Raw genomic sequence first — 144,179 nt, forward strand, 5'->3', positions numbered from 1 at the left:
GTTCAGTCGCTGAGCGGACCGTAGGTATTCCAGGTTCTTGTGGTCCGTGTAGATAATCACGGGGTACACTGCTCCTTCCAGGAGGTAGCGCCATTCCTCCAGAGCCAGTTTGACCGCCAATAGTTCTCGGTCACCGATGGTGTAATTACGTTCAGGTGCAGAGAAGCTCTTGGAGAAGAAACCGCACGTCACCATCTTGCCGGAGGAGGACTTTTGCATGAGCATTGCTCCGGCTCCCGAGGAGGAGGCATCCACCTCCAAGGTGAACTGGCGGTTTAACTCCGGACGGTGGAGTACAGGAGCGGAGGCAAATGCTCGCTTCAGTGAGCAAAACGCGGCGTCGGCCGCAGGTGACCAGTCCTTTGGATTAGCCTCCTTTTTGGTCAAGGCGGAGAGAGGAGCAGTCAGGGCAGAGAAGTGAGGGATGAACTGGCGGTAGTAGTTGGCAAATCCCAGGAACCGTTGGATTGCCTTTAGTCCAGAAGGGAGAGGCCAGTTGAGTATGGAGGACACCTTCTTAGGATCCATTTGCAGTCCAGTACCCGAGATGATGTATCCCAGGAAAGGGAGAGAAGACTGCTCAAAGACACACTTCTCATATTTGGCGTATAGACGATTCTCTCTCAGTCGTTGTAGGACCAGCTGGACGTTCTCTCTGTGGGTCTGGAGGTCCGGGGAGTAGATAAGGATGTCATCCAGATACACTACTACACAGACGTAGAGAAGGTCCCGGAAGATGTCGTTCACCAATTCTTGGAAGACTGCTGGTGCATTACATAGGCCGAAGGGCATCACGCAGTATTCATAGTGCCCATCGCGAGTATTAAACGCGGTCTTCCATTCGTCCCCAGAGCGGATACGAACTAGGTTGTAAGCACCCCGAAGATCCAGTTTGGTGAACACACGGGCTCCTCTGAGCCGGTCGAACAATTCGGGGATGAGCGGCAGAGGGTACTTGTTCTTTACGGTGATCTGATTCAGACCCCGGTAGTCGATGCAGGGGCGTAGGTCACCCTCTTTCTTCTTAACGAAGAAGAAGCCCGCTCCCGCAGGAGAGGAGGATCTCCGGATGAATCCCTTAGCCAGGCTCTCTGTGATGTAGGTAGACATGGCCCTGGTTTCGGCTGGGGACAACGGATATATCCGTCCTCGAGGTGGTGTTGTTCCTGGGAGCAGGTCGATGGCACAATCGTAGGGACGGTGTGGCGGAAGTACCTCAGACTCCTTCTTGTCGAAAACGTCTGCGAAGGACCAATAGGCCGAGGGCAGTTCCGGTAGGTTCTCTGGAACCGGAGGTCGTCGGATGTGTGGTATGGACTTCAGACACTTCTCATGACAAGAAGGACCCCATCGGGTGATTTCGCCAGTACCCCAGCTGACTGAGGGTTCGTGTGTCCGCAACCAGGGAAGTCCCAGCAGGATTTGATGGGACATGTGTGGAAGGACGTAGAGAGAGATGTTCTCGGTGTGCAGGGCACCGATACGTAGTTCGACCGGTCTGGTGACCCAGGAGATGGTATCAGAGAGGGGTCTCCCATCCACAGAGGCTATCACGAGGGGTTTGTCAAGTGGAGTAACAGGCAGCTGGTACTTGTCCACCGTGGCCTGCTGAATGAAATTGCCTGCTGCCCCGGAATCGAGGTATGCCTCAGCCGTGAACCGTGTCTCTCCCGTTGACACTTGCACAGTCCACATAACCGGGTCTGAGAGAGTCCCAGCACCTAGGGTGGCCTCTCCTACCAACCCTAGGCTTTGGAGTTTCCCGGCCTCTCTGGACAGGCGCGTAGCAGGTGTGTGCCCTCTCCGCAGTAAAAGCAGAGGCCCTTGGCGAGCCGCTCTGCTCGACGCTGTTCAGACTGTCGCACACGGTCAATCTGCATGGGCTCGTGGACGGGAATCCCAGCTGTTGATGACTGAGGTGCGGAGGGCTTCTGGGGAGGTGAGGAATGCCGTACCGGTCGTCTCTCACGAGACAGCTCTTTAGAGCGCTCCTGAAAACGAATGTCCACTCGAGTAGCCAGGGCAATCAGGGCATCTAGGGTGGAGGGCAAGTCACGACCCGCCAACTCATCTTTGATGCGACTCGAGAGTCCCTCCCAGAAGGCGGCTGTCAGGGCCTCATTATTCCACCCGAGTTCAGAAGCCAAAGTGCGGAAACGGATGGCGTATTGGCCCACCGTCAGTGTTCCTTGACGTAGGCGGAGAAGTGATGAAGCAGACGCAGAGGCGCGTCCCGGCTCGTCAAAGGTACTGCGAAAGGCCTGCAGGAACTCTCGAAGGTTCTTGGTCACGGGGTCCTCCTTCTCCCACAAGGGGTTCATCCACGCCAGTGCCTCGCCCTCTAGGTGGGACATTATAAAGGCGACCTTGGCTTGGTCGGAGGCGAATAGATGTGGCAGCTGCGTGAAATGAAGGGAACATTGGTTGATGAAGCCCCTGCAGGTCTTGGGATCTCCAGAATAACGAGGTGGTGAAGCCAACCGGAGTTGGGAAGCACCCGACGAGGCTGCCACTGGTGCGGGAGCCGTGGATTGTCCATTGGAGGACCTGGGTGCCGCAGGCGTCATGGATGCTTGTAACGTGTACAGGCGGGTGTCCACGGAGGTCATAAATTGCAGCATGCGGGTCTGGACTTCACGCTGGCGTTGGAGTTCCTCTTGCAGGGCCAATAGTGCTGCAGCGGGATCCATGGCCTGATCTTACTGTCACGGCCGGGCGGTCGGGCAGACCCAGGAGGTGGATCCACTGGACCGAACTCTCTGAGATGGTGGTAGGGAGTCCGGCAGCTGAAGCACTGATGGGCAGTAGAACAGTCCGTGCAAGTGAAGGCAGCGGAGGAGTCCCAGGGACCACGGAGTCACAGAAGGTGGTCTTGGTGACGTAGCTCAGGTTCGGAGGCCGAGGTGATATCAGGCGGGGTCCGGAACCTCTGGAGCAAGATGACGGGTCACCGCAGGGATCCGGGATGGTACGGACTGTCAGATGGCAGACGGACAGCGTGAGGGGATCAGGACACGGCAGACTGGATGGCGAAGCAGGCACGGCTCTACAAAGAGAGATAGGTGAGTACGAGCACAGTAACACCAGGAGACCTGACTCCTAGCTCAGGGAACACGAAGATCAGGCCCCGCCCCCTTGGACAATGACCCCTTATATACCCTGTACCTGTGCAACCTCATTTCCTGTTAATGGACGCTGGCCCTTTAAGAAAGGGTCAGTGACCGCGCGCGCGCCCTAATGCGCATGCGCGCCGCCCGGGTGCCAGAAGCCAGGGAAGGAGGCTGCGAGGAGGACGCAGGGGAGCCGGCCAGGTCCAGGGAAGCTGTCGGGCGCCGGGATCGGGGGCCCGGAGCCCTGGGACGGACGGAATCCGGTGACTGGGGAGCGGAGAGCGTGGCAGGTGAGCCGGGGAACGGGGGTGAGGACCCGGGGAGCGTGACACTACTGTATATAGTATACCATTATACAGTACAGTATATACTATATAGCATTTCTATCAATTTGCATTTGTGGATACAGTATTGTGCTTTCCTATTGATGACCAGTACAGCACATTGCTTGTACTGTACCTCTCGCACACCAATAATCCTATTGTAAGCTAATGTGCAGTTTAATTTGTTTTATATGTTCTTTACTGTACAGTATTTTGCATTACTGTACTGTAATAATTTTATATGAATACAGTACATTATTTTGTATTACTGTAATAAGTTTGTATAAATACAGTACATATTTTTGGGTTGTGGAACGAATTGTCTGTGTTTCAATTATTTCTTATGGGAAAATCCGCTTTGACATAAGAGTAACTTGGTTTAAGAGCACAGTCCCCGAACCAATTATGCTCGCAATCCAAGGCTCCACTGTATTTCAATAAATTGGTGTAATCGCATATTATTGCCCCTAGGGCTTGACACCCTTGGGTCTAATGGTTGGTTTGATATAGGCAGTGTGTAGACTAACCATATATGAAGGACAAATTCTAGATTAATTATAACACTTTTTTGACCTGACAGGTTCCCTATAATTATAACAAAATTAAAATTCAGTTTTTTCGTTGTATAACGATTTTTGTTTTTGCTTTTTCACTTACGACGCATAGACAAAGCCTTAACGGGAAGCTGTAATCATTACAAGCACTGTGAATAATTAACAGAATTTTCAGAAAACTTGACTAAAATCTGGAGGTTTCTCAAATACTAGGACAGAAAAAAAGAAACATGAAGTTACAGAATTTCTTGCTGTTAGGTATAGTGTTCTCCAAATCTTGTTCAGCAGAAGGTAAAGTTAATGCTTCTTTTCACTTGTTTATGTTTAAAGGGCTTATTTAGGGTAATTATATATTTGGGTTATTTATGAAGTTCTGAAATTGGTTACTTGTACACTGGTGTTTGAAAGTCTGTGAACCCTTCAGCATTTTCCATATTTATGAATAGATGTGACCTAGAACTGCATCAGACACAAGTCCTGAAAGTAGTTAAAGAAAACTAAACAGACCAAATAAAAAATATTAGACTTTGTATCACATCTGTGAGTGGCAAAACTATGCGAAACTTTAGGATTAGCAGATAGAAGATGAAAGCCGTATGTTTCAGTGTGTTTAACCCCTTCACCACCCGGCAATTTTCTATTTTTCATTTTTTTTTATTTCCTCCCTGTCTTCCATGAGCCATAACCTTTTTATTTTTCCTTTAATATAGCCATATGAGGGCTTTTTCTGTGGGAGGAGTTGTACTTTTGAAAAACATCATTCATTCTTCCCTATATTGTACTGGAAAACAAGAAAAAATATCCAAGTGTGATGAAACTGCAAAGAAAAGTGCAATTCCATTATTATTTTTTGAGTTTTTTAATTTACCATGTTCATGTTCACTATATGGTAAAACTCACTTGGCAGTATACTTATCCAGGTCAGTATGAGTTTGTAAATACGAAACATGTATAGTTTTATTTTACACTACCTGTACTACCCGGCTTCGCCTAGGTTAATAACTGCTGTTAACAAAATAGAATGTATTAACAAAAATGAATTCTGCACACAAAAACCACAAAAAAATAGATAGAAATGTAATTATTAAAAGGCAAAAACTAAGTTAATAGAAGCATTTCACAACATATATTTCAACACCACAGATATTCCACACAGATTTAACTAAATTGGCCAAGTAATGTGCTCCGTCTGTCTCTTTCCCCGTCTGTCTCTGTCTGCCTCTTTCCCCGTCTGCCTCTTTCCCCGTCTGCCTCTGTCTGTCTCTTTCCCCATCTGTTTCTTTCCCCGTCTGTCTCTTTCTGTCTCTTTCTTTGTCTGTCTCTATCTCTCTGTTTCTTTCCCCATCTGTCTCTTTCCAGGTCTGTCTCTTTCCCAGGTCTGTCTCTTTCCCAGGTCTGTCTCCTCGTCTCTTTGTCTATGTCTTTTCCTGTCTGTTTCTTTCCCTGTCTGCCTGTCTTTGTCTGTCTCTATTTCTCTGTCTCTTTCCCCGTCTGTCTCTATCAAGGTCTGTGTCTTTCCCCATTTATCTAAGTCTGTCTCTCTGGCTGTCTCCTCCTTCCCTGTCTGCCTGTCTCTGCCCCTGTCTGCATGTCTGTCTGTCTCTTTCCCCATCTGTCTCTTTTCAGGTCTGTCTCTGTTTGTCTCTTTCCCTGTCTGTCTCTGTCTGTCTCTTTCCCCATCTGTCTCTGTCTGTCTCTTTCACCGTTTGTCTCTGTCTGTCTCTTTCCTTGTCTGTCTCTATCTCTCTGTCTCTTTCCCTGTCTGTCTCTCTCTCTGTCTGTCTCTCTCTGTCTCTCTCTATCCGTCTCCCCACCGACATCTTATTACCTCACATATAAGCTTCTTATACTATGAATGTCTTTTGTTCCTATCGCAACCAATCACAACTCCTACTAATAACCTGTAGTTCCAGGCTCCATTTACTTTAATGAAGGCATGTTTTTTGGAGAGTAACTGTAAAGCGTGGGGTTAAATTTTCCTGTCAAAACATAGTCTTTCCCTGTCTGTCTCTGTCTGTCTCTTTCCCCATCTGTCTCTGTCTGTCTCTTTCACCGTTTGTCTCTGTCTGTCTCTTTCCTTGTCTGTCTCTATCTCTCTGTCTCTTTCCCTGTCTGTCTGTCTCTCTGTCTGTCTCTCTCTGTCTCTCTCTATCCGTCTCCCCACCGACATCTTATTACCTCACATATAAGCTTCTTATACTATGAATGTCTTTTGTTCCTATCGCAACCAATCACAACTCCTACTAATAACCTGTAGTTCCAGGCTCCATTTACTTTAATGAAGGCATGTTTTTTGGAGAGTAACTGTAAAGCGTGGGGTTAAATTTTCCTGTCAAAACATAGTCTACGACGTTCCCTGGGTCACATGAGGTGTCTGTGCAAAATGTTGTGATTGTAAATGCGATGGTGCGGATACACTTTTCGTTTCACTTTTTCCCCATTCTGTAGATTGGGGCAAAATTGATTGGTAAATTTGAACGCTCGGGGTTAAAATTTCGCTTCAAAACATAGCCTATGACGCTCTCGGGGTCCTGACGTGTGAGTGTACAAAATTTTGTGGCTGTAGCTGCGACAGTGCAGATACCAATCCCGGACATACACACACACACACATACATACTTACACACATTCAGCTTTATATATTAGATATAAGTGGTGGAAAAAAAATCAGAAATTTGTCAAAAAACAGAATAGCACTTTTGTCGCCATTTTCGGAGACCCATAATATTCTCATTTTTCGCGATCTTGGGCTCAGTGGTAGCTTATTTTTTGCATCCTTAGATGACGTTTTTAATTATATCTTTTGGGTGTTGATGAGATGTTTACATCGCCATATTGCCTTGTAATGCAATGTTGCTGCAACCAAAAAACGTAATCCTGGAGTTTTGATTAATTTTACGCCATTCTGACTAATTTATTTAATATTTTTATAAATCGGTTATTTGTGAACTCGACAATACCAAATGTGTGTATTTTTTTAATTGTTTTATTTTCAATTTGGCAAAAGGAATGTGATTTGAACTTTTGCATTTTTTATATTTTTCCGGATTTTTCAAAGCTTTTCTTTTTACTCTTTTTATAGTTTTTACTAGTCCCCTTAGAGGACTTGAAGCTGATACACTCCAATTGCATCTGCTGTACAAAGCAGTGCTTCAGCATCCCTCTGAGGAGCAGAAATGCTGATCTTCTGTCAGTGCCGCCACTCAACTGGCGTTTACAGGAAGTATGTCACGACAGTGATACAGGTCATCATCTAACTCTCAGCTGTCATGACAACTCATCGGCGCCCGCGATCACATCATGAGGCCTCTAATGGGTGCGGGGAATTAACGGGTCCGCTGGCACGTGTTAAATTCCGTCAACAGAGATTGACAACGGGATTTAACTGGTTAACAGGCGTGGGTGGATCTCTAATCCACCAACTCCTTTTAGCTGCATATGTCAGCTGATCGGATTAGCCAACTGTGCAGGGAAACATGCTGGCTTGCCACACGAGCCCACATTAAAGGGACAGACACAACTTTGGATGTACCGATACAGCCAAGGTTGTGAATGGTTAAAACCTTCAATTCCCAAGATATACTAATAGGTCATAGAGCTGATGCGGGTGTATGTAGCTGCTAAGGATATGAACCCGCTCCACACAAGTGGGAGATGCTGGCTGTGCTACAGCCATGGACAGACCGAGCTTCCATCGCTGCTGATAACCCACTCAGTGCCACTTTCAAACTCTTACAGTTATTTAATCTGTCGCGGGCGGAGGAGGTGACGCTGCGCTCTCCCACTGCTTGGGTCCGGCTGCTGCTGCTGCGGCTGCTGCTCAGTGGTGGCTCGAGCGGTGGGCCGGATCCCGGGGACTCGAGCAGCGTTCCTCGCCCGTGAGTGAAAAGGGGGGGATTTGATTGTGGGGATTGGATATTGTCCGTGACGCCACCCACGGTTGTGGTGAGATTGGTGACACCACCACTGCTCTGGGCGGGGATCCCGGGAGCGATGACAGGGAGCAGCCTGGATGTTAGTTCTCCCCTCCGTGGGTAGGGGGTTGGTTGTCCCGGGGCCTGGTGATGGGGTAGGTAGGGATGAATGGCAGGCGGGTTGTGGGGCCTGGTGAGGTGCAGGGTCGCAGGGGCAGCGCTGTGCCGCACAGCACGGTGGTACTCACTCAGCCAGTAATTCACACAGAGTCTCTGGTCAAACAAACAACTGGATGGACGGGTCCCACAGGCGGCTGCGGTGGTTTTTCCCCTGACCCCAGGTTGGTAGAGTAAGTCCTTTCCTGCCCCTTCATGTACACTCCTCCTGCGCTCCGGTTTCCAGCTGGCTCCCCGATTCAGTACCGGTGGGCCACCGCCCAGCCCCGGCTACCTACGGTTCCACCAGACTGTCTTCCCAGCTCCTGCAGACGGCCACTACCGTCTGCCCCACTGGCTACACGAGGGACCTAGGCTCCAACCTAGGCCCCAGTCTGCATCTGCCTCTCTGCAGACCTCCTCTCTCTTCCTCTGCCTGGACTTGTCTGAACTTGTTTCCTGCCTCAGGCCAGCTAAACTCCTCGGTGGGCGTGCCTATCTGCCTGACTCCGCCCATCTGGTGTGTCTGTCTGAACCCGAGGAAGAAAATAGGTCTCACTGGGGATGTCTGCTGTGAACTGCTGGGGGTGGGTGTGTGTGTTGTTACCTGTGGCCCCTGGCTTGTCCAGGGCGCCACAAATCCATGCGATGCTGCTTGGTTCACCCACTGGCCAAATCCCTGACCCAGTGACATGATCACGGGGTGCTATTGGATTGCTATGGCAACCATGGGCCTGTTGAAGTGCCTGCCTTGACAGAATTGTGAAAACTAGCCTGTGGCTGATCTTCATAGGAAACTGTTATTAAAACGAAATACTGCAATGCTCTGCTACTGTAATGAAATTGTTCTAGCAGATTTAAGTTTTTTAAGGGGACTAAACAAAAGTGGGGAAAAAATAAAAAAGTTACAAAATTGGAATCACTTTTATTTTGCCCATTTAAAAAATCATATTTAGTATTGTTGTGTCTGTAAAAGATATAAAATAAATTACTTAGTATGGGAAATGTAAAAAAAATATCAGAAGGAAGTCACATGAAGCCCTCTTACCACATTGATACCCTTGTTTGTACATTAAAAGGGTTATTCCCATCTCCAAAATCATATCCCAATATGTAGTAGGTAAAAAATAAAAATAATAATATTGGCTAATACCTCCAATTAGAAATGTAGTATAGTTCTCCTGATATAGTCATGTCTCTTACCTTATGTGCAGGGCATTGCAGCTTAGGTATCCAAGGTTATGTTCACATACTGTATATAGTGACAGTTATTCAGTTAGTTGCTTGTGGTCATAAGCTGCAATGCCCTGCACATGAGGTAAGAGACATGCCTGTATTTGGAGAACTATAATACATTTCTAATTGGAGGTATTTGCTAATATTATTATTACACCTACTACATATTGGGATAGGATCATGCAATTGGGTATACCCCTTTAAAGCACATGTGTCATCACATTTGACCTTTTTAAACTATTTTATCACTTTTTGTAAGTGAGCTCTTCCAGGCTATGGGGCGGATGCTGCCTGAAAGATAATTCTGCCTCCAGAGTTTATTTTATATTGAAGGGCCGTTACCAGTGTGCTGTTTGATGGCCGCTGTCTGCTCTCATTGCAGAGCTGTATGTGATTTATAAGGTTGGACTCACATGAACGTATGAAAAAACGGTCCCATTCTCGTCCAGGAGAGTAAGACGATTTTTTCTCACTTGTCATCCGTGTGCCCTTCGTGTGCTTTCCGTATGCAATCCGTTTTTTCTTAGCAGCTATTAGTCATTTTCAGGACCATTTACAGTCCTGTACAGGAGCATTTACAGTGTTCTCTGCTACATGATAGAATTGTATCCATAAAAACAGATGTCACTAGGATGGTCCGTGTGACGTCCATTTTTTCTCGCACCCATTGACTTGTATTGGCGAGTCTGGGACGTTTTCAGGATACAATTGCAGCATGTTGCGACTTTTCTCGCATCCAGAATCTGACTCATTGACTAACATTGGTCAGAGTGCAATGAGAGATTTTCTCACATTGCACTCGTCCGATTCATACGTTTGTGTGAGTGTGCCCTAACTCACACATATGCAGGTTCTTCTCAGCTTCAGCCTCCATCTCACAGGCAGATAGGACTGCAATATTGTTGCCACAAAGGAGAGCTCAGGGAGCTGCAAAACATGTGTTTGCATGAAGTCAAATTTAATTTCTCCTGTTCTGTGTCAGTTACTTGTGTCACACTGATAAAGCCCCTTGTATTGAAAATAAGCTCTAGAAGCGGAGTTATCTTCTAGGCAGCATCGTCCCATAGCCTGGAAGTTCATATTTACATAAAGTGATAACATGATTTATCCACAAAAAGACTTCCAATATGAAGAATACAGGAATGGCTTTTTCAGCATTTTATAACCTGTCTGCCCATATTAATAGGTTAGATAGGTCAAATGTGGTGACAGATTCCCTTTAAGGGTAAGGGCACATGGCGAGTAAAACGGAGAAACTGTAATGTGATAAAAAAAAATCGCATTCCACTTGGACCAATGTTACTCTATGGGCCCGCTCCCATGTGCGATTTTTTTTCTCAGCCCTAATTGGACCAACAAAACAATCGCAGCATGCTGTGGGTGGAATACGATTAGTTTTCACTCGCACCCATACAAGTCTATGGGTGCGAGAGAAACATTGCATTGCACTCGCATTACACCGGAGTGCAGTGTGAGAATCGTATCAGCTGATAATGGAGGAGATAGATTAATCCTTCACTCTCCTCCGCAGCTGTGCTCTGATCGCAGGATCGCATCACAGTATAATGACACTCTGCTTACACTTGCAGCAGAGCAGGAGTCAAGGCTGCTTTACACGCAGAAAGCGTGAAAGCACCCGCCCCCGTCGTTTGTGTGTCACGGGCAAATCGCTGCCCGTGGTGCACAATATCGCTAGCACTCGTCACACATACTTACCTGCCTAACGACGTCGCTGTGGACGGCGAACAGCCTCTTTTCTAAGGCGGTGATTCGTGCGCCGTCACAGCGATGTCACACAGCAGGCGTCCAATTGAAGCGGAGGGGCGGAGAACAGCCGCAGGAAAGTTACGCCCACCTCGTTGCCGGAGGACGCAGGTACGGTGTTGTTCGTCGTTCCTGGGGTGTCACACGTAGCAACGTGTGCTGCCTCAGGAACGACGACCAACCTGCGTCTAGCACCAACAACGATATTTGGGATTTGATCGACGTGTCAACGATCAACGATTAGCTGAGTATTTTTGATCGTTAGCGGTCGCTCATACGTGTCACACGCAACGACGCCGCTAACGAGGCCAGATGTGCGTCATGAATTCCGTGACCACAACGACATCTCGTTAGCGATGTCGTTGCGTGTAAAGCCCCCTTCAGGGGTCATTAGAAGCTCGTATTGGATGCCAAATGCTCATGTGTTCTTAGTCTAAGGCTTGTTTACATGCTGATTATTTCCATAATTTTGTCCACTTGTTTTAAATGGTAAAAATGCTTCAAATATCAACAAAGTGAATGAGATTTTTGAAATCTCAAACATATGCTGCTTATTTTTTTCTTGTGGATTTGAGCCATGAAAGCAATTTTTTTTTTTTCAAATGTCAAATCAATTTTGTGTTTCTGCACCATTTTTCACCTATTCAAATGAATGGGGAAAAAAATGCAAATAAAAATGCACCTAAAATCTGAATATTTTACACTTCATTTTTACTTTTAACAGAAGAGCTCATGCGCACGTAACTGCTGAATATTCTGCAGCGATTTGACAGCACATGTGCGCTTCAAATCACTGCATGCAGAAACACTGCATACATAATAGATGCAGTTTTTCTGTACAAAAAAAGCCGAGTTCATGCGCTATGGCTGCTGCCCCCACCATAGACAGAGCGGGAGCTGCATCCATAGCACACGGAATAATTGACATGCTCATTTTATGAACTCACGGATTTGGGTCAAAATTTTAGCAGCCAAATCGCTGCGTTCATAAAAGCAACATGCGCACATGTCATGCACAAGCTACATAAATTGTGCAGAGGACGCAGGACGCATGCATTTACGCTGCAGTGCAATACATGTAAATGCATGTAAGTACGCAACGTGCGCATGAGCCCTTACACTGTTTTTTATGCAAAAAAAATCTGTTGCAAATAGATATGTGCACATGTCTCGCCCACCTGCAGCGGTCACCTCCGGGACATCACTCCACCTTCTGGGACGCCACAGGGGCTCCACTGGGTCACTTCTGGCAACAGGTACGTCAGGTTTATTTACATGGGAGTCGTGACGCCACTCACGGTTTGCGGTCAGGATACGGGTGACCGCCACTGCAGGTTTAACGAGCGTCTGGGGCTGATGGAGTCTGCAGTCAGGTAGTTTGGCCTCCCGTGAGTGAGGCTGGAACTAGGGGCTCGGGTGCATAGAACAACAAGTCGCAGAATAACTCAGTCTCATTCCAAAGTGTCTTGCAACTTGTTTACTCACTTTTTGGTGTCAGTTGTGATAAGCTCCGGCGATGCTGAGATTAACCAGGTGGAACCAGGTATCCTTTAGGCTGGTCTATGGGTAACCGTTAACTCGCCTTCCTAGCACTTCTTGTTTCGGACAACCCCTGACTTAAAGTACCGTGGAGTTCATCTAGGGAGGTCGCTACTGCCTTTTCTCCCCTTTCTGGCCCATTTGCTGGCAGCGTGGACCAAGGAAGATGGCTCCAGGCTCGATCCTCATTATGGGCCCCCTCATTGCTGCTGATGCTCGGACTCTGTTTTGGTTGGCAGGGAACCTCTAGTCCCCTCTCCTGCAGGATTTAGCAGACCACTAAATGGATGTCTGGCTCTAGGGACCTGTTCCCCGTGCGTGCCTAGTCACCAGGAGTCCCTGTACTCCACTACCTGTCTTTAGATGTCCTTCTGACCTCCTCTCTACAGGTGTCTTTCAGACTGACTTGCTGGCAACCGATCTCGCCCGCCAACGGCTACCACACGTGCAGGGTCTGACTAGCATGTGTTCACGTCTGTGTCTCTCTTGCAACTCTCTGTGTTCACTCTGCCTTCAGATTGGCTCGCTCCATCTCCTCTCTCTGACTGCCACTGCAACCTAGCTTCCAGCCCCTCCTCTCCACCCCTAGCTGAAATGTGGAGGAACGCCCCCTCTTGGGTCTGCCCAAGGATCCCCTCTAGAGTGTGGGAGGCCTGGTTGCTATATGTCTGTGCATACACACCCTATTTCAGCCTTTAGGATTACCTGTTTGTACTGACCCAGCATGGGTACAGTACTCAGTGGTGCCTGACCAGGTCAGGGGCGCCACACACATATCCTTACAGTTGTATTCCCTCTCAAACAATATAACTTGGTAGAGGCAGATCTAGGTTTTTAAGCAACTGGAGCAAGAATTCAGTTTGCCTTCCCAATGGGTTTGAGTAGCTGTCATATGACCAATCATTCATATGTAATTTGCACACTCACAGTCATATGCTGATGAGCTGCTCTTCCTGATTCTCTCAATGTTCAGTGAAAAACAGAAATAAGCAAGAAAAAAGTGATTTGTCACATGACCACAAATATGAAAATCGCATATGAGTGGAGAGGTCATGTGATGGCTGCTGGAACAGCAAGCAGAGCAGACTCCGGACAGAAAATAACACAATGCTAGGGTTGTGCATGCTACAGGGTTTAAATTTTTAATTAAAGGGAATCTGTCACCAAGTTTTTGCTACCTCATCTGAAAGCAGCAAAATGTAGAGACAGAGACTCTGATTACAGCGATGTGTCACTAAAGGGTCATTTACACGCTGCGACATCGCTAACGATATATCGTTGGGGTCACGGTGTTTGTGACGCACATCCGGCGTCGTTAGCGACATCGCAGTGTGTGACAGGTAGGAGCGACCTTAAACGATCGCAAAACAGACAAAAATCGTTGGTAAATGTGTAAGGGGTAGTCGGACCCCCGAACCGGGAAAGAGAATCCCCCCTGAAGACGCCACAGGAGTATGGTGGCACATTGTACCATGTTATGTGTTATGTACGGTTCTTCCCCCCCCCTAGGTGCCAGTGTAGTGAGTGGTTCCCCTGGTAACAGTGACAGGGAAGGAAGGGGCAGGGCAGCCTAGGAGGGAAGAGAAGGGGGGTTGGGCTCTGAATGCAGGGCAGTGTGCTGTGAGATGTAACATGGGAGTGGGCTGAGGAGAAGTGCCGGGGCAGAGTGCAGGAGTGGGTGCTGTGGCAGTGGAGCGGAGAAGTTGGAGCTAATCCGGAGCCGGTAGTGAGTACTGGAGCCGTCCCCTAGTTCAATACAAATCCCTGGGAAAGGGCTGGACTAAAATCGGGATAGGAGTACCACTGCTAGGGGGATAACAATTGGCCCCTGCAGGCAAAGGAAAGTGCCCGTAGAGAAAAAGGAAACTGTTTTCGTAGAAAAGGACTTGTAACTTGTAACGTACTAAAGTAAGCCTGCTGCAAACAGAAAGATGGAAGCTTTGTTTAATAAAACGGTGTTTGGTTTACCCGCTGCCTGCAATTGTCTCTTTCCTGAAAGTGAAGAAGGAGCTGGAGAGCACAGAAAGAACGCTGTCATGAATGGGCCCCATGCATCCACACTCTGCCCCAACAACACACCTGTTTTGCAAGTAACGGCCGGTCCGGGGTTCAGCCTGCGGCCCACAAGGCGAGGGGACCCGACTACACCCCCTGAGGTGCCCCCTGCCCCCGTTACATTTTGGCGTAGTCGGCAGGATCGGGCTTGCATGCGAGAGACCCCGACCAGAAACTGTGAAGATGACCAAGTGGTGTCTGAGGTGCTGTACGGGCCACAAAATGGCGGCAAGATGGCGGCCGTCTTCATGGGTTTACTTAAGGCGCGAAAATTTGGCGCCAAACGAAAAGTGCTGGGCTGGCCTGGGCGGAGGAAGAAGCCCAGAGTGAGCGGAGTGCACCGCCCAAAGAGGGGAGGTACCGGCCCCAAGAAGCTGCAGAGATCCGGAGATGTGGGCGGCGCTGCAAGAAACAGAAGGCATCGCCAGCACAGCATGGACCTGGTGAGTGAAGCCGGGGGCGGAGTTTGGGCCGAATCGGAGAAAGAAGTACCGGAGCCACAGCCATGTTACGAGCCGTTCCACAGGCTACCCTGCTTACCTGGACAATCCCTCTCCGAATCTGTGAGGGCCCAGCGGGCTGAATGGCTGCGTGCATACCACCCAGCGTGAGGGTTAATCATCCGGAAGAAAAAGATCTGTTTGTTGTCGAAAGCCGGTACTGTTGGAAGCCGGTGAGTGTTTATGGTTAAAGCTACGTTAAAAGAACTGAACCTGGGAATAGAAGAATGCAGGGACTATGCATGGACTTCTCCCGCGACTGTTAAGTAAAGAACCCTTTTGTTTCTGTTGGTCGCGGCTCATCTAAGACCGGGAGCGCTTGAGGAGAGCCTCCGGGCAGAAGATCAGCCAAGACCGGGAGCTCCCCTGGAGGGACTCCGGGCACCGGACTTGTGTGCCAATCTGGTGTGCTTTGATACGTTAGTTTTAAAATGTTTTTTATTGATAAGAAAGAAAAAGAATACTGCTGAAGAAACGTGTGTGTGTTTTCTATATGCGTTGTCTTGCAGGTGCGGAACCTCGCCAGGAGGCTGAGGTTAAAGAGGGGAGGAATGTAAGGGGTAGTCGGACCCCCGAACCGGGAAAGAGAATCCCCCCCTGAAGACGCCACAGGAGTATGGTGGCACATTGTACCATGTTATGTGTTATGTACGGTTCTTCCCCCCCCAGGTGCCAGTGTAGTGAGTGGTTCCCCTGGTAACAGTGACAGGGAAGGAAGGGGCAGGGCAGCCTAGGAGGGAAGAGAAGGGGGGTTGGGCTCTGAATGCAGGGCAGTGTGCTGTGAGATGTAACATGGGAGTGGGCTGAGGAGAAGTGCCGGGGCAGAGTGCAGGAGTGGGTGCTGTGGCAGTGGAGCGGAGAAGTTGGAGCTAATCCGGAGCCGGTAGTGAGTACTGGAGCCGTCCCCTAGTTCAATACAAATCCCTGGGAAAGGGCTGGACTAAAATCGGGATAGGAGTACCACTGCTAGGGGGATAACAATTGGCCCCTGCAGGCAAAGGAAAGTGCCCGTAGAGAAAAAGGAAACTGTTTTCGTAGAAAAGGACTTGTAACTTGTAACGTACTAAAGTAAGCCTGCTGCAAACAGAAAGATGGAAGCTTTGTTTAATAAAACGGTGTTTGGTTTACCCGCTGCCTGCAATTGTCTCTTTCCTGAAAGTGAAGAAGGAGCTGGAGAGCACAGAAAGAACGCTGTCATGAATGGGCCCCATGCATCCACACTCTGCCCCAACAACACACCTGTTTTGCAAGTAACGGCCGGGCCGGGGTTCAGCCTGCGGCCCACAAGGCGAGGGGACCCGACTACACCCCCTGAGGCGCCCCCTGCCCCCGTTACATTTTGGCGTAGTCGGCAGGATCGGGCTCGCATGCGAGAGACCCCGACCAGAAACTGTGAAGATGACCAAGTGGTGTCTGATGTGCTGTACGGGCCACAAAATGGCGGCAAGATGGCGGCCGTCTTCATGGGTTTACTTAAGGCGCGAAAATTTGGCGCCAAACGAAAAGTGCTGGGCTGGCCTGGGCGGAGGAAGAAGCCCAGAGTGAGCGGAGTGCACCGCCCAAAGAGGGGAGGTACCGGCCCCAAGAAGCTGCAGAGATCCGGAGATGTGTGCGGCGCTGCAAGAAACAGAAGGCATCGCCAGCACAGCATGGACCCGGTGAGTGAAGCCGGGGGCGGAGTTTGGGCCGAATCGGAGAAAGAAGTACCGGAGCCACAGCCATGTTACGAGCCGTTCCACAGGCTACCCTGCTTACCTGGACAATCCCTCTCCGAATCTGTGAGGGCCCAGCGGGCTGAATGGCTGCGTGCATACCACCCAGCGTGAGGGTTAATCATCCGGAAGAAAAAGATCTGTTTGTTGTCGAAAGCCGGTACTGTTGGAAGCCGGTGAGTGTTTATGGTTAAAGCTACGTTAAAAGAACTGAACCTGGGAATAGAAGAATGCAGGGACTATGCATGGACTTCTCCCGCGACTGTTAAGTAAAGAACCCTTTTGTTTCTGTTGGTCGCGGCTCATCTAAGACCGGGAGCGCTTGAGGAGAGCCTCCGGGCAGAAGATCAGCCAAGACCGGGAGCTCCCCTGGAGGGACTCCGGGCACCGGACTTGTGTGCCAATCTGGTGTGCTTTGATACGTTAGTTTTAAAATGTTTTTTATTGATAAGAAAGAAAAAGAATACTGCTGAAGAAACGTGTGTGTGTTTTCTATATGCGTTGTCTTGCAGGTGCGGAACCTCGCCAGGAGGCTGAGGTTAAAGAGGGGAGGAATGTAAGGGGTAGTCGGACCCCCGAACCGGGAAAGAGAATCCCCCCCTGAAGACGCCACAGGAGTATGGTGGCACATTGTACCATGTTATGTGTTATGTACGGTTCTTCCCCCCCCAGGTGCCAGTGTAGTGAGTGGTTCCCCTGGTAACAGTGACAGGGAAGGAAGGGGCAGGGCAGCCTAGGAGGGAAGAGAAGGGGGGTTGGGCTCTGAATGCAGGGCAGTGTGCTGTGAGATGTAACATGGGAGTGGGCTGAGGAGAAGTGCCGGGGCAGAGTGCAGGAGTGGGTGCTGTGGCAGTGGAGCGGAGAAGTTGGAGCTAATCCGGAGCCGGTAGTGAGTACTGGAGCCGTCCCCTAGTTCAATACAAATCCCTGGGAAAGGGCTGGACTAAAATCGGGATAGGAGTACCACTGCTAGGGGGATAACAATTGGCCCCTGCAGGCAAAGGAAAGTGCCCGTAGAGAAAAAGGAAACTTTTCGTAGAAAAGGACTTGTAACGTACTAAAGTAAGCCTGCTGCAAACAGAAAGATGGAAGCTTTGTTTAATAAAACGGTGTTTGGTTTACCCGCTGCCTGCAATTGTCTCTTTCCTGAAAGTGAAGAAGGAGCTGGAGAGCACAGAAAGAACGCTGTCATGAATGGGCCCCATGCATCCACACTCTGCCCCAACAACACACCTGTTTTGCAAGTAACGGCCGGGCCGGGGTTCAGCCTGCGGCCCACAAGGCGAGGGGACCCGACTACACCCCCTGAGGCGCCCCCTGCCCCCGTTACATTTTGGCGTAGTCGGCAGGATCGGGCTCGCATGCGAGAGACCCCGACCAGAAACTGTGAAGATGACCAAGTGGTGTCTGATGTGCTGTACGGGCCACAAAATGGCGGCAAGATGGCGGCCGTCTTCATGGGTTTACTTAAGGCGCGAAAATTTGGCGCCAAACGAAAAGTGCTGGGCTGGCCTGGGCGGAGGAAGAAGCCCAGAGTGAGCGGAGTGCACCGCCCAAAGAGGGGAGGTACCGGCCCCAAGAAGCTGCAGAGATCCGGAGATGTGTGCGGCGCTGCAAGAAACAGAAGGCATCGCCAGCACAGCATGGACCCGGTGAGTGAAGCCGGGGGCGGAGTTTGGGCCGAATCGGAGAAAGAAGTACCGGAGCCACAGCCATGTTACGAGCCGTTCCACAGGCTACCCTGCTTACCTGGACAATCCCTCTCCGAATCTGTGAGGGCCCAGCGGGCTGAATGGCTGCGTGCATACCACCCAGCGTGAGGGTTAATCATCCGGAAGAAAAAGATCTGTTTGTTGTCGAAAGCCGGTACTGTTGGAAGCCGGTGAGTGTTTATGGTTAAAGCTACGTTAAAAGAACTGAACCTGGGAATAGAAGAATGCAGGGACTATGCATGGACTTCTCCCGCGACTGTTAAGTAAAGAACCCTTTTGTTTCTGTTGGTCGCGGCTCATCTAAGACCGGGAGCGCTTTAGGAGAGCCTCCGGGCAGAAGATCAGCCAAGACCGGGAGCTCCCCTGGAGGGACTCCGGGCACCGGACTTGTGTGCCAATCTGGTGTGCTTTGATACGTTAGTTTTAAAATGTTTTTTATTGATAAGAAAGAAAAAGAATACTGCTGAAGAAACGTGTGTGTGTTTTCTATATGCGTTGTCTTGCAGGTGCGGAACCTCGCCAGGAGGCTGAGGTTAAAGAGGGGAGGAATGTAAGGGGTAGTCGGACCCCCGAACCGGGAAAGAGAATCCCCCCCTGAAGACGCCACAGGAGTATGGTGGCACATTGTACCATGTTATGTGTTGTGTACGGTTCTTCCCCCCCCCCAGGTGCCAGTGTAGTGAGTGGTTCCCCTGGTAACAGTGACAGGGAAGGAAGGGGCAGGGCAGCCTAGGAGGGAAGAGAAGGGGGGTTGGGCTCTGAATGCAGGGCAGTGTGCTGTGAGATGTAACATGGGAGTGGGCTGAGGAGAAGTGCCGGGGCAGAGTGCAGGAGTGGGTGCTGTGGCAGTGGAGTGGAGAAGTTGGAGCTAATCCGGAGCCGGTAGTGAGTACTGGAGCCATCCCCTAGTTCAATACAAATCCCTGGGAAAGGGCTGGACTAAAATCGGGATAGGATTACCACTGCTAGGGGGATAACAATTGGCCCCTGCAGGCAAAGGAAAGTGCCCGTAGAGAAAAAGGAAACTGTTTTCGTAGAAAAGGACTTGTAACTTGTAACGTACTAAAGTAAGCCTGCTGCAAACAGAAAGATGGAAGCTTTGTTTAATAAAACGGTGTTTGGTTTACCCGCTGCCTGCAATTGTCTCTTTCCTGAAAGTGAAGAAGGAGCTGGAGAGCACAGAAAGAACGCTGTCATGAATGGGCCCCATGCATCCACACTCTGCCCCAACAACACACCTGTTTTGCAAGTAACGGCCGGGCCGGGGTTCAGCCTGCGGCCCACAAGGCGAGGGGACCCGACTACACCCCCTGAGGCGCCCCCTGCCCCCGTTACAAATGAGTGGTCGTTCATTTACCAAAAATCGTTGTCTGGTAAGTAGCGATGTTGTTCCTCAATTCTGCGGCAGCACACATCGCTGTGTGTGACACCGCAGGAGCGACGAACATCTCCTTACCTGCGTCCACCACCAATGAGGAAGGAAGAAGGTGGGCGGCATGTTCCGGCCACTCATCTCCGCCCCTCCTCTGCCATTGGACGGCTGCCGTGTGACGTTGCTGTGACGCCGCACGAACCGCCCCCTTAGATAGGAGGCGGATCGCCGGCCAGAGCGACATCGCAGGAAAGGTAAGTCCGTGTGATGGGTGTTAGCGATGTTGTGCGCCACGGGCAGCGATTTGCCCGTGACGCACAACCGACGGGGGCGGGTACACTCACTAGCGATATCGGTACCGATATCGCAGCTTGTAAAGTACCCTTTACTGAGCTGTTTGTTGTCATTTTGATAAAATCAATGTTTTCTCTGCTGCAGATCTAGCAGTTATACAGAGCTCATAAATATTCTGGACTATGTAGCAGAACGGCAAGTAGTCATGTAATGATAATCTACTGCTGATTAAATAGTGATTTTATCAAAACTACACTAAGCAGCCCAGTAAGTGACACATCACTGGAATCAGGGTCTCTGCCCCTACATTATGCTGACTTCAGATTAGGTGGCACAAAGTTGGTGACAGATTTCCTTTAAAGAGTTTGTCCTGGTTTGTGATGAAAGTATGAAGTCATTGTTGGTGATGTGAGCACAAGTATGACATTTTCATACATCAGGCCACATTCCAACTACAAGTGTCCATTCTCACTCAATTTACTTGTTGTGAGCGAGACTACATATCTCTAGTCAGCACATGACTGAACGTATGGAAATCAAATACTTGTGTTTTTTTGCCCTCCATTCACACTGCCAACACCAGAGAATCCTTACAGCAAACAGTGTGTGCGCTATGAGAATTCAGGCTGCAGACTTTTACCCAAATTTGGACAACCACTTTAGCTCCTAACATAAGCAAAAACATAATAACTAGAGATGGGCAGAACTGCAGACACTCGGAATTGGCAGGTGCAACCGGATTTAAAAAAAAAAAAAACCCGGTTCAGGACTGCAATTAATCCAGAATATCTGACCGGACGCCAATCCCCATATAATTCTAGGCGGACTTGAATATTGTGCTTTATAATGTTGGTAGAAAGGACTAGGGAGATTAGCGCAGGAGCGTTACACTTACCTAGTCTCCCACATGGCTGTAACACAACTGCAGGGCCTCTCATTACCTCATACAAATTCACTGCTTTCCCCTCCCACTGGCAGCCCCGGTGTCTCTTGTTGCAGTCAGACCGCTATCACGCGTGTGTCACGGGTGATAGAAAGTCCTGTGGTGTCTGGATATAGAAGGTCACAGCATTTAACTGCACAAACTTCTCCCTGATCTTCTATCATTTCTGCTTGGTTTTCATCCCTTTCCCTTGACTCTAAAGAGAAGCATATATCCGACGCTTGTAAGAAACCAGTTTAATGTGAATTGTATAAAATGTCCAAATTTATAAGAAATATAGAAGGAAACTGGGATATGCCGTGCTGACATCAAACATCTTAAAGTTGATTAATTTCTCTTTCATTTTATCAGGTCTACGCGTTTCGGAGGACGCAGCCTCCTTCTTCAGGACAATTATTACAGAAAAAATCAACCTTACACCTGACTTAGAGTAAGGTTGATTTTTCTGTAATAATTGTCCTGAAGAATGAGGCTGCGTCCTCCGAAATGCATAGACCTGATTAAAAAAAAGAGAAATTAATCAACTTTTGGATGTTTGATGTCAGCGAGGCATATCCCGGTTTCCTTCTACATCTGTAACACGTCTCTCTGGCGCTGCAGCAGATGCCATTTTATGCCTATGTAGGAATTGTGACTGGCACAACTTCTCCAGGTGAGTACCTTACATGTTTGTCTTATCAAATCCCACCAGATAAGACCCTATCTGCGCTTCTTATCCACAGCATACTTCCAAATTTATTAGAAAAAATTCTTTAAAATGCAGGACCAGTCATGACTACCCCCTGATGGGACTATGTGGTCAGTGGGGACAACACGTACCTGCCAATCTCTTGGCCTTAATCATGTACACTCCTATACTGAACAAAAAACTAAACTAGATACAGTAATATGAAAAAGTTTGGGCACCCCTATTAATGTTAACCTTTTTTCTTTATAACAATTTGGGGTTTTGCAACAGCTATTTCAGTTTCATATATCTAATAACTGATGGACCCAGTAATATTTCCGGATTGAAATGAGGTTTATTGTACTAACAGAAAATGTCCAATCCGCATTTAAACAAAATTTGACCGGTACAAAAGTATGGGCACCCTTATCAATTTCTTGATTTGAACACTTTTAACTACTTTTTACTGACTTACTAAAGCACTAAATTGGTTTTGTAACCTCATTGAGCTTTGAACTTCATAGGCAGTGTATCCAATCATGAGAAAAGGTATTTAAGGTGGCAACTTGCAAGTTGTTCTCCTACTTGAATCTCCTATGAAGAGTGGCATCATGGGCTCCTCAAAACAACTCTCAAATGATCTGAAAACAAAGATTATTCAACATAATTGTTCAGGGGAAGGATACAAAAAGTTGTCTCAGAGATTTAAACTGTCAGTTTCCACTGTGAGGAACATAGTAAGGAAAGGGAAGAACACAGGTACAGTTCTTGTTAAGCCCAGAAGTGGCAGGCCAAGAAAAATATCAGAAATACAAAGAAGAAGAATGGTGAGAACAGTCAAGGACAATCCACAGACCACCTCCAAAGACCTGCAGCATCATCTTGCTGCAGATGGTTTCAATGTGAATCGGTCAACAATACAGCGCACGTTGCACAAGGAGAAGCTGTATGGGAGAGTGATGTGAAAGAAGCCGTTTCTGCAAGCACGGCACAAACAGAGTTGCTTGAGGTATGCAAAAGCACATTTGGACAAGCCTGTTACATTTTGGAAGAAGGTCCTGTGGACTGATGAAACAAAGATTGAGTTGTTTGGTCATACAAAAAGGCGTTATGCATGGAGGCAAAAAAACACGGTATTCCAAGAAAAGCACTTGCTACCCACAGTAAAATTTGGTGGAGGTTCCATCATGCTTTGGAGCTGTGTGGCCAATGCCGGCACCGGGAATCTTGTTAAAGTTGAGGGTCGCATGGATTCAACTCAGTATCAGCACATTCTTGACAATAATGTCCAAGAATCAGTGACGAAATTGAAGTTACGCAGGGGATGGATATTTCAGCAAGACAATGATGCAAAACACGGCTCCAAATCTACTCAGGCATTCATGCAGAGGAACAATTACAATGTTCTGGAATGGCCATCCCAGTCCCCAGACCTGAATATCATTGAACATCTGTGGGATGATTTGAAGCGGGCTGTCCATGCTCGGCGACCATCAAACTTAACTGAACTGGAATTGTTTTGTAAACAGGAATGGTCAAATATACCTTCATCCAGGATCCAGGAACTCATTAAAAGCTACAGGAAGCGACTAGAGGCTGTTATTTTTGCAAAAGCAGGATCTTCAAAATATTAATGTCACTTTTATGTTGAGGTGCCCATACTTTTGCACCAGTCAAATTTTGTTTAAATGCAGATTGCACATTTTCTGTTAGTACAATAAACCTCATTTCAATCCAGAAATATTACTGAGTCCATTAGTTATTAGATATATGAAACTGAAATAATTGCAAAAAACCCAAATTATTTTAAAGAAAAAACGTTAACATTAATAGGTGTGCCCAAACTTTTTCATATGACTGTATAGTGAATACTACCACACTAATGAAAAAACGTGAAAAACATTCATTAGCATAATTAACATAATTAGCAGGTGTGACCTGTGAGGCTGGAACCAGATCTCCTATATTAGAAATCCTCCTTATAATATGAATAGATTGCATTACATACACCACATTATTAATATAATAAATATTATTTAAACATTGCCTATCCACTAAACTATAGATGATAAAGATGTTCTATGATATTACAATGATTACTATTTAATATTTCTAAAAAAATAATAAGATATAGATGGATATAAAGTAAATATAGATATAATGTCGCTATATGATAATGTTATGGTATGTGCAATGGAAATATAAATATTGCATATGTAATATTCAACCCTATTTTAAAATGTGCAATTTTTATTAATATTCATTAAAATGTACCTACAAACAGACACACAAACATAAATGAGAATGGATCACGATATCCTTGTAAATATATCTATTTACAAGGATATCGTGATCGATTCTCATTTATGTTTGTGTGTCTGTTTGTGGGTACATTTTAATGAATATTAATAAAAATTGCACATTTTAAAATAGGGTTGAGATTACATGTTAGTCCCTTTTTGAGCACTCTACCCATCTATTTAACTCTGTTAGTTCATATGTAATATTCAACAGATTATATCATATTAAATTGTCTAATCTCTCATTTTTTATTATCAAAATAAATATTTTAATTTTTTTTTTACTTTAATTTTTTTATTTTTTATATTTATTTTTGTGTTTGTTTATATTTCTCTAGGTTTTCTAACCTAATTTTGTAGAATAACATCCCTCCTCATATTTAGCCTGACTGGATTTCTTGTGTTTAATGTAACAATCCAGAATGTTTCTCTATTTAACATTTTTCTTCTGAAGTCTGCTCCTCTTGGAGATTTTGTTACCTTCTCTATTGCACAGAATGTGAATGCTGATGTATCTCCCCCATGTTGTGTTTTAAAGTGTCGGGAGACTGCTGAAATATTGTAATTAGGTTCTGTAACGGAATTTGACATATGTCGTCGTATTCATCGCTTTAACGGACCAATTGTGCAGCCAACATATTGCATGTGGTATGAAATATACTCTATTAAATAGATTAAACCAGTTGAGCTGCAATTCAAGAAGTCAGAGTTAAGGCCACTTTACACACAGAGACATCGCTAGCGATGTCGCTGGTGAAAGCACCCGCCCCCGCCGGTTGTGCGTCATGGGCAAATCGCTGCCCGTGGCGCACAACATCGCTAACACCCGTCACACATACTTACCTGCCTAGCGACGTCTCAGTGGCCAGCAAACCGCCTCCTTTCTAAGGGGGCGGTTCGTGCGGCGTCACAGCAGTGTCACTAAGCGGCCGCCCAATAGAAGCGGAGGGGCGGAGATGAGCGGCCGTAACATCCCGCCCACCTCCTTCCTTCCTCATTGGCGACGGCTGAAGGTACGATGTAGTTCCTCGTTCCAGCGATGTCACACATAGCGATGTGTGCTGCCGCAAGAACGACGAACAACATCGTGCCTGCAGCAGCAACGATATTTGAGATTAGAACGATGTGTCAACGATCAACGATATAGTGAGTATTTTTGATCATTAACGGTAGTTCATGCGTTTCACACGCAACAATGTCATTAATGAGGCCCGATGTGCGTCACAAATTCCGTGACCCCCAACGACATCTCTTTAACTATGTCGTTGCGTGTAAAGTGGCCTATAGAATAAGTAATGTTAGTAGCAATGGAGGTGAATGAAGCTGGTATTTTTTTTGCATGCAGACAGCTTATACAGATTTTTTGTCTGCATGTAAAAAACACCTTCAAGGGGAAATCAAGTTTCACTTCTGTTGGAAACCTTGTTCTGGAAAAAAGCTAGGCGAGATCAAGGAACCTGATGTAGGTGCTTTTTTGACAAAAATCACACCAGATTTTTTTGTAGAACTTTTTTTCATTTTTGGTCTTGATACAGAACTGGGAGATGTTTTTCAACAATATTGATCATTTGTGTATCTTGTGCTGTATTGTGTAATATAATTAATACAATGATCATTTTTTACTTTTTTTTGATGATCTAGAATTAATGGATGTCTTTCCATTTTTGTTACTTCTTTGCGTGCTTGTTGTAAAATTTTAGTTGGATAACCTCTATTTGCTAGATCCTCACATTTAATATTTAGTTGTTTATCAACTTCAACAGGTTCAGAGCAGTTTCTCTTAATTCTTATCATTTCGCCTTTTGGAATATTATTGGTGATATGAGCTCTATTGCATGAATCATACATTAATATAGAATTTGTATCAGTTTCCTTTTTATATGGTACAATCTGGACCTGCTGTGATCCGCTGCTGGTGAGGAGAGAGACATCCAAAAAATCAGCACAAAACGCATCATGTGTGTATGTGAATCATAGATTAAAGTTGTTGTCATTTATATATTCAAAAAATGTTTTTATGTTATCAGCCTGTCCTCCCCACACCAGCAGCAGGTCATCTATATACAGTCATATGAAAAAGTTTGGGCACCCCTATTAATGGTAACCTCTTTTCTTTATAACAATTTGGGTTTTTGCAACAGCTATTTCAGTTTCTATATATCTAATAAATGATGGATTCAGTAATATTTCTGAATTGAAATGAGGTTTATTGTACTAACAGAAAATGTGCAATCTGCATTTAAACTAAATTTGACAGGTGTATAAGTATGGGCACCCTTATCAATTTCTTGTTTTGAACACTCCTACCTACTTTTTACTGACTTACTGAAACACTAAATTGGTTTTGTAACCTCATTGAGCTTTGAACTTCATAGGCAGGTGTATCCAATCATGAGAAAAGGTATTTAAGGTGGACACTTGCAAGTTGTTCTCCTATTTGAATCTCCTATGAAGAGTGGCATCATGGGTTCCTCAAAACAACTCTCAAATGATCTGAAAACAAAGATTATTCAACATAGTTGTTCAGGGGAAGGATACAAAAAGTTGTCTCAGAGATTTAAACTGTCAGTTTCCACTGTGAAGAACATAGTAAGGAAATGGAAGAACACAGGTAAAGTTCTTGTTAAGCCCAGAAGTGGCAGGCCAAGAAAAATATCAGAAAGGCAGAGAAGAAGAATGGTGAGAACAGTCAAGGACAATCCACAGACCACCTACAAAGACCTGCAGCATGATCTTGCTGCAGATGGTGTCACTGTGCATCGGTCAACAATACAGCGCACTTTGCACAAGGAGAAGCTGTATCGGAGAGTGATGCGAAAGAAGCCGTTTCTGCAAGCACGCCACAAACAGAGTCGCCTGAGGTAAGCAAAAGCACATTTGGACAAGCCAGTTACATTTTGGACGAAGGTCCTGTGGACTGATGAAACAAAGATTGAGTTGTTTGGTCATACAAAAAGGCGTTATGCATGGAGGCAAAAAAACACGGCATTCCAAGAAAAGCACTTGCTACCCACAGTAAAATTTGGTGGAGGTTCCATCATGCTTTGGGGCTGTGTGGCCAATTCCAGCACCGGGAATCTTGTTAAAGTTGAGGGTCGCATGGATTCAACTCAGTATCAGCACATTCTTGACAATAATGTGCAAGAATCAGTGACGAAGTTTAAGTTACGCAGGGAATGGATATTTCAGCAAGACAATTATCCAAAACACCGCTCCAAATCTACTCAGGCATTCATGCAGAGGAACAATTACAATGTTCTGGAATGGCCATCCCAGTCCCCAGACCTGGATATCATTGAACATCTGTGGGATGATTTGAAGCGTGCTGTCCATGCTCGGCGACCATCAAACTTAACTGAACTGGAATTGTTTTGTAAACAGGAATGGTCAAAAATACCTTCATCCAGGATCCAGGAACTCATTAAAGCTACAGAAAGCGACTAGAGGCTGTGATGTTTGCAAAAGGAAGATCTACAAAATATTAATGTCACTTTTATATTGAGGTGCCAATACTTATGCACCTGTCAAATTTAGTTTAAATGCAGATTGCACATTTTCTGTTAGTACAATAAACCTCATTTCAATTCAGAAAATTACTGAGTCCATGATTTATTAGACTGTACCTGTGTTCTTCCCTTTCCTTACTATGTTCCTCACAGTGGAAACTGACAGTTTAAATCTCTGAGACAACTTTTTGTATCCTTCCCCTGAACAATTATGTTGAATAATCTTTGTTTTCAGATCATTTGAGAGTTGTTTTGAGGAGCCCATGATGCCACTCTTCATAGGAGATTCAAATAGGAGAACAACTTGCAAGTGGCCACCTTAAATACCTTTTCTCATGATTGGATACACCTGCCTATGAAGTTCAAAGCTCAATGAGGTTACAAAACCAATTTAGTGCTTTAGTAAGTCAGTAAAAAGTAGTTAGGAGTGTTCAAATCAAGAAATTGATAAGGGTGCCCATACTTTTGTACCGGTCAAATTTTGTTTAAATGCGGATTGCACATTTTCTGTTAGTACAATAAACCTCATTTCAATCCAGAAATATTACTGGGTCCATCAGTTATTAGATATATGAAACTGAAATAGCTGTTGCAAAAACCCAAATTGTTATAAAGATAAAAGGTTAACATTAATAGGGGTGCCCAAACTTTTTCATATTACTGTACCTACCTATCCACACTATATCACCAGCAAATGATTTATTTTCAGAAAGAAAGAAAACACTCCTCCTAATAAGCAACTGTGATATTAGCGAGTGAGGGGGAAAATTTACCCCACATACTCTCTCCTTGTTTCTGGATGTAAAATTCATTATCAAAGATGAAATAATTTCTGGATATCAAGTATTTGACCGCATCAACAGCAAAAATCTGGGTGTCATGATCATAACCACTATATTTTTTTAAGAAGTATTTCAGACAAATTATGGCTGTATCATATGTTATTGAAGGATATACAGCTTCAACATCAGCTGTAATCCATTTATATGATGGAAGCCATTTAAACTTGTCAAAAACTCTCAAAAATGTTTTTTGGTGTCCTTGATATATTCAGGGATATTTCTAACCAATGGTTTCAAAAGATTGTCAACCCATCCTCTCAAGCGTTCACAAAGGGAACCAATGCTGGAAATAACAGGTCTAAATTTATGTGGAACAATCCCCTTGTGAACCATGGGAAAAGCATGGTATATGGGAATAACCTGATTTTCGACATACAAATAGTCAAAGATGTTTTGTGATATAACACCCAGATGTCTGCCCTCTTGTAACAAAAGGAATAATTATTTTTGGAATCTCACAGTGGGATCATGACTTAATACTCTATAAATGTCACTGTTATCAAGTAGAGATCTATTTTACAATCCATAAAGTTCAGTATCTAGTACAATGATGGCTCCCCCTTTGTCTGGTTTGTGAACAATGTTTTTGTTGTTTTGTATTTCTTTCAATGCAATTTTTTCTTGTTTTGATAGGTTATTATATTTTTTATTTGTATTATTAGCTGCTAGATATGTTAGTTCTTCCTCTATGACATCTTGGAAGTAATCTAAAATGGGAGGTCGTGACTGTACTGGATAATACAGAGAATTAGCAGTTCTACATTTTTTCGTATCTATGGCTGCAGTAAAACCTGTCTCTGCTTGTAACTGTTTCAATACAATCAAATTCTGTAAATCCTGAAAAGAAGGTATTATTCCATCAAATACAGCTCCATCATCAGATTCCATATTATTTCCTTCATCAGTGACATCGTTATCATCATTATCCAAAAGATGACATTTACCTGTTATGTTTCTCGCAAACCTATTCATGTCCAACATTGTAGTAAATAAATCAAAGTCGGTGGTTGGAGCAAAGCCAAGTCCTCTGGATAGCACTTTGATATGAGCATCACTAAGAATATTTGCTGATAAATTCCATACTGGACTGGAAATGGTTACATTTTCTTCTTGGTACTTTTTTTTTATTTCTATTTATGTTTAGATCCTGCCCTTCTTCCTCGTTTTTTGAGCCACCATATTTTATATATTTTTTGTTGGTATTGGAGGTTCTGGGTGGGCTTTCCGGATCCGTGTCCAAAGATATAGCTGTGTTAATAGATGATGCTGATCCCACTGACGTATCAGGATACGAAAAATTGACTTTTTTATTATTTGATTTTTTTCAGAATTGATTTCTTTTTCTTCCATGTACAAATTGTATTGTTTTCATCGTCTTTACTATCTCGGATGAATTTCCATTTTTTAGTATCCAGTATTTGATTCTCCAGGGATTCAACTTGAGCATTTAATTTTTTCATGAGTTCCAGGTGATTATCCGTTTTTTTTTCAATGATTCCATAGTTGTATAGGTTTCAACAATATTTTCTTTAATTTTTTTTAAGTTCCATGTTCTCGTATTTAATAATCAGTTTCATCAGATTAAACGAACAAGTCAACAAAATTGACTTCCATTCTTCTGTAAATGACTCTGGGTAAGGATATGTACAAACTTTATTGAGTCTCAAGCTTCTAGTGATCATTTCTTTTTCTGCATAATTAGTCAAAAATTCTACATCCAGCCGCATTGTAATATCATAAAACATCTTTATCATCTATAGTTTAGTGGATAGGCAATGTTTAAATAATATTGATTACATTAATAATGTGGTGTATGTAATGCAATCTATTCATATTATAAGGAGGTTTTCTAATATAGGAAATCTGGTTCCAGCCTCACAGGTCACACCTAATAATTCTGTTAATTATGCTAATGAAAGTTTTTTCACATGTTTCTTCATTAGTGTGGATTCTTCACTATATCTAGTTTTTTTGGTCAGTATACATACAGTAGGAGTGTACATAATTAAGGCCAAGAGATTGGCAGAAACGCGTTGTCCTCACTAACCACATAGTCCCATCAGGGGGTAGTCATGACTATTCCTGTATTTTAAAGATTTTTTTTCTTATAAATTTGGACATTTTATACAGATCACATTCAACTGGTTCCTTACAAGTGCAGGATATATGATTTTCTTTATTTTCATACGGCTGCTCAAACAAAGTCCAGGTTGCTACAAGGATACCAGAGAACTGGAGGAGGTGAGCTAACAATTTTGTTTTAAATCTTTCCCTTGACTCTGTGGCATTGTTCAACCTGTCAGCTGCTGTTCATCAGCACTTCCCTTGTCTCTATATCTCTTAATTTCCTATTACTCGGTGCTGGTGATATTTGATACAGCTTTATCAAGTCTTCAGTGCAAGCAGGTGGCTTGCATATGTGTCGCCCCAGGGATGTTGTTCCTCTTCAGGGACGCCACAGGGCTTCTTCAGTATGGCAACAGGTACTGTCAGTTTTGTATATGTGTCGTGACGCCACTCACGGCTTGCGGTCAGGGATGTGGATGACCGCCACTGCAGATTTTACGAGCGTCTGGGGCTGATGGGGTCTGCAGTCAGATGATGTAGCTTCCCGTGTGTGAGGCAGACCCCAGGGGCTCGGGTGAGCAGAGTAGCGGGTCCGGAATAACACAGGCTGAGTCTAAAAGTCTTTTTAACTGCTTTTTACTCACTTTGATGTTGCTGTGAGCTGACCCGGGCGTTGCTGTGATAAACCAGGTAAGCACCAGGGGCTCCTTTGGGCCAGTCTGAAAGTAACCAGTCAGCTCACTTTCCTAGCACTTCTGTGTTCGGATCACCCCCTGACTTGAAGTACCACGGAGGTCTATCCAGGGAGTCGCAACTGCCTTTTCTCCCCTGTGTTTGGCCCATTTGCCGGTATAATGGACCAGGTGTGATGGCTTCAAGCTCTGTCTCCTTATGGGTCTATGCGTTGCTACTGAGGCTCGGACTCTGTGTGGTTAGTGAGGTACCTGTAGTTCCCCTCACCGGCAGGTTTGGCAGATCATTAATTTGGAGTCTGCTCTAGGGACCTGTTCCCCGTACGTGCCTAGTCACCCGGAGCACCTCTTTACTCTAACTACCAGGTGACCGTTCTCCCCTGCCAACTGTCACTACACCGCGCAGGGTCTGACTAGTGGCCACGCGCGTCTCCCCTAGCGATCGCCGTGCTCCACTACCAGACTGGCTCGCTCCACTCCTTTCCTGACAACCTCTGCCCTTTAGCGCTCAGCCCCTCCACTACACCTCTTGATGAGATTTGAAAGCTAGCCCCCTCTGGAGACTACCCCAAGGGTCCCCTCTAAAGTTGTGGGAGACCTGGTTGCTATGTGTCTGTGCGTACACACCTCATTCTGGCCCTTAGGATTACCTGGAAGTACTGTCCCAGCATGGGAGCAGTACTCAGTGGTGCCTGACCGGGTCAGGGGCGCCACACATACATCTGGGAATCTTAGTGATAGTTGTAGCTTCTCTCCCTGAGTCAACTAGAGTTAAGTTGTTTGTTGTTTTCCCTTGTTTGGTATCCCTGTGTGTCCTTTTGTGCCTAGTGGGGTTGATGAAGAGCTCCTCCCATCCGTTCCTTACCTATGCCCCTTAACAGGGTCAGGTATCTGGCTCTGCGCAGAGGTGCAGAACTAATATGGGGCAGTGAGGGAACCAAGGGACCAGCAGTAGACTTGGTCAGGAGTCACCATCTCCCCGTTCCCTAGACACAGGGTTTTCCTTCCCTTTCGCCATTCACTTGGTACTACTCAGTACCTAGTGTGACATTATCACCAGCCACACATAAAAAAACAGACAAGTGTTTTGTTTTTTTCTTTCGTTGTTCTGTTTCTTTTGGGGGTTTTTTCTCCATGGATCTGTGGGGTAGACACACCCACCCAAAGCCCAAGGTTGCTCTCCTTGACAGGTTTCCAGGGAGTAGAGACAAATTCTTAGTGTTCAAAAAGACCTGTAGATTGTACTTTAGGCTTCAGCTTTAGGCCTGCTTTGCACATTAAGACATCGCATGCCGATGCTGCGATGTCGAGTGCGATAGTCCCCGCCCCGTCGTACGTGCGATATCTTATGTTTGCTGGCGTAGCGAACATTATCGCTATGCCAGCTTTACACGCACTCACCTGTCCTACGACGTCGATCTAGCCGGCGAACCGCCTCCTTCCTAAGGGGGCGGGCCGTGCGGCATCACAGTGACGTCACACGGCAAGCGGCCAATAGCAACGGAGGGGTGGAGATGAGCAGGATGAAAACATCCGGCCCACCTCCTTCCTTCTCATAGCAGCCGGGATGCAGGTAAGGTGATGTTCCTCTCTCCTGCGGCTTTACACACAGCGATGTGTGCTGCCGCAGGAACGAGGAACAACATCGTTCCTGTCGCTGCACCGACATTATGGAAATGTCGGAGACTACACCGATGATACGATAACGATGCTTTTGCGCTCGTTCATCGTATCAAAAAAGTTTTACACACTACGACATCGCAAGTGACGCCGAATGTGCGTCACTTTCGATTTGACCCCACCGACATCGCACCTGCAATGTCGTAGTGTGCAAAGCCGGCCTAACTCCTCTGGGGATGAGGAGCTGTGAATGGGGATTGTGGTGTCGCTGTTATAGAGGGATCCACAATTCTAGGATTTCTCTTTGTCAAAATAATCTAGTTGCCTTTTGTTTGTGGATGGATTTTTTGAGGCCTTTGGTGTCATATATGATGACCCTGACTGGCTGATTCACCTCCAGCAGGTGAATCGGTCGGCAGAGACTTATTGCTAAAGATTTTGTAGCTGGGCAATCAACAAAAAGTGGAATGACCTGGCCTTTAGAAACCAGTTTTGCAGGGACTTTCTGAGAGGTATAAAGATGCCTTGGTGATTTATGAGACCTCTGAGACCTTGGCGGCCACCATGTCCTTGGCAATATGTGTGGATAGACGCCTCAGAAATAGATTGGTTAGACCACTTTCTCCGGAGACCCTATCTTGGGGCAGCACTCCATTGTCGAAGGGGGCGCAATCTGTGGGAGAACAATCACTCATGGTTTTGGAGGAGCCCAAATAGTTATTTGGAGCCACTTCACATGTATAAGCTGAGATCCACCCTAAAAAAGGGATTTTTTTGTGGTAGAGCAGGTCCTTTTATTGGAGGCTGCCCTTCAATTCCTAAGCAAAAATAAACATCTGGAGGTCGGCTGAAACCTGGGTGGTGAGGATGTGGACAATCGGGATGTGTGTTTATCTTCTACATGCCATGGCTACTGGCTGTGTTATGTAGCAGAGCTGAAGCGGCGTGGGACCTCGTGTGGATTATACCAGACCTGCAGGATGTTGGGGGTTAATAAAGACATGAAGGAGGGTGTTTGTTTTGTACTTTATTCCAAATAAAGGATTTTTCACTGTGTATGTTTATTTACTTTAATTTACAGGTTAGTGTGATGCAGGTATCTCATAAACGCTTGTGCTATCACTAACCTAGGGTTTAGTAGCAGTTGTGTGCTGCAGTTGTGAGATTCAGGTCTGTGAACTCAGTGACCTCCACCTGAGGTCAGGTTACCTGCAATCACAGGTGAAGGATCATGGAAGCCTCCAGCTGTGACCGCAAATGACTTGAGTGATGTCGCCGCTCATTGCGCAGATCATTTATTCTCTGAAGCTCTCAGTGAGTGGTCGTGCTCTATGGCCACTCGCTGTGATATTCAGATGTAGCAGAGCTGGATGCGGCATGGGACCTCGTGTGGATTACGCCGGACCTGCAGGGTGTTTGGGGTTAATAAAGTGGTGAAGGAGGGTGTGTGTTTGCATTTTATTCCAAATAAAGGATTATTCTCTGTGTTTGTTCTTATTTACTTTCATGTACAGGTTAATAATGGGGGTGTCTCATAGATGCCTGTACCATCATTAACCTAGGGCTTAGTAGCAGCTGTGCGCTGTTATTAACCCCTCATTACCCCGATTGTTACCGCACCAGGGAAAAGGGAGGAGCTGGTATTGTACCTGGATTGTCACATCTAATAGATGCGGCAATACCGGGCGGCTGCGGACTGAGAATACCAGCCCCCAGCCAGCTTTATATTGGCTGGGTATCAAAATAAGGGGGGACCGCATGTCGTTTTTTTAAATTATTTATTTAAATATTAAAAATAAAAAAAGCCGCATGCGGTTTCTTTAAGGCCGGAGTCGCACTTGTGAGGGACTCCCGCGAGACTAACATCGCAGCACAGCCGCGTACACTTCTGACAGGAGCGTGCATGTGTTTCTAGGTACATGCACGCTAATGTTCAGAGATCGCAGGCTGTGCCGGCTGATGTCATGCCAGACTCGCACGAGTCTGACAGCTCATAACCGTCACAGCCGCGCACACGTTTGACAGGAACGTGCATGTGTTTCTGAAACACATGCACGTTCACCATACGGACCCGCAGAAACTTGCACTGCTTCGCCACCCGATCGTCCTGCCGCCTGTGATTGGTTGCAGTCAGCTGACACGCTGACACTCAGGGTAGGTGTGCATCTAACTGCAACAAATTACACACGCCAGTGGGTGGGGAAAACAATGAATATTGAATTGTCGGCTCTGGAAGGGAAAAGCGTGACCCTGAAGGAGTTTGCTGCCATGACACCATGAGCGCTCCTACCTCCTATCCCGTCCACAAATGTTTTAATCTCCGGATTCTGGTCCCCATAGACTTATATGGGCACCGGAATCCAGAGTGGATCCAGATTTTTTTATTCAATCCAGCAATGATCCGCCAGTCCCGGATTTTGGAGTTTTCGATCAACTCTATACATGATATAAGACTGAGGGTAGGACCCTTGCATTGTGAAGTAATTTCCTGTTATGTCTTGGAAGGCCTTCCCACTCCTATCATACTCGGTCTACCCTGGTTGGTGAAATATAATTCTGTGGTGGATTGGCAATCCAGGGAAATAGTGGAGTGGGGAAATTACTGTCTTGATAATTGCCTGCACACTTCTCTCTCTGCAGTCACTAGGGAGACCTCACCAGCATTTTCGGCAGGTTTTGAGGATGTATTTTCAGAGAGGGGGTGTCAGGATTTGCCTCCTTATCGTGTGTCCCACTAATCCCACTGTCCCATTAATCTGTTTCATGGAGCAAAGCTACCCAAATCCTACTATAAATCTGCCATACCTCGAGTCTGCCAAACGTGTCAGTCCCAGGCAGGCTAGATGGTCTTTTTTTTTTTACAAAGTTTAATTTTGCTGTCACTTATCGTCCAGGGGTTAAAAACATCAAGGCAGATACTTTATCCCGGAGCTTCCCTGGTGATAGTGATCATGTGAACCCTTTCTCCATTTGGCAGAAGGGGGTGGCAGTCTCAGTCTTGTGCCCAGACCTGAAGTGTAAGGTGTTGGAGGCTCAGGGGGACGCCCCAGCCTCTTGCCATTCAGGGAGGTTGTTTGTACCACAGAATTCGCACCGTAACATAATTGGAGAACATCGCAATACTGACTTGTGGGTCATTCGGGTAGTAGAGAAAGCTTGGACCACCTTTCTTCTCGCTTTTGATGGCTGGGGTTGCATCAGGATGTAGTTGATTATGTGTCTGCTTGCAGTATTTGTGCACGTTTCAAGGTTTTGCATACTCGGCCGTCTGGTTCTCTCCTGCCATTGGTTATCCCCAGTAGACCTTGGACACATTTATCCATGGATTTTATTACTGAACTACCTTTGTCTGAAGTTAAAAATGTGGTCTTAATGGTTGTGGATACGTTCAGTAAGATGGTTAATTTCATCGCATTACCAGCACTCCCGAATGCCAAGACTAGCTCAGGTGTTCATCAATGAGATTGTGAAGCTTCACAGGGATCCTTCCGACGTGGTCTCAGATTGGGCAACTCAGTTTGTTTCCAAGTTTTGTGCTCGACTGGGGGTACAGTTGTCTTTTTCTTTTGCCTTCCACCCCCAGTTAAATGGTCAGACAAAGTGCACAAAGCAAAATTTGAAGACTTACCTCAAGTATCTTGTCTTAGAGAACCAGGAGGATTGGGCATCTTACTTACCGTTGGCCGAATTTGCTATAAACAATCATCATCAGGAGTCTACTGGCAAATCACCTTTCTTTAGTGCATACGGTTTTCATCTGCAATTTGGTACCTTTAGTGGTATAACTACTATGCGAACATAAATTCTGCACCATAATTACAATCAGTAGATGGTGCAACAATTGTAATGTCAGATCAGATCCATGTACATTTGTATCGCAATACAACTCTCAGTATGTCCATAACAATATTAAGGAGATACTGGGAGTTATGATTCATAATCAGATTGAAAACCATACAGCAATCACAGAAATGATGCGATGTAGTCATTATCACAAATAAACAATTACATCCAGGTTACCTTATAGATGACGTCATCTCTGATTGGAGTTATTCACTTTATTTTCATCTTGTACAGACATCATGATGACTTTTCACACCCAAAGCTCTTCAAATTTCTCTCCCCCTTGCTCCCCACACTGTGTCCACACCCATCCCACCCCCCAATCAGCCATTTAGCTGTGTCTATTGGGCCACTACACATTCAATTCCTTTGGACCAAACTGACATCTAGAATAAGTAAAAACTGATGCTGCTCTATGACTTCCAATAGATGTCAGTTTTGTCCTAAGGAAGTGGGAGTGAAGCGACACATTAGCAGCCATTGATTGGCTAAATGTCTCACATGACATTAAGGCGGGCTTTGCACACTACGACATCGCAGGTGCGATGTCGGTGGGGTCAAATTGAAAATGAGGCACTTCCGGCATCGCATGCGACATCGTAGTGTGTAAAGTCTCGATGATATGATTAACAAGCGCAAAAGCGTCGTAATCGTATCATCGGTGCAGCGTCGGCAAAATCCATGATTACGCTGACGCGACGGTCCGATGTTGTTCCTCGCTCCTGCGGCAGCACACATCGCTGTGTGTGAAGCCGCAGGAGCGAGGAACATCTCCTACCGGCGTCACTGCGGCTTCCGTAGGATATGCGGAATGAAGGAGGTGGGCGGGATGTTTACATCCTGCTCATCTCCGCCCCTCCGCTCCTATTGGCCGCCTGCCGTGTGACGTCGCAGTGACGCCATACGACCCGCTCCCTTAATAAGGAGGCGGGTCGCCGGCCAGAGCGACGGTCGCAGGACAGGTGAGTCCATGTGAAGCTGCCGTAGCGATAATGTTCGCTACGGCAGTTATCACAAGGATATCGCAGCTGCGACGGGGGCGGGGACTATCGCGCTTAGCATCGGCCTGCGATGTCGCAGCGTGCAAAGTGCCCCTTAGTCACGCAAGCTCTGGGGGACCCAATGCTGTCATCAGAGAAAAGTCCAGACTTTTTTTTTTTAATTTGCAATAGGGAATATGGTAATTGAAAAGGGGTTATCCAAGTTATGGACAACAGAATTTCTCCAAGGAGTGGACAGCCCTTTTAACGTTCAGAAATGTTTCTGTCATTTGTCCCTTTTGGCCAATTCTTTTGTGTTTGTTGCTGGGATGCTAAAGTTGTTACAACGTATTCTCACCACCTCTATCAACCTAATCCTGGTCTCCTAAAACTTGTTTACCTCATCATTGTTCCGAGATCAGGGAAGCAAAATAGATCTAGACCTGATGTCATATTTCTTCTGCCACCTCAAAACATTACTTATTTTTACTAATTCTTTCTGAATATCACCTGCATATGGCCATCAAGTCATATCATCCAAAAATCCAAAACATGTATTATCTCTTCTAAATCTATTCTCTGTTCTTGCTTTCTCTAATCATATATTTTAACTGGTGTGAAATGAATTTGAAATAACGCATTTAATCTTTTATATTTTCTCCAAAACAAATATTACATTGCAGTGAGAAATAAATAAGATTCACAATATGACATTTTTGTGAAAACACATTATTAGTAGAATACGTCCTTTATATGCATTTTTCTAATATTTAATTTAAAATACTCAAAACTATTGATGTTCTTACATAAATATGTCTACATTGTTCAATTTTTATTTTTTACAGAAAAAAACTGTGATTTTCCTGAGATACAAAATGGGAAGATTGCTCAGTACTTTTACATATTCAAAAAGTTTTACTTCCCAATGAAAGAAGGCAAAAAACTATCTGTATCTTGTTCAGCTGGCTACACATTTCAGTCTGGAAAGCAAGAAGATGAAATTGTATGCACACCAGAAGGATGGGACCCTCCAGCAATATGTCTCAGTAAGTTTGAAAGGACAACTTCAATTCTTAGAAAACACATTAACAAATGTCCAACGATCACTGGCAACTGAGGCTTTTTTATGAGACAAGCCAAAGTACAATGAATACTGAATGCAAAAGTGATATATTTAAAATATATGACATGCCAGCACTGGGGCCATGGGGCACTTGTTACTGTCTTTGTTTGGGATGCTGCGGTGGCAAGGACCGGTTCCGTGACCCCGTCGATGTCAATTAAAAGGGGGAGAATAGTGGGGACGATGATAGTTATTCGTGACGCCACCTGTGGTACTCAGCTTGAAATAGCCGACGCTGCGGGATCTGGACCGCTGGGGCAGATGGTGACGCAGCTTGGTTGGTATAGCTCTCCACAGGTAGAGCTAGGCCCCAGGGACGATGGGAGTAGTAGTCTTTGATGGCAGGGATGCAGGGCTGGAGGCGCAGGTGAATAACGAAGCAACACAATGCAGTGTCAAGGTTTTTACTCACTGTAGCAGGTTCCAAGGTAACACGACTAGTCAGTGACCGCCTTTGGAGTGCTGGGTTCCACTGTGATGGGCTCCAGTCGATTTGATCCCGGGTAGGTTGGAGGTCAAGACCGGTGCACCTTTCTTATGTACCTTCCCTGGTCGCCTTCCTGCGCTGACTTCTCTCCCGCCTTTCCCAAGACTACGCACACAGTGCCCTGAGCCGGTGTCTGCGGACCCTATAGGGTGGCTTGAAGCTCTGTCTCTTTGCCCTCTATGGTCACCTTCCAGCGTATTCGTGTGCGGAGTTGGCTTCGGTACTAGCTGTATTCTTAGCCTCTGGTTTTACTAGATAAGCACGTTAGTTATTCTCCTCTAGTCTAGGGACCGGATCCCTGTCTGCGGCCAAGTCCCTCCACTCCAATATGTTGTATGTGGAACGAGACCATGGGTGTATGGCACACTTTCCCATAGGCTCTAGGACCCCTTCTGTCTTGTGCCTGGGTCGAGCTGCACCAGCTCCAGACCACAGGTCTTCCCCCGTCCACTGCTCCTTTCCAACTCCCTGTCACTACAGTGTGCTCCCACTCACTAGGCTCCACCCCCAGGTTAGGTCGGATTAGGGGGAGGGAGATACCATCACTAGTGGTGGCTATACATAGCATTAATGGCACCAAGCCCTAACCCTGACCCGGTGGGGAGCTGCTAACTGAGAATGTTGTTTTGTGTGCATACCGGTGGATGATCTCTTCCTTACCCAGGATGGGGCACCACACCTCTGGCTAAGATGCAGTACCTTTGTGGCCACTGAAGCCTTCGGGGCGCCACATATATACATCTCATCAAGTGATGGCATATTACTAGTATCACTTTACGATCATAATGGTCAAACCTCAGCAACCAAATGAGTCCTAAAAATGTAGAGGCTGCAGTTCTGATTCACTGCTGTGGCCCCGTTATAGTCTTTCCCTGCACAGTGTTGAGGCTGAAGGATAGACAGGATCTACTTTGGGAGCAATTTAAAGAATGTTGGAACAAGGAGGTGGGTGCAGAACATCTTGTTCTAAAAAATGGTGAACTGTTCGTTTTTGAAAACTATTTTTATAAAGGAACACTACCCTATGTTTGGGGCCAGGAACAACCAGTAGTCATAACCTAAAGTCAGGACTTAACCAAGATAGGTAATACTCTTCACAATTACAGGCTTGTTAGTCTAAGGTGTAAAGTCTCTCCCTGTGGAGACTGAAGTGCCTGAAATGCCAATATAAGAAGACTTATAAGCTATCCAATACTTCTCTGGTAAATAAAATATGCAAATAACCTCTGCAGAGAGTATCACCAGCAACTGGAATTACCAATTCTAACTGTAAATATTGTCCTTTTAATTAGGCTTGCCACATGACTTAGCATAAAAGCCAAATCAGAATTTCTATTTGCATACATCTGTTTCGGTGTGTTGACCCTCCTCAGTGAAAAGCAAGATATATGTTTTGGCTGTATGAGAGGCCTCTGGCTGGTGTCTAAGGGGTAACATCTCTCCTTGAGGAGACTGACTTGACAGACATGCCAGTGTAAGGAAACTTTTAGGTCATATAATGCTGCACTGGGAAGTGAAATATGAAAATTGCCTCTTTAGATAGGAAAAGGACTTGAACTCTCGTGCCACCTATTGGAAGTAGCAATCAAAAAAGTCAATATCAACCCTTTAATGCAGGGGTGGGGAACCTCTGGCGCTTGGGCTGTCTGCGGCCCGCAATTACTTTTTCTGTGACCTTCAGGCAGATTCCCAGAGACCGCAGTGCTCCAGCGGAAGCCGCATCTTGCTGGCTGATGGCCCTTTAAACTCTACACAGTGTTTAATGCTGAAGGCTGGGATGCATACACCAGAGGATTACATCCTCACGCTGGCAAATGCCAGGGTGAGGATGTACTTTGTGGGCGAGGTAAGCGTGCAATGTGCTCTCATTCCACAGAAGAGGAGCGGCTGCCCCAGTGTCCTGCAGGTTTGTTTGAGCTCCCAGGCCTATCTGAGCCTCTCCAGCCCCTCAGTGCTGCCTGTCTGAGCCTCTTCAGCCTCCCCAGTGCTGCCTGTGTGTGCCCCTCCAGCCTCCCCAGTGCTGCCTGTGTGTGCCCCTCCAGCCTCCCAGTGCTGCCTGTGTATGCCCCTCCAGCCTCCCCAGTGCTGCCTGTGTGTGCCCCTCCAGCCTCCCCAGTGCTGCCTGTGTGTGACCCTCCAGCCTCCCCAATGCTGTCTGTGTGTGCCCCTAAAGCCTTCCAAGTGCTGCCTGTCTGAGCCTCTCCAGCCTCTCCACTGCTGCCTGTGACTCGCCCACCCCAGGGCCTTAGGCGACTCGGTGTCGGGCCGGACTAGTCCGGGGTAGTCAGCGGTAGCGGGGCCCGACTCTGTGGCCCTGGTGGGGTCAGTTAATGTGGCGGTATTGAAGGTGATGATAGTGTTAAAGTTTATATAAGATTCGTGACGCCACCTGTGGTAATTTGCAGCTATGGAGCCGCAGCTGCTGGAAGGGACCTCCGGGGCTGATGTTATGCCAGCTAAGGTGTTTCTTGCTCTCCACAGGTAGAGCGGGTACCCCGGGGCAACCTTTGGTGCTTGGTGAAGTCTATTGTGTTGTAGATGCAGTGCAGGATAAAACAGATGACACAGGGCTTGCAGTTCAGATGTTTTACTCACTGTTCAGTTCAATTCGGCCGCGGACCGGTTGCCCACGGCGTGTCAGGATCCGCTGTCAGGGGCTGCCGCCAATCCCAGGTAGTTCAGAGGTCAATACCGGTGCATCCCTACTGTGTCTCTTTCCTGACTGACTTCTTAGCCTTGACTCTTTTAGCTGAGCTGGTCTTGGCCTCCACCACAGGGCCTGTACAAAGGGGGCTAACCGCAGTTGTATCTTGCCCCCTTCACCGGGGATCTGTGGTGGGTTGTGGCCCTGGGCACTTGCAACCACCCCAGGCCTTCGGTTTTACTTTTGAGGAATTATCTTTCTTCCCTCTGTCTGGGGACCGTCCCCGAATGCAGCCAGATCCCTCCACCCGATCTTCCAGTGGAACAGGCCATGAGCCAGTATGCCCTACCGTGGCCCTGGAATCCTTTCTTTCTTTCTTTAGGTGTCACCTGGGCCTAACTAGACCCCAGGATCTCCACCAGGAACTTCTTTTTGTCACTTTCTCTTCTATCTGCTGTCCTCTCCTGACAGCCCACCTCTTCACTCCTTCTCCCTCTCAACTCTAGACTCACTGCCCTTGAACTTCCTGGTTGCCTTGTCTACTCACCCTTTCTGACTCCTCCCTCACACCCACTGGCTAGGCCCCACCCACACTATTGGGACCAGAAATGGGACTTATGGCCCCATGAATACATCTATGAGGGTTGCTGCCACTATCGCTGACCCAGTGTATGCCTACCAATTGGTGTGTGCAAGTTTAGTCTGTGGACCGGCATATGACCTCATTCTTGCCCAGGATGGGACATCACACCTCTTTCTGAGGTGCAATATCTCTGTGGCGACGGAAGCCTCAGGGGCGCCACACCTGTCTGAGTCTCTCCAGACTCCTAAGTGTTCTTTGTTTTGTGGTTATTTCGTTTTACTTATTTGATTAGTAATGGGGGTCTCAGAGAGAGATAATGGTTCTGCCCATTACTAACCTCCGACTTGATGACAGCTGTCATTTTTTTTTTACTAATCTAGGGCTTAATGGCAGCTGTGAGCTGTCATTAATCCCTTATATTATAACTATTGCCACCACACCAGGGCAATCGAGATGAGCGGGTTAAGTGCCAAGAGTGGTGCATCTAATGGATTTGCCAATTCTGGGGAGACTGCAGGGCCTTCCTAGCCTGAGAATACCAGTTCCCAGCTGTCAGCTTTATCTTGGCTGTTTATCAAAATTGGGGGGACCTCACATAGGTTTTTTTAATTGTTTATTGAAATAATTTAAAAAAGCAGCATGGGTACAATAATTGGAAAAAAATATGTTGATACAAAGCCAAGATAATGCATACAGGTGGGAGGCTACAGCCTCCAGCTGTCTGCTTTATCTGAGCTTGGTATCAAAATAATTTTTTCCAATTATTTATTTATTTTTAAGCTCTACTCCATGACCCAGACTTCTAGCATGAGGGCAACCAATCACAGACATCAGCACACCAGAAGTCTGACAGCAACCAATTACAGACGCAGTTACAGAGGGTGGGCGGGTTAAGCAGTGAATATTCATAAGGTTTCATGAGCAGACCCGGAAGCAGTGTGAACACTGTGCAGAAACTCATTAAGTATAATTATCCTGCTTTAATCATCATTTTGCGTCCTTTTTTTTTTAAAAAAAAATGATTTTGGTGGCTGAACCCAAACAGTAACACGGATATCTGTGGGAAGTCCGTGTTTGGGGTCCATGCATGGGCACTAGTTGTCCAGTACGGACACCAAACTTTACAGTTCAGGTCCGCCCATCACTAGTTAACACTTTATTGGTGTACATGGTGAACAGTATAATATTTAAAATGTAAAAAAGAAATGGCACAATTAGTTTTTTGTATTCCTTCCCCTGAAGAGTTGATAAATGTTAATTAAGTTACATGTGGCCCAAAATAGTGCCAGTTGGACATACAACTCACCTACAAAGAAAAAACAATCTTGCATCTTGTTTATTTTGTGCGGTATGAGTAATCTCCCTCAGATGATTATTATTACTTTTCTTCCTTTTAACCAATAAAAACATAAGAACATAATATAAAAATGACCCACCCAGGGGGCGGAGCCGGACATGGCCGAGTGAGGGCGCTGCTTGCTGGAGCTCCTCTAAATAATCCCCTATAGAGCCGATTTATTATTTACAGTGGGCAAATCTGCACCAAAAAAAGAATAAGCCCAACACCTCAGGGCAACCCCCTGCATCCCAGGGCACAATCGGGGCTTACCTCACCCGTTCTCGGGAGCCTGGGACCCTGCCACAGCCAGGAAGACAACTGCAGCCTGCAGGGCCGGAAGGGAGCACTATCTCGGTGCCCGAGGGGGCGACAAGTCTGGAGACCCAAGGAAGATGTGAGGCAGCAGGGACCCCCCGTGATCCAGGAGGACCCTCCAAAGGTCTCACGGCGGCGGCGGGAGCTGGCGGAGCCCCCGCAATGGAGGAAGCGGCACCACCAGAAGCGCCATTCCAAGATGGCGGCCGCGATCCAGAGATGCTGACAGGCGGACCAGGGCTGGAGGGCAGGCCGGCCGCGACTGCAGCTCTGCCCGCCTCGCCCTCCCCTGTGTCTCTGATGGAGCCGGGGAGCACTGCTAACTTACCTGCGGCCGGCACCAGTGGAGCTGGGGGAAGTGCGGCGTGCAGGCGCGGGGCACACATGTCCTCGGACTCAGGAGATGACTCACCGCTGCGGGCCCGAGCACTGAAGAAGCAGGTGCTGCACGGAGAGGCTGCACTACAGGCACCAGTGCCCCGTCTACATCCACAAGCACAACGATCAGAGGTGAGGAGGGAGTGGCAGCTAGCCCTGATGGTCCCCAGGGGAAGCTGGAAATAGAAGAGGGCTCCCTGAATTTTGGTGGGCTGCCAATGAGTCCTGGGGGATACCTCAGAGGGAAGTACCCCCTCCCTCCCCAGATCGGTGGTCCACTGGATCCTCCAGGGCTGAGAGCCCGACAGCCGCAGGCGGTGACCTGGAAAGGGGTCCATTGATCCCCATGAATGGGAGACCCAGGATACTGGGGTCACCCCCAATTCGTCATGTATCTGTGCTACAAGTATGGGACGACATAAAAAGCCCCCAAAGCACGCAGACGCTAATATATGGTCCAGCCCTACAGGACTCTTTCTATGCATACCCCACTATGTCTCACGCTACCGCCTCGATGGGCGAGGATCGTCCGGCATCCCTGGCAGACCTGCGGTCACTGTTACAAGCGATCCCCACCAAGAACGACATTGCAGCATTGGCTAATCAAGTGGTGGCGGAGTGTAAACAAGAATTTATCCAACTGCGGCAGGATCTCTCCTCACTTACTCACAGGGTCGACACCCTGGCAGAGCGGCAATCAAACTCCCAGGTGTCTATTCAATCTATCCAAGAGACTGTAGACAACCTATCCAAGCAACTATTTGCCCTTCAACAACATGTAGATGATTTAGAAAACAGAAACAGACGGAACAATCTACGTGTTAGAGGTCTCCCGGAATCTATTGCTGCTCCTGATATTCCTGCTGCTCTCCGTTCCATTTTTAATAATTTGCTAAAGAGGCCACCTGGAGCTACCCTTGAACTTGATAGAGCCCATAGGGCTCTACGCCCGCCGGATCCAGATGACTCCCGCCCGAGAGATATCGTATGCAGAGTGCATTTTTTCGCTGTAAAAGAGGCCATTCTACAAGCAACCAGGAGGAAACAGAACTTGTCATATAATGGCTCTACCATTCGCATAATGCCAGATCTCTCACGGCACACTCTGGCCCAACGTGCGACTCTTAAGCCCCTTCTTGATGTCCTAAAAGAGAGGGGTCTACCGTTCCGGTGGGGATTTCCATTTTCCCTATCGGTACAGAAGGACTCCCGATGGATGGTGGTCCTACGTTCCCCAGAGGACCTCCCGGCTTTTACTGAGAGTCTGAATCTGCCTACAATCTCTATTGCAACCTGGCCGACTACTCTACTCCAGCCCTGGGGACCGAGGGGATGTCCCACCTCTTCTAGACCAACTCCACCTTCTGAGTCCAGCAGGGGGTTACCTCCAAGAGGAGAACGGGGCCATAGGGCGGGCCGTCCGCGGTAACCGATATAGAGGAAATTAATAGCTAAATACGCCTGTATGACTTATACCTTTTACAGTATTTTGAGTTACTTGGCTTCCACACGTTGCCTTCCAGTCTATTCATAGCCCGTATTACATAAGCATTTGTCACTTTTACCGGTGTCTATGGTTATCCTTAATGTTTTTTAGTATATACAGAGCTCTGCTTGGTTATGTCTGACATCCTTTTTCCCCAAATAGGTTGGGATCCCCTGTCCTGCCTAGATGAGGCGGATATGTTCCCTAGGAACGTTTGTTCGGATTTAGTTTGTTGTGCTAGGCCTTTTTTGCCTGTTGTTCTTCTTGTTTTCTTTTCTCTCTTCCTTTTTTCCCCGCTACATTCTACCTTCCTCAAGTCTTCTCTTCTCTCTATCTCCGGCAGCCGGGCTGATCGTATTCGATCCCCTCTCTTATATATCTCTCATGTCCTATTGTCTTATAGATGGCGGACCTAACCATTGCTTCTTTCAACGCCAGGGGCCTCAATGTTCCGGAGAACAGGTCACAGATACTGTATCATCTTCATAAAAGGAAGGTGAGAATAGCGTGTCTCCAGGAGACACACTTCAAATAAGGACATGCCCCAATTCTTAAAAATACATATTACCAGACATGGGTGTCCTCGGATAACCCTGACTCCCGCTCTAAAGGGGTGGCGATAGCCATCCATAAATCCCTCCCTCATCAAATCCTAAAGTGCACGACAGATAGTCTTGGAAGATATATTACTCTCTCGTTAAGGGTGGGGAACCCATATCTTCACAATAATTAACGCATACGCCCCAAATCAAAAACAGGACAGTTTTCTTTCCCGTTTGATCGACGAATTGATAAAGCAGCAAGTCTCGGAGAGGTAATTATTATGGGGGACTTTAACTATTCTGATATAAATTGGGGAACAGAAACTTGCAGTTCCAGCAAAGGAAATAGATTTTTGATAACAATGAAAGATAATTACCTTTCACAAATGGTACATGACCCCACAAGAGGGGGAGCACTACTAGACCTTGTACTAACCAATAGGCCAGACCGCATATCAAATATACAAGTTGGGGGTTACTTGGGGAATAGTGATCACAAAATAATAAGTTTTCATGTATTCTTTAGTAAGATGTATAGTAGAGGGGCTACAAGGACACTAAACTTCAGGAAAGCAAATTTTAAACAGTTGAGAGATGATCTTAGTGCAATAAACTGGGATGATGTACTAAGTAATAAAAGTACACGAAGCAAATGGGAGACTTTTATGAGCATCCTGAATAGGGCTTGTGCAGAAAATATACCCTATGGGAACAAACATGCTAGAAATAGGAAGAAACCCCTATGGCTAAATAGAGCTGTAAGGGAAGCAATAAAAGAAAAACAGAAAGCCTTAAAAGAATTAAAGAGGGTAGGTAGTGATGAGGCATTATATAATTATAGAAAATAAAATATGTAAAAAGCAAATTAAGTTAGCTAAGTTTGAGACAGAGAGACTCATTGCGAGAGAAAGTAAAAATAATCCTAAAATATTCTTTAACTACATAAACAGTAAAAAACTGAAAAGCGATAGTGTTGGCCCCCTTAAAAATAGTCTTGGTGATATTGTGGAAGGGGATGAGGGTAAAGTCAACCTGCTGAATGAATTTTTTTCTACGGTTTTTATACAAGAAAATGCCATGGCAGATGACATGACCAGTGATGCCATAAATTCACCCTTGAATATTACCTGCTTAACCCAGCAGGAAGTACGCCGCCGCCTCGAAATCACTAAGGTTGACAAATCTCCAGGCCCGGATGGCATACACCCCAGAGTACTACAGGAATTGAATTCTGTGATAGATAGACCATTATTTTTAATCTTCACAGATTCCTTAATAACAGGGTCAGTACCGCAGGACTGGCGCATAGCAAATGTGGTGCCAATATTCAAAAAGGGGACAAAAACTGAGCCGGGAATTTATAGGCCGGTATGTTTAACCTCTACGGTTGGTAAAATCCTTGAGGGGTTCTTGAGAGATGCTATACTGGAGTATCTCAAGAAAAATAACCTTATGACAGAGTATCAACATGGGTTTATGAGGGATCGATCCTGTCAAACTAATTTGATCAGCTTCTATGAAGGGGTAAGTTCAAGCCTGGACCATGGAAATGCAGTGGATGTTGTGTATATGGACTTTTCAAAAGCTTTTGATATGGTGCCACACAAAAGGTTGGTACATAAAATGAGAATAATGGGGATAGGGGAAAATATGTGTAACTGGGTTAAAAACTGGCTCAGTGATAGGAAACAAAGGGTGGTTATTAATGGTACGTACTCGGACTGGGTCTCAGTTCATAGTGGGGTACCACAGGGGTCAGTATTGGGCCCGCTTCTTTTCAACATATTTATTAATGACCTTGTTGGGGGCATGCGGAGTAGAATTTCAATATTTGCAGATGATACTAAACTCTGCAGGGTAATCAATACAGAGGAGGATAAGTTTATATTACAGGGAGATTTATGTAAATTGGAGAATTGGGCTGAGAAGGGGCAATTGAAGTTTAATGTAGATAAATGTAAGGTCATGCACTTGGGTAGAGGAAATAAAATGTATGATTATGTACTTAATTGTAGAACACTGGGTAAAACAGGCACAGAAAAAGACTTGGGTGTATGGGTGGATGGTAAACTTCCCTTTAGTGGACAGTGTCAGGCAACTGCTGCCAGGGCTAATAAAATAATGGGATGTATTAAAAGAGGTATAAGTGTTCATGAAAAAAATATAGTTCTACCTCTGTACAAGTCACTAGTGCGACCGCACTTTGAATACTGTGTACAATTCTGGTCACCGATATATAAGAAGGACATAGCTGAACTGGAAAGGGTGCAGAGAAGAGCGACCAAGATTATTAGAGGAATGGGTGGGCTGCAATACCAAGACAGGTTATTAAACTTGGGGTTATTTAGTCTGGAAAAACGAAGGCTTAGGGGGGATCTAATCACAATGTATAAATATATGAGGGGACAGTACAGAGACCTTTCCAAAGATCTTTTTACACCTAGGCCTGCGACTGGAACACGGGGGCATCCGCTACGTCTTGAGGAAAGAAGGTTTAATCATAATCACAGACGAGGATTCTTTACTGTACGAGCAGTGAGACTATGGAACTCTCTGCCGCATGAGGTTGTAATGAGTGATTCACTACTAACATTTAAGCAGAGCCTGGATGCCTTTCTTGAAAAATTTAATATTACCAGTTATGTATATTAGATTTTATGACAGGGTGTTGATCCAGGGAACTAGTCTGATTGCCGGATGTGGAGTCAGGAAGGAAATTTTTTCCCCATTGGAACTTGTTTGTCACATTGGGGTTTTTTTTTTTTTTCTTTTTTGCCTTCCTCTGGATCAAAATGTTAGGCTACGAGTTGAACTAGATGGAATTAGAGTCTCCCTTCAACCTTAAAAACTATGATAATATGATACTATGATACTATGACGCCGCGATCCCCCTGATACAGGGTACGGTGATTTTATGTGGTGACCTTAATGTCACCCTGGACCCTACTTTAGACAACTCCAAGGGGAAATCTAGCATTGCATACACTACCATTAAACGTATTAAAAAAGCTTTACTGCGCATTCAATTGTTCGACTCCTGGAGAATACAACACCCGTCGAACAGAGACTATAATTTCTATTCCCATACTCAGGATTCCTATAGTCGTCTTGATTACATACTAATACAACATAGCGCGCTCCCTTGGATCCAACACACGGGCATGGATAACATACTATGGTCAGATCATGCGCCGGTTTATTGCACGATTGAGATCCCCTCTCTTTCGGCTCCTAGAGGGTCGGGGCGGCTGAATGAGTCGTTGCTACTGGATGAGCTTTGTGTTTCTGATATCCAGACCTCTATTGCAAGGATCATGGAGGACCACTCAGTAGATAACACAGCCCCCACTTATAAGTGGGAAGCATTGAAATGTGTCCTACGAGGTATTTTTATTAAGCACGGGTCCCGAATTAAGAAAGAAAAGGCCCAAGACAAAGCTCTCCATAGGGTTTCTGAACTGGAGCTCATCCACAAGCGAGCCTTATCGGCCACAAATTTACAAGGCCTCTTACGAGCTAGGTTCGAGGTTAAAAAACTGCTTGATTCCTCATATCAGCGTCTAATACAGGTGGGAAAGGGGAGGTTTTATGAGTTTGGGGATAAACCCGGCATACTGTTGGCAAATGCGCTGAGGGAGGAGAGAGCCCATACCCTCATTCCCTGCATCAAGAACTCACGCGACAAATTACTTTATGCCACCCCGGACATCTCAAACACCTTTCACGACTATTATTCCAAGTTGTATAATTTACCTGTCGAGCCCCCCAGGTCGAGTGATGGGTGTCCTTCAATGCTCTCACCTTTTAGATGTCTCGACAGCTCTGTAATTAATAACCTGGAAAGCCCATTTCTACTGGAAGATTTATTGGCAGTGATTCGCGACACTCCAGTCAATAAGAGTCCTGGCCCCGATGGGTACCTCGCCAAATTTTATAAATCTTTTTCAGAACAAATGCTCTAATGCTCCTTTCCTTTAATTCAATTTTGGAATCTGTCCCCTTTCCGCCCCATTCCACCACGGCTCATATCTCACTACTCCGTAAGGCCGGAAAAGACCCCACGGCGTGTAGCAGTTTTAGACCGATATCGCTTCTTAATGTAGATTTAAAAATTTATGCCAAGCTTTTGGCAAATAGACTTGGCCCTTTGCTCCCCGACTTGATCCACTTCGATCAGGTCGGGTTTGTCCCAGGTAGAGAGGCAAGGGACAACACCATAAAAACCCTGGATTTAATCCAACACGCACATACTAAAAAACTCCCCTTGATGTTGCTGTCTTTGGATGCTGAGAAGGCTTTCGACAGAGTCTCCTGGCAGTCGCTCTCTCAGACCCTGGACCATATAGGCCTGGGGCCAGTTTTCTCGTCTAAAATTATGGCTTTATATCATTCCCCGACTGCTCACCTTAAGATTAATGGCACTCTATCGAGACCCTTCTCCATCCGAAATGGGACCCGGCAGGGATGCCCCTTGTCACCGTTACTGTATGTTTTAGTTATAGAACACTTATTGTCGGCCATCCGAGCTAACCCAGACATACAGAGAATCAGGATCGCCAATCAGGAGCATAAGTGCGCTGCCTTCGCTGACGATCTCCTTGTGTATCTGTGTAATCCCATCACATCCCTCCCGTCTTTAATGATGGAGCTAAACCGTTTTAGCAAGTGGTCCAATTTTAAAATTAATTTCAATAAATCAGAGGCCCTAAATATCTCTTTACCCCAAGCAACTGTGAATGTTATAAAACCAAACTTCCCCTTCAGGTGGCCACCCCACGGTAGTATTGGATATTTGGGCATCAAGATCCCTTCTGACATGTCCAGGCTCTTTCAATTAAACTACCAAAGCTTCCTGTCACGGCTCGAGGGGGACTTGGCTCTGTGGCATAGGGGCACTCTTTCATGGTTTGGCAGGATCAGCGCACTCAGGATGACGGCTCTGCCGAGATTGTTGTATTTCATACAGACGGTTTCGGTCTACGTTCCAGCAACCTACTGGGCCAAGATGCAGTGCATATTTGGTCGATTTGTTTGGTCTGGAAGGCGTGCCCGTATAGGGGGTAGCGTCTTAACTAGGACTAAGGGTGCGGGAGGAACGGGACTGCCTGACTGTAGAAGGTACTACCTGGCAGCCGCTCACGCCAGGGTCCTGGACCTTTTGCATAATTCTGGTTCTAAGCTTTGGGTTTGCCTGGCACAAGATATGTGCCCCTTATCATTACCGACCCTGCCTTGGACCTGGCCGCTCGTCACCAAACATAAGATTGAGATGTCCTATAGCACTAAACAAACATTGAAAACGGTTCACTCTGTGTCATCGTGCAATCTCATGATCCAGCCTAGAGGGCCCCTTATGCCACTAACTGATAACCCGGAGTTTTTACCGGGAGCGTCATCCAACAATTTTCTAGGAAGCACGAAATTGAATCCTTTGAGACTAAATCGGGTGGCCCCGGGGGGGTCCCTCCTCCCACTACGGGAGATGGTAGAGAGCCGTAATTTCAAACTGTGATTCCATTTTGAATACGCCCAACTCAAACACTTCTTGACCTCACAAGACACCGTCGTGGCCCACCCCTCACCCCAAACTCCCTTTGAAAACCTTTGCACTGGGTCCTCTGATACGCGCCACGCAATATCAAGGGTGTACAAGATTATGACGAGTGCAGTAGAGGTGTCGCCTCCTCGCTTTTGTAAAGCATGAGAGTTAGAGCTTAATCAAACGATTCCCGGGAATCAATGGGAGCGTTGTTTCCGCCTGACCCACAGGTCTGTGGTTGCCACTAGGATGCAAGAAATCAGCTATAAAATACTTTCCAGGTGGTACAGGGTCCCGGCGTCCCTTCATACATGGTGCCCCGAAATACCTGACACTTGCTGGCGATGTGGAGCCCAAGGAGGCACCATGTCTCACATCTGGTGGCACTGCCCGAGCCTGTCGGTCTTTTGGAACAAAGTACTGGCAGCCAGACAGGGGGCCACAGGGATCGTAGTCCCCAGTCGCCCGGAGGCAGTTTTACTATATATCTGTAACGTATCGGAAAGGGTTTTTAAGAAATCTATCTTGGGCCACCTTCTTCAGGCTGCCAAGACAGTGATCCCTCGGCGCTGAAAAGATTCTAACCCTCCGACGTTGGATGAGGGGGTAACAGAGGTAAATGTGATTCACCGCATGGAAATGGTGATGGCCCAGTCACGAGGGCAGACGGATGAGACACCCACTAAATGGTTCCAGTGGGAATCTTTCCTGTCTAGTAAAAAATTTCTTTAACTAATTTAATCTCCGGAATGGGGGCTCTCTGGCTTTTTCTCTTTCAGACCGCTTACGCCACCCTTTCGACAAATCTTAGCTCAACAGACATTGTATCAGTCCCGGTCACTTCATTCTGCTCTCATTCTGCTTTCTATCTCTCCTCTCTTTCTTCTGAATTACCCCTCTTTCTCTGGATTCTATGACTTTCACTTGCCTTAACCTCTTCTTCTTGTTTTATCACTATCTAAGGTTTTTAATGAGTATCTATGTACCATTTCTGCCATCCATAGAATATTACGAAGGCTTGGTGTCGCATTGACTTTTTTTTTTTTAACTTCGTTTTATTAACAATTTCAAACATGGTACAACTGACATTTGCCATATAAAGATAGCTCAGTATATAGATAGTAATATTTAAATATAACAATAAACAGTCATATAAAGTCCATAATATCTTTAGCAGTTAAGATAGAACAATGTTATTATCCATACTTCTTATCGTTTGCATATATATCTAGTTTTATATTGAGCATAAGAACAGCTCTAACTATCAGCATGACCATATTTTGAAAACAAGATAGAAAGAGGAATAGAAAAAGGAAGAAAGAAAGAACAACAACAGCCACATTGCATTATTATACCTCAATATACCATTGGACAGTGTTTCATATCCCAACATCTAACGGGAACCACCATTATCCGCATAATCTCCCTCAAACCTCCGCAAGTGTGTCTGGAGAAGAATTCCACAAACCCCAGATTTTGTTAAATTTTCCCGGGCACCCCCTATTATAATATACCACCCGCTCATAGACTATGGTTGCATTGACTAGTTTAACCCAGGACCGCACAGTTGGATTCGAATCTCCCATCCACCTCAGAGCTATTAATTTCCTAGCCAGAAACAATGCCTCTCTGAGGAATATTGTCATGTAATGATCCCAGGACTCTTCCTCCACAACCCCAAACAGGCATATCAAAGGGTCACACAAAACAGGAATCGACACAATCGATGTCAGCAGAGATGTCACTCCCCGCCAGTACGAAGATATATTTGGACAGCTCCAGATCATATGTATGAAATTTGCCCCTGAGAGATGACACCTCGGGCACTCCGATGTACGAGAACGGCCCATACTAAATAATCGAGTTGGAGTAAGGTATGCCTGGTGGACAATGTAGCATTGAATCAACTTATTATTAACCGAAGGGGATACCGCAGTCGGAGATTCCAATATCTCTTCCCATTCCTCTCCCTGTAGAGAGGGAATTAGAGATTTCCATCTATCCTGGGCTGGCAAGGGGTCCGACTCCACCCCCACTGACAACAGGTAAGTATATATAGCTGAGATGAGGCCTCGAGGTCCTTGTGATTTTAGAATACCTATCATAGGAAGTGATGATATCAATTTCCTCACTCCAATTTTCTGTATGTGGGATTGAATCGCTGTGCGAATCTGCAGGTATCTAAAAAACTGTGATCTTGGAACATTATATTCAATCTGGACTTGTTCAAAGGACTTGAAGGTTGTGGTTCCCGGGACAAAAAGATCACCTAATGCACTGACGCTGTGAGTGGCCTATAATTGCGCCGAGGGGTGATCTCTCAGAGTATGGAAGTAGCTATTCCCCCATAATGGGAGTTCCGCCACCACCCCCTCGATGTGTACCACCCTCTTGGCTTGTCGCCAGACTTATCTTGCCAACCTGAGGAGGGGTAATTGCCGTGGTGTTCTCAGTCCTTCTGATTCGAGAAAACCCACTAAACAATCAGTCCCAGCCGCGTGTGCCAAGTGACTCTCAGAGTTTGGCAGCTGACATCCAGCCATCCAAGTCTCTAGTGCCCTAAGCTGTCCCGCGAGGTAGTAGAGGAAGAACTCCGGTAAAGCCATCCCTCCCAGTCTTTTGGATCTCTGTAAAATGGATAACCAAAGTTTGGGTATGGATTTCCCCCATATCAAAGAAGTAGTAAGAGAGTTCAACATTGAGAAGAAGGATTTGGGTACTGATACTGCACTATGTTGTAGTGTATAACTAAGCTTTGGAAGTAATATCATTTTGATTAAATTTATTCTGCCAACCACTGACAGGGGTAGCTTGCTCCACAAGTTATATTTAAGTTTAACGTGCTCCAGAAGTGGTGTTATACTCGTCTACAGGTCTAGTGTATGGTCTTTCTGTATGTGTATTCCCAGGTATTTAAAGCTAGTTACCACTTGCAAAGGTGACCTACCCTCCATTGAAATTCCAGACCCATGCATTAATGGCATCAAAGCCGACTTATCCCAGTTGATGCGTAGTCCCGAAAACTCCCCAAATGTATCTATAGTATCTATAACCACCGGTAGAGTCTCTTGCACTCGATCTAAGAAGACAACCATGTCATCCGCATACAATCCTATTTGATCTGTTCGGTCGGCTATAGTGATTCCAGTGATCTGTGGATGAGAGCGGATTCTAATTGCCAAAGCTTCAATTACTAGTGCAAACAATGCTGGAGACAGAGGGCATCCCTGTCTTGTGCCCCGATTCAATGCGAAGGGTGTAGACATAGCACCATTGACTAGTATCCTGGCTGTCGGGGACCTATACAACATATGAATCCAGTTACTGAATTTAGGCCCAAAAGCGAATCTCTGGAGGCAGGCAAATAAAAATGGCCATTCTACCGAGTCAAATGCCTTGGCCGCATCCAGCGAGGCCAAGGCCCACTCGTTCTCTTGGACCAGTGTGCTATATTGGACTATGGACTGGACCCGTCTTATATTTATAGAGGTGTTTTTCCCAGGCATAAATCCGGTTTTATCTGGGTGAACTATACTCAATATGACTGAATTAAGCCTGGACGCCAGTATTTTGGTAAAGATCTTGTAATCCACGTTAACTAGGGATATAGGACGGTATGAACCGCAGTCTAGTGGGTCTTTACCCTCCTTCCTAAGCACAACTATATGTGCTTCATAAAAGGAAGCAGGTAGAGAGTCGCCGGCTGAAAAATGTGAGAAAACCTCTAAAAGAATCGGGGCCAATACGTCACAATATTTACTATAGAATTCTATGGGAAGGCCATCTGGACCCGGAGATTTCCCCCTAGCCATATCCGAGATGGCAGTAATCACTTCATCCAGTGTGATGTCTGCCTCCAAAGACTCCCGTTGTGATTCACTCAAAGTGGGAAACTCCAAATCCGACAAATATGTCACGCAACTTTGAACTCCATGAGGATTTCTAGATGTGTATAGGGTTTTATAGTATTCACAAAAGCACTCTAAAATATCCTCAGGGGATGTAGCTATTGAGCCATCCATCCTCCGTATACCCAATATTGTATTTGAAGTGTTGTGTTGCCTAACCATATATGCCAATAATTTACTGGATTGATTTCCAAGCTTAAAATATGATTGTCGGGTAAAGAACAATTTGCGTTTGGACTTGGTCTCAGAGTGCTGCATATATAACCTACATGATTGCATCCAAGCCGCTCTATTTCCATCGGTTGGGGCCGATATATATATTGCCTCTAAGTCCCTAAGTCTCCCCTCTACTATATCATCCTCAGTTTTAGTCACTCTTTTAAGATATGTTATGGTTGAAGACAAACACCCTCTAAGGTAGGCTTTAAGAGTGTCCCACACCAAGTTAATATTCCAGGGTTTAGCGTGTGCTTCCAGGAAATCCTCTATTTGGGACAGAGTTCTATCACTTTGATCTATTAGTTTCAGCCAAAAGGGGTTTAACCTCCAAAAGGGTTTACCAACACCTTGGTTAGTCTTCATAGTAAGAATCACTGGGCTGTGATCTGATATGCCCCTGACCCCGTGTACCACGTCATCCACCCAGGTTGCGATATTGCTCGACCCAAAAATATAATCTAGTCGGGACAGTGTGCATCTAGTAGAAGAATGACATGTATATTCTCGGGTGTTAGGATGCCGGAGTCGCCAAAGGTCAATCCACCCACCTCCCTCCGCGCATTGCTGCAAATCAGTCAATTGTGTGGCCGAATGTTGTCCCCCTCCATCCATCCGAAACCTGTCCTGCTCCTCATTCATCACAAGATTAAAATCCCCCATACATAACACATACGCATCTGGATAATTGAGGGCAAAGCTGAGTGCTTGTTTAAGAATGGAGATGCGAGCTGGCGGGGGGTTGTAAATACATAACAGCACATAATCTCTAGAGTTTGTAGACGCATATATAAACACAAATCGCCCCTCCGGGTCACGCCTCACCACCTTCACTTCCCAACGGATATGTCTATGGACCAATAGAGAGACACCCCTGGAGTAGCTGGTGTGGAACGCATGTGCCGACCATTGTACCCACGGTTTGTTTACTAGTCTGGCTGTGTCCCGTGTGAGGTGAGTCTCTACCAGTACCACCAGTTGGGCCTTGACTTGCTTAATTTGGGAGAATACCTTAATACGTTTTTTGGGCGATTTAAGGCCTCTGACATTCCAGGTCATAAATATTAGCTCTGACCCCATATCACATAGATCTTTTTATAGAACCAGGATCCCAGGTATAAGACGCTTTCTGCCCTGAAATTAAGTGTGGTTAACCCTCCAACAGTAATAAGCCTGTCCCTGCAAATAAATAAAGTTAATGCAATTGCAGCTGTAAACATATAGAACCATTATCGAACTTCAGGTCCTTTCCGATAAGTCCTGTAAAACATTTCAAACATCAATGGGGATACCACCACTGAATACAGTGTCCTGGTATAGGTGGTATAAGGGTGCACAAGATAGGGCTCCCATTTCACAAGAACCAATTCCTGGCCAATTCCTCCATCACTCGAGGCACGGGGAAGTCCCATCTGTCTCCAAAGGGGGCATCAAGCAACCATGGAAGAAGAGGGTCGCCAGGGGGCACAGAAAATGTCACTTAGGAAAGTAATCTCATGGCTTCTGCCCCTTAGGTTTCAGGTGTACCTGTAGCCAGTCCTCAGCCTCAGCAGGTGTAGTAAAAAACAGAGGCGACTCTTCATGCACTATGCGGAGCCGGGCAGGTACAGCATAGAGTAGATGATGTTCCGCTCCCTTAATTTCTTCTTCACCTCCATGAAGTGGGTCCTCTGTTTCTGGAGGTCCACCGAAAAGTCCGGAAAGATCGAGAGCGCAGCATTATTGAACTTGAGTGGGCTCTTCTGTCGGGCCAGACGGAGTGCTGTGTCTCTATCTCTGTAGTTGAGCATCTTTGCTAAAAAGGGACGTGGTGGCGCGCCTGGAATAGGAGGCCTTGTTGGAACTCTGTGCGCCCTCTCCACCGCAAATGTCGAGGAGAACTCATCTCCGAGATTACATTTCAGCCACTCCTCCAGGAATTGTTCCGGATGCTGACCTTCCGAGCGCTCTGGCAGTCCTATGATTCGTATATTGTTTCGACGCATGCGGTTCTCCAGATCGTCTGCTTTCTGGCGCCATGCATTTGCCAATCCGGCCATTGTGGTCATTTTTGTTTTGAGTGTTACAGTTTGATCCTCAAGTTCAGACACTCGCGTCTCGACTTCCGCTGTTCGGGCCCTCAAGGATTGCATGTCCTGACGCAGGAGGCCCACCTCTGAATGTACCTGCTCAATTTTCCCTGTGAGGGAGCTGTTGCTTGTAGAAATTGCTTGTAGAAGCTGTTCATACACCTGCCTCAGGGTTAAATTATCTTTATCCTCTGACCCGTCATCCAATAGTGCCTGACCTTTTGGGGTGGCATTTCTCTTAGCTTTAGGGGCATCTGCCTGACCACCCCTTGCGAACTCCTTAAGTTTGTCAATAGCTCCACTTTGTTTAGGGGGACTCATATTGATACACTGGGGATTTGCTGATTCTGCACCCCTCTCTTATCGTGCCCCCGTGCGTCTGAATCTGTGCCTTTATAATGTATATTTAGTAATATGTCTGTCTCCACTTCCTCACCACGTCCAGAGAGCCGGAAAACAGCCACTTATATGGTGGATAATAAGAATGAAGGGAGTCCCAGGGCAGCACAGGACTCAGGGTGTATTTATCAGGATGATGCAGGCCTGTGCAGCGTGGGGACTTCAATATGTGTCACTTATTTGTTTTCATGTGTCAGGAAAAATCTGCAGGGCCTGTTTTTCAAGGCACACACTCCAGACCCTCCAGCACTCTATGGGTTAAAGTCTTCCACACTGCAGCCGGCCCCCTAATGTGCTGCACACTGACTGCCAGTTACACAGCTAAGGGAGAATTAACTTCCCTGTCCTCACCACTCCTGGGTCTTCACCTCTGGCCATAAATCTGTCACTCCTCACTGCTCTCCGGAGTCATGCTCTGCTGCTCACTGTGGAAATGCATGCTGTAGGGAAGATGGCTGCTGCTTCACACTCTCCAGCCTCAGGAGATCCAGCAACGCCGTGCAGGAGTCAGAGAATAGCTCCAGTGGGAATCTGCAGCCTCCAGATGGTGTCTCCTGTCACAGCAGCAGGTCAGTGAGTAAATGGATCAGGTAACCGGGTGTAAATGGCCAGGATAAGATCAGGATTATAGGAGCTCTCTTCCCATGCGTCCTCTCTGGTCGGCTACATCGCCCCGCCCCCGTCGCTTTGACTTTTGATTCGCATCATTTGTTACAGCATGGATTTGTGTTCTAATATTGTATTCCTTTGAAAAATCAATAAAATCTTAAATTGGAAAAAAAAAAAAAATGACCCACCCCAGGGCCTTGGGGTGCTTGGTCCCGGGCCTTGCACTCACGGGGCCGTTTCACTGGTGGCCGGTGCCCGGATCCATGACCCTTTGGGTCGCTTAATAAAAATGGGAAATAAAAAGGGAAAAATAAAAATAAAATGTTTTTCGTGACGCCACTTGCAGTATGTGGCTATGTAGGTAAAGCCGCTGCTGCAAAGTCTCTCACTGCTGGGGCTGTTGGTATTAAGCAGCTTGGATGTTATGGCCCTCCGCAAGCAGAGCTAGTCCCCAGGGGAGAATGATGGTGGTTGTAGTATGTTGAAAATTGGTGATGCAGAGGTGTAGGAAGAATTCAGACAACACAGGGGCTGCAGTTTAACTTGTTCTTTACTAACTGGTTCAGAGTAGCTGCAACCCGACTGGTGCTGGTCTCTACCAATATTCCCTTGGTTCCAGTGCCGGTATGGTGACCTGGTGAACTTTACTTCCATGCACCCATTTGTAGTCGGTGGGTCCCCGTGGCCTGAACCATTCTGGGGTCCCCTCCTGTTGTCACAGTCCTGGCCCGTATGGCAGGCAGCTTGAACCTCTCTTGGGCTGGACCTCTGTCCCCGTTCCCGGGTTCCTTCTTTGCTGCTGTGCCCCGGACACTAACGTTCATGAGGAACCCTGATGATTCCCTCACCAGGCAGATTTATCAGATGAGCCTGAAGACTCTTCCTGAACTAGGGCTCTGCACCCCGCCGGTGCTCAGTCCCGTGAGTACTCACACTGTACTCTCCCTGGTTACTGTACTCCTTTAGCCCAGTAGGTCACTTTACTCTCTGCCTGAGCGTCGACTTCTCTTCGAACTAACTTCCACTGACTGTTTTTCTGACTATCTGACAAGACGTCCGTCTCTGTCCACTGCACTGACTAGCCTGTCTTTCTCCCAGGTTTCTGACTAGCGGATAGGATAAGTCCCGACCAATAGGTGGCCATTAATCAGACACGCCTCTAGCCTGTTACCCAGTCTGGGAAAAAGGGCATGTGTGCATGTGTTTGAATGTTATTTACCGGCACTGGTCTTCCAGGAATCCAGGGTTAGCACTGCACCTGTTACTGGATGCAATACCCTGTGGCACCTGACGCCTCGGGGGCTCCACAATAGCATGATAATAAAATAATAATAATATGAAAGCTGAGCTTTGATTCGTTGCTATAGTCAACAGGACTTGCTTGACTGTTAGGATTGTTTTGATAAATGTGGGTTTCTGCTTTTTGCTATACAGGATTTATGCACAAATTAATGTAGCCAGTGTTGGACTGGGGTTGCAGGGGTCCACCAATAACCTTACCTATGGGGGCCCACTATCTGCTACATACAAATATTACATTATTACACAAATTTACCTCTGCTTCTTTATAATAATAAACTAGGTAGTTTGTTAAATAAATGAATGAATGAATGAATGATGCTTTTGTTTGTACATAGTAAATCAAATGTATTAGGCCACTACCATTGGAGGGGAAGCCGCTTACTCCTGCCCACCAGGGGATTCACCTGTTTTCCTCTGGCCAGACGGAGCCTGAGTGTAGATAACACATTTAGCCTGATAACGTATACTAGATTTTTCTTGTTTCCTTGCCAGAAAAATGTATGAGACCATCAATAACAAGTGGAATTTTGCACAATGCAAAGGAGATGTATAAAGCTTTTGACACCATGCAGTACAGCTGTCATGAAGGCTTCACAACCACAAGCGGACATAAAATTGAAACAATCAATTGTACATCTGGGATGTGGTTACCTCACCCGGGATGTCATCAGAAAACTGGTATGAATTTATATTTTCTTCTGTAACTTTATATCAATCTGTGCATAAAAATGACTATCCAGGCCTATAGATGTTATAGCACTGAACACAGGTTATAACCCATATATGCATATAGAGCCATAAATAAGATCCTGGCCCGTGAAACCAAGAAAGCGTTTCCCAAGTTGTCCTGATCTACCAGGATGGAAATCAATAGACAGCTATCGTCTCATTCAGATGTCTATCGTGGTCCGAGTACCATCAATTTTACCTATCAGACAGAGCTGTAATTCTCCTGTGTGAACAAAGCCGATTTTAGACAAAGTGAGGTCCCGGGAAAAGGCTGGAATTGGGGCGCCAAATGCCAACATATTGTACCATCAGTGAGAATCTATTTAGGGTTCATTTACACAAGCAGATTTCACAGTTAAACGAGTGTGATCAACAATATTGAAGGTATTTGTCGCTTTTTCACCGGCCTCTTTACACAGACTGAGAAAGAGTGATGAGAACAGAACGATCACTAATAGATCAGAAGAAATGAAGGAGTGTAGGAACGGCATCTTCCAAAGACCAATAAGTAAAATAAAAAAATCTTTTTTCAAAACATTTCAAAAATACTAAAAAAACTGCAGCATGTTAACACCTGATGGGTTTCTGGCTCACAAAAACACGCCCTCATTCATAGGATTAAGGGCGTCTTTTTGTGAGCCAGAAACGCGTCAGGTGTTTACATGCTGCAGTTTTGTTTAGTGTTTTTTTTAAAATGCTTTGAATAAAGATTTTTTTATTTTACTCATTGCTCCTTGGAAGATCTCGTTCCTTTACTCCTTCATTTCTACTTTTCGAATCGATGCCTTACCAGAGGATCTGGCACCCATTTCCCATCTTACGAACTAAACTGCTACATACAGCGTGGTGAGCTTTCCCCTTTTTCTTTTGGTTCACTAATAGATCAATATGTCTCCACATATCTTGTTATCAGCAGCACATCTTCAGTTTACACCAAGCTATGTGCTGCTGAGAATGATGATTGATGATTTGTTCCGGCATAAATTATACAATCACCCAATGAATGAGCGATTTACTCATAGATGGATAATTGCCGACATGTTTACACCTACGAACACTCATCTGCATTGCTGCTATTTGCAAACATGGATGCTACACACATACTGTATATCACACACAAACTGCACATTACACACACAAACTGCATGCTACTCTTTACCTTTGTAAGGTGGTGTGGGGTGGTAGTCATGGGCGAGGTCTGCATCCCCTCTACCCCGGCATCCTCCATGAAAGAGGTGGTCCTGGCTGAGTGTCAGGGCTTGTGTGCAGGAGGCAATATGCATTTGCCTGATGCCAGTGGCTTGGCTTGGCCAGCACCAGATGTTGTAAAATACAATGATGGAGACCAGCACTTAAAAGCAAACAGTCTTTACTGACCAGTAACTTAGTGAGTATTATGTACAACAGATAGCGGGTCCATAGCGCCGTAAACGTTTCTCTTAGAGCATGGAACATCTTCAGCATCTCATATGCATTCTCACTGTCCTTCCCAGAATAAGTCGGTTCTGCCTTATTCAGTCCTCTATCTTCACTATTAACCACTACAGTACTTCAGGAACTTTCATCATCCCCAACAACGGTACTAGTCAGTAAGTGAGAGTCCTGTACTTAAATCTTCAGTTCCGCGTCCTTTATCCCTTACATGAGCTACTTTGTCATTACTGAGACTATCTGCTCATTGAACTAATGCCCAAGGCACTTTGCTGGTCTCATGTTCCCTGCTCTGATCCATCCCATTACTTCCTAAATTTGCAAGCTCAATCCAATGTAAGGCTATGTGCGCACAGTGCGTTTTTCGCGGCGTTTTTGCGCGTTTTTTCGGGTGCGTTTTTGGCCTCAAAACTGCAGGACTTTGCTTCCCCAGCAAAGTCTATGAGTTTTCATTTTTGCTGTCCGCACACATCTGCTTTTTTTACCTGCGCTTTTGAGTTAAAAAAAAAAATGGACATGTCAGTTCTTTCCTGCGTTTTTCTGCGTTTTCCCCCCCTGCAATGCATTGGAAAAACGCAGCAAAACGCAGAGATCAAAAATGCAGCAAAACGCAGCCAAAACCGCACCAAATCGCGGTAAAAACGCGTGCGTTTTTTGATGCGTTTTTTCGACGCAGGTGCGTTTTTGTGCGTTTTTAGCGGCCAAAAACGCACAAAAAGGCAGGGTCAAAAAGACGCAGTGTGCGAACCTAGCCTTACTCTGCCCCAGACCTGTCACGGGAGGTTCCCTCACTCCTTTCTATCGCTTTCTCTAGTCTCTTTACTGAATCACGCTATCTACTCTCTCCTATCACTTTAGGGACATCCAACTCATTTGGCAATGCTGAAAACTCAGACCAGAGGTGTGCTCTAGCTGCAAGCTGGGCCCTGTCTAAGGCTACTTTCACACTTGCGTTGAACGGTATCCGTTGCATTGCGTTGTGTAACGGATGCAACGGATGTGTTGCATATAGTGACACAACGGATGCAACGGATGCTGCAAAACAACGCAATTCGTTTTGATTTTTTTTTTTTTTTTTTTCCCGGTTTTACCAGCGGCAGACTATAGTGAACGATCAGCTGATCGTTCCCTGCAGCCGGCCGCTGGGTGATCAGCTGATTGCTCCCAGTAGCCGGCCGCTGGGTGATCAGCTGATTGCTCCCAGTAGCCGGCCGCCGGGTGATCAGCTGATCGCTCCCGCCCGCCGGGTGATCAGCTGATCGCTCCCGGCTGCCGGGTGATCAGCTGATCGCTCCCTGCAGCCGGCTGCCGGGTGATCAGCTGATCGCTCCCGGCCGCCGGGTGATCAGCTGATCGCTCCCTGCAGCCGGCCGCCGGGTGATCAGCTGATCGCTGTCACTTGCCGGCGCCCGGGCATGCCGGCGGGCGGGCGCTCAGCTGAGCGCTGTGACTTGCCGGCGGCCGGGCATGCTGGTGGCCGGTCATTCAGCTGAGCGCTGTCGCTTGCCGACGGCCGGGCACTCAGCTGAACGTTCGGCCACCGCGAGCCAAAATAAAGTTTGATTTAAAAAAAAAAAAAAAAAGAGCATGCGCAGTGAAATCCAGAGGATTCCGCTGCTCAAAATAACGTTACATGCTGCGTTCCTCCCGCTGGGCGGAAGCAACGGAGCGTCGCCCAGCGGAAGCAACGCAGCTCCTTTTGGTACAATCCGTCAACCATACAAGTCTATGGGAAACAGCGGAATCCGTTAACGGATTCCGCTGTTTCCCAAAAGGGCGGATTGTAACGGAAGGAAAACAACGCAAGTGTGAAAGTACCCTAACATTCTGACAGGAAGCTGTACACTGTCCCAGCACTCCAGCCCCTCTAGGTTAATCCCAACCATTAACTCTAACCTTTCCTTACTCACTTTCTGTTGCAGGGCAAAACACAGCTTCATGACAGCACAGTGTAAAACATTACACAGGCAAACGTCACATCACAATTCACATTACACATTATCACAATAATGCGTGACATAATACACATTGAACTTTACAATATAACAATAACATTGGTGTCTTCAAGGGGGAACGGAACAGCATGTCCATCTCCTACACATGCTTTACACACAAACTCTTCATGTTACACAGACACCCTTCTAGCAACCTAACAAAATAATAGCATGTTTTAAAAACTATGCTGATGTAAAATATACATACCAAAAATGTTGTTTATTAACATGCTTTTGTGGTACTAAAGGGAATCTGTCACCAGGTTTTTGCCACCTAATCTGAGAGCAGCATAACATAGGGGCAGTGATCCTGATTCCAGAGGTATTTCAATTATTGGGCTGCTTAGTGTAGTTTTGATAAAATCACTAATTAATCAGTACTAGATTATCATTAGAGGACTACTTGGCGTGCTACACTTAGTCTAGCATTCAAATACAAGTGCATCTCAATAAATTAGAATATCATCAAAAAGTTAATTTATTTCAGTTAAGGGGGCTTTACACGCTACAACATCGCTAATGCGAACTCGTTGGGGTCACGGAATTGGTGACGCACATCCGGCCGCATTAGCGATGCCGTTGCGTGTGACACCTATGAGCGATTTTGCATCATCGCAAAAACGTGCAAAATCGCTCATCGGTGACATGGGGGTCCATTCTCAAAAATCGTTACTGCAGCAGTAACGAAGTTGTTCCTCGTTCCTGCAGCAGCACACATCGCTCCGTGTGACACCGCAGGAACAAGGAACCTCTCCTTACCTGCCTCCCGGACGCTATGAGGAAGGAAGGAGGTAGGCGGGATGTTACGTCCCGCTCATCTCCGCCCCTCCGCTTCTATTGGGCGGCGGTTCAGTGATGCAGCTATGACGTCGCTGTGACGCTGAACGAACCGCCCCCTTAGAAAGGAGGCGGTTCGCCGATCACAGCAACGTCGCCGGACAGGTAAGTAGTGTGACGGGTCTGGGCGATGTTGTGCGGCACGGGCAGCGATTTGCCCATGTCGCATAACTGATGGGGGCGGGTACGCATGCTAGCAATATCGGTACCGATATCGCAGCGTGTAAAGCGGCCTTTAATCAATACAAAAAGGGAAACACATATATTATATAGAGTCATTACACACAGAGGGATCTATTTCATGTGTTTATTTCTCTTAATGTTGATGATTATGGCTTACAGCCAATGAAAACTCAAAAGGCATTATCTCAGAAAATTAGAATAAATACCACAAAACACCTGCAAAGACTTCCTAAGCTTTTAAAATGGTCCCTTATTCTGGTTCAGTAGGCTACACAATCATGGGGAAGACTGCTGACTTGACAGATGTCCAGAAGGCAGTCATTGACACTCTCCACAAGGAGGGTAAGCCAGAAAAGGTCATTGCCAAAGAAGCTGGCTGTACACAGAGTACTGTATCCAAGCATATTAATGGAAAGTTGAGTGGAAGAAAAAAATGTCGTAGAATAAGGTGCACACGCAACCGGGATAACTGCAGCCTTGATAGGATTGTTAAGAAAAAGCTATTCAAAAATTTGGGGGAGATTCACAAGGATTGGACAGCTGCTGGAGTCAGTGCTTCAAGTGCCACCACACACAGATGTATCCAGGACATGGGCTACAAGTGTCGCATTCCTTGTGGCAAGCCACTCGTGACCAATAGATAATGCCAGAAGCGTCTTACCTGAAGAAAAAGAACTGGACTGTTGCTCTGTGGTCTAACGTATTGTTTTCAGATGAAAGTAAATTTTGCATTTCACTTGGAACTCAAGGTCCCAGAGTCTGGAGGAAGACCAAGCTGCTTGACGTCTACTATGAAGTTTCCACAATCAGTGATGATTTGAGGAGCCATGTCAGCATGTCATGGTGTAGCTCCACTGTGTTTTATCAAGACCAAAGTCAGCACAGCTGTCTACCAGGAAGAGAACTTGTCTGCATTGGCACCTGTTCACAATGCCAAAATGCCAATATCTGGTTTAATACCCACAGTATCACTGTGCTTCATTGGCCAGTAAACTCGCCTGACCTAAACCCCATAGAGAATCTATGGGCTGTTGTCAAGAGGAAGATGAAAAACACCAGACCCAACAATGCAGATGAGCTGAAGGCTGCTATCGAAGCAACCTGGGCTTCCATAACACCTCAGCAGTGCCACAGGCTGATCGCCTCCATGCAATAAAAAAATCGCATTCCACTCTGACCAATATTACTCTATGGCGTCGCTCCCATGAGCGATTTTTTTTCTCAGCCCTAATCGGACCAAGAAAACAATCGCAGCATGCTGCGGGTGGAATGCGATCCTGTTTCACACACCCGTTCAAGTCTATGGGGACAAGAAAAACATTGCATTGCACTCGCATTACAGCTGTGTACAATGCGATTCTCGCATCAGCCGGCAACGGAGGAGATAGGGTAATAAATCCCTCCCTCTCCTCCGCAGCGCCAGCCCTCCCCTCCGCAGCTGTTCTCTGATCGCAGGATCGGATCACAGTCGCATGCCACTCTGCTCCCGCTGTGCTGCAAGTTTGAGCCGAATGTCATGTGAGCAGTTTCATGAATCACCGTGTGGCCCCAGCCTTAGATGCACAAATAGTGAGTGTGAATAATAACTTAATAAAAATTAGTACGAAATAAAAACACAAAATACATGAATTAAACAAAACAAAAATATACAAGTGGGGATGTATACATGAATTTATAAACAGGTAAAATGAATAAAATCTTAAGTAGAGTTTTGCGCAAATATATATCAACACATGCAATAAATAATTATGTAAGAACCAAAACTTGCCAATACATTTGAATAAATATAATTACAGCAGATACTAAGGCGGGCTTTGCACACTACGACATCGCAGGTGCGATGTCGGTGGGGTCAAATCGAACGTGACGCACATCCGGCATCGCTGTCGACATCGTAGTGTGTAAAGCCTTTTAGATACGATTAACGAGCGCAAAAGCGTCGTTATTGTATGATCGGTGTAGGGTCCGACATTTCCATTATGCCGCTGTTGCGACGGTACAAAGTTGTTCCTCGTTCCAGCAGGCAGCACACATTGCTGTGTGTGAAGCCGCTGGAGCGAGGAACATCTCCTACCTGCGTCCAGGCCGGCTATGTGGAAGGAAGGAGGTGGGCGGGATGTTTAAGTCCCGCTCATCTCCGCCCCTTCGCTTCTATTGGCTGCCTGCCGTGTGACGTCGCTATGACGCCACACGACCCTCCCCCTTAGTAAGGAGGTGGTTCGCCGGCCAGAGTGACGTCGCAGGGCAGGTGAGTGCATGTGAAGCTGCCGTAGCGATAATGTTCGCTACGGCAGCAATCACAAGATATCGTACCTGCGATAGGGGTGGGGACTATCGCTGCAGTGTCGGTAAGACATTGTTACCGATATCGCAACGTGCAAAGCCCGCCTAAGGATGATACATAAACAACACAAATCCAAACAATAAGACAAAACAAAAAACAAGTGTCTTGCTTATATGTTTTGTATGGTATAGCCTTTTTAATTTAAATAGTTGTATATGTTATATGGCAATTTTTTACGTGTCAATAAAATTTACAATATTTTTGCACTATATTTCTTTGTCCTCCTGTTTGTTATATTTGTATAGTACAAGCACAGTGGATTGGATTTATAAAAATCCCATGCCCACTGTGCTTATTTTTCCAACAAAGTAAACTGACATGTGGCGCGGCTTCCTGAACCACAGCATGTCAATTTATGCTGTGGAGATGCGAATGTACTCCGCAGGGAGGACACAACGAAAGTCCACAGCAGTCGACCCCTGATCATGTGCACGGCCAGCTGTGGTCTCCTGCAGACAATACTTGCGTCTCCACAGGAGGGCTGACACTGCCTCCAAGATCCAGTTTCGCCGGACCGTGTGCTCCCACCCTTCGAAGTGTGTGTGAGAACTATTTTAGCTACCAAAGGCACAAAATGTAAAAAAAAAACCTCACCCAAAAAAAAGCCCCCTGTTAGCAAAAGGGTTAACTGCCTGCAATTTCTATTCTTAGATTCTTAGGAGTCCAGGGGGTGGTCCTTACTTCTACTTAAGTCATTAAGTAGAACAGTCCATTGGGCTGCTAGAAATAAGGAGGGGTGTAAATAAATGAAATAATAGTTATACTGAATTTTCTTCTGATAAAAGTGTAAATTGACCTGGTCATCTCCTCCTGCTCTATATCTCCTGAATTATTAGAAATCCTATTCATCTTCACAGGTGCCTTTAATGACATGTATTGATATCAGTCCTCCACAAAGCCAGCGGATTATCTCCAATAGAGTAACCAACTGATGGAGAAGTCCCCACATATCTTTATACTTGCATTATGAATCAATAAAAACTATGAACTTGCTTTTTCACTGCTTTCATTGTTATGTATTAGACAGTTGTGAGACTCCTCCTCTTACTAATGGATATTACGTGACAACAAGGAGATCATTTCGTATTATAGAGACCGTACAATACCAGTGTAATGAGGGTTATTACACGCCTGCCGGGACCAGTGCAGACTGGGTGGAGTGTCTCCCCAGAGGATGGTCTTCTACTCCGAGCTGCATCAGTAAGTCTTACTATCACTATGTACATAGGTTCTGTGTTATATAATATTAAGTATAGTGTAAGCTCTTCCCACATTGAGGAGGATTACGGCTGCTTTCACACTTGTGTTGTTTTGCATCAGTCACAATCCGTCGCCTTGAGGAATTATGGTATCCTGCAAAATATTTTGCAGGAATCTGTTTTTTCCCCATAAGGGGGCATTACACGCCACGATATCGTTAATGAATTATCATCGGGGTCACGTTGTTTGTGACGCACATCCGGCGTCATTAACGATATCGCAGTGTGTAAAACTTAAGAGTGATCTGAAACGATCGTAAAACAGGGCAAAATCGTTTGCCGCGGAGAGTTCGTCATGAAATAAAAATCGTTTTCTGCTTGTTAGCGATATTGTTTGACGTTCCTGCGGCAGCACACATCGCTTTGTGTGACACCGCAGGAGCAACAAACATCTCTTTACCTGCCTCCACCGGCAATGTGGAAGGAAGGAGGTGGGCGGGATGTTTACGTCCCGCTCATCTCCGCCCCTCCGCTTTTATTGGACGGCTGCCGTGTGACGCCGCACGACCCACCCCCTTAGAAAGGAGGCGGTTCGTCGGCCAGAGCGACGTCGCAGAGCAGGTATTTGCGTGTGACGCTGCCGTAGCGATAATGTTCGCTACGGCAGCAATCACCACATATCGGCCGTACGACGGGGGCGGGTGCTATCGCGCTCGACATCTCTAGCTATTGCTAGCGATGTCGCAGTGTGTAAAGGCCGCTATAGACTTCTATCAGCGACGGATTGTGACTGATGGCTCTGCGTTTTATCTGCCGCATGACAGATTAATCGTTTACTGACTGACCGTCAGGCGGGAGCAACTCTGAATGTAACGTTTTTTGTTGGTGGCGGATCGTTTTTTTACTGTGAGCATGCGCACAGTAAAAAACCATGATCTACTGTATATTCAGTTCCAGCGGCCGGAACGATCTGCTGATCGCCTGCCGGCCGCCTTTTGAGAACGATCAGCTGATCGGCTGGCTTTTATGAACGATCAGCTTATCGCCTTTTGTGAATGATCAGCTGATCGCCCGGCGGCCGGCTTTTGTGAACGATCAGCTGATCGCCTTTTGTGAATGATCTGCTGATTGGCCGGCGGCCGGCTTTTGTGAACGATCATCGCTCTCAAAAGGCGGCCGCCAGGCGATCAGCTGATCATTCACAAAAGCTGGCCGCCGGTAAAAAAGTAAAAAAAAAACAATGGATCTTTTTTTGCAGCATTAGTCACATCAGTTGTGCCACTATCTGCAACGCATCCATTGCATCAGTCACACAACTGATTGTGACGGATGCAAAATAACGCAAGTGTGAAAGCAGCCTAAGGCCCCCTTCACACGCACGTGTCTCCGGTACGTGTTTGTTCCGTTTCCGTATGTACCGGAGACACGAACACACGTACTCCAATGTTATTCAATGTTTGGAGTTACACGTGCTTTTTTTCTGTACAGTCCGTGTGTTCGTGTGTGTGATACGTATGTATATCCGTATTACACGGATGCATTTCCGTTTTCTGCATGGAACACGCACACACGCACCCAAAGAAAGTCTATGGGCCTGTGAGCACACGTACGTGACACGGATGCATCTCCGTATGGTCCGTGTACGTTATGTGCTTTTTTGAAGTGATGTCGGTCAATCTTTTTTTTCTGTGTATGTCAGTAAACCTCTCTCAGTCCGTCGGTCGGTCTCTCTCTCTTATCTGTCCCTCTCTTAGTCTGTCGGTCAGTCTCCCCCCTCTCTCATACTCACCGTTCCCCGATCACCAGCGCGGCGCTGCACAGCTGTTAAAAAAACTCCGGCGGCTTTTACTATTTTGAAAAAGGTGGCCGCTCATTATTCAATCTCGTATTCCCTGCTTTCCCCGCCCACCGGCGCCTATGATTGGTTGCAGTGAGACACGCCCCCACGCTGAGTGACAGCTGTCTCATTGCAACGGATCACAGCTGCCGGTGGGCGTGTCAATATCGAGCAGTAAAAAAAAAATAATAATTAAGAAAAAACGGCGTGCGGTCCCCCCCAATTTTGATACCAGCCAGGGTAAAGCCACATGTCTGAAGGCTGGTATTCTCAGGATGAGGAGCTCCACGTTATGGGGAGCCCCCCAGCCTAACAATATCAGCCAGCAGCCGACAGGAATTGCCGCATCCATTAGATGCGACAGTCCCGGGACTGTACCCGGCTAATCCTGAATTGCCCTGGCGCGGTGGCAAATGGGGTAATAAGGAGTTAATGGCAGCAGCCCATAGCTGCCACTAAGTCCACGATTAATCATGACAGGCGTCTCCCCAAGATACCTTCCATGATTAACCTATAAGTTAAAGAAAGTAAACACACACAACGAAAAATCCTTTATTTTGAAATAATAAAAAAAAAAAAAACAACACCCTCCCTCACCACTTTATTAAGCCCCGAAAACCCCTCCAGGTCCGGGGTAATCCACGGAGGTCCCGTGACGCTCTCAGCTCTGCTACATGAAGGTGACAGGAGCTGCAGTAGAACACCGCCGCTCCTGTCAGCTCCACGCAGCAACTGATGAGAGAAGCGCGATCAGCGATGATGACACTCAGGTCACTCGCGGCCACCACTGGATCCTCCCAACTGTGACAGCGAGTCTCCAGAGTGACTGAAGTGCGCTGCGCGATCAGCGATGAAGTCACAGGTGAGTTGCGGTCTCGGGTGGAGGACTCCAGCTAGCCGCGGGTAACCTGAGTGACGGCAGCACAAATTGCACTGCTCACTTCAGTCACTCAGGGGATTAGCGGTCACCGGTGAGTCCTTCACGGGTGACCGCTAATCAGGACGCGACACAGACAGAGCCGCGGTATGACAACGAAGTCGGGTGAAGTTCACCCGACTTCATTCTCATCGTGCGTCGCTGTCTGCTGTCAGCGGGCATGTAGCAACGTCATTGTGCATCACACACGGAACATTTCACACGGACAACATGCGGACATTACACATACGTATCACACGCTCACACGGCTAGCATACGCCATCACACAGATGTCACACGTACCAGAGAAACGGCCATAAAGTATGGAACACGGACCCGAAAAATGGAACGTAAGACACACACATGTTTTTCACGTGCGTGTGAAGGGGGCCTAAGAAGTACCAGACTGCAATAGAGGTTGTGGGGGTTTCTGCTAGAACTTTTAGGCTGTGTGCGCACGTTGCATTTTTTTCATGCGTTTACGCAGCGTTTTAAACTGCAACGTAAACGCATGCGTTCTGCATCCCCAGCAAAGTCAATGAGAATTTAGGAAATTCCATGCTCACGTGTGTTTTAGAATGCAGCGTTTTGGATGCCAAATTTTTGACAAAATCTCTGCATTCTGAAAAGCAACATGCCAATTCTTTTGTGCGTTTTGGATGCTTTTCCCACTCTGTCTATGGTAGAGCAAGCATCCAGAACGCATGAAGTCTGCATCCATTCTACAATCGCAAAGCATCCAAACCGCAGCTTTTCGGCTGTGCTTTGAAACACACATGCAGTGACAAAGCGCTGCAGAATATTTGTCACAGCAGAACGCATCGTGCGCACATACTCTTACATTCCTTGATGAGTTTAGTTTCCAAAATGGGGCCACTTGTGGGGGAGCTCCACTGGTCAAGCACCTCAGTGTCTCTCCAAATGCGACATGGCAGGAACAAATGATTCTAGCCAATTTTGCATTCAAAAAGTCAAATATTTCCACTGCATATGGGGTATTGGTGTACTCAGGAGAAATTGCACAACAAACTGTATGGTGCAATTTCTCCTGTTACCCTTGTGAAAATGCAAAATATGGGGCTAAAGTAACATTTTTGTGGGAAGAATAAAATTTTATTTTTTTTCTTCCACATTCCATGCTTTTACTTGCTGTGAAGCAACTAAAGGGTTTATAAACTTCTTGCATGTAATTGTGAGCAGTTTGAGTGTGCAGTTTTTTTGTGCAGTCATATAGACCCCTCAAAGTCACTTTAAATGTGATGTGGTCCCTAAAATAAATGGTTTTGTAAATTTTGTTGGAAAAATGACAAATTGTGGATAAGATTTTAACCCTTCTAACTTCCTAACAAAAAAATGATGTTTCAAAATGGTGCTGATGTAAAGTAGACAAGTGGCAAGTGTTATTTATTAAAACGCTGCAATATCGGTAACGATATATCGTCGGAGTCACGTTGTTAGTGACGCACATCCGACGCCATTACTGACATCGCAGCATGTAACACAAATGAGCGATGATCAACGAGCACAAAAACGTGAAAAATCGTTGCTCGTTGACATGTCGCTCATTTCCTTAATATCGCTGCAGCGACAGGTACGATGTTGTTTGTCATTTCTGCGGCACCACACATCGCTATGTGTGACACCGCAGGAGCGACAAACATCTCCTCACCTGCCTCCACCGGCAATGCGGAAGGAAGGAGGTGGGCGGGATGTTCCGGCCGCTCATCTCCACCCCTCCGCTTCTATTGGCCGGCCGCTCAGTGATGCTGCAGTGACGTCGCTATGACGCCAAACGCACCTCCCCCTTGAAGGAGGGATTGTTCGGCGGTCACAGCGACGTCACTGACAAGGTAAGTGCGTGTGAAGCTGCTGTAGCGATAATGTTCGCTTCGGCAGCGATCACCACATATCGTGCCACCGACGGGGGCGGGTGCTATTGGTCGCAACATCGCTAGCAATAACTCTGGTTTAAAGGCATAATAATTATAAATTGCAACATTTTTAAAATTATAGCCAAATTTCTGATTTTTTCCACAAATAAACACGAAAAATATCATCCTAAATTAACCCTTAGGCTATGTGCCCACGCTAGAATGTCCCTGCGGATTTTTTTGCCTGAAAATCCGCGACTTTCGCGGCAAATCCGCACCCGCGGATTTGCCGCGGATTTACCGCGGATTTGCCGCGGATTTTGATGCGGATTTTTTTTTTTTTTTTTTTTCCCCCCATTCAAAGCCAAAAATCCGCACCAAATCTGCACCAAACAATTGACATGCTGCAGATTTTTCCGGATCAAAAATCCGCAGCATGGGCACAGCATTTCCAAAATGCCATTGAAATGGCTTGGAAGTGCTGCTGCTGCAGATTTTCGGCAAATCCGCGGTAAATCCGCGGCAATATCCGCGGTAAATCCGCGGTAAATCCTGTAGCGTGGGCACATAGCCTTAATGAAGTACTGTACAATATGTCACATACAAAAAAATCAGAAGTACTATGATCCGTTGAAGTGTTCCAGAGTTATTGCTTAATAATGGGAGACTGGGCAGAAGTGAAAAAAATTGTCGCGGTCATGAAGGTTACAACAAGCTGGGTGGTGAAGGGGTAAGCGCATAAAAAGATGTGCAAGACAAAATAAAAGAACAGCTCTTCATAGGGTAAAAACCTGAAGATAAGTAAGTGCACTAATGCAATAGAAGTACAGACTGATCTTGTTACATTGAGCGTGTGAACCCAACCTTTAGGCAATTCAAAGAATTGAAGAAATTTATCATAAAACATGAATGTACTCTTCCTTTAGAAATGTCATGTGGGAGACTGGAAGCTGTGGAAAACGGTGGACTCTACCCAGTAAAGCCAACATATGCAGAAGGAGATGTGGTACAATTCTACTGCAAAGAAAATTACTCTGTTAAAGGATCAGAATTAATCCAGTGCTATTCCTTTGGATGGGACCCCCAGCCGCCCATTTGTGAAGGTAATCTGACTTTTAGGGAAAAGAATACAGACATAGTAATGTTACCTGCAAACAGCACTGCTATACTGTGTTAGACAATAATACGGACCTGTATTGTACTGATTCATAATTCAATACCAAAGAGGGTGAAAACCAATTTGCAAGGTCCAGATGACAGGCTCAAAAAAATGTATTTTGTATTAATAATTATTTATTATATTATCACTTATGTTTAATACACTGAGATAGCAGTCACGTATCTAATCCCATCATCTGTGATAGAGCCCACAGAGCCACATGCTGCGTATCTATCCCTAGCGCATGATACTGTACATGCAGAGTATCTAATCCCAACGCATGATACATGCTGCGTATCTAACCATATCTCAGTATCACTTTATAGTCACCAGTGACATCTCTGCACTCAGATCCTAAACTTCACCCTCTCTTATCCTTTTGCAAGTGCCAAGAAGGGAAGGAATGAAATCACACATGCAGCAGGTCTCGACAACATTTACAGCAGTCTCAATGTGAGCTATAGTACACTAGGTTTCATGGCAAATGTCAGCAGTTGCTCCCCTTTGCATTTAAAAGTGGAAAATATCAAATCTTTTGAACTTTTTTTTCATATTTTACACCAATAAAAAAATCTTAATATATTTTTTAAAAAGCTAAAACATTAATATTTTACATTTCTTCAATTGTTGTAAAAAACAAAATTTAATGACTCATTCCCTTTAAGGAATAATTGACAACAATGCAACTGCAGCAACTGTGCAATGAATTAAGCTTGATAATTGGAAAGGGAAAATGTATTTATTTCTCTTTTATTTTCATTGTGCCTTCAATACCACTATGTATGAGTCATTATAAAATCCATCTACGATAACCACATATTCGACTAATAGGAAAAAGGAAATACACCCTGCTTCAATTCAATGATATTTATCAACCCTAAATATCAATTGTGTAGTTCTCAGGAACATGTAACTTAATATTCTCACACCACCTCCTCATCTCTCCGCCTATCTGTCAGTGTCCCCCAAGGTTCAGTTCTTGGACTCCTGCTGTTCTCCATTTATACCTTCAGCCTGTGACAGCTCATAGAATTCCACGGCTTTCAGTATCACCTCTACGCTGATGATACACAGATCTACCTCTCTGGACCTCACATCACCTCCTTACTAACCAAAATCCCACAATGTCTGTCTGCTATTTCATCTTTCTTTTCTGCTCGATTTGTAAAACTGAACATGGACAAAACAGAATACATCATCATTCCCCCATCTCACTCTACCACCCCACCTGACCTATCCATCAAAGTCAATGGCTGCTCACTCTTTCCAGCCCCACGTGCTCGCTGCCTGAGGGTTACCCTCGACTCCGCTTTCTCCTTCAAGCCACATATACAAGCTCTTTCCACTTCCTGCCGACGGCAGCTCAAAACTGTTTCCCGGATCCGTATATTCCTTGACCAAGAATCTGCAAAAACACTAATGCATGCCCTCATCATCTCCCGCCTCTACTACTGCAATCTCCTGCTCTGTGGCCTCCCATCTAACACTCTCGCACCCCTACAATTTATCCTAAACTTTGCTGCTCTACTAATCCACCTATTCCCTCACTATTCCCCAACCTCTCCACTCTCCCAATCCCTTCACTGGCTTCCCATTGCCCAAAGACTCTGTTTCAAAACACTAACCATGACATACAAAGCCATCCACAACCCGTCTCCTCCATACATCTATGACCTAGTCTTCCGATACTTATCTGCACGCAACCTCCAATCCTCACAAGAGCTTCTTCTCCACTCCTTTCTTATCTCCTTTTCCAACAATCGCATACAAGATTTCTCCCGCGCCTCCCCCATACTCTGGAACTCTCTACCACAACACATGAGACTCTCACCTACTGTGGAAACCTTCAAAAGGAACCTGAAAACCCACCTCTTCAGACAAGCCTACAACCTGCAGTAACCCTCAGTCCACTATACAGCTGCCTGACCAGCTCCACCCTCACCCATCCACTGTAGACTGTGAGCCCTCATTGGCAGGGACCTCTCTCCTCCTTTACCAGTTTGTGCCTTGTATTATTCATGATTATTGAACTAGTCTTGTATGCCCCCCCTTTTCACATGTAAAGCACCATGAAATGAATGGCGCTATAATATTAATGAAAAATAATATTTACTTAAGGTATACAGAAAAACTATTCTAGTGTAGGACCCTGCCCAAGTAATCATTTTTCAGAATCACTAATCCTAGCATTTTTGCCCTGAATAGCTGCACTTAGTAGCTGTGGTCCAGGCTGTATCGTAATTTTATGTCTTTTTGAGCTGTATAATCACATTACATTCTATAGAGCAGAAGACACAAAATCTAGGACACAGGGCAGACCACAGCTGGTATGTGCGACCACTGAGACCATAATTACAGCTCTAAAGTAATCAAGTAACAGCAAATCTATTTTTCTATAGAGTAATTGAAACTAGAGATAAGAAGACGGTTCAAAATTCAAAATCATCAGAGTTTTCCCCAAAAAATTGATTCAAGGTGAATAAATTCAACATGAATACAGAAAATATTCTAATTGCATTGGGCATCGGAGGTCTCCTAGGCCTGAATTGAACTCTTTAATTAAAACAGTCTTATCAATGTACAAGTCTTAACCTATCAATAAATATAGCTATTGGCACAGTACCTGAAATAAAAATTAAAGTATAGCTTTATATTAATTCCAAAAAATAATAACAATTGTGGTATTAAAAAAAACAAAACATCAAAACAATGGGCATAAATTAATCATAAAAAGATCAGTGGGAAAAGGTATAACCGTGAAAAATGTTACTAGTCAGCTCAAGATATATGATAAGAAACAAAAAAAAGCGCAAAAGACTGATGATTCCACTAAAACCAAATAATTTTATTCAAAGAACTATAAAAACATGGTGATGTAGACTAATATATATATATATATATATATATACATCTATATAAAAGTAGCAGTGCAGTGCCAGTAGATAGCACCAAGATATCACAGGTAAATGTAACAATACAATTGTGAAAGATAAAGTTCTGCATAAAGAACCATAACAATAAAATGTATGGCAAAAAGGCCAAGCGAATACAACAAACACAGCTGCACACAGTGTCCTAATTAATGTAAACTGAATCTACAGGTGTAATGGTGCTCTTTTCCCAACACGTGTTTCGGCAAAGTGTCTTCTTCCTAGGGGAGTGGCATACTGCAGGGTCAAAGCACATTCATACAGAGAATCAGCCAATGATGTGATGTGTGTGAGACCAGAATGAGGAGGTATGTACTGCGGTATTGATGTTGATTAGCGCATGCAACACCGACTCACATTGGCGTACAGAGATTCGGAGGGTTTCAGAGAGCGCAGGGAGTCAGCTATCAAGAGTGACGCTGGATAAGCATTACCATGGTAGCCGATGTCTAAAGGGGAAGCTATTCTCCTATTCTCCTCTTGACTTTTAGGATTGCTACCTCCAATAGGTGGCACCAGAGTTCATCTTCTTCCTCCCTGAAGAGACATCATGGTAGCCGAATCCCACTGGCACTGTAGGAGACGCCATAATGGTCACCATACCCAGGGAGCCAGCGCACATGTGCACTATCATCCAGCAGCACAGACATGTGAGATGGAGATCGCCTAATGACTAGCAGGCCAGCGCATAGGCATGAGGTGGCACAGACCAAAGCCTACAAGGTATTCTACGAGAAAAGCATATGAAAATGTAAGGTGTGCACTAGGCTAAGTATACCAATATGAGATTAGTGTAAGGATAAATAAAATATATACAGTTCTGTCAAAAATTAAGAGATCACTACAAAATTGTCATTTTTTCTGATTTTTCTCTTTATAGGTATATTTTTGAGTAAAATGTAAATTGTTTTTTTATTCTATAAACTACTGACAACATGTCTCTGACTTTCCAGGCAATAAATTTTGTATTTACTTTCTGAAACTGAGAAATGGTCAAAATAACAAAACAATGCATTGCTTTCAGACCTCAAATTAAGCAAAAACAAGTTCATAATCCTTTAGAAACAACAATACTAATAATGTTTTAACTCAGGAAAAGTTCAGAAATCAATATTTTGTACAATAACCAATCACAGCTATCACGCATCTTGGCATGCTTTCCACCAGTCTTCACACTTCTTTTGGGTGACCTTATGCCACCCCTGGTGCCAAAATGTAAGCAGTTCTTATTTGTTTGATGGCTTGTGACTATCCATCGTCCTCTTGATTACATTCCAGTGGGTTTCAATGCGCTTCAGGTCTGGAGATATATATGAGAGAAGGGGGAGAAAAGATTAATTCGTTTTTTTAATAAATAAGTACTGTATGGACATGTAGTGATATATGCATAAATATAATACCAGTAAATGCAGTGATTAGATACATATAAAAACCTGCACCTATAGAAATAATTAAATAAATAAAAAATGTCAGCCAATGCAATGAATAAATATATTGAAGCCAAAACACGTACAAATACAAATAACTAAAATTGAAAAGAACTCTGAAAAGACCAAAAATTAATAAAAATCTAAATAATTAAATTTTAAAATAGTGTAAGAGTGTAAAATTTATATACAGCGGATGCACAAAAATTCGCAAAAAATTAAGATATATGTGTATGTGCAGTGAATGAGTGTTTGTGAACATGTAAGGATACAGTTTGTATTGTCATGCTACAGGGAAGTACCAAGCAAACAGCAAAAGGGAAGGGAGACCCTGTGTTTAGGGAAGGGGGAGATGGTGACCCCTGACCAAGCCTACTGATGAGCTCTGGCTTCCCTCACCACCCCAGATAGGTTCCACACCTATGTGCTGAGCCAGAAACTCCTCAGGGTCCTAAAGAGATAGGGATGAAACCCAAGCAGAAATAATAGATGGTCAGGGAGCAGTTTGCGCAGCTAAACGCTGTGTCCTTCTATAGCTGAACAACACAAGACTGTCTGTCACCCGTGACACACCTGTGACAGGTATATAGATACATGACCCAAAAAAGGTACTAAAGCGCTAAAACAATATGAAAAATGTATTTTTATATAATATATATACATATGATATCTGTGTATTGTGCATATATCGAATATGTCCAAAAAATTTATATTGTGTATACACAGTACATACCTGATGAACGTGCTAAGAAATGTGTATATTATGCATATGTCTGGTTTGAATATAAAATATACTGTGTATATGTCCAGTGCACACATAATAAAAGTGTATAAGATAAATAGCCATGTACTTGTATATACATAAATAAAATTATTTGTGACGCCCCTGGGTCCCTATCTTAATGGTGTTGCCTCCAATAGCAAATCAAATCCTAGATACACCCTGCACCACACTCACCAGGCACACCAGTGGATGGCTTGAGTGGAATAGAGTCGCCCACCTGGGGGGTCAGGGAGGGGAGGTGAGGAGTGTAGTGAGTAGGAGTGTACAGTAGAGTGAGAGAGGAAGTTGGGAGCGGTGGCTCCTGGAGAAGTTATTTAGGTTGCAGACGATGGTCTGGGCCTAGAGGAGTCAGACCCCCGGTCGCAGGGAATTGTGGCAAGGTGTCTGGACCTGTCGAGGAGGACAGCCGGCAGCCTAGCACTGTCACCGGTCCGGGATCAAAGGCACAACGGGGTACACGAACCCTAGGTCGGGGAGTAGCTTCAGGCAACCCGACAATTCACCCTATGAGAACGGAGCCTTTATGATCTGTTCCCACCCGCTCCAGAATCGGGGCACTAGCGCAACAAGGGGGATAGGACTTTCCAACCCAAAACGGTCCAGAAAATCCCAAGCATGAGCCCTGAGAGCAAGCTCCCACACTTAGCCACAGTGGGGAGCGGAGCCCGGCAAGTTCCATACAACTGGGCCACTAAGTTGAAGCTAAACTTAGTGCCAGGAGGCAGGTCACGGATCGATCACCAGGCAACACCATAGGGGACAGGACCCGGACGAGTTCCCCTCAGTGGCAGTGGTACTCAGAGAATTGGTTTACCCGGTTGTCAGTGTCTGCTTATGAACTGCGTGAGGTCGAGAGTAACCCCTGCATCCCACGCCACACCCACACCGAGTCCCGGGGCATTCTCCCTACTCGTGGAGGGCTACTACACCTTCCTGCCCCACTTCATTACTCCGGGTACTCCCAATGGCAGTGGCGGTACTCCCAAATTACCGAACGCCACAGGTGGCATCACGAACTATACATCAACTCCCCTGTAAATACCCCCTTTCATTTGAGTGGCCGCACGACCCCGGGTCCGGAGACCCTCGAGCCACAGCGAACCCAGACCCGAGCAGCTAGGCTGCTCCCACGTGGGCAGCACATATACATAAGACACAAAAAAGAGAAAATAACAGCAATAGAAAATAACTGACAGGTAAGGGGGCACCCTGCTATGAAAGTGTAGCGGAAACGTGCAATACGCAATCTATATAGCTAAGAACCTATCACTCATGGCAAGAACCGGAGGACCACAATGCAGAAAAGGGTTTACAGGTCAACAGAGCAGGCTAAGAAAAAAATCTAAAAATAATTAAAATCAAGAAAAAAATGAAAAAAACAATATGCCGAAAAAGAATAATAGCAAATTCAGGGGAAGCTTCAAAGGAAAGGGGCAAAGCTAAGTGTTTCATTAAGGTCTGAGGGATAGAGGCTACGTAAGGTCCAGATCCATCTGGCCTTCTTCTGGGCAAAAATACAACTCAATACACCACCACATATGTCCATTTTCTGTAAATAATTTTATTGAGTTTAAGGCAAATTGAACAAAGCATCGCTCATAACACATATAAGATGAAAATGTACATCGGCTGAAGTTAGTTAAACATGTGTATCAGGCAAATAGCACTGTATTGTGAGTACTTTTACTAAGATAGGAATAGTAAAATAAGAGAAGAAAACAGAAAAAACAGAGAAAGCAAATCAAATCAGGTTATACCATGTCATGGTAATACATCTCAAAACAGTATAATGGAAACTATTTTACCTATAAAGACTGGTGAAGGTCAGAGAGAGAGAAGAAGAAAGAGAGAGATAGGTATAGAAAGGAGAAGAGGGTATGAGGGGAGGGGGGAGACATGGATAGATAGATAGATAGGGGTAAGTCGGGCGTCCAGAGAACTTGTGCGCACAAATATACGAATCCTCATAAAGATTACAAATATCAGATAAAGGAACCTGAGGGAGAAAAGACCAAAGTATACCCCTTATCTGAGCCAAGATGAATATTCCGGAGTCTCTCGAAAAATGAACCAGGAGGTCCACGTGCCACCATGTGTACTCCATTTGTCACTATCATCCGCCATCAGAGATTCCATACGCTCCAATCTATATCTCCTCCAAAAATTCCCTCAAAGAGGGGGTGGTGGTTGTCTTCCAATGTCTTGGAATAATCATACGGGCAGCGATGAGAAAAAAGCGCAGGATACCTCTTTTGGTCACAGAGAGAGATCCAGGAATTAGAGACAGTAAGGCTATTTGAGGAGTGGGGATTACTTGAATACCCGACAGTTGAAAGTACACTTCAAAAATTGAATCCCAAAATGACCTTATCAAGGAGCAATCCCACCATATATGTTTCATAGTACCAATTTCGACTCCGCATCTCCAGCAGGTATCTGGTACTGTGGGGAAGATCTTATGCAGTACGTCAGGGCATCTGTACCAGCGTGTAAGAATTTTAAAATTTTTCTCCTGTGCACTACAAGAAATGGACATTTTATGAGAGAGTGTAAAGATTTTGAGATGATCTTGTTCCGACAACGTAATCTGGAGCTCTCTTTGCCAGACCTCTAAATATGTTGCGGTGCCTTTATACTGGGCTGTACATAAGAGGTTGTAGATCAATGCGATGGCATGCTGCGGCCCGGTTTTTAATGAAATTAGGGTCTCAAAGTGTGTAGGTTTGGATAAAAGAGCGTTTCTCGGGAATTTCTTTTTTAGAAATGTGGTCAATTGAGTATATTCCAGCCAGGATAATCTCCTCTCCGGGCATGACTCCTGCAAAGCACCAAAAGACGCCGTTCCAGATAGTCTCCTGGCAACCTGTCCTAGTGTAACTCCGTCTGTAGAGTCCCAACACAAGAAGGTGGATCTCTTCAATGCAGGGGAAAAGTCTGAATTATTAAAAAGTGGGCTCATACTCCCCGGTCTGTGGGATAAGTTTAACGTCTCCAGATGTCTGTCCCAGAAAAGCATGAGCGCCTGAGTCAGAGGTTGAAACCCCGAGACTGCCGGTCTCTGATGAAGGGGGCACATAGAAGCTGTGCCAAAGGGAACGGGGAGAGACGAGACTCAACGCCCACCCATTGTTTATTGAGATTGTTAAATCTCCAATCTAAGACCCTCGTGAGGAGGACACTCTGATAGTACTTTTCGAAGTCAGGTAGACCAGCGCCTCCCCTGGATTTGGGTCTCACCAGTGTGGCGTATTGAATCCGAGGTCTCCCCGTCCCCCAGACAAATCTGCTACACGCCCTCTGGAGCTGTCTAAAATACTGTTTAGTAACCTTTACCGGGACTGTTTGGAATAAATAAAGGAACCTCGGGAGTATGTCCATCTTGAGGGCATTGATCCGGCCAAACCAGGAAAGCCGGCCCCGGTTATATCTATTAAGATCTGCAAGAGTCCTAGTAAGTAGTGGGGAGTAATTAGCCATAAACAACTCATCTGGATTGGCCGAAACAAATATCCCAAGATACTTGATAGATTGAGTCTCCCACTTAAATGGGAAGGCGGATTTTAGTCTGTTGACTCGTGTGGAAGGAAGAGTAATATTAAGGGCCTCTGTCTTTGATTAGTTTACTTTGAAGTTAGTAACTATGCCAAAGCGTTGAAATTCCTGGATGAGAGTTGGGAAGGCGATTTCCGGGTTTGTTAGATATAGAAGGAGATCATCGGCGTACAAGGCAAGTTTATAATATTTTTGACCTATATCAAAGCCCTTTATATCGGGGGAGTTTCGAAGGGATATAGCAAATGCTCCATGGCTATCACATATAGAAGAGGTGAAAGAGGGCACCCCTGTCTAGTGCCATTAGATATTTGCAGAGGAGAGGATAGAGTATTATTGGCTCGAACTCGTGACGAGGGCTTATGATACAGGGCAAAAATTCTCTCCAACATAGTTTGACCGATTCCCAGCTGCCTTAGGGATGAGTGGAGGAAGGTCCAGTTAAGACGATCGAATGCCTTCTCGGCATCGATCGATAGGAGGCAGGCTGGAGTACCTTGTCTGTACATGTGGGAGGTCAAAAGTAGAGTTTTAATAGTGTTATCGCGCGCCTCTCTACCCCGAACAAACCCTGTTTGGTCAGTATGGATTGAGGCAGGCAACAGCGGGGACAAACGGTTAGCTATTAGTTTGGCGAAGATCTTGACATCTACCCCTATAAGAGAGATAGGGCGGTAGTTGGAGCATAGCGATGAGTCCTTCCCAGGCTTGGGAATCACCGTTATGGTAGCCGCAAGAGTTTGCGCGGCAAAGGGGCAAGCTGAGGATATAGCATTAAAGGTCCTGGTTAGGAAGGGCGTCAGTTCCAAGGCAAATTGCTTATAGAAATTGGCCAGGAAGCCATCTGGGCCAGGACTCCTACCATTGGCTAGACCCCTAATAACCTCAGTGACCTCCTGTTCGCTAAAAGGGTTATCTAGCATGATAGAGTCCACATGGTTCAGTGGGGGGAGAGGGGTACCATCGACATAGTCGTCCACTTTCGCTTGGAAATTTGTTGGGGACATGTCCGCAACTGGGCCACCTAGGTTGTACAACCCGTCATAATAGTCTCGGAATACCTCTGCAATTTCATGAGGTTTATGTGCTGAATGGCCAGATGGTGATTTTATGGTGGGGATAAATGTAGAGGGCAAGCGAGGATTAAGAAACCTAGCCAGAGCTCTACCTGGCTTGTTAGAGAATTCGTACATAAATCTCCTACCTCTATCTCGGTGACGGGCAGACGCTGCATCCAAGAGGGACCCCAGATCTAGTCTAGCCTTGAGCAAGTCTGTTAGAATCTGAGGGTCATGAGTCCGTTTATGGGTCTGTTCTAGGTGTTGAATGGAAGTCAGCAATCTGTCTATTTCGCATGCTCTATCCCTCTTGAGTCTGGTTCCCTGTTGAATAAAGGTTCCCCGGATCATCCCCTTCAGGGCCTCCCATTGAAGCGGTAAGGGTGTGGGGTCACTGGCATGAAATTCGAAGAAGTCCGTGATGGTCTTCCTGATGGCTGACTGACATGCCTGATCTTTTAGTAAGTGCGGGTTCAATGACCATACCCACTCCCCGGGGCGCAAATCTGTCAAGAGGAAAGAAAGTGACACCGAAGCATGATCGGACCACACCATAGGGTCTATAGTACAGGCCGGGTCACATGAGAGTAGGTGGTGACTAATAAAAAAAGGTCTATTCTACTGTACATATCATGGACAGGAGAGTAGAAAGTGTAGTCCCGTGTTTTAGGGTGTAGGGTACGCCAGACGTCGATAAGCCTCAAGTCTAGTAATTTACTCCTGAGACCTCGCAGTTTCACTGCAGGAACAGAAGACCTACCCGAGGAGGAGTCAACAGCCCGATCAAAGATAAGATTGAAATCACCTCCAAGAATCAGGGAGCCTTCAGCGAATTCAGAGAGGGTGTTCAGGTATTTTTGGCAGATCCTGGCCGGATCCTGGTTGGGGAGATAAAGATTAGCAATGGTAAATAACTTGGTACAGATCTTAAGTTTGATAAAAATGAATCGCCCCTCTGGGTCGGATTTAACTGATAAAACCTGAGCTGGGAGAGATTTATGTAGAGCGATGCTAACTCCCTTGGATTTTGCGATTGAATTGGTACCAGGAAGTATATCTATGCTTAAATGCGGGAATGTGGTCTGTTTTAAAATGAGTCTCCTGAAGCAATAGAATATGGATTCTTTTTTTATGCATGTTATAGAGGATCTTGGATCTCTTCTCTGGTAGATTAAATCCTCTAACATTTAACGAGCATAAGTTGAGGTTCGCCATCTTAGAAGCCCTATCTTCTGGGCACCCGAGGGAAGAGTAGGGAGAAGGGGAAGGAGAAGAAAGAAACTGAGGTTAAAGAAAAGAGAGCAGAGAAAGTAGTAGAATGGAGAGAGGAACCAGAATAATAAAGACTAATATCAAAACTTGTCTTTATTTAGCCTCCTAGCTCAGAAGGCAATTAAACTGAGAAAATACTCGTAACTAGTGATCTAGGAGCACACCCTAATATGGGAGGTGACTGAAAACTATGTCGCCTGAAGGGCAGCTGCCACACCACCTAACTAGTTAATACCGAAAAGGGGTAGAGAAGAAGGAAACCACAGATGGTCAGCCACCCGACCAAAATGGAAGTAACATATACAACAGCTAACAGCTCAAGTTCAATGTAATTAATCATAGCAACAAGGTGAGAAATGTAGCAAGAAAGATAAACTCCCATCTCCTGGATCACAACTCGTGAAACTTCTAGGAGAGGCATACATACCCATGGGGGTTCAGGTGTCCCGGCTCAGCATTGGAGCATGCCGGGAGGGGAAGCAGAGAATCCCAACATTATTAGAATTAGTGATGCCCAGGGGAGGGGGGGAGGAGGGGGAGGAGAGGAGGGAGGGGGGAAGGGAAAAAAAAACAAACAAACAACCAGACGGATATAGGGCAATATTGGTCAAAGTAGGCCATAACAGCCTGTATTCCTCCTTCACACTACACTTATAACCCAGAAGTCCCAAGAGTTCAGGTCTCCGCCGACGAGAGTCTCGGCAACTTCTGGGATCTTGGTCGCTGAGTACGGTGTTGATCAGGTGGGAAGGACCCTTCACGACGAACCGCTCTCTGGGGTGGAGGTGTAGTATACGGCCAGTCCAGCAATTTTATCCCAGGGAGATCCAGAGCCAAAAGAAAATCTGGCAGGTCAGCCGGAGACCTCAAAATGATCAGGTTGGGACCTTTCCTGACTTGTAGTTGAAAAGGATAGCCCCAGGAATAAGCAATATTGTTGTTACGTAGAACCTCCAGTAGGGGTCTCAGGGCTCTCCTTTTTGCAAGTGTGGATCGGGAAAGATCCGCTAGAAGTTGGATGGGAGTTCCTTTAAAATCCAGGGTACTTTTATCTCTTGCTTTTCTCATAATATTCTCCTTGACCTGGAAGAAGTGTACCCTGCAAATAATGTCCCTTGGCCTCTCTGGATCCGGGCTTCTAGGCCCCAGTGCACGGTGTGTTCTGTCCATTTCAATGCGTGTTTCGAGGGGACGTCCCAGTAAGGAGTTAAACATCCTCTGCAGTATAGGGGTCAGATCCTGAGGCCCGACTGACTCCGGCAAACCACGAATGCGCACATTATTTCGCCTGTTGCAGATTTCAGCATCTTCAATCATGTCAAACAAGAGGTGGATCTGTTGAGCCTGCTGATCTATAAGCTGTTGTTGTGAGCTTTGCTGAGAGTATAAATCCTGGGTGGACGATTCAAGGGCCCGCACGGAGTCAGTCAGTGATGACATATCCTCCTTCAAGGAGCGAATTTCAGTTTTACACACAGCCTCCAGGCGGGCAATGTATCCCTCCATATCCATTTTGGTTGGCATAGCATTGATTTGAAGCCTTAAAGCTGATATTTCTGAGCTTTGGTCTTCCCCATAGTGTTGCAAGGGAGTAGCTGTGTTCTCCCCCCATGGCAGGGGAGTGTGAGCAGGCTCTGCTCCATAGCCCCTCCTGAGCCAGCTGCTGGGGTATTTGAGTGCTGTGGGCCAGGGGACGACCGCGGGGTACCTGGTGAGCCGGAGAAGCCAGAAAGAGAGGTAGGAGATCCTCTGTTCTGTGAAGCCCCAGGGGGAGAAGCGCGCCCTGCAGCCAACTTCCCACTGCTCACCCCTCCCCCATCAGTCACCACAGGCCGGTCTCCGGTGCTTTCCCCAGGACCCATCCATCCGGGAGCCTGCGATGCCTGGTCAGTCTGTAGCCCCTCACCGGGTTTCTGTGCAGAGCGGGCGGGGGAAGCAGGAGAACGCTCAGGCTGTGATAGCCGGGTCGCAGCAGCACGCGTCCCGGCCGCCATTACAGGCCTGGGAGGACGCTGGGCCTCAGTCAGGTACGGCACGATACCTTGCCCCCCGCGGCTGGGAGTCCCTCTGGCAGGCGTCTGTGACCGGAGACCCGCTTTCCCTCTCATCTGAGCCCGGTGTTTGCTCTTGATAGCTGGTGGGTGGTGGTGTGTGCAGCCGTTTCTGAGGAGCTCCTACATAGTGTGTCTTACCGGCGCCATGTCCAGGCCACGCCCCCCCACATATGTCCATTTTGATCAAATTAATTACTTTGATGTGAAGCCCAGAAGGATCGCAAATTATGCATTTTAAAATGCTTTGTGATGGTTTTCAGAAGATCCATATTATCTTCTTTTGTGGCTACCATAATATCCCTAACAAGCTCGCAGGTCCTAATTTTGACTGCCCTAGTTTCCAGCCCTACATAAATCTTCGAACAAGGGCAAGTGGCATGGTAAAAAATTCATATTGGTGGTGCACGTAATCTTGTGTTTGGTAGCATACCGTTTTCCGTCGAAGGATACAAATTCCTTAGTTTTCTCAATGTTAAGGCAAGCTATGTAGGTGTCCCAAAGGGAACAACCCCAATTCCGAGAGTCATACATGGGGGCTAGGAGAGATTGGTTGGTGGGCTTAGAGAAGCTTTTCACAAGGTGGTCAAGTAGATTACATCATCTCCTTGCTGTGACAATCAGTGATGGAGAGAGGTATTGCTTAAGAGTAAAATTGGCTAGAAGAATTGGCCAATGTCATTTCAAAATTCCAGTCATATTGTCACATTGTGAATGGTACTGAGTTAACAAGCTCACCTTAGAGGTTTGAGTAGGTTTCCTTGTTTTTGTATACTCGATTCTGTTGACATGAATATTTCACCCTAATGTAAGCCTTTTGATACTTCTCCTGCTGTAGCCAATGTCCAAGAATCTCTTCTTAAGGTCATCAGCACAATCCTGAAAGACTGCATCTGTGGAACAAATGCGTCCTAATCTCAATGACGGTCCAATTGGTACTGAATTGATAACATGGGCTGGGTGGGCTGATGATGCATGCAAAGTCGCATTGATTGAGGTCTCTTTGCAGAAAATACCTGATTTTAGAAACCCATTTTCATCCCTCTTAATTAGTTCATAAAAGAGATTGATCACTGAGAGGATCATACTTGTACGTTAGATGAATGTTAAATCTGTTGGAGTTAAGCTCATGAAAGAATTCCTGTAAGTCTTCTAGAGTACCTTGCCAGATCAGGAACACATTGTCTATGTACCGGGTGCAGAAGAAGACCCGATCCATAGATGGGTTCCCATTTGACGAGAATAGGTCCCTCTCCCACAGCTCCAGGATCAGGTTGGCAACTGGCATATGATAGTTCACATGCTGCTCCCATAGCTGTGCCCTGGAGCTGTAGGTAGAAGGACCCATTGAAAGTGAAGAAATTGTGAGTAAGCAAAAACCTGAGTAGACCGAGAATAAATCTATTCTCTTTAATTGAGAAGTATGTCATTGACAAAAATAGCAACACAGCGTGGAGTCCATCCTCATGCTATATGTTGCTATATAGTGACTCTATATCGCATGTAACCAAAATCATGTCATCAATGTGGAGGGAGTCAATTTACTTCAAAACATCAGAAGTGTCATGCAAGTACGAAGGCATAGTTTTCACTTATGGCTTCAAGAAGGAGTCAATATACTTGCCAATTCTCCCTGTTAGGCCCCCCCACCAGAAATAATTGCCCTACCTGGTGGATTCTACTCATTCTCGTTTACCTTTGGAAGTAAGTACAGCGTGAAAATTACTGGTTCCTTCATCATCAATAAATCACATATATCCTATGCAATTATGTTGTCATCCATGGCATATTGTAGAATACAATCGAGTTCATCCCTATATGAAATCATGGGATTAAACGTGAGTTTCTTATAGCAATTATGTTTTTTAGCAGTTTATAAGCCTCCGCTTTGCCCATTTTGCATTGCCACACCACGATATTCCCCCCTTTATCAGCCGGTATGAATATAACATCTTCCAAAGCCATATGCTGCTTCAAACAAATGTGTTGTTCAGAACTTAATTTATCCTTATATCTTAGATGGTATTTTTTTCAAACTCCTGGAAGACTAACTGTACAAATATGTCAGCATTAGTACAGAGAGATAATGGGGGAATTTCTTGAATCTTTGTTTAATTGATTTTGGGATCCTACCCAAAGAAGGATTTTCATGTTCCACATGCAAGCTCTTCCAGGTGTCGTGTTCCTAACCTCACTAGGGAAAAATGGATAGCAACTATCAGTAACCAACATCCTGTGTAACAATACACTGTAGTATCAGACTTTTTATGCTCAAATTGTAAAAACGGTCCAAATCAATTATCCCTTTTTGCAGCCAAATACCACGTTTGTTGGAGTTTGTCAACAGGCAATGCGAACAGAAAAAGGTTTACATGGGATAGTTCAAAAATTATCCCTGTTTGGGGAATAACCAGAGGGGGGGGGTTTATTGCTGAATGAAGAAGCGATAATTTTTCACAAACCATACAAAAATGATCCCTTTTTTTAGGTAGCAGGAGCAGGCTAGCTGTTTTAAAAGTGAAGACATAATGGCTTAACAACTAGGATTGAAAAAAAATCCCTTTTTTTGGATATGAAACAACTTTACTTTTCTAAAGATGATTAAAAATTGCTTTGATCAAGTATCCAAAAATTATTTCTTTTTTTTTTATGAAGTAGGAGGAGGCTAGCGGTTTTTAAAGCGAAGAAGCAATGTGAGTAAGTCATATAAAAAAAAGCACTATTTTTGGCGCTTTTTCATGTTGGAGTGCCCTCAAGAAAATATGCGTCAAAGCAGAAGTACATTATAGCTATAAAACACCATGGGCAGCCAGAAAATGTGTGACTGTACATTAGCAGTGGCAATAGCTACACATTAGAAAAATAGGACAGGATAGACAAGGAGATGTACATTTTTTCACACTTGCAGAGGAAAACTTAGTCCACTTGGGTGTGACAAACCACCAGCCATGCTTAATCCCTTCTCTGACAATACACTGCAGGCTTGAAATGACAGTACATCCATAGCAAACTGAGACACTTATTACCACTGTTCTAATCTTCTGAGCCAGAGGTCCATGGCATCGGGCCTCACGGTATGACTAAACCTGACTATTCAGATGGAGGGATTCTGCTGATGTGCATGAGGTTCGTTCACTGGTATAGATAAAATATTGAGCCCATCATTGCTGCTGCTGCCTTATGTATACAGTATGTTGTAGTTGTGGTGCCAGTGTCGCGGGCGGGGAGGAGGGTGTCAGCACACCGCGCTCACCCCTTCTGCTCGGGTCCGGCAGCTGCTCAGTGGTGGCTCGAGCGGTGGGCCGGATCCCGGGGTTTCTCGAGCGGCACTCCTCGCCCGTGAGTGAAAAGGGGTTTGGGATGTTGGGATAATGTCCGTGACGCCACCCACGGTTGTGGTGATGTGTAGCACCACCGCTGCTTAATGCGGGGATCCCGGGGATGGTGATGGGGAGCAGCCAGGTGTTGTGTTGCCCCTCCGTGGGTAGGGGTTGGTGATCCCGGGGCCCGGTGATGGCTTGGGAGGTGCAGGGCTTGGTGGGCGCAGGGACGCGGGGACAGCGCTGTGCCTTGCGGCACTGTGGTACTCACTCAGCCTGAGACTTGGACACAGTTTGTACGGTAAACCAAACGGCTGGTAGGACGGTCCCACAGACGGCTGCTTTGCTTCCCCGGTAGGTGACGGTGATGTCTCTCTTCCTTGCACCTGTATGTACGGTTGGTTGCGATGGGTCCCCACCGGTAACCCGGTCCCCGGCTTCAAGCTGGGCCGGAGGAGCACTACACTTTGCCCGCAGGCGCTGGCCCTCAGAGACTGGTGCCCTGGCGGTGGCGGTGCCTCTGTTGTACAGGTTGGACTGTTGCCTTCAATCGGGACTTGGTTGTTGGGGGAATCTACGTCCCCTTCACTGACGGATTCGGCAAATTTGGCGACTCCTAGCCTTGCCGGGGTCCGAGAGGCCCCTGCCCTGGTGCTGACTGTCCTTCGGAACACTGCTCCAGACCACCGGGCACACAGCCAACGGGGTCCTTCCAGGAACTTCCAAACGGTCCCCCTCCGGACAGTCACCGCCGTCGCTGACCTTGCTGTTCTGGCCCTACACAAAGCTGGGCTCTCAGGCTTGGCACACTCTCTGCTCTGTCACCACTTCTTGCTTTCCTCCTTTACTACTCTTCTTTCCTCCACTTTCACTTCTCTTATCTGCTCCTCACTCAACTCCGTTGTTTACTCTTGCCCTCCCCGGGCTAATCTGCTGTTTACTCAAGCTCATCCCTGAGCTGACTGCCTGGTACTTCCTGCCTCCAGAGCTGTGATCTCCTTGGTGGGCGGAGCCAACCGCCTGGCCCACCCCCTGGTGTGAATCATCAGCCTCTGGAGGAAGGCAACAAGGATTTGTAGTTTAGCTGTGATGTGCCTACCTGGGATGTGGGGTGTGGTGGTGTTGTGACCTGTGTCCCCTGGCTTGCCCAGGGCGACACACCAGCACAAATAGCAAAGTACCGTAAAAATATCCTTCACAATTTCAACAAAAATTGAGAATTTTGCTAAAGAAAGAATTTTAGTCTGATGTTACTACAATTTTGTTCCTTGTACCCTACCCTTTTGCCATGAGCGGTGAAAACACTACGTACAGTAGACACTCCTGCCAGTGGTGAGAGCAACTCAGTAGCCAGACAGTAGTACAGTGTCAGGCTGCCAACCTGTGCTCACCGTCGCTGTTAGCCTGCAAGGTTCAGAGCTTCCCACAGATAAGCGTGAACACTGACTGAGCTCTGCAATGTCAGTGTAAGTGCTGGTACTTGTAGGGGAGTACTGTCATAAAAAATCATTCACAATTTCAACAAAAATTTAGAATTTTGTTAAAGAACTTTGCAGAAGCCGCACACTTGGGGAAGTGTTGACTCTATATGGAGTGGAGGGTGTTCTCTAATTCAAACATGCAGTGACCAGCTGTCAGCTTTGGAAAAGCTTCACAGAGAAGAGAATATAGCTTATCCTGTCCAAAAAATTATCAACAATTTTAACAAAAATTGAGAATTTTAATTAAGAAAATTTAATTTACTGGAATTTCATTTTGCATGATAAATTACAATAAATTTGCCTTGTTTTCCGTTCCTCGCGCAGTGGCCCAATAATGCACAGGGTACTATTAGGGAAAGTCACCACAACTACAAGCACAATAAGAATTACTTACTCAAAAAAATATGAGGTGAGAGAAGGTGAGAATCGTAACATGGATTGAAAATTTGATGCACAAGCTGCAATAAATTTTGCTTGGGGAAAAATTTTGCATTTCTTTATCAAAATCTATAAAGCACGCCTGACTCCCACCAAGAGATTTGCCCTGGCTCAGAGGGGTACGACCACTGCCAGTGCCCCTAACACCACAGCTTACACAGCAAGCAAAACAGCCTGGCATGAGAGTCATGTACTCCATCTCACCCCAACCAACGTCATCCAAGTACAAAGGCTGACTGTTAAACACTTACAATAAATTAACTGCAAGAAGTTGTTTTGGTGTAGCATGTTCCATAGTTTCTGTGGTGATTTGGTGATTTGGGTTATGGGACTATGGGGCAGAAAAGAAACAGTAGTCATTGATGGAATAAAAATTATGCAATATACAACAATAAGTATTAAGGCAGGGAAGGAAGTGAACTAAGCAAAATACTGACCTACAATCTTGTAAGGGGGAGAACTATGCCCGTATGCTCTTGTGTTGCATTATAGTAGTGTGAACTGTGAAATCTCTCTCTCTCACTCTCTCTCTATGTATATATATATATATATATATATATATATATATATATATATATATATATATATATATATATATACCAGCCAGTTGCAGGGAACAGACTGAATCCATCGTAGATAGTTAGATAGGCAGTGAATAAGTGATTAGATTGGACATGCAGGTTGCTCAATACCTTGGACTGCAGTTATCAGGTGGGAATTATCCAAAAATTAGTATACAGTGAGGCAGCGTGAACCCTAGAGGAACAGCCAGCCACAAGTACGGGTTGTGCCTGTAGCCGGTTCGTGGCAGGATCGGGTGACTTCTCTCACAGAAAAGTCTACTGGAGGAAGCTTAGCATAGGCCTGGGCAAACAGGCCTCTGCGGTAATGGATGTTAGAGGAGCTAAGTAGTCTGTGCTTTCGAGTCAAAGGTTGTAGACAAATCACTTTGGGTGGGACGCTGACCTCGAGCCAACAGGTACTTAATTACTATGACGTGTAGGACCATGATGCCAAGCTGGGTGGAGGAGAATGGACCTATGATATGTGAGAGGCTGTGGCCAGAGGGAATGGAGGAAAAGTGTATTTATCGTGTTAAGATAATGGACCATCCCTGTAGCCCATCATCCTACTCGGAACCTTCGGAGGGATCAGCGAGTGTAAGGCTCTTCATTATGACTGTGGTCAATCCCCTCTCCCCTTCCTATTCATATTGGCAAGAGTTACCAGGTTTGGACAGGAGTTACCGGATGATGTCGCCCGCCATATTCACTGCATCTCTGAGCGAGCATCCAGCACCAAGAGATAAGACATTAGTCCAATAGAAGTTAAACCTAAGGTCAATGATGTGCTTTGTAATGAAACAAGTGTAGATGTTCTGCACAGCATGAGAAAAGCTGTAAATCTAAAGTGTGTTAAAATGGAAGAGAATATGCCTGCTGTCTCAACTGTAAAGTTGGAATTGTTGAACTAAAAGATAACCAAAAAATTAACTATATGCCTCCATATTTGCTTTCACTGCTGAAGGTACCTGAGTGCACCTGAGCCATTGGTGACATGCAGCCGCTACAAAGGTATGATCCATACGACACCACTCCTCGCACCCAGCCAGGTTCCTCAAACTAGCAAAACACAAAATCCCCCCTTGCTCTGTGGGGATGCCCAGGGTGCGGACTACCAGAGGGGGTGGAGAAGGCTAGCAGATAACTGTTATATAGTAATCAATGGTATTAAGAAAGGTGACTGGTATGTTAAGAGTTAACGACTCTCCTGGAATGTAAGTACCACACACTCATGGACAGTCTGGGCAGCACTGATGGCTGAGCTCCATGAAAATGAGCTGTACATTATAAGAGATCTCATTGCAGGACAATGACAGCAGATAGAAAAAAAAGCAAGTCAATTACAAACTGACTTATTTTGTGTTACTTAACTAATTAAAGCCTCTTATTATCTTAAAACATTAGCTGAGTAATTATTAAGTAAAATATTACTTGTTTATTACAGAAAAGCAGAATAAGTGTCCTCCGCCACCCAGACCTGCCCACAGTATTCTACTCAGTAAACCCACCTTACATCGCATTGGAGACAAGGCTTATTACGAGTGTGATCATAATTTTATGTTAATCGGCTCTGAGCAAATCCTTTGTGAGAATGGACATTGGACTACGCCACCTAGTTGTCTGGGTAAGTGAAATTATGTCATCTATAAATTATTCAACAGCAGTGGCTGATTAAGTTCCAGAGCCATTATACAAAGTAAGGGTCATTAGTTCTCTATATTTCCTCTTTTGGAATAACTTATGCTTTCTTAATTCTGAAGTATTCTCCACATCAAAATATATAAGTTCCAAATGAGCAAAAGATTGTCCATTTTTTATGGAGGAGATCCTTTATTAGATTTCCTCTATTTTATTTGAAAAAAAAAAAAAAAAAAAATAGTAGAAAACAAGGTTAATAAACTATTTCTCTGATTAATAGATTAACAGCTAGGGAGGGAGAGCAGAATCCATAGAGGCAGTACAGACGTCAAGTAGAATAGTAGTCTTATCAACTAATGCCTTTTCCCAGAGGGTTTGATGCTGGCAGTTTCATTATATGACATATTGTTCCACTACAATATACTCAGCCTATGTGGTACCAGTGTCCGCACAAGTAACATTACTGACTGCAGGAAAGTGTCAGGATAGCACATACTCTCCGCTGCTTGCTGTCATTTTGATAAAATCACTGCTGCAGATCTATTCGTTACAAATGCCTATCAATAAATTAGAATATCATCAAAAAGTTAATTTATTTCAGTAATTCAATACAAAAAGGGAAACGCATATATTATATAGAGTCAGTACACACAGGGTGATCTATTTCAAGTGTTTATTTTTGTTAATGTTGATGATTATGGCTTACAGGGAATGAAAACCCAAAAGTCATGATCTCAGAAAATTAGAATCATTACCACAAAACACCTGGAAAGGCTTCCTAAGCGTTTAAAATTGTCCCTTAGTCTGGTTCAGTAGGCTACACAATCATTGGGAAGACTACTTACTTGACAGATGTCCAGAAGGTAGTCATTAACACACTCCACAAGGAGGGTAAGCCACAAAAGGTCATTGCTAAAGAAGCTAGCTGTTCAGAGTGTTGTATCCAAGCATATTAATAGAAAGTTGAGTGGAAGGAAAAAGTGTGGTAGGAAAAGGTGCACAAGCAATCGGGATAACCGCAGCCTTGATAGAGTATTGTTAAGAAAAGGTCATTCAAAAATTTGGGGAAGATTCAAAAGGAGTGGACTGCTGCTGAATGCAGTGCTTGAAGAGCCACTACACACAGATGTATCCAGGGCATGGGCTACAACTGTAGCATTCCTTGTGTCAAGCCACACATGACCAATAGACAACGCCAGAAGCGTCTTACCTGGGCCAAGAGGAAAAAGAACTGGACTATTGCTCAGTGGTCCAAGATGTTTTCAGATGAAAGTACATTTTCATTTCATTTGGATTGTGGCCTCTCCACTCTTCCTCCAGACTCTGGGACCTTGATTTCCAAGCTGCTTGAGGTCTAGTGTGAAATTTCCACAATCAGTAATGGTTTAGGGAGCCATGTCATCTGCTGGTGTAGGTCCACTGTGTTTTATCAAGACTAAAGTTAGGGCAGCCGTCTACCAGGAAATTTTAGAGCACTTGATGCTATCGTTTGCCAACAAGCTTTTTGGAGATGGAAATTTCATTTTCCAGCAGGACTTGTTCCCACATAGCACATATTGTCTGTGATTGGAAGCAGTCAGCTGACATGCTGCCACTCAGCATGGGGGCGCATCTGACTGCAACCAATCACAGATGCTGGGGGGCGGGGAAAGCAGTGTATATGTGTTACATCACCGCTGGAGTCTGCTCCAGCGCCTTCTGCTCCGATCGCCAGGTGACGCCGTGTTCCTGCCATGGATGGTGCTGGTGATGGGAGAGGAGTCAATGCCAGCGGCACCAGTGGGCGCAGGCTCCGATCATCCAGTGGGCTGGGTTATCTTGGGATCTGCAGTACCGCTGGCTGACTGTGGGTGGCATGTGTCTTCCAGCTGAAGTTGCCAGCGTTCAGCTACAGCCAATGGGAAGACGCCACACCCTTCTTATTCCCCCTCCTGTCACATGACCACTGCCAGAGATAGTTCTGATTTTCCTGGCTCCTGTTACGTCCTATTCTGTTTGGTTATTCCTGTGTGCTGACTTCTGCGTGTTTTCTGACTACCCTCCTGCCTACTGTTTTTGCACCTCGCTGCCCGATCCGGATTTGACCTCTGCTACGTTTGCTGACTACGTCATTGCCTGCCGATTCTGTCCCTGTTCCGCAATTCCTGGTTTGACCCTGCCTGACGACTACTCTCATCGGACTGCAGCCTTCCACAGATAGTGATCACCCGAGCCCTGTGTAATTCCAAATCCCTGTATAGCGGTTAAAGGGTTTCAGGGTTCTGGGGGTCCTGCTTGGTGAGTGGCTTACCTCTAGCCTCCCCATTACAGCCCATCTGAGTCTGTGGATCCAGGCAGGCGTTGCAATATGCAATGAAGGTAATGAATGGCCCCAGAAGTGAATGAGCAGCCAGGAAGTAGTTACAGCCGCGCCAGAGCCTCAGTAAGTATAACCCTCTTGGTCCAATCCCCCTATCCTTTCTACCACCATTATTACTAGTCAGATTCTGGTGCCCATAGACTTATATGGGGACCACCGGTCCAGCTAGATATGTGAGACTAATGCTGCGCTGAAAACGGGCTTGTTTTTTTTATGCCGGTTAGACACACCGGTCCCGGTTATCTGCGTGTCCACCCATCACTAGTGGCTACACCAAATATTGTTTTGATTCAGATTTTTCTTTTCTTCATTATTTTTCATTTTGTTAATTGATAAAAAATTAACCATTAACACTCCTATTTTTTTTAAACCATTCTTAGTTAGCAGCACTTATTCTACCCCTGCCTAAAACTTTTGCGTAGTACTGAAAATTAAATGGAGCAAAAAAAAACCCTGAGTTATCTGTTTGTTTGTTTTTTTAATTTGTTGGGTTTTTGTTTTTTTTGTTTTTTAAACCCAGGGTTATGTATTTAGGATTTTTTTTTAGTCTATAGGCAAAATTAGTGAAATGCAAAGGTAAAGTGAATATATGTTAGTTGAAGACAGTATCTCAATTCTAATACACATTATGGACCACATGAACTGCTTTAAAACAAGATCTTATTAAATAGATGTTTGGTTGCTGCAGTGCGATATTATATGTCTTTCTCATTTGCTTTTAACAGAACTCAAAGAAAAGATAAAATGTGATAAACCCCCAGAAATAGAAAATGGGAAAGCAATTGTAAGTCTAGAGGGTTATCACAGTGGTGATGCTATTCAGTACAAGTGTGCGGATGGATATGAAATACAGGGACCAATGGAAATAACATGTAAAAAGGGGAAATGGCCACAACCTCCCACATGCATTGGTGAGTAGTTCCACATTGCATATCATACCCAATAACTCATTATTAAACAAAAAAAAAGTTAAAAATAAATTATTTGTCAGAAACAGTAATTGTTAATATGATATGGGACTATGTAGAACCTTTAAAACTTAATGGTTTGTTGTTTGTTTGTTGTTTTGCTTTTTTATCATTGCATTCTATGAACCAAACATTGTATTTCTTCCTATGAAGTAGCGGTCTGAGGCCATATGCTTATGCAGGATAAGTTATATTTGTCATACACACCACTTATTAACTGACTTTTATCAGAAATATATTTCACTTTTTGATCACTGAAAAACTTCACTTTTTTATATCAGGATGAACATAATCAGCAACTCTAATATTGCATTCATTTAATTTTTTTAATATGTTTACGGTATAGGATAAGAACCAATTAAATATATATCTGGGCAATTTTAATTTCTTTTTTTAAATCACACAATATAATCTTTTATTTTTTTTTTTTTTATAAATGTTTTCTTCCATTTTTGTTTTCAACGTATTCAACCAACAAGAAGACAAGTGATACTTATATCGCTTAGATAATAATCTGCACTACATATGTATCCTATACCATGTTCACATATAGCATAAATGTTGTATTTTTTCCTTTGCATTCTCTGTGCAGATAATTTGCTGCTTTTAACTGTCTAAGCAAAGTGAAGGTGATTTCATGAAAACTCATGCTCACTTTGTATTTAAGGACATGGATATACTGTGCATTTTTTTCTGCCCGAAAAATTACACGGAAAAGCTCCAGTTATTTTTTGGAGTGCAGAATTAAGCTTTTTCTGTACTAAAAAAATGCTTTAAAAAACGCTGCTTTAAGTCTTTACCAAAAACACAACTTATTGGGGGAAAATACATACAAAAAAACACAGTAAAAACACAATAGTCAGAGGAGATTGTGTATAAAAAAATGCATGTAAAAATTGCATCAAATGTTTTTCAGAAAAGTGGGACGAATGAAAGCCATTTGGTATTCCGTATGTAATGTGACTGCTATGTGAGTGTGCGCTTTTTTCTCACCTAGTATCAGGGGTGGGATTCAAATTTTTAACAACAGGTTCTCTGTAAACCCTGCCCATTTGAAAACCACACCCATTCTGTAACCACACCCATTTTGTTAGCCACAACCATTTTCACGCACTTTCCTCAACCGAAAAATACAAGTAATTTAAAGTAAAATCTCTTTCCCCTTCTTACCCTCCTATACCTTCACTCTCCTGTCCAGCACCAGTTGTTCCAGTTGCTGTCAGTCATATTGTATTAAACGGTTCTCTACAATTTTTAACAATTATTACTAAAGGAGCCTTGCTAAAATTGGAACGGACAACCTTCCCCATACAGATCTCTTCCCATGTGGCTGCTTTTCTAGTGCAGATCCATCCCATGTGGCTCCTATCCGCCTACAGATCCATCCCATGTGGTCTCTTTCCCCTGCAGATCCCATCCCATGTGGCTCCTTTCCCCCTACAGACCCTATCCCATTATAGTCTCTTTCTCTTGCAGATCCCATCCCATTATGGCCTCTTTCCCCTACAGATCCCATTCCATTAGGGCATCTTTCCCCTGCAGATCCCATCCCATTATGGCCTCTTTCCCCTGCAGATCCCATCCCATTATGGCCTCTTTCCCCTGCAGATCCCATCATGGCTTCTTTAGCCTGCAGATCCCATCATGGCCTCTTTCCCTAGCAGATATCATCCCATGTGTTCCTTTTCCCCTGCAGATCCTGTCCCATATGGCTTCTTTTTCCATATAGTTCCCATCTTATGCGGCCTCCTCTCCCTTGCAGATCTCATCCCATGTGGCTCTTTTTCCCATATAGTTTCCATCTTATGCGGCCTCCTCTCCCCTGCAGATCTCGTCCCATGTGGCTCCTTTTCCCATATAGTTCCCATCTTATGTGGCTCCTCTCCCCTGCAGATTCTTGTCTCCCTGTATCTTCGGCTCACCGAGCGCTTACCTGCTCCAAGCACCGGTGGCCTCCCATCTGTCTTCCGTCCTCCTCCGCGGCACTCTGCAGGCACACCGACGCTGGCAGGCAGCAGCAAGATGAGCAACCTCACCACGCTGCCATGACCTCTGCAGTGTCAGCGTGTCCCTGAACGCCAGGTCGGGGAGCAGACAGGCTCCACTGACCCCGGAAGTGCGTACGGAGGTACGGGGATCCATTTGTGTTATTGTTTAAAGGACACTAGCAAACGTGAATATGTGGCGCCCTGGACAAGCCAGGGGCCACAGAGAACAACACCTACACACCCCACACTCTCGGTCAGGCACACCAAAGTCAGACACAAACCCTTGTTGCCTCCCTCCAGGGGCTGATGTCCACACCAGGGGGTGGAGCCAGGCAGTTGACCCCGCCCACCGAGGAGTACACAATCCTGGAGGCGGGAAAAGCAGGCAGATGAGTTGAGGAGTGGAGAGAGATTAGTTTGGGAAGTGGAAGTGGAAGGAGAAAAGTGTCAGTTAAGCAGCCTGAAGTTGGTCCGGGTGTGTGGCCCGGACAGATCAGCAAGGTTGGCAGACGGTGGTGACCGTCTGCAGGAGTGGCCTATCAGAGTTTACCGTAAAGACCGTGGACGGGCGGTGGCCCGGCGGTACCGGACCGGTACGCAAAGAGAAGCCAGCACCATCCGGCAGGGGCTTACAGACCCCGGCAAGGCTAGGAGTCGCCGTGAATTTGCCAAATTCATTAGCGAAGGGAACCTCCTGGGTTTCCCAGCAGCCAAGTCCCGACAGAAGGCAACAGTCTAACCGAGAGAGGGAAACACAGCCACCGCCAAGGCTACCGTTCCCAGGGCCAGAGCCTGCAGGCAAAAGGGGCTCCTCCGGCCCACATCCAAGCCGGGGAGCGGGTTACCGGTGGGAACCCATTGGAACCGTTACACTACATAGGTGCAGGGAAAGGCAGTCACCATCAACCTGCCGGGAGAAACAACACCGCAGCCGTCTGTGGGACCCGTCCATCCAGCCGTGTGTTTTACCGAGAACTGTGTCCTCATCATTGGTTGAGTGAGTACCACCGTGCCGTGCGGCACAGCGCTGCCCCCGCGACCCTGCACCTCGCCAGGCCCCGTAATCCGCCTGCCATCCATCCCTACCCCATCACCGGGCTCCAGTACAACCAACCCCCTACCCATGGAGGGGAGAACTAACATCCAGGCTGCTCCCAGTCATCGCTCCCGGGATCCCCATCCAGAGCAGCGGTGGTGTCACCAATATCACCACGACCGTAGGTGGCGTCACGGACAATAACCAAATCCCCACAATCCAATCCCCACCCTTTTCACTCACAGGCGAGGAGCGCCGCTCGAGTCCCCGGGATCCGGCCCACCGCTCGAGCCACCACCGAGCAGCAGCAGCCGCGGCCGGACCCGAGCAGTGGGAGAGCGCAGCGTCCCCTCCTCCGCCCGCGACAAATACAGAGAATCGGATCACCGGAGCAGTTTCTTGCTGGTTCATGGAACCAGCTGCTATTTTTTTTTTTCCAAACATTTTTATTGATTTTCCAAATTTTATAAAAACCATAACAAAATGAGTATGATTAAAGGGAAGGACAATCAATTGACAGAGTATGGTATAGAAGAAGAAAAAAAAGGGGTACAACCCCCTCTTGCTAGTCCAGATTATTCTTCCATAAAAAATGACATATAATGAAACCGAACTAGAAAGTCAAAATAAACCACATGTAATATAGTCCCTTAAACCCCTGTGTCATTCTCTAGTAGTTCCAAAATCAATGATGTGTCTTACTTCCTTGACGTCTCACCTCCTCCTTCCTCTCGAGCCCCCGCTAAGTGAGCCTCAGGTTGCCCAAGCTATCCTGGATTTCATTCAGGAGATACCACTCCGTGTGTATGAAAGGTGTCACCAAGTTATTTATTTCTACCCGTGTGAAGTGGTGTTCAATAACATTTTTCCATCTCCCAAAGAACGTGGCTGTCTTTTGATCCTTATGCCTTTCCGCTTCCAATTTTTCCAACTTCAGAAGAGCATGCAATTCCCCAATACCCTCCTTTGTAGATGGACCCTCCCTCTGTATCCAGTGTCTTAAGATACACCTTTTAGCTATCATGGCCAAGTCATGTATGATTGCAAATGTCCTTTTATCCCGAGTATTTGATCCCCCTTTGACTCCACCCTCAAAGAAATGGAAAATCCACACCATTAATTCTGGTCTGCAATATATCCCCCATGTTGTTTGGGCCAACATTCTTACTCGATTCCAGAACCTCTGCACTTCCTTACATTCCCAGAGTCCATGTAGCATATCTGTTTTCTCTGCTTGACATTTTGGACAACGTGCATCTCTACCCGGAATATTGAAACCTACAATAGCCCTATGTAAAATCCTAAACTGGGTATCTCTCCAACCCTCGTTGGTGATATGTTTCCGCATTTGGACCCACTCTTTCAATATATTTCCCACCACTTCTTGACCTTTCAGTTGTTTCTCCCATGCTAATAAGGTACGACTATCCTCCCGAGATATTAATACCTCCCTAAGTGTTCGGTAAATTTGGGATACATTTACATTTGTAACCTCACATTCCAGGAGCTCATCAATCGGACTTTTGTTCAGTTCCCTTCCAATCTCGCCAAGATCTCTGATTACTCCAAACTTCAATTGCTCATACTGGATAATGTAAATGTTATTGAGGTCATATTTATTGAGCACTTCCCTTCCTGTCATCCACCGTCTCTCCTCCACATTCATAACATCTTGCATTCTCTTGATGCCCTTCTCTTTCCATCCCAGAAATAACTTGTTGTCTCGTCCCTGAGAGAAATTTGGGGATGCCCAGGGATTTAAATACTTAGACACCTTCCAGGAAAGTCCCAGTTTCTTTCTAACTAGTCTCCAAGTTAACATGGTATCTCGGAATATGATTGAGTTTCTTATGTGACCCTCAGTCCTAGACAATGGGGCGTGGAGAATGGACTTCAGGTCCCATGGTGTTGCGTATTTGTTCTCCATGTAATGATCTGAGTGTCTACTTGTTCCTCTCAACCAGTCGATCACGTGTCTCATAATACACACCAGTTTATACCCCCCTAACGTCCGGGAAATTGATTCCTCCCTCCTCCACTGACTTAATCAATGTGCGTAATTTTATTCTGGGTTTCCTTCCCCTCCACACAAAATCCGCATAGGCTGCGTTGAGTCTGTTAACATCTTTTAGTTTTAATAGTAGCGGAATTGTCTGAAAGGGATACAGCAGCCTAGGAAAGCTCATCACTTTTATCAAGTGGCATCTTGCCAGCAATGGTAAGGGTAAGCCTTTCCATCCCCTTAGTTGTGTTATGATTTTTCTGATCAGCGGGCCATAATTCATTTTATAAATTGTTTCCACCGTTCTCACTATCTGCACTCCCAGGTATTTGATTGATCTCTGTGCTATAGGGATCCCACATATACAACCATCTCTCAGATTTCTCCCAACACTCCCATGACCTCCCCTCAAGAACAAGATCTCGCACTTCTTTTTGTTTAACTTAAAGCCTGAGAATGATCCAAATTTTTCAATCATGTCAAGGGTTTGGTGTAAGTCCATGCCTGGGTTTCCCATATACAGTATCACATCATCAGCGAAAAGCGCTATCTTCATTTCTGCCCCCCTTATTTTCATCCCTTTGAAGATGTTAGGACCCTGGAGAACTCTAGATAATGGCTCAATTGCCAGGTTAAATAGTAGGGGGGATAGCGGGCAGCCCTGCCTCGTCCCCTTCATTAGGGGGAACACTTCCGACAGGAAGCCCGGGGTATGTATCCTTGAATGATCCCGAGTTGGCATATAAACGTCTGATGTAAAGTCTCATTTTACCGGTAATTCCTATGGCCTCCATCACCTTATCTAGCCAGTTCCAATTAACATTATCGAACGCTTTCTCAGCGTCGAGTGTAACTAAAGCAGGTTTTGCCCCTCCCTCGGTGCGCCCCAATCTAACCGCATCTACCACTAAGATCGTCTTCCTGATGTTGGTAACCGCATTTCTCCCTTTGATAAACCCTACCTGATGTTCGGAGATTATCCTAGGCAAAATCAGTGCTAGTCTAACGGCCATGATTTTGGACATGATTTTAAATCCTGATTAATGAGCGATATGGGTCTGTAACTAGAGGGATCATCTAGGTCTTTGTTGCCCTTCGGGAGTAATTTAATGTATGCTATGTTGGCATTTCTAGGGATTTCTGTTCCTCCCAGGATTGCATTAAAAACTGAGGTTAAGTCCGGTGCAATCAGATCCCTAAGTGCTTTATAAAATTCGCTATTAAAACCGTCAGTTCCTGGCGCTTTATTGGTGTTAAGCTCCCCGATTGTTCTTGTTACCTCCTCCACTGAAATGTCCGCATTTAGGGCTCCCAGCTCTTCCTCCGTTAAGCTAGGCATTTGAGCTTGTCTTAACCAATCGTCCTCATCAGTGAAATCATTGTTTCCTGACCCATATAGCTTTCTATAATATTCCCCCATCACCTTGTTGATATCTTTGGGATCTGTGGTTACCCCCCCCTCCCTTTGTTTTCATTTTGGAGATTACCGTTGTTTTTCTACTACCCCTTGCCAAATTTGCCAACATTCTCCCTGCCTTATTGCCGAATCTATGAAGATCAGCTTCCTTGTGAGACCAAAAGAGTTGTTCCTTTTTTTGGCCCACTCGTCAAAGCCCCTCTTTGCCTCCAACCATCTGTCCCTTGCTGAACTAGACCTAGCTACCAGATAATTTGTATATGCTAGCTACACTGCTTCACTATGGGAATTATATTTCTCGTTCGTCCTCCATTTGATTATGGCCGCATATCCCACCAAACGTCCCCTCAGAACCACTGTTGCCGTTTCCCAGAACAATACTGGAGTCTCCCTGTGTTCCTTGTTGTCCTCTGTGAACTCTTCCCACCACTCTCACAGTATCTTGTGAAACTTATCCTGTCTGAGGAGGAACGACGGGAATCTCCATATAATGTCAGAACCTCTCCTGAAATTCTCTCTGATGTCCACTCTCACCGGACTGTGATCAGAGATCACCATATTCTCAATCACGCAGTTTTTTGCTCCATTCACAAGATCCCGAGACATCCAAATCTGATCTATGCGCGACCAACTGTCATGTGGGTAGGAGAAGTGTGTATATTCCCTATCGTGTGGGTGGGTTAGCCTCCATATATCTTTTAGCCCTATATCTTCTAATGATACATCCCTGTTTACCATTCTCTTGTCCCTGGGACCATTCTCCCTTACCCCCTTCCCTCTCCTTCTGTCTTCAGCCGAGTTCGGTACTGTGTTGAAGTCTCCCACCACTATGATGTTGGGTGTCTCATCTGATAGTATGATAGCTTTCATATTATTAAGAAACGTGATCTGATGCAAGTTTGGATCATATACATTGTAAATACTGAGTGTGCCCGCTGGACTAGTAATTGTTAGATGTTGCCACCTTCCCTGATCATCCTCCTCATGAGCCACTACTTCATGGCTGAGCTGTTTGTTTATCAAAATCAATGTGCCCGCCTTCCTACCTTGCGCCAGTGCCCCATAAACTGAACCTACCCAGGATTTCTTCCTGCGAAAAAAATCCTCCCTCCCCAAATGGGTTTCTTGTAGTAGAGCAATATCGGTTTTTAATCTTTTCAGGTGCCTTAGAATCATTGCTCGCTTGTTGGGTGATCTTAGGCCCTTAACGTTCCATGTTGTTAATTGTACCATTTTTGCCTAAGTAGACCACTCTTACCATTTCCATCCCTCAAGACCCCAGCATCAGTGGAGACGAGACAGCTAACTCTAAGCTCACAGATGGCTCCTCCAGAATGACACTTCCTTTCCCCAACTTGTAAATATAACCCATAACAACAAAGAAAAAACAAATAACGGACAATTATGCAACATGTTGTCCCTTTTGAGGGAGTGTCGGCGCTTTTCGCCATCTTAGTGACTTCCCCTTTTTCTAGCCAACATATGAAGCTCCCTAGTCACCCCCCATAACAAACATATCCTGTATTTTCTCCCCCGCATAACATGCACTGACCGCATATACTATGTCAGTATTAATGCAATATGGTAAATATGGAAAAACCTTAGTGAGATATTAACAATCGGGTCAGTCTTGAAATTGGGGCACTGTCCAGCCGAATGGACCCGATCTGCTACGCATGGATCTAGTAAGCAATCCAGAGAGAGAAAAAAAGAAAGGGGGGGGGGGTGGTAGAAGCAAAGAAGAGAAGAAAAAAAAAAAAAGTTTAGTGGGACCTCCTTCCCTCCTCGTGGCATCTCTCCCCTCTCATCTTAATGCAATAATATCAGCGTCTTTCCTTGGTTGAAGAAAACAAAAAAGAGAAACAAAAACAGGGTGAACCCACTCACAAATCATGTGTCCGGATTCTTCTCCGGTCGCTGGTCCCTGAGACCCGACCTAGGACTGTGCTGCTGGATTGGACTTAGTCTCCTCTCTCCTCCGACCTCACTTTGTACTTGACCTCTGTGTTGTCCCTTCTCTCTTCCCAAGCTTGTGGGGTATCCTCTTCCGTTGGTGCCTCCTCCGCTGGATCCTCTGTCCTGTCCTCCCGTCCGGTTCTTGTCTTGGTCTGACATGAGGGTGTTTTCCGCTTCCTTGTGATCTTTATAGTATGAGAACGAGCCATTAGGGTTTCTGACTTTTAGTATAGCTGGGTAGAGGAGCTGGCATTTTACTCTTTTGTTGTACAAGAATGTGCATATTTTACTGAATTCCTTCCTTCTCTTAGAAACATCAGCAGAGTAGTCTCTGAAGATTAGCAGTCTGTTGCCTTGGTATTGTAATGGGCGTTGCCGGTCTCTGAAAGCCCTCAGTATTTCCTCTTTGTGTTTGTAGTCGAGATATTTGACTATCACCTGTCTGGCTCTTGGTGCGGGTTTATTACTTGAATTTTGTCCATCTCCTTTGTTCACCTCCTGTTGCCTCAGTGGTCCCACTCTGTGGGCCCTCTCCGCTCTAAACTTTGCTTTTATGCCTAGGGCCTGTGGTAGCTCCTGCTAACATATGCTGTCTAGCTGTCCCACAGATACCGATTCTGGCAGCCCCACAATACGCAGGTTGTTGCGTCTTGATCTGTTTTCTAGATCTTCTGCCTTGTCTTTTAAATATTCATTGGATTTCACTAAATTTGCAATTTGCTCCTGCATGCTCTGGATTACATCCTCAGATTCAGAAATTCTCTGTTCTGTGTCTGTTAGTCTATTCGTGTGGTCGTTTAACTGCTTTTGTATATTGGCAAGTGAATTTTTTATAGCTGCCTCAATGGCCACTTTTATTTCTTTAGACAGGTGAGAGGCCACTTCTATTGCCAGTTTTTTATAATCCACAGTGAACTCTTGCGGTTGCTCATTATGAACTGCAGGTGGTGCTGTTTCCTTAGATTTTCTTGTCTGTGCTGATCCTCTGTCTTCTCCCAGTAATTTTCCAGATTGTAATAGCTTTGTGCTTGCATGTTTTTTGTTTCCTTTAAAAGGGGTATTAATGATTTTATTTAACTTTTGGGAAGCTTGGCCAGATCTGTTCCCCCTACACTACTGGCCTGCATTTTCCTCCTGCCCTCCTAATCATCCATGCACCCCTTCAGCTCCACCTTCTTCTTCCTCTCTCTCTGTTCCTTCTATGTCTCCTGCATCTTCCCATTGCGATCCTCCCTCTTCTGACCCCTGCATCCACTTCTCTGCAGCATCAGTGATCTCTGCCTCCTCATTTACATCTTCCATTTCTCTCCCTCTCAGGCCCAGCGTTGCTGTTTCTCTTGTCTTGTTTTCTGGCTCCTCCCCCAGCAGACTTGCCGGCACCATGCTTATCTCCTCCATGCCCTGCAGACATTCAGCGTTGCTGCTCCTCTAGGATCCCTCTTCACTGCTGGCACTCCGTAGCAGATACCGCTCCATGCCTGCCGACCTCCTGGTCCCTGCTGTGTTACTTGCGATGCGGCCACGTGAACGGGGGAGCTTTATTCTGACTGATTCCACGGGGGGTGGCAGGAGCTTCTTCTTTATGCCTCCACCTCAGCCAGGACCGGATCCGGAAGTCCAGCTGCTATTTTAACAACCGATTCACCCGAACCAGACAGAACCGGCTGAATCTCACCCCTGCCTAGTATCCATATGACGTGTTTATTTTCTCAGCAGCTAATATTGTACAATCATTTACAGGAGTATTTATAGTCTACTATGCCACAGAATGGTAATGTATCTGTGAAAAATGGATAGCATATGGATGGTCAATGTGCCATCCATTTTTTTCTCTTGTACCCATAGACTTGCATCGGCGAGTCTCGTCTGATATACACCATACGGCCATACACAGAATGCTGCCATTTTTTTCCACAGGCCTTTGTTCTACTTGCACATAGCCTCCGATGCAAGAGCATTGGATGTGATATGCTAATGACCCTCTGCTGCGAGCGTCAGCCGAGGGTCCATGTGACTGTGATCTTGCGATCGCATCACAGCTGCAGAGAAGAGGGAGGCAGCACTTTCTCCCCATCTCCTCCACTGCCTGTCTCTGCATACATCGCACTGCAGTTGGATGACGTGCAGTGCAATGTTTCACACGCTCCCATAAGTTTTATTTTTAAAAAACATTCTGTGGAAGCATGGTTCAAAAGCAATGTCTGACTGGCATTTCTTCATTTCCATAGATTGTTTATTTATTATTACTTTTGTCAGATTCAAGTTATTTCTGTGAACAATGTGGGTTTTTCTTTCATTAAATGAGGGATACCAACAATTTTGACCACGTGTACAAGGCACAAATACATCATGATCAGATCACATGGTGACCAGATGCTACAATACTGATCATTAATAAAAAAAAACAAACTACAAAACTAATATTATCATAAGTGCCATTATACACAGGAGCTCTGTACATATCATACAGTGTACAGTGTCAGTGTGCAGGTAATACATACAGTGCCTACAAGTAGTTTTCAACCCCCTGCAGATTTAGCAGGTTTGATAAGATGCAAATAAGTTAGAGCCTGCGAACTTCAAACAAGAGCGGGATTTATTAACAGATGCATAAATCTTACAAACCAACAAGTTATGTTGTTCAGTTAAATTTTAATTAATTTTCAGCATAAAAGTGTGGGTCAATTATTATTCAACCCCTAGGTTTAATATTTTGTGGAATAACCCTTGTTTGCAATTACAGCTAATAATCGTCTTTTATAAGACCCGATCAGGCTGGCACAGGTCTCTGGAGTTATCTTGGCCCACTCCTCCATGCAGATCTTCTCCAAGTTATCTAGGTTCTTTGGGTGTCTCATGTGGACTTTAATCTTGAGCTCCTTCCACAAGTTTTCAATTGGGTTAAGGTCAGGAGACTGACTAGGCCACTGCAACACCTTGATTTTTTCCCTCTTGAACCAGGCCTTGGTTTTCTTGGCTGTGTGCTTTGGGTCGTTGTCTTGTTGGAAGTTGAAATGACGACCCATCTTAAGATCCTTGATGGATGAGCGGAGGTTCTTGGCCAAAATCTCCAGGTAGGCCGTGCTATCCATCTTCCCATGGATGCGGACCAGATGGCCAGGCCCCTTGGCTGAGAAACAGCCCCACAGCATGATGCTGCCACCACCATGCTTGACTGTAGGGATGGTATTCTTGGGGTCGTATGCAGTGCCATCCAGTCTCCAAACGTCACGTGTGTGGTTGGCACCAAAGATCTCGATCTTGGTCTCATCAGACCAGAGAACCTTGAACCAGTCTGTCTCAGAGTCCTCCAAGTGATCATGAGCAAACTGTAGACAAGCCTTGACATGACGCTTTGAAAGTAAAGGTACCTTACGGGCTCGTCTGGAATGGAGACCATTGCGGTGGAGTATGTTACTTATGGTATTGACTGAAACCAATGTCCCCACTGCCATGAGATCTTCCCGGAGCTCCTTCCTTGTTGTCCTTGGGTTCAGGCCGTGGAAGGCTAACAGTAGTTCCATAAGCCTTCTACTTCCGGATGATGCTCCCAACAGTGGAGACAGGTAGGCCCAACTCCTTGGAAAGGGTTTTGTACCCCTTGCCAGCCTTGTGACCCTCCACGATCTTGTCTCTGATGGCCTTGGAATGCTCCTTTGTCTTTTCCATGTTGACCAAGTATGAGTGCTGTTCACAAGTTTGGGGAGGGTCTTAATTAGTCAGAAAAGGCTGGAAAAAGAGATAATTAATCCAAACATGTGAAGCTCATTGTTCTTTGTGCCTGAAATACTTCTTAATACTTTAGGGGAACCAAACAGAATTCTGGTGGTTTGAGGGGTTGAATAATAAATGACACTCTGAATAAACTTTTCACAATTTAAAAAAAAAAAGAAATAACATCCTTTTTTGCTGCAGTGCATTTCACACCTCCAGGCTGATCTACAGTCCAAATGTCACAATGCCAAGTTAATTCCGAATGTGTAAACCTGCTAAATCTGCAGGGGGTTGAATACTACTTGTAGGCACTGTAGATTACTGGTGACAGTATATACAGGAGCCCTGTATATAGTATATAATGTAAGTGTACAGGTAACAGACTGAGTTACCAGTGATGTCTCTAGCTGAAGATATTCATCTTCACTTTTCTTCTTCATCCAGGGCAGACCGCTATCACTTCTTCCAGCTAGGACTCGTCTCTGCAGACAATAACACATTGTTATCTAGAGCACCGCTTCCACAGCAAATTCCCCAATTTTTCCCCAACTTGTACACTATGCCATATGAAAAAAAAAAACGACAGTATCACCCTGCACAGTAACAGGACCCCCCCATTGAAATCAGTATCCTCAAAAATAAAACACTGCAAACCTGTAATAATATCCCTTAATTAGCCCATACAGTAATAATATCCCACATCCTAGCCCCAACTTGTCTCTATTACTGGACTCTATTTGTCTTTATTACTCCCCCATATGTTCTCCCATCCTGCCTCATATGATGTTTTCCATCCTGCCCACGTTTCTTCATCCTGCCCTATATGTCTTCATCCTGCCCATGCCTCCATCCTGTCCCCATAAGTCTTCATCATCTGTCCCCATATCACGGCATTTAGTACAAGGAAGGGGGGAGTTCCTCCTCACCTGGCTGCAGTCCAGCAACGTCCTCTTCCTTCCTCCTATACAGCGCAGAACACACTGGCGCATAACAGTGACGTCATATGCCGTCGACAAGCGTGCCGACACCACCTGCCAGCCTCTGATTGGCTGACGGCTCTTAACTATTCCCAGACTGGCAGGAATTAATGTATTTCAACTGAACGTGCATTCACAAGTTCAATTGAATAGAGAACAGGACGAATCCTGCCCCTGGGGCCCAGTGAAGGGAAGCAGAAAAGTGAGGGCCCGGTTCAAGTCCCCCCGCCTTGCTTCTGCTCACTAGGCCCTATACACTAGTAAGAGTTTTAATGCCCTGATAGTGGCCCTGGCTGTCACCACTAGAACACTTGTGGCACCAGAGGTGAGTATGAGTGATATTATTTTGCTTGTGGAAATATAGGGATTGAGAAGGGGTTGTCCGAGTAGACCACTTCTTTAATCTAATGTTTATACAATTACTAGAAAGGATGTTTATACAGTTACTAGAAAAATCAATAAAGACATGTTTAAAAGAAAAAATAAACAGGTAAAAACATGAGAAAAAGCCACAACATAAAGACATTAAAACCATAATTAGCTGAAGCTCCTATATTTGCTGTTAGGAAGATATTCTGCATGTTTAAAAATATAATACGTATGTAAAAACATTTAACATTGTGTTCATCAGCATTGCAAATGATGTTTCTAATGAGTAAAATGTATATTATTCTAATGTATTTTTTTTCTTGATATATTTCTTCTCAGTCAACAATGAATATTGCCGATCCCCACCAGGAATAAGCAAAGGCGACCTCATTGAAGCTCCATTGGACAGCTATGAAAATGGCTCCACTGTGGTGTATAAATGCCACAGCTTCCACCTGATGGAAGGGCCTAAAACTGTGTCTTGTATACGAGGAACCTGGTCTGAGCTGCCGAAATGTTTACGTAAGAGTCCTCTAGAGTGTCCAGTATAACAAACATCACATGATATAATTTATAATATAACAATCAAAGAAAACAAATAGTGACAATTGAAGGTCTATGAACACAGCAAAGCCGTATACATGAAAATGTTAGGCAGTTCAGAGTCACTACAGGATTAATATTTATACTATATTGCACCATGGGGTGCTATAGTTTACCCTGGATTAAAATAGTGCTAAAATATTTATTAGTGAATCAAATAACAAGTATTTTCTGTGTACATTTTCAGAATTCTACCTAACATTCAACCAAATCTAAAAGAATGATGCAAATCCATGATGTGAGCATATAAAAACAACTTGTGAAGTAGAATATGAAAATGAAAAGGTGGAGAACAAGTGGGGGAGGGGTGAATGAAACCTTTTAATATGACAAGGATTTAAATAAGGTTAAGGAGGGATGTGTTTACCAAAAGAAATCAAATTAAAACCAAGGAGCATAATGTACAATTGTCAGAGGATAGTATTAGCATTAGGGAACCATGCTGGCTGGTGACTCAGGAATGGCACCAATATTTAATTAACATCTAGAATGGATAATAATATAAAACTATTTCGTAGCATTCACCAGGCTGTTTTATTGCAAGTTCCAAACTGCAGCACAATAGATAAAATATATCCATCAAATGTGAAAAGGAGTATGAAAATTGGTCATAGATAACTATTTGCGCAGTAAGGAACTGTGTAAATAATTCTAAGATACATAGCACTAAAAATCTATAAATATTGTCTTTAATGTGTACCGACATTATAGTCCACTGAGTCCATAATTCCCATTACATATGCCATAGGTTAGGATGATAAAAAGAATGGTGCATCCCGGCCGCAAGCGTGCCCTTAACAAATTGCTACTGACATTCAAAATTCCCTCCCACGTACCATGCACTGTGACCGTCACAACAACGGGAAAAAAACAGACCATAAAAAATCCCAGGCATTTTCTTTCCTCAGGGATCCTGATAGTTCGCAGATTAACATTATCCTATTTCAAGAATTTAGTGTCTTTTTCAAAAGGCAAATATTGAAATTTTGTTTTTCAAGCCCTTCTATGCCAATGTATTTGATATGAAAATACACCATCCATTATGTGACATTTGTGCAATATAATTTAATCCTTTATTGTCATTTTATGGTTTGTATAACCCAAAATGTTTACCCTGTATAAGTGAGACCTTTTTATCTTCCCTAATAACAATTGTGAACGAGGTCCTATGGCATCATTTTATAGATGATGTATTTTTTATGTGGACACGAAATGAGAGCTGTTTTTTATTATTTTTAAATGAACTTAATAAAAATGATTTATTTACAATATACACCTGTATGCAGTAAAATACATGATTATAAAATGGAGGCTGAGTTATTGGTTACTAAATTTGTAAACCGGGGATATATCTTAGAAGAATTAAAAAGGAAATAACAAGGAAACATTCTTGGTAGAAAATTGCAGATACAAAGTGATAAAAAGACAAACACATCTATGCATCCCAGTTATATCCAGGAATCCTTTGAAATATAATAAAACCAAAACATTGGAATATGTACTATAATGATAAATAATTGGAGACTTCCTAACACAAAAAACATCATTTATTTGCTGGAAAGCAAATAACATAGGGAATTTAGCAGCCTCTATGCTATAAAATAATAACTGTAACATAATATTTCTAACCAGCTTTCTTCCATGTAAACAATGTAAGGCATGTCACATGCTGAAAACTACAGGTAGCATACAAGAATTCAGCAACAATGAAGAGGATTGAACTTCCAAAATGAAACAATATGTAACATGCAACACTAAAGGTGGTATACGTTGTATTGAATGTCCATGTCTATAGAAATACGTGGGAAGAACCAGACGACCATTCTAAAAAATAATGAACCTGTGAATAATGTAAATATAAAGGACAATGATCAAAACATTATACTACTAAACATGGAGGTTCATTTACAGGATCAATATTTTGGATTATGCAAAAAGTAAAGCGACACAGGAGAAATGGGATTATATCTCACAAATGTCACATAATGGAAGCAGCGGATTTTCTAATTGGATACAATGGCACCAAAGGGCCTGAATAACAAAATAGAACTATTTGAGTTTAGATAAAAAAACCTCAATGGATTCTTGAAATAGAATGATGATGTTCTCATAACCAGTACCTGTATATAAGAGGTTAATCTGCAGACCATAAGAGTCCCTGACTAAGGAAAACGTATTCTCCGTAACACGTGGGATCTTTTATGGTCTTTTCTTTTTCTGCTGTTGTGACGTCACGGTGCATGGTATGTGGGAGGGAATTTTGAATGTCAATAGCCGTTTGCCAAGGGTGCACCTGTGGCTGGGATGCAACCCGCTTTTCATCATCCTACTCCATAGCATATATAATGGAAATTGTGGACTATCGATTTTAATCACAAGGTGAAACTGGACTTATTATCTGAAAAAATGCCCTTTTGGTGTATGTGTCTATTAGAATAACATGAGAAGCCTTATTAAATGTAAAAGTGTCCCAACTTCATTGGGTTGTACAAAATATAATGCACATGAATACTACCCATCTGGCATAAAAAGTCATGAAAAAATACAACTCTAAAGGGCCATTTACACGCTGCGACATTGCTAACGATATATCGTCGGGGTCACGGTGTTTGTGACGCACATCCGGCATCGTTAGCGACAGCGCAGCGTGTGACAGGCTGGAGCGACCTTAAACGATCGCAAAAATCATTTGTCTGTGAGTGGTCGTTTATTTATGAAAAATCGTTGTGTGGTCAGTAGCAATGTTGTTCTTCGTTCCTGCGGCATCACACATCGCTATGTGTGATGCCGCATGAGCGACGAACATTTCCTTACCTGCGTCCACCGGCAATGAGGAAGGAAGAAGGTGGGCGGCATGTTCCAGCCGCTCATCTCCGCCCCTCCTCTGCTATTGGACGGCTGCCGTGTGACGTCGCTGTGAGGCCGCACAAACCGCCCCCTTAGAAAGGAGGCAGTTCACCAGCAACAGCGTCGTCGCAGGGCAGGTAAGTCCGTGTGATGGGTGTTAGCAATATTGTGCGCTACGGGCAGCGATTTGCCCGTGACGCACAACCGACGGGGGCGGGTACGCTCGCTAGCGATATCAGTACCGATATCGCAGAGTGTAAAGTACCCTTAAGAATTCATCGAACTCAAGTGTAATGTTTACCATCTTCTATAACCTACACATGTAGGCTGGACTGTTACATGAACTTACATTGCTTTCTTAAAGCACATATGTATATCACACTGTAGAGCCCTGCACCCTGACTGTGGGTGACATGAAAGAAAGAAATTTAGAGCTACAGCGGAGTTCAGACATACAATCAAAATTTTTACATGGTGATATGGTGGAATTTCAATGCATGGAAGGTTTTGAGCTACCTATGTACACTGAAGTGAAAGGACTCTGCAAAAATGGGCAAATTCTGTATCCTTCCTGCAAAAAGAGAGGTATGAAATTCACAATCTGTTCATTATTCCTCAATATTAAATTAGTGAGTTGGCTTACACAAATCTTTTTTTTCTGTCTAGATTCATTGAAAGCTTGTGGTCCTCCTCCTAAAGTAGAGCACAGTGTAGATAATTTCTCGCAACAGGTGTATGAATCTGGTTGGGAGATTGTGTACCATTGTGCTGAACATCACTTCTTGAATGGTCACAGTGCTATTCTCTGCTCAGATGGACAATGGGGATCCCCTCCAACTTGTATAGGTAAAGTATTGTTTTGTGTACCCAGATATTCAGCCATGAGACAATATCATTAGTGTTTGGTTAGTCTATATACTATACCATTGAACATGTATAGTATATACTTTGTTTTTTCTTTTAGGTTTATTTTGCAACCAAATATCGATTTTCATAATGTTTTTCAGTACTGAGCTCTCTACTCACAAATGTAATCAAAAAGCAGCAAAAAGATGGTGACATGTTAGCTTTAATGCTCAAAACTATACATAGCATCTAAAATGTTAACCCAGTATTGCTAATCCAGAACTGTACTCAGGCAAATGGAAGTGGTCGTATTGCCCAAGCACATCACAATGGAAGCTGCAACAGATGGGAGGAGGGTAGATTTTTAACTTTGCTCTTGCTCTCCTGTCTATCAAACTACATACAGACATAAAACAGAGGTCATCTTTATGTTTGGGGAAGACACAAAATTAGGTAATGCCGGGAGCTATGCATGCTGGAAATGTGTAAAAGAAATTCCCAGTTTCTATAGTGCTGATAAAACTAATGAACGTTATGTTATAGGTTATGGTAATCAGCACAGAATCTGGAAATACAAGTTGGATTTTTGCACAAATAGCTCTGTATGTGATATGGGGGATAAGGGCTACAAGACTTTGCTTTTTTTATCAGCTTTATGCGAAAGGACAAGTATGTTTTAAAGAAAACCTAAGTTAAAAAAAAAATAAAGTAAAAAATTATTTTTTTCACAAAACAATGTTTTATAGTTGTAAAGCTAAAAAAAAAAACCAAACAAAGAACAAAAACCAAGCAAACTACACATAAACTGCATATATTTGGTGTTGATCCATTTATGTCTAGTAAAATAAAATAGACATTTTTGTATAACACAAAGTAAAAAAAAAAAGCCAGAATAGAAAATGTTGTATGTAACCAAAAATTTAGTTCCAATGAAACCACAGTCTACATCATGCTGCTGTCAGGTGACATAGTAAAAACCTGATTCCAGATTCAATTAGAAGAAAAAAAAAAAGTATGGTAATAACTTCTGGGAACAGAGGTAAGAAAACATTTAACTGGTACTCAAGGCTAATGTAAAAGTTAGTTGTGTTAATAAGGAGCTAAAGTGAATTTATAGGGAATCTGTCAGCAGGTTTTTGGTATATAAGCTGAAGTCAGCATGCTGTAAGGGTTAAGACAGAAAGTTCAGGCATACCTGTGTTGACACAGTCCAATATTTTGTTTATTTGCTATGTTTGTTTTAGCAGCCAGACCCTTATGAGTGCTGTGGCTAGGTGGCTCATGCCGGTTGTCCACCTCTGATTGACACCTCACAGTCAATGTGCAATCTCTATAGAGAGCCTGGTGTGGGCAGGACAGCCCTCTAGACTCTGCTACTCTGTTAGGCCCCTTTCACACGTCAGTGATTCTGGTACGTTTGTGCTTTTTTTTAAACGTACCAGAATCACTGACATACGCAGACCCATTATAATGAATGGGTCTGCTCACACGTCAGTGATTTTTCACTGCACGTGTCTCCGTGCAGCGTACCCGCGTGTGCGTGATTGCTGCACGGAGACATGTCCATTTTTTTCTGGCATCACTGATGTTCCACGGACCACGCAGTGGTGTGGTCCGTGAAACACGTGCCAGAAAAAAACGTGCATTTAAAATAATAAACATTTTAACTCACCCGGCTTCAGGCGCGCTCTCTGCAGCCCGTCCTCCCTGCTGCTTCTAAGCCGGCTGATTACTGTCACGCATATTCATTATGCGCGACACAGCCGACCCGGAAGCAGCTGCTGCAGGGGTCACCGCCGGCCGGATGCTGCACCGCGGGAGGATTCAGCACCACGGAGAGCGGGAGCGGGCACAGGTGAGTTGATTTCTAACTGCAATCACGGGCCACGGAGAACGGAGCCCGGATTGCACTTAGACAACCCACGTGTGCCGTGATTCACGGCACACGCAGGGACATGTGCGTGTTTTACACGCCAGTGAAAAACGTCTGTGTTTTTCACTGACGTGTGAAACGGGCCTAACATGGCTAAAGCTAAAATTGCACATTGTGTCAGAATGGCTGCACCCAGTAATGTAGGTAATACATTGTCAGATTCAGAATCTCTTTGCCTACATCATGGTGCTCTCATGAAGGAATATCTGAGGGACCACCATGGTACAGAGTAAGTTACGGTACCAGACAAGTTGACAGATAAAACCAAGGTGAATTTATTACAGGAGAATTACATGAACAGGCTACCGAGCAGCGGGAGAAAGAAGTACTGTAAGTACGGGGAGAACATAATATACAATTGAACTCTTTAGCCCAGGCGAATAGCTCTGTCGCCTCAATTATCAGAACAGCTAACAATACACAGCAGATTTTCATACTTTATCCTTTACCCTAACTGGTGTCCAATAAAGAAACTGCACTTTACCTAGGTAGGCCTCAACTAAATCCTAACCGGTGCACCGGGGTGTAAACTCACGACACTGTCTGGAGGAACGGTCCTCTCTGGGAATCCACAGCCCATTGGTGCACTCTTCTCTCGAGACGAACGGAGGAGGATCTACTTCCTTCAGGTGACGGGGCAAGTGGGCTCATCTGAATGACGTCTTCTACCGGTTCAGGTACCAAGTCTCTGGGTCCTCTGGGTCTCAGCACACTTCAATTTCTCTCTCTCTCTTTTTCGGCCGGGCAGACCCAAACACAGAGGAATGGAGGCGTGAGCCAGTTCATTGCACTCAGCTGGGGCAGCCCTGTTCCCTTAAAGACACAGTATATCAATGTCTCTTGTAGGGGTTACACCCCCTACACTCAGATAAGGTAGCAAAAATCTGCTGACAGATTCCCTTTAAGCAGTCGCTGTACATTAAGGCGGGCTTTGCACGTTGCGACATCGCAAGCCAATGCTGCGATGTCGCACGCGATAGTCCCCGCCCCTGTCGCAGGTACGATATCTTGTGATAGCTGGCGTAGTGAAAATTATCGCTACGCCAGCTTCACATGCACTCACCTGCCCTGCGACCGTCGCTCTGGCCGGCGACCCGCCTCCTTGTTAAGGGGGCGGGTTGTGCGGTGTCACTGCGACGTCACACGGCAGGCGGCCAATCGGAGCGGAGGGGCGGAGATGAGTGGGATGTAAACATCCCGCCCACCTCCTTCCTTCCGCATATTCTACGGAAGCCGCGGTGACGCCGGTAGGAGATGTTCCTCGCTCCTGCGACTTCACACACAGCGATGTGTGCTACCGCAGGAGCAAGGAACAACATCGGACCGTCGCGTCAGCGTATTTATGGATTACGCCGACGCTGCACCGATGATACGATTACGACGCTATTGCGCTCGTTAATCGTATCATCTAGGCTTTACACACTACGATTTCGTCTGCGATGCCGGATGTGCGTCACTTTCAATTTGACCCCACCGTCATCGCACCTGCGATATCGTAGTGTGCAAAGTACCCCTAAGAGAGCCAGATCTCATTTGATAGATGATAAGGAATAAAGGGGTTTTTCTTAGTCATAAGAAATAAAGGTGCTAAGATATATTCACCCGATCACCCTTTCCATCACCTGCCCACCTGCCAATCTCTTATATTGCTACAAAATACAACTGGTGGGTAAGATTAGCTCTGTATTGCTATTAAAGGCCTTCAGCTCAATATTGAGCAATGGCGATGGATGAATGCTCTGTAGGAAGATAAATTGTATGCAAGTCTATTAGCTCTATAACAATGGGGAATTTATAGGGCAAACAAGTGTCGTGTGGTTATGTTATATGCAATGGACAGGTTTTCATACTTAATGGTTCTTTTTCTATTTGGTTAATCTCTAAACTCTAGAAAGTCTTTAATGTGCTTTTTTTCTATGATTACAGAGCCGTGTGTTGTATCCACTGTGGAAATGGACAGAAGCAACGTACGATTGAAATGGAGCTTTGAAAGCAACTTTTTCTTACACGGAGAGTTTGTGGATTTCTTATGTAAACCGGGATATGAGAACTCCGAGTATAAAATGGCTTATGCCTTAAGAAGTCAGTGTAGATTTGGGCATCTTACCTATCCAAAATGTATACCACGACAAAGATAAATGTATAAATCTGTGTATAGATATGTGTATCTAGTACAAAATACATTAATTAGTACAATATCTTATAAGACACTAAACATAATCTTATTTTGAAGTGGATCTGTTACAAGATTTCACATTACAAACGCCATATATTATTGAATAGGTCACTTAGACCTGATAACGATGCTTTTTGTTTTCTTTGAAAATACATGTGAAAATAACTGTATATTTATGAAATTTTAATCCAATCTCCGCCTACTTAGTCTGATTGACAGTTCCTCAGTGTGCGTCCTTCCTTCTCATACTTTTAAAACAAGCTGCAGGTGTCCTTCAGGTTAGGTGGGTGGGTGAAGATTGATGCAAGTGGACTCATGAGCTCTTTCACTAAATAGTTGGACTCAGAAAATGCTCACTATAAAAATATCTGGATTATACAGCCATTCAATGTAAGTACACAAACTTCATCAGGTATACATTTATAAGCCATAAAAGATAAATAACCCCCCAAAAATGGCCCATATGGTGTGTACGTAAGAGCAATAGGACAAGAGTCAAAATAGGGTAGAGGTGCTGACCTTATGGTATTGTGCTGCAATGGCACAACTCCATTGTAGGCATAGGATAGAAACACAATGCAGGCATTGTCCTTATCCCACAGCTAAAGGCCCAGTCACACACAACGACTTACCAGCGATCCTGAAAATGATGCGACCTGATAGGGATCGCAGGTAAGTCGCTGGGAGGTCGCTGGTGAGATGTCACACAGTCAGATCTTACCAACGATGCAGGAACGATACAGGTCGCAGTAGCAACCTGTATAACGATCTCAGCAGTCACTGTGACCCTGTCACACAGCGTCAAACACAGCGATGTGTCCTTCCCAGCAAGACATCTCCTTTGAAGAAAATGGCCTGGACCATTCTTCAACGACTAGAGATCTCACAGCAGGGGCCTGATCGCTGGTAGATGTCACACATAACAAGATAGCTAACGGGATCGCTATTGCGTCACAGAAACCGTGACTCAGCTGTGATCTCACTAGCGATCTCGTTATGTGTGACGGTACCTTAAGTCCATCAAAGCAAAGTTGTGAATCAAAACCCACATAGCTTGGGTAGGCGGAGCATTGCGTACAGCAAACTCTACATCGATAGTGCCTATAGCATCCATAATGGTATCGAAGCAGACTTTTTTTTATATAGTGTCACATGCACAACGCGTTTCAGGACTCACTAGCCCCTTTATAAAGTGATAAGACAGCTCATATTAGGTCTAAAGGATCTTTTTAATAGTATATGCAGTTTGTACTAGGAAGTTAGGTGATAGATGAAATCTAGACATTTGCAAATAAACAGTGGTCCCAAATATCATGAAACTGTGCCCCCAGAGCCCCTCATTCAGCTGTAAGAAAAAAAAATGCAAGTGAAACAGCAAAGAAAAAAAACAAGGACAACATACAAATGTCAATTGAAAGCAACACGCTAATGTACTTCCAGAAAAAAGAAAAACATTACTTTTCCTCACTATGGCCGCCGTACACCTACATTTAAATGGTGCATCAATTTTCTTGGGTTACTGGGGAACGTCTGCTGGCTGCTAAGATCAAGATGGCGAAGTTGGTCACGGTTATAGAGCAGTTTGGAGAATATTTTTGCAACATATGAGATAATTGTGATCAATCAGGAGAAGATTGTAAATTTAAAAATTCTTTGTGCAATTAACATTCATAGAACTATTTGGAACAACACAGATAAGATTCATGAATCAAGTAATAAGGGGCAATATAATATTGCAATTGCGGATTTTATAAAACATTCTATTGATTCTGAATTTATTGGTTGATATTTAAAAGAGGACTTAAAGGGAACCAGTCCCCAGGATTTTCGTATATAAACTAAAGCCAGTGCTATACTGGCACTATCAGGCTGATTCTATACATACCTGTAGTGGTCAGCTCGGATGTATAAGCTTTGAAATCCAAGAAAGTGAAATTTATAAAATGAGCTGCTTCTTGAGTGTCAGTTGCACTGGAGCAGATAATATATTCATAGTTACCCCCTCCCCCTGTTAGAATTAGCATAAGCATTATAAAAACGACTCACTTTGCTTGTGGAAGGACCTGTGGTGAGGTCATACCTATGTGACCTGGTATCCAGCTTTGGTGGCTGAGGCCCTGCCCCTTCTGGTCACATGGGTATGACCTCACCACAGGTCCTGCTAGACAAAGTGAGTCGTTTGTATAATGCTTATGCTAATTCTAACAGGGGAGGGGATAACTATGAATATATTATCTGTTCCAGTGCAACTATCACTCATTTTATAAACTTCACTTTCTTGGATTTCAAAACCTATACATCCGAGCTGCCCACTACAGTTATGTATAGAATCAGCCTGATAGTGCCGGTACAGTACTGGCTTTAGGTTATATAGGAAAATCCTGGTGATTAGTTCCCATTAAGCTCTAAAGGGCGCTTTAACGATGTCGCTACCGAAAGCACCCGCCCCCGTCGTTTGTGCGTCACGGGCAAATCACTGCCCGTGCTGGACAAAATCGGTAGTGCGCGTCACACGTACTTACCTTCCTAGCAACGTCGCTGTGGGCAGCAAACTTCTTTTTTAAGGGGGAGGTTGGTGCGCCGTCACAGCGACGTCACACAGCGGCCCGCCAATAGAAGCGGAGGGGTGGAGACCAGCCGCATTAACAACACGCCCACCTCGTTGCCGGCAAGACGCAGGTACGTTGTTGTTCGTCGTTCCCGAGGTGTCCCACATAGCGATGTGTGCTGCCTCAGGAACGATGAACAACCTGCATCCAGCACCAGCGACATTTGGGAAAGGAACGACGTGTCAACGATCAACGATTAGGTGAGTAATTTTGATCGTTAGAGGATGCTCGTAGGTGTCAAACGCAACAACGTCACTAACAAGGCCGGATGTGCGTCACGAATTCTGTGACCCCAACGATATCTCGTTAGCGATGTCGTTGCGTGTGAAGCAGCCTTAAAGGTTTATGTTTAACATAAAAGGCTAGCTTTCCTGATGAAATTTTTGTAAAAATGGAGGGAGGTGTTAAATGTAATAAAGATTTGATGTTTTTGCTATATAAAAAGAGGAAAATGCTAGCAAGAAAAGCGCTGGGTAAAGTACTGTAAATTTATTTTAGGGGACGTGATGATAAATTGGCATTGAGTAACTGGAGAGAAAATGAATGGTTCTTTATTGAGAAAAAAAAAAGAAATATAGAAGGGATTTGACCTTGAGAGACAATAAAGATGGCAATTGTAATTCCAATGACACCAGAAAAAAATCCCCTGGTGTGTGCAAAAAATAAAGGCCAAGAAAATGATAATACGGGTAAAAAGCTCTGTAACAAAAAAAAATCTTGGGTAATTTTGATAGGCCAAGGGGTACTGTTCATAAAACTTATAATTGGCTTCCTGTTCCTGCGCTGAGATGTGAGGAGGGAGAAGGAGCAGCTCCATACAGTCCCTGCAATATACAGCGGCCTACAGAAGCAAACGGCACCCCAGACCAACATAGAGAGGCTGCACTGAATTACCAGCTGTCAGTGCATGGATCGTTATCTCCTGAGGAGCGCAGCAACACCATTCAAGCCGAGAGGACAGCAGAGGGAGGAGGGGGTGAGTGGAGATAATATGGCGCTGACAGTGAGGAGGAAGGAGGGGGAGGAGGGAGAAGAACAACAAGGGCAGCAGCAGTGTGCAGGAGGCCAAGATAACAGAAGAATTCAGAGTATGCAGAGTGGTACAGAGACATTGGGCTTGGGGGAAAGATATGAGATTGATTACAAAAGGCTGGCAAAAGAAGTGGCAGACCATCTAACAGCAGATATCAGAGAGGCAATAGGAGCCTCAGTGAAGGAGGCTTTGGCTGCGCTGCAGGAGGACGTGGAGCACCATGATATGAGATTGACAGATGTAGAGCAAAGAGTCTCTGATGCTGAAGAGAATCTGATAAGATTGGAGGGCAGATTTAAGGAGCTAGACACTAATGCTCAGCTTATGAAGGATAAAATAGAAGATCTTGAAAACAGGTCTAGGAGGAATAACTTAAGGCTGGTGGGTCTGCCTGAGACAGTGACAACAAAATATTTGGACTCAATCTGTGAAAAAGAATTACCCCAGGCTTTAGGCTTACCACATAGCTGCCGTGTAGAAAACGCGCACAGAGTGGGACCCATAAGGGAACAAAGAGATGGTCACAGTAACAAGGATAATATCTCCAGGCAAGGTGAAATATCCAGAGCAAGACAGGTCATTATAAAATACCTGGAATACAAAGATAAAGAAGAAATTCTACGGGCCTTCAGGAATAGGAAACAGGCACTATGCATTCAGGGACACAAGATTCTATTATTTGGCGACTATTCGGCTGAAGTCACACGAAAAAGAAAAGCATTTAGCCAGATCTGCACTGCCCTCTATCACAAAAACATTAAATTTCAGCTTTTATACCCAGCAATACTAAGAGTAAGAGGAGCAGATGGCGTCACAAAGACTTTTCGGGATCCTTCAGAGGCGGAACGAGAGATACTACAGGAGGGGAGCACACGGCAACAGGAGAGTAATGGAAAAGAAGGGACTTTCACTGATCCGAAACATGCAGATCCTGCAAACATAACATCTGCAGTTAGACCCGACAACGAGCCAGAGTGGAGTCAATCGAGATCCAGAGCAGCCAGTCCGAAGGAAAAGCGACAGATGGCGACTTCAGCTGGGAAAAGAGGAGGAAGAGGCAGCAGCTTATGAACAAGCAGGCAAGAAGAGGACTCAATTTGGGACTGCTGAATGGAGCCATATGTTGACAAATGTGCCTTAACTCTCTAAAGCCTCGCCTACCTCCTTTTCTCTTTCTTCTTCTCAATCTCTTTTTCTTTCTCTCCCTTTTTCTCTCTCTCTTTTTCATGCTTACCACTTTTTCCCTTTTATCATTTACTAATGCTTTTTTTTTTTTTTCTCTCTCTCTTTTTCTTCTCTTAATGGCGGTTTTAGGAGCTTTGTAAATGTATAAAGGCTGTTTAGGGGCAAGGAGTTAATAGCCAATAGAGGGGGAGAGGTGACTTAGTGGGGTGGCTTCATGGAGAGCATGACTTGAAGCAGGGGTTTGAAAGGAGTCTCAATCATCTCAGAAAAAATGGAAGACGTTAATTGTATTTGTAAAGTTGGGGATGGGAGAGGTTATATACAGTTGGGGGGGGGAAGAGAGTTGGGGAATCCAAAGCCCATCATCCTGCTCATATGCGCCCATCATCCTGCTCATATGCGCCCATCATCCTGCTCATATACCCCCATCATCATTCTCATATGCGCCCATCATCCTGCTCATACACCCCCATCATCCTGCTCATATACCCCCATCATCATGCTCATATGCGCCCATCATCCTGCTCATATACCCCAATCATCCTGCTCATATACTCCCATCATCCTGCTCATATGCACCCATCACCCCGCCCACCTATCAGCACTGAGAGATGGGCGGGAGGATGGGCGTGCAGATGTAATGAGCGGGCCCACGTGGTCACGGCAGGCTGCTACAGCCTGCTCGTGCCCCGGTGACCCGCTCCACCGCAGCACCCTCATTCCCCGCAGCCCTACATTCAGACCATAAGACGCACCCCCCACTTTCCCCCAACATTTGGGGCAAAAAAAGTGCGTTTTATGGTCCGAAAAATACGGTAGTTATCGGCCCATCTCGCTGATTAATCAAGACCTAAAAATTTTAGCGAAGTTGATGGCAAATAGGTTAGCGGCAGTATTGCCAGAGATTATAGATCTCCCCCAGGCTGGCTTTGTTAAAGGGCGTTCAGTGGTGACAAACATTAGGAAAGTAATGCTAGCAATTGATGTAGTAAAGCAGAGGAGAGAAGGAGGGGAGGGGCATCCAGCCTTGATCACCTTAGACGCGGAGAAAGCCTTCGACAATGTGAGGTGGTCATGGCTGGAACAGGTGTTAAATCACCTGGGCTTACACAGAGCTTTTAGGAATTTTGTGAGGGTCCTTTATGCAAATCCTCTGGCGAGAGTGAGTACCCCGGGATTTCTGTCAAAAACATTTCCTTTGATGAAGGGAACCAGGCAAGGATGCCCGATGTCACCACTATTGTTTAACTTGGCTACTGAACCACTGGCTAGACGTTTGAATGAGGGGGGGGTGTGAAGGGATCAAGGTAGGGAGGAAGTCATTGCACTCAGCCTTATTTGCTGACGATATAATCCTGTTCATTAGCAAACCTAAAACGCAATTGAATAGAGTCATAAAACAAATTGAGGCGTTTGGGAGGTTAGCAGGGTTTAGACTTAACAAAAACAAATGTGAAATTCTCTTCTTGGACGGAAAGACAGCGGAGGGGGAGAGGGCTGCACTATGTGACATTCCAATAGCTAGAAATACAATTAAATACTTGGGAGTACAGGTTGGGAGGGATACAAAGACCAATATTCATTAAATTATTCCCCTTTGATCGAGAAAATTGAACGTGAACTGCAAGGTTGGGCAAATTTGCCGTTGACTCTTCTGGGAAGAAATCATCTAATAAAAATGATGAGCTTTTCCAAGCTTCTCTATCCGATGCAGACAATCCCATTGCTTCTTAAACACTCAGATGTGAACAGATTGACAAAAGCGTTCTCATGTTTTTTGTGGAAGGGATATAGGCCGAAGATTAGTGCCAAAAAGTTAATGCTGTCAATGAAAAATGGTGGGATCAGACTACCAAACATCAGGGGATACAATTTGGCCTGTATCTTAAGACAAGTAGTCGATTGGATTAGACGAACAAGTAGGTATTCTGACTGGGATATAGAGGCTGAATTTTGTAAGCCTTGGGACCTGAGTTCAATCCTACATACCTCCATTCCAAATTTGCCGCCCAATATTAAACACTCACTGATTTGTAGAGACACAGTGATGACTTGGAAGTCGGTTAGGAAAAAGTTCGGGTTAGCCTGGAACATCTCCAAATTCCTTAATATGGGCTTGTCCTGACTTTCCACAGGGAAGGGGAAATGACCTCTTTAAAGAGTGGAGGGAAAAAGGGATTAGAACTCTAAAAAACCTGATGCATGATACAGAACGGAGATGGATGACATGTGAGGAGTTGAGAGCAAAGTATGACTTGCGCCCATTCCAGACTCTCCAGTTTGAACAGGTGAAACAAGGGATAATGAAGAAATTACACAACATAACTAACAAATATGAGGCAAATCAGATGGATGCGATCATATTAAGGGACATCCATGCCACAAATATATCAAGTCTTTATGGAAATATGAGAGAAGTGTTAGTCCCTAACATATCAGGAAGAATGTTGGAAGGGTGGGCAAGGCAGTTGGGAGATCAAGAGGGGGAGGAGAAGATTTTGAATGGTTGGATGGTGATGAGGAAGAAGATTGTGAATGAGAACTTAAGAGATACCCAATTCAGGATCATACATAGAGCTATCTATGGATTTAATATATTGAATGCAAGACATCCAGATAAGATGATGAGTTGTCCAAATTGTGGTATGAAAAAAACAGGTCAATATCATAGGATATGGCAGTGCGAGAGGATTGAAAGATTTGGGAAACAAGTCCAGGGGGTAGTGAGGGAAATCTGGAATAGAAATGTGGAGTTGGATCCAATGGTCTGTTTTTTTCACTATCAGCATCGGGAGGAGGGAGAGAAAGGGGGAGACAAGTTACCGAATCTTTTCCTTGATATAGCAGTGATAAGTAAAAGGGCTATTCTTCAGAAGTGGCTGGTGAAGGAAATACCAACAAAAGAACTGATTAATCAATTAAAAAACCACTCATGTTGGAGAAGGTGATGGTGGAGAGATGTAAAGAAAGAATGACAGCAACATTTTTTAGTAAATGGAGAAAGTTCATAAGCGTTATATGTTCTAGAGAAGAAATCTATATATATAATTGCCTTATTCTGTCTGTCTGTCTGTCTGTAAGTCTGTCTGTCATGCTCCAAAATTGTGTCCTTACGGTGACACAAAGCTGATTGTCCGCTGGGCTCACCATGGCCCCGCCCCCCCACACGGATTGGCCTCTCGCCCCGGCTCTCTGCAGGCCCCGCCCCCCTCACGCAATGCACGCTCGCTCTGGCCCAACTGACACGGAGCTCCGACTTCCAGGTGAGTACACACACACACATCAGATCACACTCACTCTCACACACACCTCACACATCACATCCACACACTCACAACATCCTGGGATATCGCTTGCTTCTACACCGGCTCCGTCACGATCCCAGCAGCGCCAGACATAACCTTGCAATGCTGGGATCTTGACGGAGCCCGTGAATGCTGGTAACCATTATACACATCGGGTAACTAAGGTCCCTTGGTTACCCAATGTGTATCATAGTTACCAGTGTACACCGGCTCCGTCACGATCCCAGCAGCGCCAGACATAACCTTGCGATGCTGGGATCTTGACGGAGCCCGTGAACGCTGGTAACCATTATACACATCGGGTAACTAAGGTCCCTTGGTTACCCGATGTGTATCATAGTTACCAGTGTACACCGGCTCCGTCACGATCCCAGCAGCGCCAGACATAACCTTGCGATGCTGGGATCTTGACGGAGCCCGTGAACGCTGGTAACCATTATACACATCGGGTAACTAAGGTCCCTTAGTTACCCGATGTGTATCATAGTTACCAGTGTACACCGGCTCCCGGTACACATGTGCAGGGAGCTGGCATTATACTCCTCTCCCCCCAGGACTACTCCTCCTATTACAGTCCTCCTATTATACTCCTCTCTGAGTATAATAGGAGAACTATTATAGCATGGGGGATGTAGCACGATGGGGGGTGCGCAGCATGGGAGATGTAGCACGATGGGGTGCGCAGCATGGGGGATGTAGCACGATGGGGAGTGCGCAGCATGGGGGATGTAGCACGATGGGGAGTGCGCAGCATGGGGGATGTAGCACGATGGGGGGTGCGCAGCATGGGGGATGGAGCACGATGGGGGGTGCGCAGCATGGGGGATGTAGCACGATGGGGAGTGCGCAGCATGGCGGATGTAGCACGATGGGGAGTGCGCAGCATGGGGGATGTAGCACGATGGGGAGTGCGCAGCATGGGGGATGTAGCACGATGGGGAGTGCGCAGCATGGGGGATGTAGCACGATGGGGAGTGTGCAGCATGGGGGATGTAGCACGATGGGGAGTGCGCAGCATGGGGGATGTAGCACGATGGGGAGTGCGCAGCATGGGGGATGTAGCACGATGGGGAGGTGTGCAGCATGGGGGATGTAGCACGATGGGGAGTGCGCAGCATGGGGGATGTAGCACGATGGGGAGTGCGCAGCATGGCGGATGGAGCACGATGGCGGGTGCGCAGCATGGGGGATGTAGCACGATGGGGAGTGCGCAGCATGGGGGATGTAGCACGATGGGGGATGTAGCACGATGGGGGATGTAGCACAATGGGGGGTGCGCAGCATGAGGGATGTAGCACGATGGGGAGTGCGCAGCATGGGGGATGTAGCACGATGGGGAGTGCGCAGCATGGGGGATGTAGCACGATGGGGAGTGCGCAGCATGGGGGATGTAGCACGATGGGGAGTGCGCAGCATGGCGGATGTAGCACGATGGGGAGTGCGCAGCATGGCGGATGGAGCACGATGGGGAGTGCGCAGCATGGGGGATGTAGCACGATGGGGAGTGCGCAGCATGGCGGATGGAGCACGATGGCGGTGTGCGCAGCATGGGGGATGTAGCACGATGGGGAGTGCGCAGCATGGGGGATGTAGCACGATGGGGGATGTAGCACGATGGGGGATGTAGCACAATGGGGGGTGCGCAGCATGAGGGATGTAGCACGATGGGGAGTGCGCAGCATGGGGGATGTAGCACGATGGGGAGTGCGCAGCATGGGGGATGTAGCACGATGGGGAGTGCGCAGCATGGGGGATGTAGCACGATGGGGAGTGCGCAGCATGGCGGATGTAGCACGATGGGGAGTGCGCAGCATGGCGGATGGAGCACGATGGCGGGTGCGCAGCATGGGGGATGTAGCATGATGGGGAGTGCGCAGCATGGGGGATGTAGCACGATGGGGGATGTAGCACGATGGGGGATGTAGCATGATGGGGGGTGCGCAGCATGGGGGATGTAGCACGATGGGGAGTGCGCAGCATGGGGGATGTAGCACGATGGGGAGTGCGCAGCATGGGGGATGTAGCACGATGGGGGGTGCGCAGCATGGGGGATGTAGCACGATGGGGGGTGCGCAGCATGGGGGATGGAGCATGATGGGGAGTGCGCAGCATGGAGGATGGAGCACGATGGGGAGTGCGCAGCATGGAGGATGGAGCACGATGGGGAGTGCGCAGCATGGGGGATTGAGCACGATGGGGGGTGCGCAGCATGGGGGATGGAGCACGATGGGGAATGCGTAGCATAGGGGATGGGGCATGATGGGGGGTGCGCAGCATGGGGGATGGAGCACGATGGGAGGTGTACACCTCCCCCCAACACACACACACACACACAGACACCCACACACACAGACAACGCTGCACACACACAACACCCAACACACAAACACCGCGGCATACATAAATATACGCACATACCGCACAACACACACATTGCACAAAACATACCTCCCCCCAAAACACACCACACCCACACAAACCGCGCAACACACACACACACAACGCGACAGACACACAGCGCTCCACAAACAACGCAACACACATACAACACCGCTCTCACCCCCGCCACACCCAGACAACACCCAGAACATGTACAGTGCCCTACACAAACACTTGGTAACTACACACAAAAACATCTATATATATATATATATATCTATATCTATAACAAAAATCATACATGAACTACACAATACGTAAATTCTAGAATACCCGATGCGTAGAATCGGGCCACCTTCTAGTAATACAAATAATGTCCCATTTATGTCTACGGAATGGTACATGAAGGAAGATCTGTCAGGGTCCCTGTGCGAGCTGAAAGTATAGCTGGCTAGAGTCTGGGTCGTGTCGCATGGAGAGGGGAGGGGGGGATGGGAGGGATAGTGTTTATAAGTAATGTTTGTAACAAGTTATGAAGGAATGCTGAAGGGGGGTAGCGTAGACTGAATAATGGAAATATACTCTGACGAAGAAGGGGAAGGAGCAAATTTGATGACAGTGACAGATATTTGGTTGATAAATTTTAGAGACTATATTATTTGCTATTTTGATTTGTTGACCCTTATTTTCTTCATTCTGTACCCTTTTTTACCATTGCAAGAAAATAAATAAAAATTTGGTTTAAAAAAACAACTTATAATTGGTGAGAAAAGAAAAAAATGGTTTTAAAAAAAAAAAAATTTGTAGAATTTGGGATACTGATTCATCTAACAACCGAGATATGGTTAAATCCATACCAAAGAGGTTTGAAAAAAAAGAAGTGCCTCTTGTTTTTCAAACTTGGGTGTTGTTCTGTCCTCCCTACATGGGCCCTGGGGCTTATGAAGATAGACAGGAAGCTAAACCTTTATCCACTAAAGCAATAAGGAGACTGTTGCTTGAAGGATGCATGTATTTATTGAACATTAGTAGATGTATTTGTTTGGTGAAACTGGAACAATAAGCTATGTACAATCAGCACATGTATACTATAACAGGAAACATACATACAGAAGCCTGACAATATACATACAAATGTAAAGGCAGCTTAAACCTAACTTAATACATGCAGCTATCTAATATGGTGAGAGTCCAGAACTGCAGATGGCAACAAAAAACATATATTTCCTTACCAGCGATGCTATCACACAGGGGATAAAATGGAGAATGTCCTTGGTTTGTGAGTCATCAGGAAATGGAGGCTTCCTACCCAAAATGCACCACAAGGGGGAGGAAAAAGGAAGCATGAAATACAAGGCTGGTGCCACTAAAGTATGGTCACTAGAGGGAGTACTACCTAGTAAAGGAAACATTAGTTACACCAAAGCAAACAAGAAAAACATGGATTGAATGCATAAGGTAGAGCAGGTGTTCTACAAGAACAGACCTATTCCAAAAAAAAAATCTTTAGATTCCCCCACATCATTCACTGATTTATGATCCCAGGATAAGGATGGTCCCATGGGCTAACTTGGAGAGAAAACTGAGGGGGGCTACTAATAACACTATAGTTACTTCTCCACCCTCTGCAATTGATGTCAGTAAGGAAAAGGATCATCCCGTGTGGCATAGGTTTGAGTGCGCTCCCATCAAAAACTTTGTGCAGTCCTATTACAAAATTGGAGCTCCAAGTGAGGGGGTTCTTCACTTGGAGCTCCAATGTTGCAACAGGACTGCACATAGCACTTTATTGGTATGTATATCTGAATATCATGCTTCATTGTTCCTGCAGTGATTCTGTTGATAGGATTTTCTCATCTTGCATTTCGTACTTAAGTGCAGACTTTCATGAAGCATGAAACATATTCATTAGATTAAAGATATGTGCAGAGTTTTGCACCACATCCCCTTTTGTTTTGTTTCCTACATGTTCATTTCTGTTTTTTGGTTGTTTTGATCGTTTAATTATAAACTAATAAAACTTCATATTTTATTGACCTAAACACTCCGCTCTCTCGGTTTTTCATACAGTCATATCAGTAGCGTAGCTAGCGGGGGGGCAGAGGGTGCGGCCTCCCCGGGCCCCGTGCTCAAAGGGGGCCCACCTGGAGCTGCGATACCATTAACTATATCAGCATGCACAGCGCGCGCCGATATAGTTAACCTATGCGGCAGGGATGCCATCAGGCCATTACTAGTGGAACTCCTGCACTAGCGGGCCCGGTGAGCAGCAGGCAGGAGGGGGGTCCGGACACGCTGACAGGCCCCTCCCCTTTCATTCCTCTGCTCCCCGGGCCCCAGCACAGGGGGCGTTAACAGTACACTTCGCAGGGCGGGCTGATCGTGCAGTGAGCAGGAGGCGGGGCCTGTACACGCTGACAGCCCAGGCCCCTCCCCTTTCTCTGTTCCCCGGGCCCCATGGGCAAGGGGTGGGGACATTGCACTGACAGCACCTGCAGTCGCACAGGGGCCCCAAGCGGAAGCGGGCCACTAGAGCCTGAAAACGTACTGGGTACGTCATAGCTACCTGGTACTTAAGGACCCATGACGTACCCAGTACGTTATGGCGAGATCATGGCCCCGGAGGCTGCGATTGCTGCAAATACCTTAGATTCAGGGAGGAGGGGCCCTCTCCTGACCTCAGGAGGGGTGGTGTCTCCTCCCCGGACCTAAGGAGGCTGTGATTGGCTGAGCGGCGTTCGTCAGCCAATCACAGCCACTGTAATGTTCCAACCATTGAAAATGACTGAAATATTAAAATTCAGCCCTGATCAGTGCAGCTGTAGCACCGATCATTGGCTGGAGTTGGGTGACCTCAGTTCTCCCGCCCCCAGCTCTGATTGGAGAGATCGGCCTTGTGATCTATCTCTCCAATCACTGTGGATCTGGGGCCGGTTTACCGCTCCCCTCAGCTTCACTCCAGCATCCGTGGAAGGTGAGGGGAGCGATCGGTAAGTTTAAAGACACTGTCTCCTCTCAGCCGCCGCCGCCATTGCCCCAGCCCCAGCCCCCACCCTTCAGCTGCCGGCTGCAGCAGTCACTGCCCCTGATCCAGCAGCACTGAACCCATCTGCTGCCTTCCCTCCATCTGCCACTGCCTCCCCCATCAGCCGCTGCCCCTCCCCCACCTCTCATCTTCCTCCACCTGCTGTGAGACCCCCCCACCTGCTGTGAGACACCCCTACCTGCTGTGAGACCCCCCCACCTGCTGTGAGACCCCCCACCTGCTGTGAGACCCCCCACTGTCCATCCATCCATACGTCCCTCCGTCCATCCGTCCCTCCGTCACGTCCATTGTGACAGTCACGGGAACACTGGGGGCTCTATTACTTTCTAGGAGCAATATGTGGGCACTTTTCTAGGGCACTTACACAGGGCATTAATATTTTCTAGGAGGCAATTTTACCATCTACAGAACAGAAAGGAGGCATTTTACTGTGTAAAGGGCACAATGGTGGCATTAATATGTGGGGGGCACAGTGGTCGCATTATTATGTGAGGGTCACAGTAGTAGCATTAATATGTGGGGGGCACAATGGTGGCATTATGTGGAGGCACAATGGTGGCATTATTACCATGTGGGGGCACAGTGGTGGCATTATTACCATGTGGGGACACAGTGGTGGCATTATTATGTGGGAGGCACAGTGGTGGCATTATTACCATGTGGGGGGCACAGTGGTGGCATTATTACCATGTGGGGACACAGTGGTGGCATTATTACCATGTGGGGACACAGTGGTGGCATTATGTGGGGTCACAGTGGGGGCATTATTATGTGGGAGGCACAGTGGTGGAATTATTACCATGTGGGGACAGTGGGGGCATTATGTGGGGGCACAGTGGTGGCATTACTATGTGGGGGGCACAGTGGTGGCATTATGTGGGGGGCACAGTAGGAGCATTATGTGGAAGCACAGTGGTGGCATTATTATGTGGAGGCACAGTGGGGCATTATGTGGAGGCACAGTGGTGGGATTACTATGTGGGGGGCACAGTGGTGCCATTATGTGGGGGGCACAGTGGTGACATTATGTGGGGGGCACAGTGGTGGGATTACTATGTGGAGGCACAGCGGTGGCATTATGTGGGGGGCACAGTGGTGGCATTATGTGGAGGCACAGTGGTGGCATTATTATGTGGAGGCATAGTGGTGGCATTATGTGGGGGGCACAGTGGTGGCATTATTATGTGGAGGCACAGTGGTGGCATTATTATGTGGGGGCACAGTGGTGACATTATTACCATGTGGGGGCACAGTGGTGGCATTATGTGGAGGCACAGTGGTAGGATTACTATGTGGGGGGCACAGTGGTGGCATTATGTGGGGGCACAGTGGTGGCATTATGTGGAGGCACAGTTGTGGCATTATTATGTGGGGGCACAGTGGTGGCATTATGTGGGGGCACAGTGGTGGCATTATTATGTGGGGGCACAGTGGTGGCATTATGTGGGGGTACAGTGGTGGCATTATTATGTCGGGGCACAGTGGTGGCATTATTATGTGGGGGGCACAGTGGTGGCATTATGTGGGGGGCACAGTGGTGGCATTATTATGTGGGGGGCACAGTGGTGGCATTATTATGTGGAGGCACAGTGGTGGCATTATGTGGGGGGCACAGTGGTGGCATTATGTGGGGGGCACAGTGGTGGGATTACTATGTGGGGGGCACAGTGGTGGCATTACTATGTGGAGGCACAGTGGTGGCATTATTATGTGGGGGCACAGTGGTGGCATTATTATGTGGGGGCACAGTGGTGACATTACTATGTGGGGGCACAGTGGTGGCATTACTATGTGGAGGCACAGTGGTGGCATTACTATGTGGGGGCACAGTGGTGGCATTATTATGTGGGGGGCACAGTGGTGGCATTATTCTGTGGGGGCACAGTGGGGGCATTATTCTGTGGGGGCACAGTGGTGGCATTACTATGTGGGGGCACAGTGGTGGCATTACTATGTGGGGGCACAGTAGTGGCATTATTCTGTGGGGGCACAGTGGTGGCATTACTATGTGGGGGCACAGTGGTGGCATTATGTGGAGGCACAGTGGTGGCATTATTATGTGGAGGCACAGTGGTGGCATTACTATGTGGGGGCACAATGGGGGCATTATTACCATGTGGGGGCACAGTGGTGGCATTATTATGTGGGGGCACAGTGGTGGCATTATTATGTGGGGGCACAGTGGTGGCATTATTATGTGGGGGCACAGTGGTGGCATTACTATGTGGGGGCACAGTGGTGGAATTACTATGTGGGGGCACAGTGGTGGCATTACTATGTGGGGGCACAGTGGTGGCATTACTATGTGGGGGCACAGTGGTGGCATTATTATGTGGGAGGCACAGTGGTGGCATTACTATGTGGGGGCACAGTGGTGGCATTATTATGTGGGGGCACAGTGGTGGCATTATTATGTGGGGGCACAGTGGTGGCATTATTATGTGGGGGCACAGTGGTGGCATTATTATGTGGGGGCACAGTGGTGGCATTATTATGTGGGGGCAGAGTGGTGGCATCATTATGTGGGGGGCACAGTGGTGGGATTACTATGTGTGGCAGTAAGAGGAGCTGGTTTTTGTGCACAGAGCAGGTGCAGTAATAGGGACGCATACGGCAGCAGCGGCTCAGTATTGGGGTGACGGCAGGAGGAGGAGTTTGTGCAGGTTGGGATTAGATGGGGTTCGGTGCTGGAAGTGTGAGGAGTCAAATGTGTCTTTGTTGTAATTTCTGTAGATGAGTTGTGGCTGGAAGAAGTTGTCATGTCGGTCTGGGCCAGATGGAAAACACAGAAAAGGTGAACAACTCCATCCGAAAGAACGTCAGCTGTAAGTCACCATCTATAACTGCACTGTGACCTCTTGTATGTGCTGCAGCACCGATATCTACCACTATATAGTCACCATATAGCGGTAATATCAGTGTCATCTGCCGAGGTTCCACTATACCCACGATTAGTCTGCGCCACCGTAGTCATCATGGTTACCTGGTAAGGGGCCCACTCAGATGTTTTGCCCCCCCTGAGCTGAAACCCTAGCTACGCCACTGAGTCATATGAAAAAGTTTGGGCACCCCTATTAATGTTAACCTTTTTTCTTTATAACAATTTGTGTTTTTGCAACAGCTATTTCTGTTTCATATGTTTATCCCCATTTAATAGGTGCTCTATGGACAATGCTACCAGGTGTGTATCTTGTCAGATGTATGCATGCCTTGAGCAGCCGTTCGAGGGTGAATATGTATGCACTCGATGCAAGCATGTTGCGTGTTTGGAAGCCAAGGTAACTGATCAAAATAAGCAGCTTGCAACACTCAGGGGCATTGCAAACCTGGAGAGGAGTTTAGAGCTCACTGAGCTTTCTCTGGCTGGGGCCAGTGATATGGAGGAGGGTGGAGGTGGAGAAGATCAGGACCCAGAGGTAGGTAGTTGGGTAACAGTTAGAAGAAGAGGTAGGGGGAAAAGTGTCAGGGAGCCTAGTCCTGACCTGGCACAACCTAGTAAATATGCCTGTTTGGCTGATATTAGGAATGAAGGGCCAAGACTAGGGTCACTACAGCAGGACGTTGCTCCTAGCAACCAAGAAAACAACTGCTGTAGGAAGCAGGGAAATAGGAGTGCAGCAAAGCCCAGACAGATGTTAGTGGTAGGGGACTCTATAATTAGGCGGACAGACAAGGCCATCTGTTGCCGAGACCGTGAATGCCGAACAGTGTGTTGTCTGCCGGGTGCTCGGGTTCGGCATATTGCGGATCGGATAGACAGATTGCTGGGTGGGGCTGGGAAAACCCCAGCGGTCATGGTGCACATTGGTACTAATGACAAAATTAGAGGCAGGTGGAAGGTCCTTAAAAATGATTACAGGGAACTAGGAGAGAAGCTGAAGTCCAGGACCTCCAAGGTGGTGTTTTCAGAAATACTACCGGTGCCACGAGCGTCACTAGAAAGACAGCGAGAGCTTAGGGAGATAAATACGTGGCTTAAAAATTGGTGCAGGAAGGAAGGGTTCGGGTTCATGGAGAACTGGGCTGACTTCTCAGTCGGCTACAGGCTCTACGGTAGGGACGGGCTGTACCTCAATGGGGAAGGTGCAGCTGTGCTGGGGGAGAAAATGGTCAGACGGATGGAGAAGCTTTTAAACTAAACTAGGATCTGGGGGGAGGGAGAGCAGTGGAGCAAAAAAGGGGATAGATAGAGCAGATAGAGACAGTGAGATGGTAGGGGTCAATGAAGGATTAGGGGGGGATGGGACATGCAAGGAACGTAGGGAGGCTAGGACTAATAAAGGTGTTAATAGGATTAAATGTCTACTGGCAAATGCAAGAAGTCTTGACAAAATGAATGAATTGGAGACTCTTATGTCAACCATGGATTATGATGTGGTGGGCATTACGGAAACCTGGCTGGATGAAAGCCATGACTGGGTGACAAACATACAGGGTTATAGTACATTTAGGAGGGACAGGAAAGACAAAAAAGGTGGTGGGGTGTGTATATTTATCAAATCTAACCTAAAACCTGTGTTGAGTGATGACATTGGGGGGAACTGCAACAATGTGGAGTCAGTATGGGTAAATGTACATGGGGAGGGGAATAATGGAAAAATGCTAATTGGAGTTTGCTATAAGCCTCCTAACATACCTGAACAAATAGAGGGTGAAATGCTGGAACAAATTGAAAAGGCAGCTAATAATAATAATCGGGTTCTTATTATGGGGGATTTCAACTATCCAGACATACAGTGGAACATAGAATCTTCTGGTTGTGCTAAAAGCTGTAAAATCTTATCTACCATTCAAGACCATTTCCTCTCTCAGATGGTAGGTGAACCGACCAGGGGAGATAATTTGCTAGATTTGGTCCTGTCAAATAGACCGGATACAATTTCAGATCTACAGGTCCGGGAGCACTTGGGCACCAGCGATCATAATATGGTAAGCTTCAACGTAATATTCAATAGAACATTTCAAAGGGGAAATGCTAAAACCTGGAATTTTAGGAAAGCTGATTTCAACAAATTAAGGGAAGAGCTTAAATGTGTAGATTGGGACAAAGTCATGGTAACTGGGGATACTGAACATAAATGGGGAAAGTTTAAGGATATACTGCTAGAGTCCTGTAAAAAACTTATACCCTCTGGTAATAAAATGTCCCGGAATAAAAAGAAACCAATATGGATAAATAAGACTGTACAAAGTATAATAAAACAAAAACAAAGGGCATTTAAAATCTTGAAGGCTGAGAATACAGAAATAGCATTTCAGGAGTATAAAGATATCAATAGGCAATGCAAAAAAGAAATCAAACAAGCAAAACTAGCTACTGAAACAAAAATCGCCAATGACATTAAAATAAATCCCAAAATCTTTTATGAATACATTAATGCCAAAAGGAAAACAAAGGATAGTATTGGCCCCTTAAAATATAATAAGTTAGTTATAGAGGACAAACAAAAGACTGAGATATTAAATAGGCATTTCTCATCTGTGTTCACCAAGGAACTGACTGTACCAGGCATCATTCAACAAGTGAAAAATCAAAGTTCACCACCCGATATAATTAATTTAACACAAGAAGAAGTATCCCTACGTCTGAGTAAATTAAACATTGACAAATCCCCAGGGCCAGATGGCATTCATCCACGAATATTGAGGGAATTGAGCTCCGTAATTGACAGACCGCTGTATCTCATCTTTTTAGACTCGCTTGTAACAGGGTTGGTGTCTCAGGATTGGAGGATTGCTGATGTGGTACCGATTTTTAAGAAAGGTAAGAGGGTAGATCCAGGCAACTACCGTCCAGTAAGCCTGACATCAGTAGTATGCAAAGTTCTTGAGGGCATTTTAAGGGATGACATGCAAAAATATGTTGCAGAAAATAATATAATAACTGACAGACAGCATGGATTCATGAAAGATAAATCGTGTCTAACCAACCTGTTGGGGTTCTTTGAGGGGGTAAGTGCAAACCTGGATATTGGTAATGCAGCTGATGTGATTTATTTGGACTTTGCAAAGGCATTTGATACTGTACCACATAATAGCCTTATACTAAAGCTCCAGAAGCAAGGACTAGGGGAAACTATATGCAACTGGGTAAGGAATTGGCTAAAAGATAGGAAACAAAGAGTAGTCATAAATGGAACATTCTCTAAATAGGCCATAGTCAGCAGTGGGGTACCGCAGGGATCTGTGCTAGGACCAATTCTTTTTAATCTCTTTATTAATGACCTTGTGGATGGGATTGATAGTAAAGTGTCAGTCTTTGCTGATGACACCAAACTATGTAGGATATTAAAAACTGACCTTGATAGTACAATATTACAAAAAGATCTGGATAAGATGTCAGAATGGGCAGATACTTGGCAAATGAGATTTAATGTTGATAAATGTAAAGTAATGCACCTAGGACGGAGTAATCCTATAACTGCGTAAACATTAAATGGAAGTAAACTCGGGACTACAGAACAGGAGAAGGACTTGGGTATTCTCATTACAAATAAGCTGAGCAGCAGCACTCAATGTCAAGCAGCAGCTGCAAAAGCAAACAAGATTCTAGAGTGTATAAAAAGAGAGATTAGATCCCGTAATCCCAACATATTGTTACCCCTCTATAAATCACTTGTAAACCCACATCTGGAATATGGGATTCAGTTTTGGGCTCCACATTTTAAAAAGGACATTCAGAAGTTAGAGTCAGTTCAAAGGCAGGCAACTAGACTACTACAAGGAATGGAAGGCCTCCCATATGATGACAGGTTGAAAAAGTTAGATATGTTTAGCTTAGAAAAAAGACGTCTCAGAGGAGATCTCATTTATATGTATAAATACATGTGTGGTCAATATAAAGGACTGGCACATGACTTATTTCTTCCGAAGACAATTCTAAGGACCGGGGGCATTCACTGCGAGTGGATGAAAAGCGATTCCGACAGCTAAATAGGAAAGGGTTCTTTACAGTTAGAGCAGTCAGACTGTGGAATGCCCTACCACAAGAGGTAGTAATGGCAGATACTATAACAGCTTTCAAAAAAGGGCTGGATGATTTCCTTAGTACACACAACATTGTTGGTTATAAATGACTTTGTGACCAAATGTAGAACTGATGGAGGAAGGTTGAACTGGATGGACCAAGGTCTTTTTTCAACCTTAGTAACTATGTAACTATGTAATATATCTAATAACTGATGGACTGAGTAATATTTCTGGATTGAAATGAGGTTTATTGTACTAACAGAAAATGTGCAATCCGCATTTAAACAAAATTTGACCGGTTCAAAAGTATGGGCTCCCTTATCAATTTCTTGATTTGAACACTCCTAACTACTTTTTACTGACTTACTAAAGCACTAATAGGTTTTGTAACCTCATTGAGCTTTGAACTTCATAGGCAGGTGTATCCAATCATGAGAAAAGGTATTTAAGGTGGACACTTGCAAGTAGTTCTCCTATTTGAATCTTCTATGAAGAGTGGCATCATGGGCTCCTGAAAACAACTCTCAAATGGTCTGAAAACAAAGATTATTCAACATAGTTGTTCGGGGGAAGGATACAAAAAGTTGTCTCAGAGATTTAAACTGTCAGTTTCCACTGTGAGGAACATAGTAAGGAAATGGAAGAACACAGGTAAGTTCTTGTTAAGCCCAGAAGTGGCAGGCCAAGAAAAATATCAGAAAGGCAGAGAAGAAGAATGGTGAGAACAGTCAAGGACAATCCACAGACCACCTCAAAAGACCTGCAGCATCATATTGCTGCAGATGATGTCAATTTGCATCAGTCAACAATACAGCGCACTTTGCACAAGGAGAAGCTGTATGGAAGAGCGATGTGAAAGAAGCCGTTTCTGCAAGCCCGCCACAAACAGAGTCGCCTGAGGTATGCAAAAGCACAATTGGACAAGCCAGTTACATTTTGGAAGAAGGTCCTGTGGACTGATGAAACAAAGATTGAATTGTTTGGTCATACAAAAAGGCGTTATGCATGGAGGCAAAAAAACACGGCATTCCAAGAAAAGCACTTGCTACCCACAGTAAAATTTGGTGGAGGTTCCATCATGCTTTGGGGCTGTGCGGCCAATGCCGGCACCGGGAATCTTGTTAAAGTTGAGGGTCGCATGGATTCAACTCAGTATCAGCAGATTCTTGACAATAATGTGCAAGAATCAGTGACGAAGTTGAAGTTACGCAGGGGATGGATATTTCAGCAAGACAATGATCCAAAACACCGCTCCAAATCTACTCAGGCATTCATGCAGAGGAACAATTACAATGTTCTGGAATGGCCATCCCAGTCCCCAGACCTGAATATCATTGAAAATCAGTGGGATGATTTGAAGCGTGCTGTCCATGCTCGGCGACCATTAAACTTAACTGAACTGGAATTGTTTTGTAAACAGGAATGGTCAAATATACCTTCATCCAGGATCCAGAAACTCATTAAAAGCTACAGAAAGTGACTAGAGGCTGTGATTTTTGCAAAAGGAGGATCTACAAAATATTAATGTCACTTTTATGTTGAGGTGCCCATACTTTTGCACCGGTCAAATTTTGTTTAAATGCGGATTGCACATTTTCTGTTAGTACAATAACCTCATTTCAATCCAGAAATATTACTCAGTCCATCAGTTATTAGATATATGAAACTGAAATAGCTGTTGCAAAAACCCAAATTGTTATAAAGAAAAAAGGTTAACATTAATAGGGGTGCCCAAACTTTTTCATATGACTGTATGTCCTTATGGAGTGGTCTATGATGATAGCCACTTTCGGGTGATATAGCCACCAGGCAGTTTTCTCTATTCACAATGTGCTGTATGGATTTGGTTTAATTACAGGTATTTTTTGCTCTGATCTCCACAAAAATGTATTTGAGCATGTGCGACCATCACCCCTCCAGTGAATGGAGCAGTGGTTGCACATGCTTATTATCATTCACATAAGGACGTTTGTGACCCAAGTTCTCATCATAGGTGATGCATCAACTTCCTGGTGATGATGAATAGAAGTGCATGCGACTGTACACTGTACACTGACATTGCATATTAATTGGTGGACAACACTAATAATTGTTTACTGAGATTAAAGGGAAGGTCTTAAGGCCAAAGTCATTTTCTACATCTCTATTCAGTAATCAAAACAAAGAGGAAAACGAGTTCATTATACCAATTTTTTTATTTTTTTATTTTTAAAAGTTTTACATTTATTTATTCAATATACATTAAAAACACCAAGAAAGTCACTAAAAAAAACACACATTGTGGGGTAATTTTGAACAAAAAATTATTATGGCGGTGAAAAGTCATATACTGCCCACAAAATATCAAATCACAAGATACAATATTAAAAAAATATAGACAGAATAATATCCCAACACCCCCCAAAATAATTAAATATATTGCACTAATGGAAAAAATGTATATGAAACCACCTCCAAATCCCCTTATTAAATAGCAAGTTAGTCAATATTAGCTATATCATTAGATAGTTATAAATTCTACTCTAAAGGGGGCTTTACACGCTACGATATCGTTAATGTTTTATCGTCGGGGTCACGACGTTAGTGACGCACATCCGGCATCATTAACGGTATCGCAGCGTGTAACACTTACCAGTGACCTTTATCGTCCTCCAAAGTGGTGAAAATCGTTCACCAAGGAGAGGTCGTCCTAAAACCAAAAATTGTTAATGATTGTTTATAGATGTTGTTCCTCGTTCCTGCGGCAGCACACATCGCTGTGTGTGACACCGCAGGAGCAAGAAACCTCACCTTACCTGCGTCGCGCTC

The 144,179-nt window shown here is 45.3% G+C and overlaps 1 protein-coding gene across 1 annotated transcript; it reads left to right on the plus strand.

The window, feature by feature from the left end:
* Positions 1 to 4,217: 4,217 nt before the first annotated feature.
* On the plus strand, positions 4,218 to 121,082 carry F13B (coagulation factor XIII B chain). The gene is made up of 11 exons (XM_075322038.1): positions 4,218 to 4,278; positions 38,547 to 38,747; positions 61,133 to 61,318; positions 69,182 to 69,358; positions 74,908 to 75,084; positions 95,461 to 95,640; positions 98,739 to 98,924; positions 112,780 to 112,962; positions 116,278 to 116,475; positions 116,557 to 116,736; positions 120,596 to 121,082. The coding sequence occupies exons 1-11, from the start codon at positions 4,218 to 4,220 to the stop codon at positions 120,805 to 120,807; spliced, it is 1,941 nt and encodes a 646-aa protein (XP_075178153.1). The 3' UTR covers positions 120,808 to 121,082.
* Positions 121,083 to 144,179: the final 23,097 nt, after the last annotated feature.

The sequence above is a fragment of the Anomaloglossus baeobatrachus genome, chromosome 8 (genome assembly GCF_048569485.1).
Source record: "Anomaloglossus baeobatrachus isolate aAnoBae1 chromosome 8, aAnoBae1.hap1, whole genome shotgun sequence".
Lineage (NCBI taxonomy): Eukaryota > Metazoa > Chordata > Amphibia > Anura > Aromobatidae > Anomaloglossus > Anomaloglossus baeobatrachus.

Excerpts from the sequence above, each read along its gene's own strand:
- F13B (XM_075322038.1), top strand. The coding sequence starts at position 4,218 with ATGAAGTTACAGAATTTCTTGCTGTTAGGTATAGTGTTCTCCAAATCT. Across the intron at positions 69,359-74,907 it reads TTCTACTCCGAGCTGCATCA|AAATGTCATGTGGGAGACTG; the intron begins GTAAGTCTTACT and ends CTCTTCCTTTAG. Across the intron at positions 95,641-98,738 it reads TACGCCACCTAGTTGTCTGG|AACTCAAAGAAAAGATAAAA; the intron begins GTAAGTGAAATT and ends TGCTTTTAACAG.